The sequence below is a fragment of the Hemiscyllium ocellatum genome, chromosome 15 (assembly GCF_020745735.1).
Source record: "Hemiscyllium ocellatum isolate sHemOce1 chromosome 15, sHemOce1.pat.X.cur, whole genome shotgun sequence".
NCBI lineage: Eukaryota > Metazoa > Chordata > Chondrichthyes > Orectolobiformes > Hemiscylliidae > Hemiscyllium > Hemiscyllium ocellatum.
Genome location: NC_083415.1, coordinates 21,819,668 through 21,963,846, shown reverse-complemented (window position 1 = coordinate 21,963,846; position 144,179 = coordinate 21,819,668).

Sequence of the window (144,179 nt, the reverse complement as noted above, 5' to 3'; positions counted from 1 at the left end):
AACACAGCCCATTCAAAAGAGGTAAATAATGTTCCTACTGCTGCCTCATCAAATGTGGGAATTAAACAGGTCAGCAGATTGGTCTGCAGGGAAAAAGTGAGGACTACAGATGCTGGAGATCAGAGTCGAGAGTGTGGTCCTGGAAAAACACAGCAGGTCAGGCAGCATCTGAGGACCAGAAGAATCAATGTTTTAGGCCTGCAACCTTGCTCTGAACCAATGGTCTCTGCAGGGGGCACAGTAGCACTCATGTCCCTCCACTTGATCTATCTTAAACTCCCTATCCTCCAATTTTATCTGGCACTGTCTCTCTCCTCTATTTTTGCACTTCCCATAATTTCCTATTTCTCTCTCTGTCTTTCTGCATTTCCCTCCTTCTCTCTCTCTCTCTCTCTCTCTCCCTCTCTCTCCCTTTTCTTCCTCTGTCTCTGACTCTTTCTCCTCTCTTTTGTATTTTGTCTCCTCTTGAAATTCTAATTTTCAATGCTCTGTTTTTAATTTCCCTAACACTGTTCCATTGTTTCATCCTAAGTTTCCTTTTGTAAAACATAGCCACTCTTTTTAAAATTTCTGATTCCATGACTTCCAGGTGCATCACTAAACCTTTTAATTGTGTTTGAGGGTCAGAATATTTTAACTCCTCAAAAGCAACTTAACCTAATTCTACGAAGAAACACCAGCATTGAATACAAGCAGTTCTATTAAGCATTATATATTCAAGCAAATCTTTTGCATTTTTACTTTCAAAAAATTGATTTCAAAATGAGAATGTATCCATTCTAATTTTCTTGTTTGATCTCTGGGTTCACGAACTCCTGAATTGTCATGACCCACCCGTTGGCAAGGTTTCCCAAGGTGACACAGGTCCAGCCTGGATACCTCCATTGACTAAGTTCCTGGGTGTGGAGGGATGAATTGGCTCCATTTGTTTTTCACATGCCCTTTGTTGGTCACAACAAAGTTACTTTCTAAACAATCTCTTCCTTTCTGGATAGCTTTCTGCCAGACCAAAATTAATCTGTATTCCAAAAGGAACCAGTTTAATCAGATTTTCTTGATAAACAAAAGACGGCAAGTTTGTTCATTCCTGCTTTTGAGAAGAAAACGTAACACAACACATAAGCACAAATTGAAAAGGTGAAGTCACAGAGTCATAGAGATATACAGCACAGAAACAGACTCTTTGGTCCAACTTGTCCATGCCGACCAGATATCATAACCTAATCTAGTTCCATTTGCCAACACTTGGCCCATATCCCTCTAAACCCATCCTATTTATATACCCATCCAGATGCCTTTTAAATGCTGTAATTGTTCCAGCCTCCACAACTTCCTCTGGAAGCACATTCCATACTTGCACCACCCTCTGTGTGACAAAGTTGCCCCTTAGGTCCCTTTTATATTTTTGCGGTCTCACACTAAACTAATTCCTGAATCCAAAAAGATATAAAATTTAAGAAGAGGTATGTAGATCAGTATCCAAACTGCTTGTGAGGATCAGATCATTGAATGTTTTAGCTGTTAAAATGGATGCTACCATTAACATCAGTACTTGAACAGCCAAGTTCGAGAATCTTGGCTTTGTAGGTTCAATATGTCCGGGGTGATCCATGGTTATGGTCCATTGGCATGACAAGATATATATTCTGCTAAAACAGAAACACCCCAAAGGAAAAAATAAACAACCAGGATTATTGAAAGAAATTAAAGCTTACATTAAATCAAAAGCATTAGCTTCTAAGAATGCCAGAAATAATGATAATCCTGAAGAATAGGAGCAATTTAGGGTTCAACAACAGATTATCAAGAAATTCATAAACTGAAAAGAATAAGAGAATATGAATGCAAGTTAGCAAGTAAAATAAAAGCATATTGTAAAAGCCTTTATCAACATGTGAAAGAGAAAATATCAATGACAAATGTGGGCTGATTACAAGCAATTTTAGTATGGAGAACAGGGAAATGTTAGAGAAACCAAAAAGGTTATTTTGCATCAGTCTTCACTGAAGAAGATACAAAAGAGCTCCCAAAAGCACTAGGCAATCAAGAGATTTGTATAACTGAGAAAGTAAAATCAATTAGCATTAGTAAATAAGTACTATTTGATAAATTAGCTGAACTGAGGGTTGTTAAATCTAGTATACCAGATAAACTTCATTTTAGAGTGTTGAAAGAAGTGGCTTTAGGGATAATGGATACATTAGAGGTAAACTTCTGTAAGTCTATAGATTCTGAAGATTTTGGCTGGCTGAAAGATAACAAATGTAATCCCATTATTTAATAATGGAGGAAAAGGGAGAATGCAGCACCGCTGACCTGTTTGCTTGATATTAGTAGTAGGGAAAATGGTAGAATTTATTGTAAAGGATACGACACTCAGACATTTAGAAAATAATCATAAAATTGGGCAAAGCCAACATATATTTTTGGAATGGAAATCATATTCGTAAAAAATGCTACTTATAGCATGGACAAAGGAGAATTGGTGAATGTGGTGTACTTTGATTTTTCATAAAGTTCCACACATGAGTTTAGTAAATATAATGAGTGCATGGATTTATGAAATATGGTATTATGGATTGAGAACTGGTTAACACAGAAGGCAGAGAGAAGAAATAAAGAAATTGTTCTCAGGATGGCGAGCTGTTGTTCACGGGGTACTGCAATGGTCAGTGGGAGGTCCAGAACTGTTCATAATCTATGTCAACAATTTGGAAAATTCCAAGTTTACCAATGACAACAAACTAGGTGGAAAAATAAGTTGATAGCATGGTGCAAGGAGGCTTCAAGAGGGTATGAACAAGCTAAGTAGTTGGGTCAATGGAACATAATGTGACCAAGTGTGAAGTTAACAACTTTGGGAGACCAAAAAACACAGAAAGGCAGTACATTTGTTAAATAGTAAGAGATTGAGAAGTTTGTGTTTCAAAAGAGATCTAGGTATCATTTTCCATGAGTCACTGAAAGCCAGCATGCAAGTGCAGCAAGCAATGAGGAAGGCAAAAGATTTGTTAGCCTTTGTTTCAAGGAGAAATAAAGATGTCCTGTGTCTGAGCCTTAGGCAGACTGCATTTAGAGGATTGTGTATAATTTTGATTTTTTTAAATCTAAGAATGGAAATCCTTTTTTGTAGAGGGAATTCAATGAGTGTTAAATCAATGAATCCTTGAAATGGTGGGATTATCATACCAGGAGATGTTGACGAAGCTGGGTTTACATTCCTGCGTTTCAAAGAATGAGTGAAGATTACTATGATCCCAGCTCATGTTACTATTGGACAAAATTCAGATGACAAAATTCAATCTGGTCAGCTAGAGCACTTTTTAAAAATGTGATATGCCTTCACTTAAACAGGAAGGTACAAGGCTTCAGATTTGGCATTTAGCAATAAACAGATGTTTGTAACAAAAATGAAATATAGTTGAAAACCAAACCAAGCTGTCTAAATACAACACAAGTTGAAACATCTCAAGACAAAGTCCCATCAACTCTCCAATGCCATCACTTTATAGTTAACTAAAACCTACAGAACTTTCCTTTCCTACTAAATATGTAGGTTTGACTTAACTGCTTCTTCTCAGTTTTAGTCCTGAGGATAGTGAAGACTTTTTCTTGAACATTCACACAACTGAGGTTTTAGACATTCACAGCTTTGAATAAACAATGCAAGTTATTAACCAAAACTCCTGCTCTGAGAGTTTTGCAAACTGTATGCATTCACTGAAGTATCTTTAACAGCTGAGACAAGTCTCCTTCCTTGTGAGAAAATGCACTTGCATTTGACCCCAGTCAGGTCTCCTTAAAACTATTCTCAAAAGCTTTGGAACCAAGTTTTTAAAATGCACGCTCAAGACTCTGTTACAAATAATTGCTTCTTGTTTTCTCTCTCCTATCATAACTGTGCACTGTATAAATAAAGTGCAGGCATCCTTGCAATCATCTGTTCTCTGATACATACTAGTTTCAAATCATAATTCTGAAAAGAACAATCTAGTTAACTTTTAAACTCCCTCACAAATGTACACCAATTCTATTTCCTTAAAATCCAAATTCTATATATAAGAATTGATAAACAAATCACAAAGATCATTACAGGATCTCATTGAAACTGATAAAATTCTTACAGGACATGACAGGCTGGACTATTTTCCCCATGGCAGAAGACTGCAGAAACATGGAACATCTACTCAAGATAAAAGAATGGATGAGAAGATGATGGGGACCTCAGTCAGCAGGCAGAGGATCCGTGGAATTCTCTCCCTCAGAGATCTGTGAAGCTCAAGGTACAGTTAGTAAGTTTGCAGATGACACCAAAATTGGAGGTATAGTGGACAGCGAAGAGGATTACCTCAGAGTACAACTGGATCTTGACCAGATGGGCCAATGGGCTGAGTAGTGGCAGATGGAGTTTAATTCAGATAAATGCAAGGTACTGCATTTTGGGAAAGTAAATCTTAGCAGGACTTATACACTTAATGGTAAGGTCCTAGGGAGTGTTGCTGAACAAAGAGACCTTGGAGTGCAGGTTCATGGCTCCTTGAAAGTAGAGTTGCAGGTAGATAGGATAGTGAAGATGTTGGTGTGTTTTCCTTTATTGGTCAGAGTATTGAGTACAGGAGTTGGGAGGTCATATTACGGTTTTACAGGACATTGATTAGGCCACTTTTGGAATATTGCATGTAGTTCTTCTCTCCTTCCATCGGAAGGTTATTGTGAAACTTGAAAGGGTATAGAAAAGATTTACAGGGATGTTGCCAGGGTTGGAAGATTTGAGCTATAGGGAGAGGTTGAATAGGCCAGGACTGTTCTCCCTGGAGCATTAGAGGCTGAGGGGTGACCTTATAGATGTTCATAAAATCATGAGGGGCATGAATAGAATAAGTAGACAAAATCTCTTCCCTAGGGTGGGCAAGTCCAGAACTAGAGGGATAGGCTTAGGGTGAGAGGGGAAAGATATAAAAGAGACCTAAAGGGGCAACTTTTTCACACAGAGGGTGGTACATGTATGGAATGAGCTGCCAGAGGAAGTGGTGGAGGCTGGTACAATTGACCAGATGCAACATTTCAGAGGCATTTGGTTGGGTTTCTGGATAGGGTTTGGATGGATATGGGCCGGGTGCTGGCAGGTGGGACTAGATTGGGTTGGGGTACCTGGTCAGCATGGATGGGTTGGACCGAAGAGTCTGTATCCATGCGGTGCATCTCTATGATTTGTTGACTCTAAATTCCAGAAATAAAGCCATAGGTTTCTGCAGACTAATGACTTTAAGGGAAATGGAGGTAAAATGGTAAAGTGACATTGGAGTAGAAGATCAGTCATGATGTATTGAATGGTGGAGTAGGCCTTGATTGCTAAATGGTCAACGCCTGTTTCTATGTTCATATTTTGCAATGACATTTAAAATAATTTGCTTCATAATGTTGCTGAGACATGTCCTATTTAATTATATATGAAATGGATGCTGCAAAATGGTGTGTTGTGAACAATTTAACTGTTTTACACTGCAGTAAATTAGGTCAGAGGGTCAGTTATCCCAGTTGGCTGGACAGCTGGTGAGTGATGCCGACACTGCGGGTTAATTTCCATAGTGACTGAGAATTCCCCTTCTCAACTTCACACTCTCCTGAAGTGTGGTGACCCTCAGGTTAACCTACTACCAGTTATTTTTCTCTAAAAAGAGAGTAGCCTTATGGTATGGTAAGACTAAGCCAAACTTTACCTTTACCTTTAAATAAGGTCACAGAGAACAGTAATGCCAACTCTTATATCATAAGCTTAGATCCTGTTTGCAGACTTACTAATAAACAATTTTCATTAAGTAGCCTGATCTTTTAGCAATTTAATAACCCAGTGACCAGTTTCCCTCATTGATTCAACTCTGCAACAAGGGATCAATGAATGACCAATTTACGCTCTATTGTCAGGTATGATTGCACAAGTAACTCTTACCATTGTCAATTTGTTAGCATTCTATGGAAGAACCAGTAATGCCAACAATTCTCAACTCTAATTGGCAAAATGCCAATATGAATTCTCTGATTCCTAAAATGGTTCCATCATATCCTGGCAGTCATGCCTGGAATTGATGCTGAAGAAACATTAACCCATGACCTGTATATGTTAAAAGAGGATTAAGTTGTCATTCCTTCATTCCTGCATGTATGTGAGCACAATATTTCAGCGATAGTTCAACAAAATGTTTCTAAAGTTCTTCGACATAATTAGTTTTGAAAAAAGATTATTTGCTGCAAGGTTTCAAATGATATAGTAGGTTGTAGTAGAAAGAAACAAAATGACCCTTTGTTCAAGAATGTAAATATTTCAAGATTATGTTTTGAACAGTGGTCCTCGTAATTGAAGAATGTATTTATTAAAGGGTCAAGGGATGGTTTATTTATCTGTTACCCCTCAAAATACCAGGCCGCTTACTTGCGGAACGCTTCAGAGAACACCTCAGGGACGCCCGGACCAACCAATCCAACCACCCCGTGGCTCAACACTTTAACTCTCCCTCCCACTCCACCGAGGACATGCAGGTCCTTGGACTCCTCTACCGGCAGAACATAACAACACGACGGCTGGATGAGGAGCGCCTCATCTTCCGCCTGGGAACCCTCCAACCACAAGGTATGAATTCAGATTTCTCCAGTTTCCTCATTTCCCCTCCCCCCACCTTGTCTCAGTCGGTTCCCTCAACTCAGCACCGCCCTCCTAACCTGCAATCTCCTTCCTGACCTCTCCGCCCCCACCCCACTCCGGCCTATCACCCTCACCTTGACCTCCTTCCACCTATCCCACCTCCATCGCCCCTCCCCCAAGTCCCTCCTCCCTACCTTTTATCTTAGCCTGCTTGGCTACTCTCTCTCATTCCTGATGAAGGGCTTATGCTCGAAACGTCGAATTCTCTATTCCTGAGATGCTGCCTGGCCTGCTGTGCTTTGACCAGCAACACATTTTTAGCTGTGATCTCCAGCATCTGCAGACCTCACTTTTTACTTTAAAATTCACCTGCTTGATAATTCATCCTAAACACATCTCAGCCATTAAAGAGAGAAGCAGATTGATATTGCTTTCTGATGTTGTTTTAGCTGTTCTTTTCTGCTGACCAAAATGATCTTAAAGACAGTCCCAAAACCTTTTAAAAGATGATCTTCATTCTTCTGACAAGGTACTGATTGTTTGGAAAAAGAATAACATTTTACTTTCTCTGCCCAATTTTATTTTTTTTCCCTACTTCACAGTTCGTTGTTATTATTCTGCTTTATGCCTGTTTCTTTCCTTGGCTATGCTATCATTGCCACAGTATTCTCTTCAGCCTAAAGTCCTTAGAGAAATGTTATCACTGAAATAAAACTAGTGCAGTTTCCTCTGCTCCATGCTCATGCACAAGGTCATGGCAGTCAAATAAATGGGGGATATTTAGTCCTTGCATTCTTCAAATGATTTGTTTCTCTCTGAACTCAACTAAATTTTATTAAATTTAGGATAACTTGTCCTACATTGAATGCATAAATATGACTTAATATTTCATCTATTTATATTTTTAGTTTTGTACATAAAATATGAGTGAACAATTCTACTAAAAGGTTTGGTTTCTGTTTTTTACTAACCAAGGTAAAAATGCATAGTTAACATTTATTCCAAATGTTTGTTCTATAAGAAACCCCGTAGGGCCTTGTTCTAGTTGTTAGATGCCCTTTAGTTTGTCTTTGATGGTGTCTGGTTCATCCCATGGATTAACACATCAACTGCATTCCCAAAGGGCATTGACACCTCTGCAGATTGAGTTATATTTTAAGCAACCAATATTTGCAAAGCTAAAACTCACAGATATATGTGAGATAGGACAAAATTAGGTAAGATCATTTTGCCTTTCATTACTCCTGTCAGCCATAAATATTCTCTTCTTTCATTACCTAATGGAGAGTTGTTTTTTATTAAGGACAATTTTTTGAAAGATGACTTCAAGGAACATGAGATATCTAACTTTGATTTCAGTGCTCAGTCAGAAATAACATTGATTTCAATGAAAATAGCAGAGGTCCACTTAATTGAAATGTTCTTTCTAGAATTTATGCAAATAATCAGAAAAGAAGATTTTCCTTTTCCAAAATTCTCCTGTTCTTACTTAAATCAATTCATTTGTAAATAGTCGAAGTTGGAATAAAATGGCACAGATGGAATAAAATCGAAAGGTAGGCACAGGGTCATAGTCACTGCACGGAAATAGACCCTCCGGTCCAACTCGTCCCGACTGACCAGATATCCCAACCCAATCTAGTCCTACCTGCCAGCAACTGGCCCAGATCCCTCCAAACCCTCCCTATTCATATACCCATCCAAATGCCTCTTAAATGTTGCATTTGTACCAGCCTCCGTCACTTCCTCTGACAGCGCATTCCATACACGTACCACCCTCTGTGTGAAAAAGTTGCCCCTTTAGGTCTCTTTTATATTAGATTAGATTAGATTACTTACAGTGTGGAAACAGGCCCTTCGGCCCAACAAGTCCACACCGACCCGCCGAAGCGCAACCCACCCATACCCATACCCTTATATTTACCCCTTACCTAACACTACGGGCAATTTAGCATGGCCAATTCACCTGACCCGCACATCTTTGGACTGTGGGAGGAAACCGGAGCACCCGGAGGAAACCCACGCAGACACGGGGAGAATGTGCAAACTCCACACAGTCAGTCGCCTGAGTCGGGAATTAAACCCGGGTCTTCAGGCGCTGTGAGGCAGCAGTGCTAACCACTGTGCCACCGTGCCGCCCGTATCTTTCCCCTCTCACCCTAAAACTATGCCCTCTAGTTCTGGACTCCCCTGACCCCAGGGAAAAGACTTTGTCTATTTATCCTATCAATGACCCTGATGATTTTATAAATCCCTATAAGGTCACCTCTCAGCCTCCAATGTTCCAGGGAAAACAGCCCTAGCCTATTCAACATCTCCCTATAGCTCAAATCCTCCAACCCTGGCAACATCTTTGTAAATCTTTTCTGAACTCTTTCAAGTTTCACAATATCTTTCCGATAGGAAAGAGATCAGAATTGCATGCAATATTCCAAAAGTGGCCTAACTAATGTCCTGTACTGCCACAACATGACCTCCCAACTCCTGTACTCAATACTGCAACCAATAAAGGAAAGCATTCCAAATGCCTTCTTCATGATCCTATCTACCTGTGACTCCACTTTCAAGGAACTATGACCCTGCACTCTAAGGTCTCTTTGTTCAACAACACTCCTGACAACATTACCATTACGTGCATAAGTCCTGCTAAGGTAGTTTGATTATTGTGTGATACTTACTGAAGTGTTGATAGTGAAGGTATTCTGAACTATCATCTGATTATTAAGAATGTGAAACATCGTTCTTTCTTTTTCACAATCAATTTGACAGATCAACGTAATCAGTTTGAACATTTTTGCACCATTTTTAAAGTGTAAACATTTGTAATTGTTTTATAAGGTGCCGTATAGTTAGCTCATAAATAAAGTTAAGATGCATAACATTAGAAATAATATGGCAACAACATTATGCAGACAAATGGGGAACAAGCAGCTTAGTGATTTTGTTTTGGACTGGAAGGATAAAAACAGTGTCACTACTATTGCTGATCTCTTTTTACCCTGTTGCATGTACAAAATAATGTATCAATATCTGTTTGTCATACAATGCTACCTAACAGAACTAGACAAGGTAAATGCAGGAAGATGGTCCCAATGACTGGGGAGTTCAGAACCAGGAGCCACAGTCTAAGGATATGAGACAGGTCATTTAGGACTCAGAAACTTCTTCACCCAGATAGTGGACTTCTATACCACAGAGCATGGCTGAGGGCAAAATATTGAATGTTTTCAAAGAGTAGTTAGATAAAGTTCTTAGGGCTAAAGGGATCACAGAGTATTGAAAGAAAGTGGGAATAGGATACCGGGTTGAATGATCAGCCATGTTCAGTGACTTCATGTCTTTTTTGCAGGGCCACTCTTGTGCTGTCTTGCCAGAGGCCAGTTCCTGGCACAGTAGGCCTTTTGGGATTCTCCCATCTGACATGTAGTGTACGCCACCCAGCCAGCAGAGACTGCATTAATAGAGCAGGGTGAAGAGATTGGGTATCTGGGCGCAGGCCAAGACATTATTGTTGGTGACTTAGTCAATCCACTTGATGTCCAGAATGTGTCACAGACTGCGAGTAACATGTATACTGAAGATATAAAGACGTGGCCATCTTTACTGAACTGTTGCAATTTCCCATCCAACTCTTCCATTTACATGTTCAACTTCCAACATTATTCTTTGCGTTATTTCCTACAGCTTTGCCTACTATGGTGTTGGACTGTACTCCAACAAAGTCAATGTGGTTTATGATCCTTGATGACATAACCCATCTCCCTACGTCCTACAATGCATTAATGTCTCCTACCTTTATATATTGAGTTGCCTTCTTCAAATTTGTTGTCCCTTCTGCAACCCAGAATGCTGCTTCCTATCTCCACAATTACTTCCTCAGCTTCTGTGTCAGAACAGAGACTTTTAGTAGCTATCTTCCTTGACCTTCATTGACATCCAGAACAGATAATAGCCCATCATCCTGAGAAACTTAGAGGGGCAGCCTCGATCAAAAGGTGACCTGATCTCTTAGTGATCTCTGTGAAACAAGTCAATTTTGCAAATCCCTGGCCTAGTTGCACTGACCCTGCAGGAATGACCATGTCACTGTCACTTGTGAGATTTCCACCTCACCCTTGGAAACCTAGTTGCATAATTGGAGTTTACAATGTTTTTTAACATATTTAATTCCACTCAGTACATAGACGTCAAACATAACATTTCCATTTAATTCAGAATGTTGATAGGATATAAACCTAATAATATTTTGTGGTTAAGATTAGAGCAGAATTTGGTGAGTTACGATTCTTTTAGCTAGTTGCCAGTCTTGGAGGATATATTCCTCTGTTTGCAAAGTTAATGACAAATTACTTATGGCAAACTAAGGTGGGGAGGTTTTGGTAAAAGCATTTTACACATAGGTAAAATATACTTCAAACTAGGATGCATAATTTTATTTTGAGAATACCGAAACATTGAATAGACAATTCATACCTGAGGTGTTATATTACAGTTTCTTATCCTAACCTTAGTGTTCATAGATGAGGTCTCAAATATAGATATTATAAATTGATTTCCTACATCTAGATATAGCAGCGCTGTTATATGCCCAATTCCCCTCGAGCAAGTGACCAACTGATAAACAGAGGGCACTCAGTACACTGCTATAATGTGTTCTGTTATATGAAGAGATCAGTCAGAGAATGATAGCAGAGAAGCAGATTATTACTGTGTCTGAAAAAGATCAAACACTCTTGGCATATCCACTCAGATGAAGTTGATTTACAGGCAGACAGATAAAGCACTACAGTCCACTATCAACACAAAAGTATGTTGGCTGTCCTGGAACTGCTGAATATGTTATAACTGAGACTTAGGTAACCTCTTTCTTTTCTTTGATCAAGTTAATATGTTTCATTTGCAAGATGAAGTTAAAAGTAACCAACATATTTATAATTGTTACACATAGAAAGTAACTAAACTAATACATGAATATATTCAAAGGAAATAAAATATCTCATTATGAGAAATATTCGCAAGGGGCTAATGTGGATTTGACAAAAGAGAGGAATAATATAAGTATTCAGTTATATAGCAAACTAACTAAATTTTATGAAGGCTTGAGATATCCAACAGTGTTTTATCAACAAAATGACAGATATTTTTTAAGTTATTTCAGGGCATTTTCCTATTAGGTTATAAATGGAAATAGATCCAGTGTAAAGCAGTGCTAATCCAGTAAATTCTTGTTATTCCATGCTCACATATCCAATTTTAAAGGAAAAATCAGACAGCATACAAAATGAAATATGAAAGGCAATAAGCACAGTTTTCACAAAGGAGATGAGAAAGTCAAAGTATGCACTCTGGGAAGAATGGGATGACATATTATAAATATTATACTTATCAAAGTATCCCAAATGAATATAGTTCCAACATAAATGAAAGACTGATTTATGAAAAAAAAGAAGGAAAATTGGAAGAATATATACGAGCACTAACATTCGTTTGTTAACAAGAAGACACGTTAAAACAAGTCACCAAAATTTATCCTACCATTAAATTTTGTATGAAAAACGTAACCACAAGTCCATTCAAGGAGGTCTGGAGCCACATTAATTTAGTACCGGCAAAGCACAAAAAATGCATTTCATCTTGTTGGGTTTTTTCTCACTTGACTGAATGGATGCAATAGCATCACAATCTTGTTCCCTTCGATAATCAGGGATCATAAACTTGCAGCATTGATTTGAAGGCTGGCATTTCTCCCTCTCCTGTGAAAAATATCCTTGAATATGGTAGCCCACAATAACGCTATTTGTCACATGTTTGTAATCCAGTATCAAGGTCCTACCAATAAATCAACTTTGCTTGCCTGCCACCCACTATTTGCCATTGTAGCACTGAAATTCTATGAAGTGTGGATCAAAATGTGTGTAAATACTCAAAGTATCATTCCATGTCTGTCCATAAGCACATTTATTAATTAAATGGGTCTTCATGAGCTTGGGGAAATGATCCAAATTTGGTATAACACAGACATTATCTATAGAGATCCGCATTAGTCAAACTTGGACCACCTTAGTGTTTCAATGCAATTATATTTGTTCCTTATATTTAGCAATGACATTCATACCATTTTCACTATAGTATTGTGGAATATTTCCAATTTTGGAGATTCAAACCACCTTGGCCAGAATTATACCATTCTCAATTTGATAGAAACAGAGGCAAATAACGTGGCGGCAAGAAGCACAAACTAGAAAACTTGCTTTATTTTCTGTTTTTCACAATATTGCAAAGGGTCTGAGTGGGAGTAGGCTCTAAAGATCTCATTTCTTTTAATAGGTTAATTTATGTCCTGGTGAACTCATTAAGTACCTGTATCTGGAAGGTTTTCTGATTTTCTACATGGTTACTAGAGTTCAGTAGCTGTCAGCAAACAGGAAGAATTATATTAGGCAAGTTAGTTTTGAAGAATTTCAATTGCTTTTATATTTTCAGTTTAGATATCTGCTGAAATTAGAACTTTTGAAGCCAGATTGTTTATTTATTTGATATTTGGGCTCCTACGTGCAATTCAGTTTTTAAAGTAAGAGTTGTGACTTTATGACTTTATAAAGTTGTTAAGATATGGGGATGGATAGAGTGTAGTGAGGAGTGTGGGGTAGAGGTATGGATATTGGTGGAGAATGAGATTGGGGATGGGGTTGATTGATGTGGAATAAGGGACAGGTCTCCATGAGGGATGGAGATGGGTGAGAATGGAAAATATATTAGAACATTAACACACATTTGAGATACTTCTAAATCTTAAAAACAAAATGTTAAATATATTATGAGACTTTTTTTGATTCACCCTATATCCATCTGAACATCTGGGTCAAACCAATTGCGAATGGATAAAAATGGAGACAGGGCTTTTAACCTGATGCCTCTGGAATTAGCCTGCTGCCAAATGTTCCTTGATTCTGCCAAAGTTGAAGGCAAGCCCACCTCAAGGCCAATGAAATCCCCAGTGACAAGAAACCACAGTCCCAGACAGCCTGGAGCCTAAGGGGAAGAACGTGATTCAGTTTTAGTCCTGACTCTTGATTCCCACCTCCTTTGGGAGAATTAGTCCCTCTGAATCTACAGTTATCCAAAATGTAACAGTTGTTAAATGAAGACTGAAAATTAGAAAATGCTTTTGCTTGCATGAGTCACATTGGTTGACTACCATCAACCTTGAAATGTTTTTGTTTAAAATCTTTGTCTCAGCAGTTCCTATCTGCTGGCACAAGATTGAATACAGATACAAATTGGAAAGTGTTCACTGGCTTTGAAATCTTATTGAGGGATACATTTTGTGCTAATTATTTTTTAAAAGCAATAAGCAATTGTTGGCTTTCAAATACTTAAACCACCCTTCATAATACCTTAATTTATGTATGATTAAAAATTAAGAATTCAGCTTAATTAATTAATTATGGATGTCAAATTACATTGTGAATGTATATATCCAAAGTAATTTCAAAGTTATAGATTACAATTAATGTCAAAAGTTGTGGTTTATTACTATTGGTATGACCAACCCAAGGTGGGGGCTTCCCATGTTATTAGAGTTGTCAGTAAAGTAATCCAAATCATCTAGTCCTCATGTGAGGAGAGATGAATTGGTTTCCTTTCTTTTTTCATCCATTTCATCAAGTTGGTAGCAATAAAGTTAATTTGCAAAGGAACTCCTCTAATCCATAACTTTCTCCCAGACCAAATAATTTTATGTTTTAAAAGGAACCAACTTAACTAGGCTTTCATGAACAAACAGAAGAGTGAGTTTATTGGTTGCTAAATGTGAGAAGAAATAGTAATGCAAGAGACATGCATTCAGATTAGAACTGAGAAATGAGTAGAAAAAAAAGTTAAAAGGTAGATGGATCATTTTAATAGGCTATTCATCAGAAGCAAGTATTGGAATGTTATTGGTTAAATTCTCAATGTTTAGATTTGCGAGCTTGTGGGTATGTTAAAATTCTTTTGTCCTGTTCTTTTCAACTGGCTTGCTGGAAAGATAGCTTCCAGCACTCAAGAGTAGTAACAACTTTATTTGGAATGCAAGGGTGATTAGTACTTCTTTGGCAAAGATCTTAACAGTACACTAGTGCTTGAACCCAAGCCAGTACCCATGTGTACATTAGCCCACTAGCTCATCTTCTTACACATACAGAACAACGCTGAATTAGCTTTTAACACCTGACTCAGTGTATTCTTGAAAGGGGAAGACACAAACAACTACTGAACTTTCTCCCATCATATTCAAAGTGAGTAAGTCCGAGGAGATTACAGCTCAGTTTGTAATACTAGTTTGTAATACTTTTTTATTTTCCACCCTTTGAAGCTTCCCTGACACCATCTCATGTGTGACATTCCAGAGTCTCTCTCTCTTTCTTCAGATAGCCACTGCATTTATGCTCCCATAACATTTGGCTCTACATTCTTTCAAAAATAATATTGTAATTCAAGTTTAAATGTATTCTTAAGTACTTTAGTGCTCCTTTATTGTCATGGCACCTTGAGGAGGCAAAACTACTTGGAGAGATGAATGACATAGTGAGAGCTATGATCTATAAACATAATCTATAAACAGATATATCAAGATTCACTGTGTTCCACTATCCTCTGGCCTATTCTTGAACTAAAGGATGATAATGGTACTTTGATTGAAGAACTGCAGAACTATTTTAAATGATAAAGATAGTACTTGTAGATTTGGAAATATTACTTGTGTAAAATGTTTCTGAGTGGTCATCTTAAGAGATGACTAAACTGTGTAACCTTGGTATCTTCTTGCCAAAGAAAATCTGAGAAGGTAGCATACTGTTTGTTTTAATGTATATTTCTAGTCACCTTATTTGAACATGTTAGGACACATTTCTGAGATAGGTGCAACCTAAGCCCAGGCCTCAGTCCAAATGTAGGGAAACCACCACTTTGTTAAAATACTCTCTCTGATATATCTCACTTCAGCATGAAAAGACATCACGAAGAGACCGGAATACATAATGAATGGATCTTATCATAACGCACATCATTCAGACATCTTAACCGTGAAGCCAATGACAAAGTTAAAGAATATTTTTAATCATACAGTTATAACATTTTTGGGTTGATGGAATTTGAACTGGGACCTTCTGATCAGGAAGTAGTAAGATCACCCTTTCAACACAAGAACCCTATAGCAATGCTCTTAAGGTATTTTTAATCAACCTGTTTAAATGTATTTTGACCAACATCTAGAGCAGGCAGATGTTGAACCCAGGACACCACTGCTGTGTCACTACCACAGTGCCAGAGGGGCCCCTAGCAATGCTGTCATTGATAATTTAATAGCCCTCTTTGGATACACCTGCAAGGTCGGTGGGACTATGACCTTAGACATTCTGGCTCAGAGACAATACGACTGGCCCACAAAGCATCCTGAGTTAGTTTTGTTTTCCTAATCAACCTGTTCACAGATGTTTCTTCATATTTCTGGAGCAGGTGGGACTTGTGGCCAGGCCTCTTAATAAAGGCAGTTTACTTCTACTAATCTACTTTGCTTGCATACGATTCATCATTTGCCAATAGCACAAATCAAGTGTGGACAAAAATCAAGTCTTTTGTGGATGTAAACTCTCATGCATTGAATCACATGGCTAAGGTTCCCAATCACTCCTAGCCTGTACTGTTAAGGACATAAATGTATTTAGCACTCCAATTGAAGCCTCTTAATTAGGATGTCTGGGTGGGAAGACTATTAGATCATTTAAGAGACAATCTTCATTAAGGAAATTCATCAATACTGAGTTAAATACTTAGAAAATCAATTGGCTCTTGAGAAATGCCCTTAAAATGTATGTCGCCTTTGACTGTATTAACAGCTGTCAATTTTGACAATATCATTGTTGCATTTAAGCATTAATTTGGTAGGTGTATTTGAATGAAAACTATTTCCACAGAATTTAATCAGAACATGAATGTGCCTCATCCTTCTTCAAATAACAAGGTATAAGTACTGGCTATAATGATGTATCTTAAGAATTAAATATTTTGCTTTCATGTTGTATATTAAAAAAATCAATATTTTAAAATTAACACCCATGTTTAAGTGATTCAAAGGTATCAGACTATCATTGTCTAAATGTATCATAGAACATAAGAACATAAGGGCTAGGTGTAGGCTATTTAGCCTCTCGAGTTTGCACTGCCACTCAATAAGATCTTGGCTAATCTGTGGCCTAACTCCATATGCCTGCCTTGGACACATATCCCTTGATATCCTTACTAATAAAAATGTGTTTCTCTCAGATTTAAATCTAATAGTTAATTTAACAACTGAATTGCCATTTGAGAAAGAGTTCCAAACCTCCATTATTGTTTGCATGTATAAGTACTTTCTAACATCTCACATGAATGGTTTAATTTATAGACTATTCCCCCTGCTTCTAGAATCTTCAACCAGTGGAAATAGTTTATCTACCCTGTCTTTTTCTTTTAATATTCTGAAGACCTCGATTAGATCACTCCTCAATCTCCTAAATTCCAGAGAATTAAAGCCTAATTTGTCCAATTTCTCCACATAACTTGACCTCTAAGTCCTGGGATCATCCTTGTGAACCTACATTGAACTCCCTTCAGGGTCAAAAATTCTTTCCTAAGGTGAGGCACCCAGATTTGCTCGCAGTACTTTAAGTGGGATCTATCTAGGGTTTTGTGTAACAGCAGCATAATGTCTACATCCTTATACTTCAGCCCTTTAGGTATGAAAACCAACATTCCATTAGCCATCTTGACTATTTCCTGCATCTGATAATCGCATTTTAAAGAGTTAGGCACTTTAACCCCTGAATCTCATTGGACATGCTTTATCTTTAACTCTACGCTTTCTAAAAAAATCCCCTGATGTATCCTTTGTCGGCATGAAATGGATTATCTCACACTTGCTTACATTAAAATCCATTTGACACAGTGTTTCCCTTACAGCTACTCGAATAACATCTTGTTGCAATTTTATGCTGTAAATAGCATTGTTTATGGTGTTGCCCAATTTTGTGTGATCAGGAAATTTTGATATTTGACTTCTTATTCTGTTATCCAAGATCTTAATGAATATTGTGAATGATTGAGCCCCAACGCAGATCCCAATGGGACATCACTAATTAAGTTCTGCCAATTTCAGTAGTTGACCATTATTCTAACTCTGTTTCTTGCCATTGAACCAATTTCCTATCCATGTCAGTAATTTGCCCTCAATTCCAAGGGATTTCCCCTTAGCTAACATTCTCTTGTATGGGACTTTATCAAATGCCTTTTGGAAGTCCATAGATCTCTGCCCACCACCTTTGTCACGTCTTCAAAAAACTTTGAGGTTTGTCAGCATGGCCAACCTGTCATGAATCCATGCTGGCTCTCCCGATTAACTGTTTTTTTTTGCGGAGATCAATCACCCTCTGCTTGAAGTCTGACTCCAACAATTTCCCCACCAAGATGCTAGGGTAACATGTCTATATTCCCTGGTTTCCCTCTGTCACCCTTCTTAAAGAGTGGTGTGAAATGAGAAAATTTCCAATCCAGAGTTACAATTTCTGAATTGAGGAAACTCTGAAAGATTATGGTTAGGATATTGGCAGTGTGCTCTCCAACCTTCTTTAACATGTCGTCCTGGGGATTTGTCACTCTTTAGTTCCATTAATTTCCCCATTATTGATGGTAAATTACTTAAGCAAAGTTTATTTAGACCTTTTACTTGATCTTCCATTAATTTATTTGGGATTTCCAGCAAGCTAATGTCCTTTCCTACTGTGAATACCGAAGCAAATTAATCATTCATCATATCTGCCATTTCCCCATGGTCAATGACAATATCCCCATTCTTAGCTTTCAGTGGGACAACAGTATTCTTAACCAGCTGATTTCCCTTTACATGACTATAAAATATCTTCTTATTGTATTTTATGCCCCTTGCAAACTTCTTTTCATAATCCTCCTTAGTTGCTCTAATAAGCTGCTTTGTTGTCTTTGCATTTGTCCCATTCTGTGAGATCTGTACTGTTGTTTGTGTTTCATAAGCCCTTTCTTCGACTTATATGCTCTGTGTTATCTCCTTATACTTATACTTTTCAGGAAGAGCTGTTTTTCTCTCATGTGAAAAATGCTTATGAATAGCATTAAATACTTCCTTGAACACCCTTCACTATCCCCTGGTTGCTTTATGGATAGCAAAACTTACTGTGGACATTCTATGCCTCAACCCTTTAACATCTGCCTTACTTAAGTCCAAAATTCTAGAATCTGATATTTGCTTATCTCTACAAATGCTATATGAACCTTAATCATGTTATGATCATTGTTTCACAAATTCTCACAACTAGATCATTAACTTAATTAGGCTCATTGTTTACTTCTTGATCTAATATTGCTTGTCCCCCTGGTGCATCCAAGTCATTATTGCTGTAGGAAACTGTCCTGGACACATTCTTGGAATTCACAAACTTTCTGGCAGGTGTTTGTCTGTCTCTCCCATTCTATGTCATGATTAAAATCTCCTATTATTAATATTCTGCCAATGCTACATAGTTGTCTAATTTCAGAACTTATACTACCTTGCTCATCTGAGCTGCTACCAAGTGGTCTACAGCTTACACCTATTCTGGCTTTAGTTGCTTGATAGTTCTTTGGTTCCATCCATGAGGTCTCCACTGAATGTTTTTTTCCCTCATTACATCCTCCCTCACCACAGTAGTAATTCTGTTTCTAATTAATAATGCTACTCCACCTCATCTGACAAGTTAAACTCTGCTTTGGAAAGTGTGGCGCTGGAAAAGCACAGTAAGTCAGGCAGCATCCGATCAGCAGAAGATTCGACGTTTCAGGCACAAGCCCTTCTTCAGGCCTGATGAAAAGCTTATGTCTGAAACATCGACTCTCCTGCTGCTCAGATGCTCCCTGACCTGCTGTGCTTTCCCAGCGCCACACTTTTCGACTCTGATCTCCAGCACCTGTAGTCCTTACTTTTTCCAAGTTGAAGTCTGCCTAGATTATCATCACACAGCTAACCTTCTAGTTCCATGGGTCTCCAGTTAACAGTTTTTGCTGCGTAAAACAGGACCTGAAAGGCTTAATTAATATCATGAAATGAGCTCCACCCATCTGGATGTAAAGGACTGCCCCAGAGTGGAGCTAACTAGTTCCAGATTTGTTACCAAAGCTGAAAGAGAATGTTTATTCATAATTTGTGTCTGATGTCTCACAAGAGAGCATCCATTTTAAATATAAAATAATTAAGTATTAAATCTCATGTTATAAACCTATTTACTGTTCATCAAGATTGACCTAGCTTCTACTGAGGATTTCATGTGGACATATTTTACCACATGATGTCAGTAGCTTAGACTAATACTCACAAAAGATTTGGTGGTAGTGAAATTAGCCAAAGCTTCTCAGCCCCAATATTATTATAGCTTTAATCACCAACAACATTGTGGCTAATTAATTTTAGTTTTGCCATTTTAGTAAAAAATATGGGTTAAAAATTGTCAACCATATCAAGTTATCTTAAAAATCATTTCGGACAATCAAAAACAAAGCATTGCCAAGCTGAAAATCTGACACAAAACAGAAATTGCTGGAAAAACTCACCAGGTCTGCACTGTGTTGTTCTGAAATTCTGAAGAAGGATCACTTGTCCCAAAACTTTGACTGTTTTTCTCTCTACGGATGCTGCCAGACTTCAAGGGTCTCCCCAGCAGTTTCTGTTTTTAGTTCATTCTGGACTATATTATAATTCTAGTGCAAATGGAATAGTAATACGCAACTTTCAGCATTTGACTTTATTACCTAAGATTTACATGGAATGAAAATGACCAAAAATAGCTGTTCTGAGCATCTGACAAGGTGAGATAGCCCACATAGAATATAAATAATCCAACGGCACAGAAAATACCATTTAAATCAAGAAGCATTGAGACTCACTGAGGGATCAATACATTTGCATCTCTTGTTTTACTCACAACTGCATTACAAATTCATACAGAGAGGAAAAGTTGCCTATGATTGTCCAACTTTGAATGAAATAGTCCAACAGCACCAGAATATTCAAGGAATCTGTATAGCAATAGCAGTCTTTAAATGGCAAAGGAAAGAGAAAGCAACATGGACTGATGATAACAAATATATAGAAGGTTCTTTTCTACCATTCTCTCTCAATCTTAGACACCAGCACCAGTTGGAAAACACCTTAGAAAAACTGAGAAATCATTGTTATCTATGGCCTTTGCCACTCCTGGGGAAATTAGACAACAGTTAATCAGTTTCCAGTCAGGTATGGCACTCACAACTCAATGTCTCATGTCTGAAGATATATCATCCTTCATTTGTTTTTAAAACTTTATTATACTTGCTTGGGTGTATATGTTTGAATTTATATTTTCTTATTTTTTTATTGGGATTGCTGGGCAATAAAACTCTTCTCACTTTCACTTAAGAACACCTTGGCTGTCATTTATTTTTGATATGGTTAGGTAATTTTAATTGAAGTGTTACAATTATAAAAAGAAGTGGACAAGATTGTTGTGACTGACTGAGAGAGGATTAAAAACAGATGAGCAGATCGTCCTTCTTCACTTGGTCATAGCAATCATGAGAAAATTGACCAAGTGGTAGCCACCTTGTGGCATTGTTATATCAGGATACATAGTGCAATGAAAGTTGATCTCTTTCATTTCTTTTTAGATCTAATTTGGAACCCTGAACAAATCTAGTAAGCTGCTTTGTTCTAATCAAGGCCAAACCAAAACAAAAATCTTCTCAAAGCAGTAATCATAGAAATCGTATATATGTATTTAATGTAAACACAAAAGTTTTTGGATTTCAAAGAATTTCTTGGTGATTGTTTTTGTATATTTTATCATAATCCCAAGAGTCATAAGGTTGTCCATGTGTGAACAGTTGCTTGTAATTGTGGAACAGAGATATGCATGTCATAGAGATGTGTAATTATTAATGTATTTGAAAATTGGTTAAAAATTGTCTTCATAAGAGAGCTATAAACTGTGATAGTTTGTTTTTAAACTTGGAGGCATTGCTAATACTGTGACTTAAAATAAAAGAGCCATTGCATTTCTGATGAAAACACTTCACAGGACGTTCACCAGAGCAATGAGAACTTAGCTGCACTGAAAATCTATGGAAATGCTGGACTTAGTGTTTCTGTGCCTTTCAGGTCATGCAGTTCTGAAGCCAGTTTATTTCTGACATTGGAAAAATATTCAATGACATTCACCGTGTGCACAGGAGTAGGAAGGATGCTGCCAATGCAGAATTTTAAAGGACATTTCTTAGAAGAATTTTTTAATAATTACAGTGAGGCCATTTGAAAAGAGAATTAACTCCTTATAACAAATGAATCTCATTATTACCTTTAACGTTTGCCAAATGTATTTATGCCCAACTTCTCAAATTTAATTACAAGGAACTACTTAATAGTTAGATTAGCTTGAAAACTTTGTCTTGCTTTCATATTCCAGCAACTTGAAACAACAGCAGCAGTGTACCTCAACACTATGTATAATACAATAAACAATTTACTGCAAAGTTTTTGGATCACGTGGGTCTACAGGGGCAAATTGTACATTGTAACATAGCTTTTAAACCTTAGGTGATGATAAGGTGATTGTAAGCATTTGGACAAATTTCTATTGCTTCAAGGAAGTTGGCACAGGAATTTCCTAGATTCGTCCCCCTGCACATTAATCTAATGGGTCTGGTTTTCTCAGCATCTGAACAAAATGGGAAATGGCAAGTCAATTTGGAAAATATGGTGAGATTGCAAAAATGAGACTCTTAACGTGAAGAAAATAAATCATGATTTGGCACCCAAGGTTTTAACAATGCAATGAGTGTTGTAAGCAGAGAGGGGCCTATTTGTACACATATACATTCCATTTGTGTTAATTGCAGCTCACTTAAGGGCAATTTCCTATTCTCCCATGCACTAGATAGAAACATGATGGCAGCATTTATTGACATGACAATTAAACAGGTACATAGTGTCTCCAGCTCACCAAATGATCCTCCATTTCTCTTTCTTGAATAAAAGCCAAAAGAACTGCAGATGTTGTTAATCAGAAAGAAAAACAGAAGTTGCTGGACAAGCTCAGCAGATCTGGCAGCATTTGTGAAGAGACATCAAAGTTAACATACCACAAAATCGTGGGTTTCTTCCGGGTGCTCTGGTTTCCTCCCACAGTCCAAAGATGTGCAGGTCAGGTGAATTGGCCATGCTAAATTGCCTGTAATGATAGATGCATTAGTAGGGGAATGGGTCTGGGTGGGTTACTCTTCGGAGGGTCGGTGTGGACTTGTTAGGCCGAAGGGCCTGTTTCTGCAATGTAGGAAATCTAAATCTAATCTAAAATCTAATCTAATCTAATCTAATCCACTTTAGTACTGAATTTTGAAGTGCACCAACACCTTCCATAGTAATGCCAATGCCACAAGTCTTTGCATTCAGGGAGAGACACCCATCTCATGTATTAGAGGAGGGTCCATCTCAAGACTCTTAGCTAGCTCTCCTAACACTCACTCACTGACTGTCCAAGTCAGTTTCAGTCAGTCCAGGAGTTCATCTTGATTAAGTTCAAGTAGATTTATCAGGGATCATTCCTGTGACTGGAACACAGGGGAGCTCAATGGTAGGATTGAAGCAGTATGCTGGACTACAGAGAGGTTAACATTTTTGTGGGAGGTGGGTGCAATTCAATATATAGGATGAGAGACAATAGAACATGGGAGGGCAAGTGATGACTGAGGGAGGGCAGCCTTTGAGAGTTACCACCAGTCAGGCACTGAGATGATGTGGTCGCATTGCTATGGATCTGGAGTGACATGTAGGCTAGACCAGGTAAGGATGGCAGATTTCTTTCTCTAAAGGACTTTAGTCACATTAGATTTTTTTAAAATTATAGCTAAAAATTGTAGTGGTTGCCAATAAGACAACTCTTCATTCCAGATGTTTAAATCAAATTCACATTTTCACCATCTGCCAGAGTGGGATTTGAACTCACGTCACCAGAACATTGGCCTGGATTGCTGAGTTACCAGTCCAGTAGAATGACTTCACCGTGGCCTCCCTTGCTGTATGCCTGGAGCTGAATGGGGCAAGCAGGGAGATGAATAGATGAATAAAGACAAAATACTGTGGATGCTGGAAATTTGAAACAAGCACGTAGATTGCTGGAGAAATTCAGCAAGTCTGGCACCATCTGTGGAGAGAGAAATGGAGTCAATGCTTGGAGTACAATATGACTCTGCTTCAGTTGTCTCTGCACAGATGCTGCCAGACCTGCTGAGTTTCTCCAGCATTCGGTGTACTGTTGCAAGCAGGTTGGGTGGGCACATAGGGCTCACACTATGAAATGGTCCTTGTGTTGTCATCCATCCTCAACTAAATCATGAATATGCAGTTGAAATGGAAAATGGCTGCTACCATGGAGTGGACAGGGTAGTGTGTTTTTGAGAGAAGTTGATTCATTTTTGTGCAATGTGAGGGTCTTCAAAGTTCAATAGCAGTAAATAGACCTTCACACAGTACAGGTGAAAGACATCTGTTATCACATAATGCTTTATGGAAACATCATGCATTGTCTTACTGAGTCAAATAAAATCCCTGACCACAGGCGCTCTCAGCCACATTATTCAACATTACAAACGAATCCTGCTAATGGCTGCGACACACAAGCAATGTCATTCTGACTATAAGAATTCCCCCTAGGTGTCAAAATAGCATTTACTTTTCAATACCTTAGAGCCTGCACAAGATTTTAGAGCTGCTCACTTCACATCTGGGACAATAAAATATTCGCACAATTGTCCTGTATGCTGTGTGGCCTGATATGGGTACTATGGGGTTTTTGAGGTGACTTCCCTGTCACAATGCTTTTGAGGATGCTATGTTAATGTAACTTGTGTGTGTTGCAACTACTGAATGAATGCACTGTTGAGGAGCGGCTTTATTCATGAAATTAGCCACAAAGGCTGTTTGGAATCAGTCCCAATGGATCCAGATATAGAAGCTGTTGTTGTTTCTGTGGTCAGTTACTGCAAAGATGTATGAAAAGTACATGCATTAGAAAGCCTCGGACCACCTTCAACCTTCAGAAGATGTGAAGTAGCCTCCAAATGCAGAGTGGGGGGAAATGTTCTCATTACAACTGTAATGGACCAGACCAGACCTCCTCAATGTATATTAAGAAAGTAGCCTATACCCTTTTTTTAAACTTATTTTTAAAGGTAAGTGTTGCATTCCAGAAGCATTTGACTGATCAAACTACTCAACTTTGCACAAAACACACTACATTTTTACACTACAGTTAAAATAGAAACAAAACAAAAAGAAAATAACTGGCTTAACTGTAACTCTATCAACATGCTTAACAAAATAATGTATATATAACTGATCCAATATAGCAACATTTCATAAACACACCCTTGGCAAAGGCAAATTCATTAAAACACATTGTCTCACAAGCAATTCTAGTAGCAAAAAGAGAACCCCAACTTTTAACTGTTGCAGAGAGAGAATAAAATCTTCCACATCCAGCCATTAGACCACAGCAACTACAGAAAGTTAAAACCAAATTTCCTGGTTCTGTGGGAGCTTGATCCGACCCATTCAGGCTGCTTCTATTGTTTAGTGTTTAAAAAACCCCAACACCTTGCAAACTGTTTATTTTATTGACTTTGAGCAAACTGCTCATCGCCTCTGCCTCAACCTTTCTTCATAAGAAAAACTGGACAAAAGACACCTCTTAGAGCCATAGTATTGTCACATTACTGCCACGTGTTCAAACTGAATCAGACAGACATTGCTCAAGCCTGTTTTCACACACTAGCACAGTAGTAGTGGAAGGTTGAAGTAGCCTCCAAATGCAGAGTTTCCAGTCATAGGTGAGTATAGTGTGGTGCAGAGAGCCACAGTCATTCATCTTCCATGGAATGCTGTACAATGTGACTGTCATTGGGATGCTGGCAGTCACATCTCAGTTACGATGTCTAGCACATTTGCAATGCAAACCATCCTCTCTGTGGCAAACCAGGGCAAATGAATAGTCCTTTCACATCAGGTTTCTATGCAGACCATGTCTAGAGCGTTCATGAATCACCAGAATTTCTGCTCTTGACAAATGGGGGATGCAACACGGCTGGTGATGAAAAATGTACATATATTTACAAATATGATAATATTTCTACAATAAAGGGTCACCCCTGCCACCTATGTGCTCTCAGCAAGTTTCCTTTGTCCTTTCCCTCCCACGATATCCAGGTACAATCCCAGGATCAGCCCCGTGCCCTAGAGTGGAGCTGGTTGACCTTGGAGTTTTATGCTTGATCCTGGATGTTTTCCTTTCTTCTTCTGAGGAAATGTCACTTAGAGTGAGCTCAAGGTCCCTTGTCATGTTTTTGTTGGTTCTGAAGGTCAGCAGCAGAGGTCACCCATCAGTTACCAGGGATTGAATAGAAGATGAGGTAAATATAAAAGATCTGATTTAATGATTCACTAAAGATGGGGATTGGATTTCTACAGCAATCTTTTATAATCAGTGTTCTTCAAGCCTTGTTTCATGAAGGTGCTGCTCTCTGTCTTTAACGGAGATCCTAATTTTAACTTCTTAGCCTTAGCGGTTGACTCACAGGGTGTTCCACCATGTTCATCATATTCAGTCACCATGTCGACCATGGCTTGAACTCTGACTTCAGAATCAAATGGCTTCTGAGATTTAAAACAAAAAAAAGTATCTCAGCTAGTCTTCACGGCACAGCCTTGAGGGAGTGCTGCACTGTCAGAATTGCTGGCTCATTGATGAGACGGGAAACAGAGGCCCTGTTGGCTCCTCAAACATATCCTGTCCTTCTGCTGTATAACTACTCTGGGCTTCAGAGTGGTCTAGTTCTTATCCTTCATTCAACATCACTGGGACAAATTATCTGGTGATTATCTCTTTCCTGGTCATTTTGAGAGACATTTTGCTGAATAACACTTTCTCTTTTACGTACTTGCATGACATTATCAGTGTTATATAAAGTGTTATAAATGGCTAAGGTTTTGCAAGGCTGTCTTTCAACTGGAAAATTTAGATGTAATCTATAAACCAGCGGAATACCATAAAACAAAACGTTAATGTTGCAATGTTAGCTAGAATCCTTTTTATCGAAATCTCATGTTGGGCTTTCTGGATGTGTATTCCCAGCAGAGAGTGTCTGCCATGATATTCATACCCCAAAGAACAGAGAAAATTACAGCACAGGAACAGGCCCTTCGGCCCTCCAAGCCTGTGCTGATCCAGATCCTCTGTCTAAATCTGTTGCCTATTTTCTAAGGATCTATATCCCTTTGCTCCCTGCCCATTCATGTATCTTTCGAGATACATCTTAAAGGATGCTATCATTCCCTCCCCTACCACTTCTGCGTAGGGAACTTTCCACGCATATCTCTCTTAAACTTATTCCCTCTCACTTTGAACTCATGACCCCTAGTAATTGAGTCCCCCACTCTGGGAAAAAGCTGTTTGCTATCCAACCTGTCTATACTTCCCATGATTTTGGAGACCTCAATCAGGTCTCCCGTCAACCTCCTCCTAATCTGTTCAATCTCTCTTGATAGCTAGCGCCCTCCATACCAGGCAGCATCCTGGTGCACCTCCTCTGCACCCTCTCCAAAGCATCAAAATCTTTTTGGTAATGTGGTGACTGGAACTGAACGCAGTATTCCAAATGTGGCCGAACTAAAGTCTTATACAACTGTAACATGACCTGCCAACTCTTGTAGTTTCCGTCAGATGAAGGAAAGCATGCCGTATGCCTTCTTGATCACTCTATTGACCTGCATTAGCACCTTCAGGATACAATGGACCCACACCTCTCTGTACATCAATTTTCACCAAAGCTTTTCCATTTGCTTTATAGTTTGATCTTGAATTGGATCTTCCAAAATGCATCACCTCGCATTTGCCTCGATTGATCTCCATGTGCCATTTCTCTGCCCAACTCTCCGATCTATCTATATTCTGCTGCATTCTCTGACAGTCCCCTTCACTGAAGACTGAAAATATTAACACTGCTTCTCCACAAAGATGCCACCAAACCTGCTGAGTTTCTCCAGCAATTTTGTTTTTCGTTTCAGACCTTTAGAATCACTCGTTCCTTTTTTACAATTGTGTAAGATAACTCATTAGAGCACAAGGAGAGAAATCTTCCATAAAACTCCTCAAAATTAACTCGTAGTGAATTTTTTGTAAGATTCAGCCCTTTATCCTTTTTATTTGCCTCTACAGGCAGATTGCATGACATTTTGAAGTGAGACGGTAATATATTTTTTAATGCTTCAGATATTATAGATATATAAGACCAAGTCAGTGGTGTGGAAGACTCTTTTCATTCTTGTAGTTTGCATGTTTGTGTGTTGCTGCTTATGGGAATAAAACTATTAAATGCCTTAAAAATATTTGCAGCATGCAAGAAAATAATGCTAATTTGAGCAATATGGTTGTCTTTGTCCCGATTAAAGGACGTATAATATGACTGAACTCTGGCTTGTTATTTAATTTACGTTTACTTTCCCTTCAAATACTTTTCTTAAATCTGACTGAAAACTACAAGAAAATCTTGGGATTAAACTAATAATTTCAATCATTGTCCTTTCATTCGTAGATGTCATTTTGAATGTAGTTCAGGGAAAAGCAAAGGAGAAAGGTTTCCTATTACTGATGGCTGTAACAGCCGAATTAAATGCAGATGTTTGAAATACAACATGATAAATTTATATATGTAAAATGCTTGTGAATTTGAAACCCAACAAATTCAACCCTGACAAATCTAGAGAAGTTTGGAGAGATTGAAATGGTACCTACTTCTGAGGGGCTTATGTTTCAATTGCCTTTGAATTATAATTATCATACCAGAAGACATTGCTTTAAATACCAATTATATAATATTATAAAGAACATGATTCTTTTTTCTGATTTCTTTTGAAAGGGAATGGGCTTTGTAATGTGTTGTTAGTGCTGTAACTTACGGATAAATAATTGCGAAAACTGGCTTGCCCCTATTTAAACCAATAATATAAGAATGCAACACATTAACAATAATGTCTATTAGTGCCATTTCAGTTTTCTTGTGCAGCTTAATTCAATACGTTGAATCAACTTTCCCCAAAGGACTCCAGCACAAACTCCTTTACAAAAATAACTACAAATTTGCCAGAATTCCATGAAACTATTTATTTCTTAAATAGACAATGAGACAACAGGGGTTATAAAAATAACTTGCTTCCATTTTTCCCAATTAGTTCCCCTGTACCCGGAGACAGTTATAACCAAAAAGACACACGGACAACCATTTCCAAATGTTGCTCTGAAATTAGTCCAGGGATGAATTTCGCTCTCTCCTTCGATGACTGCTCTCTAATTTTGTCATTTGAAGCAATTCGATATAAGAAAAATTGTACCTGCTTTAAGGAGCTCAATATTACTGAATGTGAAATATTCAAGAGTTCATCCTACACCCCACTTAATTGCTTTGCTGTCATGCAGTAATTCATCTTTGAATAACTTTTTTGGTTAATGTATTGAATATAGATTTCTCAAATGAAGAAATCCCTCACAAAACTGTTGTACAAGTTTCAAATTAACTAGTGATAACTGAAGTTAAAGTATTGTTTTGTTGCATTAGTTGAATGAAACCTTAGTTACTCAAACTCTAGTTGTCAATGTCAACCACTTCTTTTAAATAATTCTGCCAAATAACTCCATTGGAATTTGTTTTCTCAATAAAAATCTAACTTACTCAATTCCACTTAATAGGCTTTGCACTATACCTCCAACTATCTAACAGTCAAAGGAAGAGGGGTGACAGTGGCTATCATGTTTAATGTTGAACTTGGAAACAAATAAAGTCTATGCTATACTTGTGAGAAGGGACTAGTGAGACATTTGATTATTTTTGCATGCATACTCTCTGATTATTTATAAAAAGAGAAACAGAATATTAAACTCAATATTTAAAGAAACTCTCTTCCACCATAGCATTTCCAGTGTGATTTCCACTGATAGTACAATTTTTGCTGCTCTAACCCTGACTTTGTTATTAAGCCTGTCGATAAGGGTGGTGCTGTTGTTGTTGAACCATCAACTTCTCCATCTCCTGATGTTGCTCAAGAGTGTGGTACTGGAAAAGCACAGCAAGTCAGGCAGCATCTGAGGACCAGGAATTCCTGATGAAGGGCTTATGCCCGCGATGTCAATTTTCCTGCTTCTCGGATGCTGCCTGACCTGCTGTGCTTTTCCGGTGCCACACTCTCAACTCTGATCTCCAGCATGTGCAGTCCTCACTTTCTCCCACCTCCTGATGTAGCCTGGCTTGCTGTGTTCTTCTAGCCTCCTGCTTGTCTACATTGTTGTCTGGTGGATTGACCTCTATATTGCAGAGGTCGAGCTCCAGCTCTCGGATACCTCCTCCTATCTCCCCCAGATCATTATCGTATTGTGGAACATCAGGCCATTGTGTCCACTGTGATCACTGCTCTCATTTCATCTGCTGATCTCCCCTCAACTGCTTCCAATCTCATAGTCTCCCAACCCCACACAGCTCACTTCCACCTCTTTCTCAAAATCCATAAAGAGGACTGCTTGGACATTGTTTCTGTCTGCTCCTGCCCCAAAGAGTTCATCACTTCCCAGCTTGACTGGAATTTTTCTCCCCATGTACAGTCCTTTCCCACTTACATCCACAATTCTTCTGACACTTTGTCAGTTTCAGACTTTCCAGTTTGCCAGCTCCAGACACATCTCCTTTCTTGTGGATATGCAATCCCTTTATACGCCCATCCTCCATCAGGGCTCTCTGCTTCTTCCTGGAATAATGGCCTTAACTGTCCCCACCCACTACCATTCTCCTCTGCCTGACTGAACTCGTTCTCATCCTGAACAACTTCGCCTTTAACTCCTCTCACTTTCTTCAGGTCAAAGCGGTGGCCATGGATCCCTGCATGGGCACCAGTTATGCCTATCTCTTTGTAGGGTATGTGGGGCATTCCTTGTTCCAGTCCGATTCTAGCCCTCGCCCATTACTCTTTCTCTCGTAATATCAATGATATCATTGGAGCTGCTTCACTCTCTCATCCAGAATTGGAAATCTTTATTAATTTTGCTTCCAATTTCCACCCTGCTCTCACACTCACCATCTTTGACTCCTCCGGTCCCTTCCTTAGCACCTCTGTTTCCATTTTCCGGGAATAGGCTGGCCACTAACATCCACCACAAACCAGTCGACTCCCACAGTTACCTTGACGATGCATCCTGGTTCCTGTAAAGACTTTATTTAATTCTCTCAATTCCTCCATCTCTGTCACTTCTGTACTCATGATGCCAAGTTCGATAAAGAGCCTCTGAAATGTCCAACTTCTTCCTCAACTGATGATTCCTCAGTACTGTTGTTGACAAGGCCCTCTGCCGGGTCTGGCCCATCTCCCACATTTCTGTCCTCATCCCCTCCCCCTACTCCCACAACAGCAATTGGATTCCCCTCATCCTCATCTAACATTCCACCAGCATCCACATCCAAAGGATTATTAGTCGCCACTTCCACCAGCTCCAATGGAATGCCACCACTTGCCACATATTTTCCCTGGAGCGTCAGAGGCTGAGGGCTGACCTTATAGAGGTTTATAAAATCATGAGGGGAATGGATAGGGCAAATTGACAAGGTCATTTCCCTGGAGTGGGGTAGTCTAGAACTAGAGGGTATAGGTTTAGAGTGAATAGGGAAAAATTCAAAAGGGACCAAAGGGTCAACTTTTTCACCAAAGGATGGTGTGTGTATGGAATGAGCTGCCAGTGGAAGTGGGGCAGGCTTGTACAATTACAACATTTAAAAAGCATCTGGAAGGGAATATGAACAGGAAGGGTTTAAATGGATATGGGCCAAGTGCTGGCAAATGGGACGAGATTGGGTTCGAATATTTGGCATACACAAGTTGGACCAAAGGGTCTGCTTCTGTGCTGTACACTTCTATGACCCAATGACTCTATTTTCCCCTTCCCGCTCTTGTCAGCCTTTCACAGGGGCCATTCCCTCTGGGACATCCTGGTCCACTCTTCCTTCAGCCTCAACATTCTCCCACCACTTCATGGCACCTTCCTTTGCAACTGTAGAAGGTGGAATACCAGTCCATTTATCTCCTTCCTCATCAATGTCCAAGGGCCCAAACACACCTTCCAGGTGAAGGAGCATTTTACCTGCAGTTCACTCAATCTGGTCTACTGCATTCACCACTCACAATGTGGTTTTCTCTACATTTAGGAAACAAAGTGTAGACTGGGTGACTGCTTTGCAGAACACCTACACTCTGCATGCAAAAAAAACCCCTAATCTTCTAGTTGCCTGCCATTTCAACATCTCATCTGGCCAACATCTCTGTCTCAGGATCGCTACAGTGCTCCAATGAAGCTCAGTGCAAGCTGGAAGAACAACACTTCATCTTCTGTTTGGGAACTCTCACGCCTTTTGGACTCAATATCAAATTCAACAATTTTAGGGCTTGAGGCACTTTCTCCCATGTCCTCACCTCAGACCCCACACACTAGGTCTTGTTTTCACATGGTCTGCTATTTCACACAACCATTGTTAGCCACTAATAGTCCCCATCAATAGCTATTTATTTTCCAAGGCTGACAATTATCCACTTCTTTGCCTATCCAATTGTTATAGAGTCATTGAGTCATACAGGCATACAGATTGGGAACAGACCCTTCAGTCCAACTCATCCATGCCGTCCAACTATCATAACTAAATCTAGCCCCATTTGGCAGCACTTGGCCCCTATCTCTCTAAACCCTTCTTATTCAAATACTCATCCAGATGTCTTTTAAAAGTTGTAGTTGTACCAGCCTCCACCACTGCCTCTGGCAGCTCATTCCATCCATGCAAAACCCTCTGAGTGTAAAAGTTGTCCTTTAGATCCCCTTTAAGTTTTTCTCCCTTCACCTTAAACCTATACCCTCTAGTTTTGGATCCCCCCCTCAGCCCCCCATCCTGGGAAATAAAGGCCCTGTCTATTTACCCTACCTATATCCCTCATAATATTAAAATCCTCAATAAGGTCACCACTCAACCTCAGATGTTTCACTGAAAAGAGCCCCAGCCTATTCAGCGCTCCCTGTAGCTCAAACCCTCTAACCTCCTTTGAGGGCACGGTGGCTCAGTGGTTAGCAGCCTTGCAGCACCAGGGATCTGGGTTCGATTCCAGCCTCAGGTGACTGTCTGTGTGGAGTTTGCACATTCTCCCCACGTCTGCGTGGGTTTCCTCCGGGTGATCCAGTTTCCTCCCACACTCCAAAGATGTGCGGGTCAGATGAATTGGCCATGCTAAATTGCCCACAGTGATAGGTGCATGAGTATGGGAGTGGGTCAGGGTGGGTTACTCTTCGGAGGGTAGGTGTGGACTTGTTGGGGCGAAGAGCCTGTTTCTGCATGGTATGGAATTTTAAAAAAAAATTTCTAACCTCTTTCATGTTTTCCAACATCCTTCCTATAGCAGAGAGACCAGAATTGCCTACATTATTCCAATGGTGACCTGAGCAATGTCCTGTATAGCTGCAACATGACCTCCCAACTGCTGTACTCAATGCATTGACCAATAAATACAAGCATGTCAAATGCCTTCTTCACTATCCTATCCACCTGGGACTCCACTTTCAAGGAACTATGAACATGCACTCCCAGGTCTCTTTGTTCAGCTGCACTCCCCAGGAGTTTACCATTAACTGTGTAAGTCAAGCCTTGATTTTTCTTTCCAAAATGCAGCACCTCACGGTTATCTAAATTAAACTCCATCTGCCACTCTCCAGTCCATTGGCCTATCTGATCAAGATCTCATTGTACTCTGAGGTAACCTTCTTGACTTTGCTCTCTCTTTGGGGTATAACTCCACCTACTAGTTTCTCCTTACCCCTTCCTCCAACTCTGTCTTCTGCATAAAAACCAACTGTTTCCTAGCTGTCTTCAGTTCTGAAGAAGCGTTACTAGACCCAAAATGTTAACTTTGATTTCTCTTCACAGATGCTGCTCACATTTTTGAGAAATTCTGTTTTAGAATACAATTTTCCCTTTTGATTAATATAAAAGAAATGATATGTTTCTCTTGGACGTGAAAGGAGACTACCAGCAGTTTGTTCCTAACAGTTCAGATGAATGAAAATATTCAGCAGGAGACTATTCTGGTGTTTCTTAAGCTGTTAACTAAGATTTTGTTACAATCACTCTGGTAAGAATTCAAAGTAACTTGAAAGGTGAAAGAGCCTATAAGCTCATATCTCTCTATTTGCAAACACTTATTCAAAAGTAAGATGTAATTGTTCATTGTTAACATTGTTATGTTTTAAAAATCATCTTTCTTTTGGTCTAAAATGCACAATACACTTTCCTCTGGTTAAGATAGCAGTGCTATTCCACAATGTTCAGTGCTGGGCCTGCTTAACCCATTAAAAATGATCAATGATAGCAAACTTTCAGATACTGAAACTCATCTCTACCTACCTCAATACTGTCCTATCCCCTCTAGTCCAGGAACTCCCCACATACATTCGAGACACCACCCACGTCCTCCACCTCCTCCAAGGCGTCCGTTTCCCTGGGCCCCAACACCTCATCTTCACCATGGATATCCAATCCCTCTACACCTCCATCCGCCATGACCAGGGCTTCCAAGCCCTCCATTTCTTCCTCTCCCGATGTCCTCAACAGTACCCTTCCACCGAGTCTCATTCATTTGGTTGAACTGGTCCTCACCCATAACAAGTTTCCTTCAAATCCTCCCACTTCCTCTAGACCAAAGGGGTAGCCATGGCCACCCGTATTGACCCCAGCTATGCCTGTCTGTTTGTTGTCTACGTAGAACAGTCCATCTTCTGTAGTTACACCGGCACCACTCCCCACCTCTTCCTCCACTATATTGATGACTGAATTGGCGCCACCTTGTGATCCCGTGAGGAGGTTGAGCAATTCATCAACTTCACCAACATATTCCAACCTGACTTTAAATTCACCTGGACCATCTCTGACACCTCCCTCCCCTTCCTTGACCTCTCCATCTCCATTAATGATGACCGACTTGACGCTGACATTTTTTACAAACCCATCAACTCCCACAGCTACCTGGATTACACCTCTTCCCATCATATGCCATTCCCAATTCCTCTGCCTCCACCGTATATACTCCCAGGAGGACCAGTTCCACCACAGAACATACCAGATATCCTCCTTCTTTAGAGACCATAATTCCCTTTCCACATGGTTAAGGATGCCCTCCAATGCATCTTGTCCACATCCACACCTCCGCCCTCAGACCCAACCCCTCCAACCATAACAAGGACGGAAACCCCCGTTGCTCACCTTCCACCCTACCAACTTGGTATAAACCACATCTTCCGAAGATATTTCCGCCAACTCCAAACAGACCCCACCACCAGAGATATATTTCCCTCCCCACCCCTTTCCATTTTCCGCAAAGACCATTCCCTCCATGTCTACCTGGTCAGGTCCACGCACACACACCCCCCCCCCCCCCTTCCACAACCCACCCTCCCTTCCTGGCACTTGCCTCTGCCGCTGCAGGAATTGCAAAACCTGCACCCACACCTCCCTCCTCATCTCCATCCAAGGCCCCAAAGGAGCCTTCCACATCTATCAAAGTTTCACCTGCACATCCACCAATGTCATTATTGTATCCGTTGCTCCCAATGCGGTCTCCTCTACATTGGGGAGACTGGACGCCTCCTAGCAGAGTGCTTTAAGAAACATCTCCGGGACACCCGCACCAATCAACCCCACTGCCCTGTGGCCCAACATTTCAACTCCCCCTCCATCTCTGCCCAGGATATGCAGGTCCTGGGCCTCCTCCACCGCCATTCCCTCACCACCCAATGCCTGGAGGAAGAATGCCTCATCTTCCACCTCGGAACACTTTAACATCAGGGCATCCATGTGGACTTCACCAGTTTCCTCATTTCCCCTTCCCTCACCTCACCCCAGTTCCAACCTTCCAGCTCAGCACTGTCCCCATGACCTATCCCACCTGCCTATCTTCCTTTCCACCTATCCACTCCACCCTCCTCTCTGACCTATCACCTTCATCCCCACCCCCATTATTCACCCATTTTACTCTTTGCTACCTTTCCCCACCCTCCTCTCTGACCTATCACCTCCAGCCCCAACCCCACTCACCTATTGTACTCTATGCTACTTTTTCCCCACCCCAACACCCATCCCCATCTCATTTACCTCTCCACTCTGCAGGCAACCTGCCTCTTTTCCTGATGAAGGGCTTTTGCCTGAAACGTCTATTTTCCTGCTCCTCGGATGCTGCCTGACATGCTGTGCTTTTCCAGCACCATTCTAATCTGGATATTGAAATGAGCTGAGCATGAAGATACACTGCACTTAACTTTATTCTTAGTTTTTCTACTTATTCAAGGTTTGTGTAAAGATTTGTAGCTTGGGTGCCAGTTGCCATCGTTGTGGGTATGCTTGCCGAGCTGGGAAATTGATTTGCAGATGTTTCGTACTCTGTCTGGGTGACATCTTCAGTGCTTTGGAGCCTCATGTGAAGCACTGCTGTACTGTGTCTTCTGGAATTTATTTGGTTCCGTTCCTGATGCTTCTAGTTGCCAGTTCCAGTTGTTCGTTGTAGTTCTGCTATATTGGATCCAGGTCTGTGCTTGTTGATGGAGTCCAAGGATGAGTCCCATGCCTCTGGAAATTCTCTGGCTGTCCTTTGTTTAGCTTGTCCAATAATTGTTATGTTGTCCCAGTCAATTGTACCATCAATCAGATCATAGGCAATCAGATACGGTAGCCTCAACCTTGTTTTGCTATCCACCTTCCAAAACCTTTCACTCCTTTCTCTATCAAAAATCTCATTCAGACTTGAATATATTCAGGAGAAAAACAACATTTTCCTCATCCCCGTCCCCTAATTTTTAAACTGTGTCCCATTGGATTTTCCCATACGGGAAAATAAGCTCCCAGCCTATCAAGTGAGTTCACGATTTTATATGTTTAAATAATTTATCATTCTTCTGAATTCAATGAATACAGGACAACCTTATCAATCATTTCTCCAAAAGCAACGCTTTCACCCCAGGAATCAGTCAAATGAGACTCCTCTGAACTATTTCAACTGTAATCATGTTTTTTTCTTAAGTAAAGACATGCGTGGTACTCCAGCTGTCGGTAAGACCCTATATAGGTGCAGCAACACATTCCTAATTTTATAACCAATTCTCTTTGCTCTAAACACCAATATTCTATTGAGAAGACAGTGAACAGGTCACCCATTTTACTTTAAAAGACTGCACCTGCAAATATGGTGACGTGGGATTCTGCCTTCTGATTCCTGTTCCCTGCGCATGCTTCTACTTGTAATTTACCTCTAGGCCGTGTGAAAATATCAACAATAGTGGCCTCTCCAGTGATTATTTCTTCTTATTTTGTTTTGAGAGAACAGCTAACCTCCACACCATTGATGGAATCTTCTAGCCTCTACTGAAACTGGCTGACTAATAGTTGCACCATTACATCTGGTGTCATGGCAGAGCTGCTATGCTTCAGCTTGTACTTACTGAATCATCATAGGGTGAGGCATCAGGTAAGCTGCCTGCCATTGAGCTATTTATGGCCCTGTTGTATTAGCAGTATCCATGCAAGATGTCAGGGCTGAGGTGGCATTGCCATTCTATTCAGCCACACTGTATCCAATACAGCCTCCCTCTCTAACACTGGCACCAAACCCCTTTTGTGTGACCCCTACCATCCCAAAGCCAGGACCATAATCCCACACATCAGGACATTCCACCCAAATTACCTTCTCATGTGACCCCACCGACAATGACTGCTGGGAACTGGCTGCCATCCCATTAGTGGCCATTGTTCACAATGGTTTTGCTGGGACAGGAAAGCTGCCAGCTATCAGATTGATCAGCAGCTCTCAGAGGGGGGGAGGGGGGCGTCCTCCTCCAAAATGGAGGTGACAGTCTCACCCTGAGCTATTTGATGGCTCAACGGCAGTTCCATCACTACAGAATTGTTTAGACAGTTAGGGGCAGGTCCATGCCTGACCCTTCCGCTGTGACAGTTCTGGTGAGGAATCGCTGGACTCAAAACATTGACTCTGCTTTCGTCCCACAGATGCTGCTATATCTGTTGAATTTCTCCAGGAATTTGTTGATCTTTCAGCTGCAAGGGTATGATTACCCTCTCCGCATAAATTTCTGGTTTCCCTACTGAACGGGTATAAATGAAACCTCAGCATACAGATGAATTCAATGACATAGATCTGTACCTACGATTATGATACTAAAATTTCAGACACTGGTACAAAGGCTGTACCTTTAGAAATAGCTATTATACTTTCAGGCAACTATGCTGGAGGTGAACTTTGTGAATGACAACTGCATCACAAGGCTTACCTAGACTTATCAGGACTAATGTTAAAAGTGAAAGGAAAAGTTTTTCCGGTGTGCCTAGTTAGTCTTTTAATATGGTAAAGTTGGAGACAAGAGGTTTATGAATGTTTAGAGAAACAAAATATATTCTTTATCACAGCATTTTATTGCATAATGATCACAAACATAATTTCCATAAAATCCATGTGAGAAAGGAATTGTACATTTAATTTCTATGTTTAGGTCACTATTACCACTGAATTAAGCTCTTGGTTATTCAGATTTCCCATATTAAATTGGATCGTTAGAAACGAACCTAATGATCACAGCAGTCAGCAATATATTTTCTTTTAATGTAATATTAGACTTCTTCTGTAGTGAATGGCCACAACCTTTGTATATGAGAAACAAATCTCCCCACCCCAAAATAAAAAAAGCTGAGCAGAACTTTGCGAAGACTAACCATTTTACAGGAACATTCTAATGATTTATTTTTGAAACTTTTGAAAATATTGCCTATGCAATTCACAGAAAAGTGATTACTCGCTTATTAAGACCAAAGAAACACCATGTTTTGGCATTATTGTATATAAAATAAATAGTCATGCCATGAAAGGTAATGATTCAGTTGAAGCAGATATATTGGCCTATAAAGCTTTGAGTAAGAGGTGCTTGAATTCATGACAGCAAGACGTTTTAACATTGTGTACACTATAATCCATCCAATACCTGCCATATTATTGTAATTGCAATCCCACTCCTAGCTGCTGTCATATTCCTTGAGGGCTAGATTTTAAGCTGATGCTATTATCAATCACAAGGCAGGGACTGTCAAACTTCCTGTTTCCCTGGCAGAAATTTGTTTCTGAACATCGCTGTTTTTTCATCAGCCTTGTCAGTCCTTGAAATGACCTTAGTTTAATTAACTGCATCTTGATGAGGAAATCTACATAGAATGTGAAGGTTAATTAATGATGAATCAGTTTTTATTCTAAGACCATCACAGAATGGCTGACAGCAAGTCTACCATTTAGAATATAACCCAATACCTCATTATAAATTGTCGACAGGATTTGCACTCTCGCTCCAGCCAGAGAAATAAGAGCACATTCTCCTCACAAAGAAGGTTAGTGGGGCTGTTGCAAAATCCTCTGCAAGAAATGCACAATAGTTGACTTAAGTGAATAAACAGGCAGCTTACAGAATATAGTAATTATAACAAACCCGCATCTCACTTGTGTCACTGATGTTCAAAATTATAACATTATTGTTTCAATCAAAACTGATTATTCAGAGGAAAAGTCATCACAAACTGTTCACAACATCCCTCTTGCTGGAACTCAAGATTTTTAATTGTTTAAGGTGAATCACAACCTTCATCCTGCTGTCAGATCACCTAAATGTACATAGTTTAAAACTCTTTCACCTGACCAGGCCAACATTTTAAAAGTCAAATGTCTGATGTTCCCTGTACTCCAGTCAAACATTTGTTTTTCTTCTTCCCTTTGCACTGGGGATAATGCTCTGATCTTTAATGTTTTACCGGAATTTTCCATTGATGCGTGGAATCCTTTTGACTTCAACTGCAGCACCCTTAGAAGATAATCAAGATTTTCAAACTAAACTTAACAGTATATTTATCATTTTAACACATTTCACAGCCAAACAGAACTTCCATAATGAATAGCCATCAAATCTAATAAATATTTAAAGCAGCACTATTCTCTTCTTTTTAGATTATATACATAATTTTTCACTTTTCCACTCTATAATAAAAGCCCTTCCAATATTGCAGTGCTCTAATTTATTTCGCATTGAGTCATTTTGTGTAAGCTTTCACTTCTTTATGATACCTGTACTCTGTTACTATCTCTAGGTACTGAAATATAAAACCCACTCTTTTAAGTTTTCTAATCACAATGTATTAATAAAATGAAAAATAAGTTTTAAAAGCTTAAAACTTTTTAAATGGTTTTGATACTCTAGATACATGAATATTTTTTGAGGTAAAGATGACTTCTTAACTTTGGTTGCTGTTTTCTGCATATAACAATAAATATCTCATGGGAAACACTTCCATCCCAATCATGAAGGTTAAGATATATGATACAACATGGAATTCATCCCATTAAAGCTTCTACAATCTTATATCACTGAAAATGATAATCAGTGTTTGTAATATAAGCGATATATTCAAACATGTTCAGCCATTTGTTGATTCCTCTGTATCTCTTGAGTTAAGCACACCAGCTGTTTGTTCTTCAGGGCCAAACTTTGATTTTGCTCTGGTGATCTGAACCGTATCCTGATTCTACTGAACCATATTTTAATTTTCCAGAAGAAGCTGTTAAGTGAACTGAACCAGCACAAAGTTACTTCATGTAAATTCTCGAGCTGCCTGTAGCAGCTGACTCCTGAATAACTAGCTGGATTTTTCTGTAGCAATCACTTGAGAGAGATTAATCTAACGCCATGAAGAGGGTGGTAGCCTCTGTCAGACTCACAAATTACCCGGGCATTAGCTGAAATTGCATGCATGCATTTCTTTCTTTTGCTAATCATTGACACAATTTTGGTGGTGAGCTGGAAGTGGGATCTGAGGCAGAATTTCCTGATACTGGTCATTGTGTAGATTTCCTGGTGCAATTTTAGAGAGCATGAAGGAAGTTGGAGTACAGCAACTTACCTGGTTCAGAGCCTTGCTATGCTAAGCCTGTCAACGAGATTGTCGTCAGATTGCTAAGTTTGTTAATTCATCTCCAGTCTTCATGGAAAGGCATAATATCATCTTGATCTGAACAGGCCAAGTAGAAGGAGGTGACAACACAGTAGAGATCCCATCATGACCATGCTTTTCAAAGAAATAGGGTTATAAAAGGAAGTGAAACCAAGAGGGGCACTCATGCATTGACACACTGTTGCATTCAGTTACACAGAGCTAATGGAGTAAGATCAGTGCACACTCTGTCAGTTGAGTCTGGGTTTTTAAATCTCCAGGAATCATAGGGCCACATACTTGAGTTATGGTAAGTAACAGACTGAACACAATACAACTGTTGGACATGGAATTAAGATAGATGGAGAAAGCATTGAGTATTAATGGGCATCAACATTAAGAGGAACAGGTTGTAGCCTGGGAATGAAGAAGCCAGAGAGGAGGAATGAGGAGTATTAGCGCAAAAACAATAATCATAACTTCAACATCAAGTGTACAGTTGAACAGCAAGTAGCTAGAAATTGTTGAATAAGGTAATAGTTATGAAAGAATTAATGGTGAAGGCTGTATTCAGCTCAACCAATCTGAGGATGTTATAAAGATGTGGTTGGGAAAAGTCTGAACAGATCTGGACCTTCCATCTTCTCACAGATCTATCAGACTTTGAGCGACCTGGGCTATGGCAAGATGAGAGATAGAATTGGGTAAGATGTTCAGCAAGGCCCATCTTCATATTGAGATCATCTCACTGCACCTCATACTTCTTTCCTAAGAGATTTAGCAAGTTTCTTGTATTCAATGGCAGGAAATGCATACATGCAATTCCAGTTAATTAATGCACATTATTTCTTGATCTCCTGGCTTGACAACCAAGCTGAATATGTGTCAGTTTGTGATCATACTAAGCTTGGTGTGCAATCTATCTGGTGAGAAAAGCTTGCCATGGAAAAGCAGAGTGGGTTCTTGACGCGTTCATCACGCTGCTCGGTCCAAAAACCTCCATGTTGAATACTGGGCACCAGCAACTCAGTTATACTCCAATAGCACTGTCCACATGCACCTCACATCCATGGACAGCCAAATGCAACCTGGCAATCTCCAATTCACTTCAATGCTGTACCTAGCAACTATTGTTGTAATACTACAGCAAGGACACTGTGCCTGTGGACACATATCCAGCTTATGGTGTGAACCAAACTGCTGGGCTCTTCAATGATTGTCTCACTTGCACTGAGCCTACCTGTATCTTCATTGCATGCCCATCTTACCTTCCCTTTTTGCACATTGGCTATTCAGCCTGAGATATCTGGCTTATATTATGCCTATTTTGTCATGTGTTTAACACAAACACAAAGTCAAGTAGCTTGTCATCTTTTTCAGTAGGCCTCAATCCTGTCAAGGGGTTAGCCTCTGCTCGGGGAATCCCAATACTGTAAGCCAAAAGCTGTCTCTGATACCTGCCCAGACCCTGTTGATAATGTTCAGAGCCAGGACACTTTCCACAAAAGGAGTGAACAGCAGAATGGTATGCAGCCAAACACCTGTTTTTTCACTCCTTCTGCCCAATTGTGGCCTATTGTCCTCTTAGAATGAGATTTGTGCAGGCATTATGGAAGATGAAAATAAGTGGTACAGCTATTACTATTGTTACAGGTCGGGATATTTCCGAGGCAAGTGAGTAGGTAGGTCAGAGGGAGTGCAAGTTAGAGATGTTGCAGATTGGGATGGGTAACGATGGGTGGGAAAATGTAGCATGCATTACTGAGAATGGTGGAGCATGAACTTAGGTGGAAGGTGGGCCCAATAGCCGGGATAGAGTGAGTGTGACTTATTAGAGAAAGGATGGAGATATTTACCCTGGCTGAGGGCTGATCTTATAGAAGTCTATAAAATCATAAATAGACATGGTCATTTCCCTGGAGTGGGGGAGTCCAGTACTAGAGGGCATAGGTTTAGAGTGAGAGGGGAAAGATTTCAAAGGGACCTATGAGGCAACTTTTTGACATAAAGGGTGGTGTGTGTACAGAATGAGCTGCCAGAGGAAGTGGTGGAGGTTGGTACAATTATAAAATGTAAAAGGCATCTGGATGGGTATATGAATAAGGAGGGTATAGAGGAATCGGAGCCAAACCTGGCAAATGGGACTGGATTAATTTAGGATAACTGGTCAGCATGGACGAGTTGGTCTGAAGGCTCTGTTTCCATGCTTTACATCTCTTTGACTCTAAGAATCTAATATGACGAGCTTCTATTGTCAAAAATAGGAACTGGTTAACTCAGTTGGGTGGGTGAACAGTTTATGACACAGAATGATGTTAATTGCGTTACCATTCCTGTACCAGCTAAAGTTACCATGAAGGTCCTGCCATTACGATCTTGTCAGAGACATGGTGACTCTCAGGTTAAACTCACCATCAACCATTTCCCTTCAATGATCAAGCAGCCCTATGGGACTTTGGTGACAATGCCTGCTCTCTAAATGTTCAAGTGGTTTGGGACAACAAAAAGTGCTTTCTGCATGTGTTAGTTCACTATTATGATGGCTGTCATAATGCCTTATCCTCTGGCAGTCCATGGTGACACTGCACTTGCATGACACTCTGAGGGAATAAGGGATAACCTTTGAACAGATGATTTCTCACATATTTTCATGACCCAAGATGGGGCCACAGAGGTAAATGTTCATGAGAACTACAATTAAGCAGATCAATCAGCTTCTAAAAAAGCAGTTCCACCCCTAGATGGTTGGGAGGCAATCTGGAGTTCCCTCCTGTAAAGGTTTACTCTAATGCTGTGTCTGCTGCCCTCTCCAAACATGGCCCTGGAGACAGGTTTGCTGGAAGTGACTATAACTCTCGCAGGAGTCAAAATTGTCACCAGGTTGGTACTGGCACCAGTGCCCATCTGACCAAAGCCTATTTTGCATGAGTCCTGCTCATCTAGCAGGATTCCATGTTCTGCCATTCATTTTGCTCTGCATGGTACACATCTCCTAAGTGGTCTCAACATCACTATTCAAAGACCATTGTTTCCCTCCATTGTGCCTTCACTCTCCTTTAGTTATCCCATGAAAGAATGGAAGCTCACACAGAGGCAGTGTGGCTCAATATCTCCAATGCAAAAACAAAAGAAAACACAAACACAAATGAAAGTGAACTACTCAATGCAATGGTTGAATGAATTACTGTCAATCTTGGCCACTTTCACACAGTGCTCCCCTCAGATAAAGGAGAGACAGTGTACTCAGATGTGTATGCTTAGAACAAAGATGCTTGTAGTAGTCAACCTCACTGTAGATGCGTGATTTGAGGTACTCAGAGAGGTCCCATGCCCTGGAATAATTACACAGACAACCTCATTCACAGGACTGTGCTGCATAGATGGTCCCTACCGTCAAAGGGATCAAGGGATTTGAGAAAGATGGCACTCTGGATTTGGAAACCACCAACTGAGAAATGACAGCACAAATGGAGTGAATAGACTCTTCCTTTCTCAGCTCATGATTATTGACAGTCCCAGTGAATTCAGACATATTCACACAAATCTTGCACAGTTGCAAAAGGACAGCTAGCCTGCTTGTGACTCATGTGTCCATCTGTGCTGAGCTCTGCACATCTGTGTCTGACTTCCATTCTCTGCAGAGGGTCTGCATGCAGCTGCCCCTCTCTTGCCCTCACCTCCACCTGCTCATACATGACATACTCTTCACTCAGTGCTACCCTTTCTAATCATGAACAAAGGACTCAACAGTGTATCTACGGAGGTGAAAGGTACACCTGAATGATGTGACAGAGCTGCGTCAGTATTACTGCCCATTCATTGTAGCACTAGGACTTTGATGCTTGTTAATGGGTTAGCAATTACCCTGAACAAACATTTTGCTGGAGCACTGTACACATGCACGCTGTTCTGCTGCATTGCTTGTTGAGGGCTGCAGGCTTGCAGTCACCTTTCCAAAACAAAGAACATCTTACCCCATCACATCCATGTCTCTCACAGATGTGTAGGTTAGGTGGACAGGCTATGCTAAATTGCCCTGTAGCGTCCATGGGTGTGTAGGCTAGGTGGGTTAGATTGGTAAATGTGAGAACATGGGGATAAGGTAGGAGGTGAATCTTGGTGCAATGCTCTTTGGGAAGCCAGTTTAGTCTTGATGTACTTACTAGCCTTTTCTGTTCTGTAGGGATTCTATGATTCTAATCAAGTTCTCATATTGTTGGGTAAATGCCAATGTTGATAGCTGAATGAGAACAACTTGGCTGGTTCTGCAGGAAAGCCTTCAACACTATTACTGGGATATTGTCAGGTGCATAGTATTTATGGAATCAAGTGTCTTCAACTGTTTCTTGGTACCACATGGAGTATATCAAATTGGTTGAAGACTGGTGTTTTGTGATGCTGCGGACCTCCAGAGGAAGCTGAAGTGTATCATCCATGTATTACTTCTGACTGAAGATGGATGCTAATACTTCAGCTTTGTCTATGGAGTGATGTCTGCTGGGTTCCCCCATCATTGAGAGTAGGGATACTTATCGAGTGTCTTTCTCCTGCTAGGTGATTAATTACGCAGCACCATTCATAACTATATGTGGCAGGAGTGCAAAGTTTCGATCTGGTCTGTTGGTTGTGGGATCTCTTTATTGTATTTTGACAGGTACCTTAACAGCCACATGTACAATTTCTTCATTTGCCAGATTTGTGTACTACTTTGTCAACGTATTTAATAGTTTACTTGCATTCTGAAAGGTTTCTACAATGAAAGATATGTGGTATGGGGCAAATTGATTTTCAGAACTAATAATCATGCTGTTCTGGCTTGACATTATATGGAGAAAAAGCCAACTGAAATGTTACAGCTTCATAATTCACTTCAGAAAATTGAGAAATATTCACAGTGTACAATATGGATCTCACACTGCCTTTTTTAATAGTTTATGGAACCGTATCACAACCCAGACCACAACTTCCTCCATTCTGGATCCAACACTCCCCACCCCGAAACCACCTATTTTCCCTGTCATCGGAACAGATCCCTTCCTACAAGACCGGAACATCCCTTGCCCTCCCTCTGAAACTAATATCTCTACACTACTGCTGGGCAGCTGGAATCCCCTCCCAGCACCAACCACATCAGGACCAAATACACTACTTTCCCCGCTGGATACAATATCTACCACCAACCATGACTTACCATAAATACTCCAACACTTACATGGCCCTTTTGCCAACTTAGCCTATTAGCTTAGTTATCTGATATCCTACCCCCCACCTATTTGTCACCTTACACATTTGACACTAATTCTGTGTCATGTAATCCCATGCCCAATTGGCTCTCAACTCACTTGGCATCCTACCCGTACCCACTTAGCAATGTACCCATTCAGCATCTGACTTACCTGGCATGCAATCCTCCAGTCAATCTAGCACTTTACCCTCCCAGTACCCTAACCTCACCCCTAGTTTACGTAATTGCTGCAGTGGTCAAAATGCCCATGAAAGTAACTGTCTGTGATGCTGGATCTTTATGTTTCAGAATATGGCAGCTTGCTTGCTGCTTTGCAAGAGATAGTGTGGTTTGCCTTTCCCTGACTATTCTATTCCATCAAAAGACTTGTCAGACTGGAAGTAAGGTTCGACATTTCTGAAGAAACCCTGATCAGAATCTCTTGTCAGAAATGTGGAGCTCTCTCATGGCCTAAGAATAGATTGAAATGGTAATCTATGCATGATTGCCACTCCTCAGAATATGTGCTCTGTACAAATTTAAAATAAACTGAGTGACAAGTAACATTTCTGCCACGTAAGTGCCAGTCATTGATCATTTCCAACAAGAGATAATTTAACCATCGGCCCTTGACAATCAATGGCATTGCCATCACTGAATCCCTGTTATTAACATCCTAGACATTACCATCGGTCAGAAACTGAACTGGACCTGCCAAATAAACATGTGGATACAAGGGCAAGTCAAGTCGAGAGCAAGGCTAGATATTCTACTGTGAGTAATTCACCTGGTGTCTCCCCTATACCTGTCTATCATTTACAATACACAAATACAGTGGAATACTTCTCATTTGCCTCAGCTTTCATTATATTTGGGAAGCGCAACACTTTCTCAGGCAAAGCAGACTTTCCGTTTAACATCTCATTCACCACTTTCAATATCCAGTCCCCTTAGCACCAATGCACATTGGTAGCAATGTGTATATCTACAAAAAGCAGTACAGTAAATCACCAAGGCTCCTGAGCACTTTCACAACCCGTGACATTGACCATCCATAAAGATAAGGGCAGGAGAAACATGGCAACACCATTTCCTGCAGATTGTCCTTTGAGCCACGCAGCACTGTGACGAGGAACAATATCACTGTTCCTTCACTATTACTGAATCAAAAGCATAAAAATCCCTTCCTAACAGCACAGTGGGTGGTCCTTACTCCCCAAGAACTGCAGTGGCTCAATATAGTTGTTCATCATAACTTTCTCCGGAGCCATTATGGATTGTCAATAATTGCTAGCCTAGCTAGCAGCATCTTCCTCTCATGAACAAATGATTAAAAAGTTGGACAAAAAAAAATTCCTAAGACGCATTTTCAAAATTCCAAAACAGTTGCCACATTGGTAAAGTTATTTTTCCGTCTCAAATTATTTTTAATTATGGTACTTACTTTCAGGAAAATTGTGAAAAATGCTAAAAACAAAATTTGATGAGAACAAATTATGAAAAGACTAATGATTGTTGATAAAAGTTTAGGGTAGATTTGAATTGTAAATAATTTCCAAGACTCTTAATAAATGGAAGTCCAACTTTTTAAATCATGTTTTAGTTTGGTTTATAGGTACTACAATTATTATCTAATTCAAATGTGTTCTATACATTGTAAAATGTGAAATTTGAGTCAATTTTATTGAATACTTTTACAAACCTTCTCTCTGGAAAGAGTTTTTTGCTAAATTAAATATATCCTTATTGCTTTTAGAGTGAATATTTGGGCTAATTCATGCTGACTCCAGTTCCTCCAAATTATCACTAACACAGTCTAAGCAATTGCTAATCAGATTCAATGTTTTCTACTCATAATATATGGCATTGTCAGGATGAATAAAGGAAGGTTTCATTGCCTTTCACAAACAAATGTGGGAAAATGATGAGTCATTTAAGCAAAAGTAAAAGGGTTTGTGTAACAGCTGACAATCTCTCAGTACATAGTAAATCACACTACAATTCAAATAGCCAAGATGAATGCATTGCTGACAAACTGACAATGCAGGGTGACCAACGTTTGACATGGATTCAGTTTAATCCTGAGTTAATATTCCTATGATTCAAGTACCATATTGCCATGACTGAATAGCTAGATTGCTGATCCAGTTTTAAGGAGCAGCCAATATAACAGGTATTTGTTAAGAAATACTTGCCTTTTAACATTGTTGTAAATTACAGTATAACAGCTGATATGTGAAGGTTTACTTAACAAAAGTCTGTTAAAAAAGTGCAAATGCTAAAAAAACTAAAGTTCAGGGGTGAATGGACTATGTTACCAATCGTTAATGACAAAATCCTCTGGCCTTTTCCTCCCAAGGCACCACAAGTAAATAGCAGCAGAAATTATATCTAAACTAGACAAATAAATGATTGCAACAGCAGCAGAATAGAATATAATCTTCTTTTTCTGCATTCTTTCAAAGTGTGTACCTCTGTTAGCAATGCAAAGGCAGTCACCACAATTCATAGTTTTCTGATCTGCATTATAATCGACAAATAGACATGTTGCATTTTCCAGACGCTATTTAATGATGAAGTTGAAAATCACACAACATCAGGTTATAGCCCATCAGGTTTATTTGGAAGCATTAGCTCGCGAAGTGCAGCTTCTTTATCCACCTGATGGAATAACCTGTTGGACTATAACCTGGTGTTGTGTGATTATTAATTTTGTCCACCCCAGTTCAATATCGGCTCCTCCAAATCATGAGTATTTAATGATGTTTGACCAGCTACCATCTTCCAACCTTTCTCACAATGTTAGAACACAGTCAAACAAGTTGAAGAATTCATAAAAGAAGAATTTTCTTTTTCTTCAACCCTTTAACTTTTTAAAGCCGTAAGCAAATTCTAAGCATTCAGAAAAAATGTATTGATCAAGGTTTCACCATGGTGGAAAATTTTCTTTGAGCATTGAGGTAGAAATTGGTTTTTCATGTCCCTAATTTGTGATGGAAAAAGAGGACAAAGTTTACTGATTTTGCAGGGCTATTTCCTACATCATAAGGCCACCTGACAGACATTTGATGTTATATTGGTCTCAATTGATTTCCAGGTGATCAGGGCTGTTGCCTATAAAATAAGCATTAGATTGGTTTTATAAGCTAATTATGGGACTAAGGACTGCTTTAAGACTCCTTCGAGAAATTGGGTTGATTGGAACAGAACAGATGCTACGTCAGTTTTTTCTTGGTTTAGATGTGGCTTATAAACCAATTGTCACTGAAAACACGAGTTTACATTTTGTTTTTAAGTTTTATCCAGGGACAGGATGAGAGGGAATGTTCTTTTCAGTTTTACAGCTGTTCTCACACCTCCTGCCAGCTAGCTTCAAATAACCTCTCTCGCACTATCCACCATCCTTCCCTCTATCATGACGTTTCTCAAAGAGTGTCCCAAACAGTTAGGTAGCTAGAAATTGATAGATAATGAGGTTAGTGGCATTATCTAACCTCTGAGGTTAAAGACACTAGCATCTGCCTAAAATTACTGAAATGGGACCTGAGGTCCAATTTTGTGATTGTGCGATAATTCTTTGACTCATCTATTCCATTTAACATTTGTGTCAAATTCAGAACTTAATAATGTTTGATAGTTCATTTCTGAATGCTTCCTATTAAAACACACCAGCTCAAGACTTCTTGTTGTCCATCTGGAATAAGGCATACAGTAATTCATTTCAGAGCAATATGACCAATTCTGCCAGGCTATTTTCTCTGAAAATTGTGTTACATGTACCTTCATATTTTTAAAGTTAAAATCTTGACTCTCTCAGAGTTTTACCATCTTTCCAGTCTCACGATTGTCTCAAACAATTGTAATTCCAGTTACAGATTCCATCTGCCCAACAAGTTGATAAATTCACTAATGCCTGGAAAATTATTCAACTCAATAAACTGGGAAATGGATTTCTGTTCAATTCAGTGGTAAACCAGTACTGCATGGTTCTTTTCTGTGATTGTGCTTGCATATATATTTATTCTTGATTATTGGGATTTGAAAGTTTGCTTATTCTGTTTGAATATTCTATCCTGCCCCTGACCGATGGGTGCCTAATGGACCATTTATACAAAATCCAAGTTAGAGGGATCTGGCTGCTATCTGAATGATTGTGTTCTTATTGACATTAAGAGGAATAAATTGAAGCTGCAGAATATCTGAACTTAAGAGCATTTTTTTTAGCAGACTATGTTAAATCAACTGATGTTATCACAGAGGTAAGGCTTTAGGTATGACAAAGAAAAATGGCTCATTTATTTGCCATCTACTGAAACAATCAGAATGGCAAACTGGCATGAAGTAGCTAATATGGCACACACCACCAGCGACACCTAGATTACTAAATAAAAATACAAAAGATGTCAGAGCTAAAAAACATGCCATGTTAAGGCAACTGTGACCAATTAGCTGTCCCAACATTGCACATCACAAGATGTTTCCTGATAAATCATTGCTCTTTTACAACTGCCTATCAACAATATTCAGAAATCTGTTTGAATGCTTGTCAGTGTTGCTGCACATCGGCAAGACACAGTCTTCCATGAAACAGCAATCATCATCGGATTTTGGTTCCGCTCTTACTTTCTGTGCCTCAATGGTTTACATTTCTGGTCATGTCTTCTGACACTGCTCTCTTTAGAAATGTTCTACACAGAACTCCATTGCAGCACTGGAGCATTGGTGGGGTGGTGACGTGGGGGTCAGAGAAACCATGTGTTTGTTTATAGTGCTAGTTGCTGTAAGGTAAGTTTAAACATTCAGTGTGAATGATCATGAAACAGTGGATGAATGATTGAATGGAAAGTAGCTAGGGCAGTCAGTGGGTAGGGTGGCAGGAGAGTAATATGGCCAATTGATTGGTGGGTGAGGTGTATGAGCTGTTAACTGGGTGAGTGTGTAAATGGGTCTGGGTTGGGGGGTTGTCAGATCGGAAGGGGTTGCCAGTCACATACTAGCCAGGTCAGGTCAGAATGCATAGTCAGGAGCTTGGAACTAGTCAGATAGCAGCTGTGGGATCATTAGGTACTTGGGGATTAGTGTGACTGGCAATAAGCAGTCAGTTCAGGTTGGGTGCAATCAAGATATTGGAGCGGTGAGTTGGAGTATCAGGAGTTACTCAGGTTGCATTGGGAGTTAGAAGATTGAGGAGGGACTGAGGAATGGTTTGTGTGGGTGATTTGTGGATCAGTTATTTGTATTGATTTGTAGGATGTGGACATCACTGGCTGTTTTGAGATGGTGGTGGTGACCTGCCTGCTTGAATCCAGTTACCTAGCAATTAGAAAAGGATTTTTCTACCTACTATTCACTGTGTAACGAAACAGTTAAGTAAGTCAGAACTGTCTGAGGTCTCTGACTCTAATTTAGAGTTGTAGATCCTTATGTGAAAGGATCCCAGAAAGCTGGCAAATTGTCTGCCGAAGTACAAACATCCCAGGCAATTGCCACAGAGGTCAGCAAGTCAAGACTTACACAATTTCTGACACGCATCTTGGGTCATACATCTGCTGATCCGAGGATTGGATAATCTGGGTCATTTGGAACTTTGGAATATTTAAACAATTTCACAAAGCCAGTACTTCCTACATGTTTCCAACATCACTGTACATACTCCTCACACTCACCAAATTGCAATAGTACTTCTGCGCTTCAGGAGTAGATGGCACACAGGCTAGGGGCTATCTCTAATGTTACTGTGAGGACAGCACAATTTACATCATTGGGTATGTGAGCAAGGAGAATAGTCCTTTTTCCACTCTTCATTCACTCACAGCATAAAATCACATGCAAATACAAAAAAAAACAAGCATTTACTTTCAACATTGTTTGAAACTCTCACTTCTGTTCTAAAATGTCTGTTCATTTTTAAGGTCTGAACAATCAGCTTATCCCTGCCACCAATGGAACTGAGCAAACCAGCATAAGACTTCCCAGCATAGAGTATCGTACTTCCCAGTATTTATAAGTACTAGCACAGTTATTTACACAACCTAGAGAATTTAGATTATGATTTTGAGAAGATTGCACTGGTCTCACACAGTTCCTCTCAAAATTGCTGCCTTTCATTGTGCTCACAGACAATATGGTCACCTAAATAATGAAATAGTAGTTTGTAATATCTCTGTGTTGGACTGTTGGTGTCTACACATACTTTGTAACTGAGACTGGTTTCTCCTCATCACTAAGTGAAACTTTTCAACTCTTTATGCACTGTTACAGCTCTTTATTTTCATCTGTACATAGCAGGTTTTCAAATACAGTTCTCCGGTGCAGTGTCTAAGACCATTGTTCACATGCTCATGTGACTGGTGTCTTGTCTCTTACTAATACCAGTGTCATGCAATCAATTACATAAATCTCATTATAACACAGTTGTATTTAATGACTCAGAATTCACTAAGGTTGGATAAGAAAGGAGCTGGCTGTTTGAAGTAAAATGTCTTCAGGTAGCGTGTGACTTTATACAAATAATTTTCTGAAAACCAACAACGAACATGTAAGACTGAACAAACTGCAGCTAAGGCTTAGTCAGGAAGGATTCTCAGCATGGACCAAGAAAATCCTTCATAACACACACACTCCAGGATAGATTGAGGAATCTCTCACAAGTGTTCATATTTCTTCTGAATAGGAAAAGGGGTGTAGGTCCACCTGGCTCTGACTGTAACCTGGCTGTTGGTTTGAATATTTATCCCTTGTGCAGGGAATCACTTGGGAAAATAACCCATTAACACTCAATCAGATGTAGATCATTTGAATTGTGTTTAAAGTCAGTCCAAAATTGACACCTGCTCATGGAAAATGAAGTAGCAACCAGAAAGTCACAATAATCAAGGGCAGTAGAGGAATGCAAGCTGTTGTTGAGGAATTACAGGTGTAAGTGTTGTAGGAAAAACTAGAAGTCCCAGGTGGGGAGGCAAAGTTGCTCAATGGGCCAGCTCAGTCACAAAACTGAATGCATTTTGGATAGTCTGCATGATTAAACATCTGTTTCTGTAGCTCCATCCTTTTAATCTATGTGGTTGTATTCTTCTCTGTCCTCATTATGAATTTGCTTCCTTTTCTTCCGTGTTCATTTTCTATTAATTATGAGGGCTATGCCTCAGGAGTTTTGGATCTGTATATATCTTTAAAATGGCACTATAATATGTAAATTACATTCTTACAGCATTGATCTTGCTGGATGTGTGATCTTCTTTCTACCCTTGTGCGTCTTTTGACCATAGCTTTCTCAAGCATGCTATTGTCTGATGTATGGCTATGGAACCTACCATAAACAACTTGTGATTGGTGTGTGCATGTTGGAGGTTGGGTAGCTGGTATAGAATAGGTAAAAACAAGGACTGCAGATGCTGGAAACCAGATTCTAGATTAGAGTGGTGCTGGAAAAGCACAGCAGGTCAGTTAGCATCCGAGGAGCAGGAAAATCGACATTTCAGGCAAAAGCCCTTCATCAGGAATCTAGTATCTGGAACCACAGGAATCTGGTATAGAATGCTGTGATCAATCTTCCTATCTACTCAAAAAATAAAACTTAAACAACTTAAATGATCGCTAGTGAGGTACAGTGACAATCAAATATCAAACGATCAGCTGAATCTTACAGAACTGGAATGGGAGCTATCAAATTCACTGAAGATATCATGATTAAGGGTGATTACACACCCTAGTCCCTGAGGTGCCCATGCGCTGTTATTGCCTTTGATTGTGCAAGTAGATATTGCATGGTTCTTTTCAACTGACACCTGAGTGTGGACCAGGTCATGGAAAAGGTGTGGTCAATTCGGTATCATGGCCCTTTCCACAACCCACTGACTGCATCCGTTGGTGGCCACATTGGGCAAAACCTCCTAATTCCTATTCTATTAAACAGAATGTTAATCAAGTTTGAGAGCCCTTGGAATGAAGACTCACCAAAATCAGATTAAAATCACAGGTCGCCCCTCCACCCTCTCCCACCACCCCTTCTGAGTTGATTTGATATATTATAATCACTTGTACTGAGATTCAGTGAAAAGAATAGTTTTGCGTGCTAACTAGACAAATCATACCTTACAAAAGTACATCAAGGTAATAGAACAGAGAATGCAGAATATAGTGTTACAGCTCCAGGGAAGGTGCAGAGAAAGATATATGAGGGGTCCATTCTTATGTCTGATAACAGCAGGAAACACAAACTTTTAAACCTTCTGCCTGATGAAAGAGGATGGAAGAGAGTATAACTGGGTGGAAGGGGTCTTGGATTATGTTGGCTGCTTTGCAAAGCAGTGGGAAGTGGACAGAGTCGATGGAAGGAAGGCTGGTTTTCATGATGCATTGGATTGCATTCACAATTCTCTGTAATTTCTTGAAGTCTTGGGCAGATGAATTGCCATACCAAGCTGTGACTCATCCAGATAGGACGCTTTCTATGGTGCACCTATAAAAATTGGTCAAAGTCATTGTGGACATGCTGAATTTCCTTAGCCTTCTGAGGAAGTAGACGTGTGTTTTCTTGACTGTACCATTGACATGGACAAATTGTTGGTTGTGTTTACTCCCTGGAACTTGAAGTTCTTGACCACAACCCCCTCAGCACCATTGATTCAGACAGGAGCATATCCCTCTTCACTTCCTGAAGTCAATGACCAGCTCTTACATTTTGCTGACATTGAGGGCGAGATTATTGTCTTTACACCATTCCACTAAGCTGTCTAACTCTTTCCTGAACTTTGTCTCATTGTTTGACATTCAACCCACTACAGTAATGTCATCAGCAAATTTATGGAGTTGGAGTTGAATTTGGACACACAGTCATGAGTATATAAAGAGTAAAGTAAGAAGCTGAGTACACAGCCTTGCAGGGCACTGGTGTGGATGCTTATTGTGGAGAAGGTGTTGTTGTCTATCCATACTGATTGTGAGCTTTGGGTCAGGAAATTGAGGATCCACTTGTCGGGGTGTGGGGGTGGGGGGGGGGTGTAGGTGGAGGTGGGGAAGGGAGCAGAGTCCTAGGTCTCAGAGTTTGGAAATAAGTTTTATTGGAATTATAGTGTTTAAGGCAGAATTATAGTCAATAAATAGGAGTCTAACATGGGATTCCTTCTTATCCCCATGTGTTGGGTATGAGTGTAGGGCCAGAGAGATGGCACTTGCCATGGACCTATTGTGGCGGTAGGTGAATTGTCATATAGTAAGGAAATCTTGGAGATTGGAGTTGATGTATGATATTACTAACCTCTTGAAGCACTTCATATGATGGATGTCAGATTTACCAGAGGTAGTCATGAACAAATTGCCTGATTTCCTTTGACATCTTCTGTACTGATGTCTCTATTCTATTAACAGAGGTAGAGGATGAAACCACTCATGAATCTTAACAAAAAGAGGCACATGATTTAACAACAAGGCGTAGTTTATAGCACGCTAGTTTTATTACACATTTTAGTGAACTTTGAGAAGATTTGTAGCTCAGATTGAGGTTCTGGATGTAGGTTTGCTCGCTAAGCTGGAAGGTTCATTTCCAGACATTTTGTCACCCTACTAGGTAACATCTTCAGTGGGCCTCCGGGTGAAGTACTGCTGATAATTCCTGCTTTCTATTTATATATTTAGGTTTCTTAGGCTACACATTATTTCCTTATTACACATTATATTGTCTAAATAGACTCAACTATAAAAAATATCAGGAACCAGAAATGACATATCTGACCCTGTTGAAATATAAAACTGATTCCTCGATTATGTACCAAAGATTGTGCTAAAGATCACCTTCAAACTAGGTGAAGCCTAAATCAGCCTCCAACAACAAACCTTTCAGAACCATTACTTTATACAACTCTATTGCATTGAAATGTTTACTCTAGGCTTTCAAGATGTGCATAATGTTCCATAAAGTATATCTATCAAATGTGCTCCATGCAAGTGATGCCTGTGAAGTGTGTGTGAACTCTGTACTAAAGAGTATAGCTTATCATTGACCAGTTATACATTGACAGAATAAAACTTTTCCTTCATTTAGAACATTATGTCTTGACAGCCAAATAGACACATATGTGCTATCTATGACCCACTGTATTGCTGGAATCTACCAGGCTGCACGCAGAGAGCGGCGTGAGCTGGGCGGAAGTGAGGTTGGAGCACAGAGCTGGTCGAGAAGGTAAGTGATTGGTATTTGAGTGGGTGTGTTCTAGACCCCAGGCCCTACTTCGGCCTGGGGTCTAGAACACACCCACTCAAATACCCTACTTCGTAGGGCCTCCCTCCCATCCTCCTCCTCGAACCTAGCTTTAAAGTCCATAGGTAAGCGACTCAGTGACTCAGTGTTATTGACTCAGTGTTCTTGTTTTTGGAGACAAAGTGTACAGTCATGGCAGCGCAGGCAATGGAATGTTCCTCCTGCAGGATGTTTGAGGTAGGGGTGACCACCGATACTCCTGCTGACTTTGTCTGCAGGAAATGCAGTCAGATCCTGCTCCTCACCGAACGAGTTAGGGAACTGGAACTGGAGTTGGATGAACTGAGGATTATTCGAGAGGCTGAGAGGGTGATTGATAGAAGCTACAGGGACATAGTTACGCCGGAGAACAGAGGTAGCTGGGTAACAGTTAGAGGTGGGAAGGGGAAGAAGCAGGCAGTGCAGGGATCCCCTGTGGTCATTCCCCTAAACAATAAGTATACAGCTTTGGAAACTGTTGGGGGGGACAGCCTTGCAAGGGTAAGCTGCAGTGACCGGGTCTGTGGCATGAGGTCTGGCTCTGAGACTCAGAAGGGAAAGGGGGAGAGGAGGAGAGTGCTAGTTATAGGAGACTCCCTAGTTAGAGGGACAGACAGGCGGTTCTGTGGACATGGGCGAGACTCTCGGATGGTTTGTTGCTTCCCGGGTGCCAGACATCTCAGACCGTGTCTTCAGAATCCTTAAGGGGGAGGGTGTGCAGCCAGAAGTCGTGGTACACATTGGCACCAACGACATAGGTAGGAAGAGGGATGGGGAGGCCATTCAAGAGCTCAGGGAGTTAGGCTGGAAGCTAAAAGCTAGGACGGACAGAGTCGTCATCTCTGGGTTGTTGCCAGTGCCACGTGACAGTGAGGCAAGGAATAGGGAGAGAGTGCAGTTGAACACGTGGCTGCAAGGATGGTGTAAGAGGGAGGGCTTCAGGTATTTGGACAATTGGACTGCATTCTGGGGAAGGTGGGACCTGTACAAACAGGACGGTTTGCACCTGAACCAGAAGGGCACCAATATCCTGGGGGGTAGGTTTGTTAGCACTCTTCGTGGGGGTTTAAACTAATTTGGCAGGGGGATGGGATCCGGACTTGTAGTCCAGCAAGTAGGCTAGCTGTTTGTCAGGATGTCTAAGAATGTAGGGAGGCTGTGGAGAAGGTAGCACTGACAGGGAATACTTGCGGACACAGAGATGGGCTCAAGTGCGTATACTTCAATGCAAGGAGTATCAGAAATAAGGTGGGTGAACTTAAGGCGTGGATCGGTACCTGGGACTACGATGTTGTGGCCATCACGGAAACGTGGATAGATGAGGGACAGGAATGGTTGTTGGAGGTTCCTGGTTGCAGATGTTTCAGTAAGACTAGGGAGGGCGGTAAAAAAGGAGGGGGGGGTGGCATTGCTAATTAGAAATGGTATAACGACTGCAGAAAGGAAGTTTGAGGGGGATCTGCCTTTGGAGGTAGTATGGGCTGAAGTCAGAAATAGGAAAGGTGCAGTCACCTTGTTGGGTGTTTACTATAGGCCCCCAAATAGCAGCAGAGATGTGGAGAAACAGATTGGGAAACAGATTTTGTAAAGGTGCAGAAGCCATAGGGTCGTAGTCATGGGCGACTTCAACTTCCCAAATATTGATTGGAAGCTCTTTAGATCAAGTAGATTGGATGGGGCGGTGTTTGTGCAGTGTGTCCAGGAAGCTTTTCTAACTCAGTATGTAGATTGTCCAACCAGAGGGGAGGCCATATTGGATTTGGTACTCGGTAATGAACGGGGACAAGTGATGGGCTTGTTAGTGGGTGAACATTTTGGTGATGGTGACCACAATTCTGTGACTTTCACCTTGGTTATGGAGAGAGATAGGTGCGCACAACAGGGTAGATTTTACAATTGGGGGAAGGGAAATTACGATGCTGTAAGACAGGATTTGATGAGCATAAGTTGGGAGCATAGGCTGTCAGGGAAGGATGTGGTGGAAATGTGGAACTTTTTCAAGGAACAGATACGACGTGTCCTTGATATGTATGTACCTATCAGGCAGGAAAGAAATGGTCGTGTGAGGGAGCCTTGGTTGACGAGGGAGGTTGAATGTCTAGTAAAGAGGAAGAAGGAGGCTTACATAAGGTGGAGGAAACAGGGTTCAGACAGAGCAGTGGAGGGATACAGGATAGCCAGAAGGGACCTGAAGAAAGGGATTAGGAGAGCTAAGATAGGGCATGAAAAATCCTTGGCGGATAGGATCAAGGATAACCCCAAGGCATTTTATGCGTATTTGAGAAACATGAGAATGACGAGAACAAGGGTAGATCCGATCAAGGACAGTAGTGGGAGATTGTGTATTGAGTCGGAAGAGATAGGAGAGGTCTTGAATGAGTACTTTTCTTCAGTATTTACGAACGAGAGGGACCGTATTGTTGAAGAGGAGAGTGTGAAGCGGACTGGTAAGCTAGAAGAGATACTTGTTAGGAAGGAAGATGTGTTGGACATTTTGAACAACTTGAGGATAGACAAGTCCCCCGGGCCTGACGGGATATATCCTAGGATTATGTGGGAAGCAAGAGAGGAAATTGCAGTACCGTTGGCAATGATCTTTTCGTCTTCACTGTCAACGGGGGTGGTACCAGGGGACTGGAGAGTAACGAATGTTGTGCCCCTGTTCAAAAAAGGGAATAGGGATAACCCCGGGAATTACAGGCCAGTTAGTCTTACTTCTGTGGTAGGCAAAGTAATGGAAAAGGTACTGAGGGATAGGATTTATGAGTATCTGGAAAGACACAGCTTGATTAGGGACAGCCAGCACGGATTTGTGAAGGGTAGGTCTTGCCTTACAAGTCTTATTGAATTCTTTGAGGAGGTGACCAAGCATGTTGATGAGGGTAGAGCAGTGGATGTAGTGTACATGGATTTTAGTAAGGCATTTGATAAGGTTCCCCATGGTAGGCTTATGCGGAAAGTCAGGAGGCATGGGATAGAGGGAAATTTGGCCAACTGGATAGAAAACTGGCTAACCAGTCGAAGTCAAAGAGTGGTGGTAGATGGTAAATATTCAGCCTGGAGCCCAGTTACAAGTGGAGTTCCGCAGGGATCAGTTCTGGGTCCTCTGCTGTTTGTAATTTTTATTAATGACTTGGATGAGGGAGTCGAAGGGTGGGTCAGTAAATTTACAGATGATACGAAGATTGGTGGAGTTGTGGACAGTGAGGAGGGCTGTTGTCGGCTGCAAAGGGACTTAGATATGATGCAGAGCTGGGCTGAGGAGTGGCAGATGGAGTTCAACCCTGCCAAGTGTGAGGTTGTCCATTTTGGAAGAACAAATAAGAATGCGGAATACAGGGTTAACGGTAGGGTTCTTAGTCAGGTGGAGGAACAGAGGGATCTTGGGGTCTATGTACATAGATCTTTGAAAGTTGCCACTCAGGTGGATAGAGCTTGTAAGAAGGCCTATGGTGTATTAGCGTTCATTAGCAGAGGGATTGAATTCAAGAGTCGTGAAGTGATGTTGCAGCTGTACAGGACTTTGGTTAGGCCACATTTGGAGTACTGTGTGCAGTTCTGGTCGCCTCACTTTAGGAAAGATGTGGAAGCTTTGGAGAGGGTGCAGAGAAGATTTACCAGGATGTTGCCTGGAATGGAGAATAGGTCGCACGAGGATAGGTTGAGAGTTCTTGGCCTTTTCTCGTTGGAACGGCAAAGGATGAGGGGTGACTTGATAGAGGTTTATAAGATGATCAGAGGAATATATAGAGTAGACAGTCAGAAACTTTTTCCCCGGGTACAACAGAGTATTACAAGGGGACATAAATTTAAGGTGAAGGGTGGAAGGTATAGGGGAGATGTCAGGAGTGGGTTCTTTACCCAGAGAGTGGTGGGGGCATGGAATGCGCTGCCCATGGGAGTGGTAGAGTCAGAATCATTGGCGACCTTTAAGCGGCAATTGGATAGGTACATGGATGGGTGCTTAAACTAGGATAGATGTTCGGCACAACATCGTGGGCCGAAAGGCCTGTTCTGTGCTGTATTGTTCTATGTTCTATGTTCTATGTTCTAATTTGTCAGTGCACTTTAGCTGTTGGTCACTGGGAAAAGGGTTTTCTCCTGTTTAATAAAGCATCAGTCACTTTGCAGAATTACCTATGATGACAAATTTGTTGAGACTGCGGATACTTCCTAGCTTAACCTAAAAGAAGCCCGAAACATCAAAACTGAAGGTCACAATCACCTTGACTAATAGCAGTACTGTCACTGTAGTGGTGGTTGATTCTTTGAAACAGATGGTACAGCTCTGTAACTGCTTCCCTATTAACCACAACCTATTAAAGCTTTAATACTCAATGATTGTCAGGGCCTATGGATATGGTTGGTGACATATTGGCAACTGAAAGCAGATGGTGCCAACTGATGTCCCTGGCACCTCTTCTTTATTCCATGCCATCTTTTTCCATTAATCAAGTGAAAGGGGATCAGTGAAAGAATTCCCATAGCTTACATAATACAGGGGAGAAGAAAAGAAATAAAGATTGAAGCTTAAACAAACAAGTGACAAAGTGTGCAGTATATGATTACTGCACATTTGGTGCTTGAAGCTGAAAGAAAGACTTAATCAGTAAATTGTCCTCATTAGTAAATTCACATCAGTAATGATGTTTCACATATCCTACATGACAGTGTACCACGTCAGCGGTGCAGGGATTTTAACCTGCATTCAAGACTTTGAAGAAAGAAAGATTAGACTAATGCAACTGTCCATTGCCCTCTACTAGCATAAGCAGTTCTCATGCAATAGTTTCCAGTCACTCATACTCAATCAATCCTCCTTGATTTCCTTAATTGAATACATTTCCCTCAAATGTAACTTTATTCCATATCTGTGAAATAATGTTTCAAATTGTCCTGTTATTTTTAGAATTGTCTGTTCTGTTGTCACATCTCTCCTGTTTCTGTCGTATCATCTGGCCAAAGTTAAAAAGAGAAAAAAAAACTTTATCTTACATAGCACTCTTCACTATTGCGGAATGTCTCAAAGCAGATCACAACCAACAAAGTACTTTTGAAATGTAGTCACTTGCAATGTAGGAAATGCAGCAGCTAATGGGTAAAATAAGTTGATACAAACAGCAATATGATTTCGGTCAAATACTCTGTTTTGAGTGACATTAGCTGAGAGATGGATATTGGCCAAAGAATAACTGCATTGGATTCTTCAAAATTCTTCATGGCTTCTTTTACAGCTGCCTGAGAGGTCGGACAGAGCTTCAGTTTAATGTGTCAGCCAAAAGACAACAGAACCAATGGCTGCCCTCACTTAAGGCAAGTTTAATGTGGATGGGACCTCAGCATATTCCCATATCCAACCAAATTCAGGTTAGAGTAGGAGGGTTCATGAACAGCCTTACCCTCTTCCCATTATTAAGGCCCTTAAATGCACATTTAATGTTCATTTACGGACCTCATCATTAATTGCCAGTATTCAATCAATGGCAGGTCCAAAAGTTACCAGAAGGTAAAAAAACAAACCCTTTATACTGGGATCCTTGTGGGAGTGTAATATGCCCTAGTTCAAAGGCAATCAATACCTGATTGAGGGAGATGGCATTGAAAGCCACTTTCTGGGTCTTTGACCTCCGGGAATACTACCAAGAGGTATTTAATACCTGTAGGGCTTTTGTGAAGGAGGTGATCTGAGACTCTCACTAGCTCTCCAGCCAGCAGATTGGACCCTTGTTTCCTGCACTAAATAGTGCAACAATCCTTCACTCTAAGCTTGAATTTTCAAAACTCTGAATTTGGATTTAAACCTGCAATCCTCTAACCTGAGGAAGAGTGCTGTCACTGTGCTAATAAGAATAGTATTAGCTCAGTTAGCTAGACATCTACCTTGTGATGGAGCATGATGCCAACAGCACAGGATCAATTGCTACACTGACTGAGGTCACTCTGAAGCCCCACTTTCTTCAAGCTGATGTCTCACATTAAATTCACTACCAGTTGTCTGTCTCCAATTACAGAGTGGTCCTCTAGGACCATTACTTTACCTTAATATAGAATTGGCATGTGATTCATTTCTAAAACATGTATAGCTCGTTATCAATTTAACTCAAACAGGATCAAAGGTTACCAGTTAGAATCATTAAGATGTACAGCATGGAAACAGACTCTTTGGTCCAACTCATCCATGCCGACCAGATATCCTAAATTAATCTAGTCCCATTCACCAGCATTTGGTCCATATCCCTCTGAACCCTTCCTATTCATGTACTCATCCAGATGCCTTTTAAATGTTGTAATTCAACACTTCCTCTGGCAGCTCATTCCATAGATACACCACCCTTTGCATGATAAAATTGCCTTTTAGGTCCTTTTTAAATCTTTCCCCTCTCACCTTAAACCTTAGCTGATCCAATTTTTGGTTGATGGCTATCCACACACTACATCATTTCAGTCAGTGTTTTATGTATTTCTAACAGCAGGAATTGATAACTTCAATTAACTTTATCATCATATTAGCGTTTTAAAAATATTTAAAATTCACATTGTTGTTTTCAAATCTCTCCATGGATGCACCCAGCCCCAACTCTGCAATTTCCTCAGCCTGCCAACCCACTTGGATATCCATGGTCTTCTAATGTTAATCACTTGAGCATTAGAAGAACTGTTATAAATCCTCCTCAGAAGGACATATCATCGAAAACATAGAACCGAAGAAATGTATGACATAGAAAGAGGCCAAGCAGCCCACCATGTCTGTGCCAGAAATTTAAGGTATTCAAGAAATTAAATTTAATGTGCTGCAGGTATTTTGCTCCATGAACTAAGTATGAAGATAAAATGTTACCTTTGTGTCAGTGGAACTGGTTCTGAATTTAACAACATATAAGACCATATATTAGCCCATCAAGAATGTTCAAAGATTTATTGAGATCATAAATGAATGGATAATCCTCCTTGCTGCCTTTTCGCCATAACCATTACTGATTAAAAATCTAATGTCTAGTCTTGGATATATTTGAAGACACAATCTCTATGGACCTTTGCCATAAAATAGTCTACAGACCCCTTGAGAGAGAAAAACAAATTCCTCCTCTCTGTCTTCCCCTGAACTCAGCTGCTAACCTGTTGAACCCCACAGGAACTTACATATTTCAATAAAGTTGTGTCTGATTCCTCTAAGCTTCAATGAGTACAAACCCAAAATACACAGCCTCTCCTCATAAGATAACTGCTCTATATCTGGGGTCAACCTTATGATCATTCTTTGGATTGCCTTCAATATCTTTCCTTAGATAAAAGAACCAAAACTATACACCGCATTATTCCAAGGGTGATCTAATTAATGTCTTACATAGTGTTAGCAAGATTCCCTTATTTTTATATTCTATTCCCTTGGAATAAGGGTCAACATTCCATTTGCTTTCTCTGTTTCCTGTTGAATTTATATGGCAGTTTTTTTTTGTGAGTTAAGCATGGGCATCTCCAATTGCCTCTGTGCTGCAGCTTTCTGCTGTCTTGTTATTGAATTAAGATCCAGCTCCCCCGCTCCTCCTGCTAAAGTGCGCAACCTCACATTTTCAAAAATCAAATTGCATCTGCCAACTTTTTTGTTCATGCATATAAACTGTCTGTATCCCTCTGCAAACTTTTTCTGCTATCCTCGCCAGTTGCCTTCCCACCTCTTTTTGAGTCTTCTGCAAACTTAACAATAGTACATTCATTTTCACCAATTGTGTTCTTAATATGTGTTGTAAATGATTGTAGCACCAGTATTGATTCCTGTGGCACTCTACTCATTACGGGTTGCCATCCTGAATATGTCTCTCTTATCATTCTATTAGCTAACCAATTTTCTATCCATGTTAATATCTTACCCTTAGTGCATAGATCTTTACCTTAGTAACTAGTCTTGCATGTGGTACTTTATCAAATGCCTTGTGGAAAGCCAAATATATGATATCCACTGGTTTCCCATTATCTATCTTGCTTGTTACCTCCTGAAAGAATTCTAATAAATTTCCCCTTTGTGAAACCATGCTGAATCTGGTTGTTCGTATTATATTTCTAAACATTTTACAATTAAATCATTTGTAGTAAACTCTAGCATATTTCCAATGACAGATGTTAAGCTAACCAGCCTATAATTACCTGTGTTTTTGTCTCTCTCTCTCTTTTTTTGAATATGTAGTTGGCAGTTGACATTGGCAATTTTCCAATCTTCTGAGACTTTTCCAAACTCTAAGCATTCCTGGAAGATTACAAACAGTACATCCACTCTCTCTATTGATACTTCCTTTAATATCCTAGAATGCAACCCATCGGGTTTAGGAGACTTCACGGCCTTAAGCCCTATTAGATCCCGAGGACGTTTTTCTCTAGTGATAGTTCCTTCCACATCAGCATCCATTTTGCTCCTTGATTATTTAGTATTTTTGGAATGATATTAGTGTTTTCTATCATGATGACATATTGTTGACCATTTATCCGTGAAATGTATAATACACAATGCTTCCCATATTCCTTCTTGTCTGTAATCTTGTCACACCAATTTTGTTATACGTAAAACATAGAAGAAGTTTCCTTTTACTTGTTTCAGTAGATTTCCATTCACAGATGACCTGAATTAGTGACCAAAAGGATAATCCTAAGATACATAATTTTGAATAGTCTATTTCATTTTTTAACAGTTTAGTTGTTATTTATTTGTGTATTTTTTTTGTTACAAAAGGCAAGTCATGAAACCTATAATTTATTCCATTTGCTAGGATTCTAATTTTGTTGTTCTTCTCCTCACACAGTATATCCCCATGCTGTGGACCTACTTGAATGGACAGGCAGACAATATTTTTCTTGGTCTTAATTTACCTTTAAACCAGTTACTAAAAGTTGCATCAACATAACATGAGAACCATCATCTAATATGGTTTCCCTCTTCTATCTAGGGAAAAACTTCATTCCCATTCTTGGCTTTTGATTGTAATTCGGCAGAAATTTGGAATTTTTATGTCAGGAATTATTGATCATTCTGTTACAATATTTCTAGCAGGTAAGATAATGTAACTTTATAAACATAGTCTCCATGGCAACATAAAAATCCTTGTATGATATTATATAGAAACAATACATTTTAAATGTAAACATACTCATTAGTCTGCTGGTATAATTATCGGATATTTGTTTTATTTTTTTTTAACTGAGGCGTTACAAACTACAACACTATAATCAAAATGGAGGTGACTGAAGGCAAGCTATTACAAGTTTAGGGAATGGATGATTCAGTAGATCAGAATGCTATTTTTTCCTGTGGATTTGAAATCAGCTTCGACAGATGGAATGAAAGTCTCCATTCTGAGACTGCTGTTAACAGTTCTAAGTGAAATAAATTTGGGCAATCTCCATCCATTTCCCAAAGGACATAAATCAACAGCACAGAAATGCCAATAAATGTACTTACTAGTTGTAACTGGGCAATCTTGTTCAGGCATCAAAGGCAGTTAATATATGAAAAGGGATTGTTGCATTGAGACAATAGGAGGAGCTCTCATGAGGTCAAAGTTAAAGTTGAAGCTTTTTGTTGGGAAACTGTAGAATCATGCCTATACTTCTCTGTTGTTGAAAATATATCAAACAGGTCTATTCAGCAAAAGCCTAAGTCCATTGTTGATAAGATGTATTGTCACTGCTGAGAGAAATGCAACTGTATTTAGCGTATTGCTATCTTGACATTGTCACATGACCTCAATCTCTGCTCTCAGTGCTTTTGTGTACAGGTTGCGGAAGCTAACAGCTGGATCAGTGGGTGACAGAGCAGAGTGAACCTGGGTGTAGATGCCAGCAGCACGAGCAAACTTGATAAAGCTTGAGGAGTAGAGCCTGGATTGAGGTCAGTTGGAGTAGCAGAGCCAAATCCAGGGCAAACCTTGTGGCCACCTCTGTCCCACCTCCATTTTCCTGCACCTTCTTTGAATCGCTGTAACAGAAACAATATCCTCTGGTGTGGCTGCAACCATTGGTCATTCTTCCAAAGAAACTGTGTGGGGAACATAAGACAGAGAAACACTTATAATGATGTGAGCAGTTAACTTCCAAATCACTCACAAATGATGGTTTAGCATAGTCCAGCATCCAATGAGAAATGGAGGACTCTAAGAGCAGGGCAATGGAAAACCCCTACATGGACTTTTCATACAGGAACCTTAAACTGTTGAAAGCAGCACAAGATATGTCACATGAAGATAGGAGCAGATTGTAAGTGCTGTATGATACTAAGGCCTTGTATATCCAGCCCAACTTCAACAGGCATTGCTGCATTTAACAGCATGTTGGCTAAGAGCTGCAGTTTGACATTAGAGGAAATCACTTCCATGTTCCTGTGAAGCCTGAGATCTTGAATGATCTTTTGCTTTGTAGATGCTACTTTTAAGGTCACCTGTAATCACTTGTGTTTCACAGAGAAGACTGTTTTCAGCCTACAAAGACCAATGTAATGGTCAAGATTGCTAGGCTGGGACTTTGTTCTCACTGGAGCATCGGATGTTGAGGGGTGACCTTATAGAGGTTTATAAAATCTTGTGGGGTATAGATAAGATGAATGGCAGGTGTTTTTTATTTTCCCTAGCATGGGAGATTTCAAGACTAGAGGGCATACTTTTAAGGTCAAAGGAGAAAGATTTTAAAAAGACAATAGGGGCAATTTTTCTACACCCAGGAAGTGGTTCGTATGTGGAATGAACCGCCAGAGGACGCGGTGGATATAGGCACAGTCACAGCATTTAAAAGACATTTGGATAAGTGTATGAGTAAGAAATGTTTGAAGGGATATGGGCAAGTGCAGCGGGTGTGAATAGTTTAGTTTGGGAACATGGTCAGCATGTTCTGGTTGGACTGAAGGGTCTGTCTCAGTGCTATATGATTCTATTACTTGTGACCAGCATTTGGACCCTACACTGTTGCACACTACATACATTTCACATGTAAAATGCAATGATTACAAATGATTTCAAACCATATTGTGCAAGTGGCAGATCAATACAACTACCTCTTGAAGGACCTCACATCACTCCCAAGTAGAGTTCACATGCAGACAAAAACAAAAATTTTCTCAACTCTGGGAGTCATTGTAGCCATTTTCCATTGCCAGTGCATTTTTACGATAACAATTGACAAGAAGTCTGACTGATCTTTATGTAGCTGCTTGACTGACTCACCTTGATTCTTTGCGTTGTATGCACTGGATCTCCAGCACTAACCATGGCCCACTATCTGAAGTGTAGTGATACTGTCCCCATGTCCATGCCCTAACTCCTGGACTGAGATTGGACACTGCCCTTATGCTGTGCGGGTAAAGCCTTACTGAAGAATGTCTCCCTTAATCTGTCCAAAGACAACTCCTCTGAAACTTTAAGGCATTTGATTGATGCGCATGTTTTTTTTAATTTCAAAAATATACTTTATTCATAAAATATTTTGATGATCTGTACAATTGGTCATGCCATACACACGTATACATTCCATTTCTTTGCATACAGAGATCAAATAATCATTTGTAAATACAGATTACTACCCATATATTTCCATGTAGTGTTTCTCATGTAGGCTGCTGGCGCACAGAGCACATGGGAGACTTATGCAGCACGGTGCCATACTGCATCATGGAGCCCACCCTTAGTTGTCAATGACTGTTATCAATTGTGAAGGACCAGAGGGTCAAGTAGCAAGTTGGGGTCAGACTTTTATGTTGGAAATTGTCACCATCACATTTCCATGTGCTGCATGGGAGAATGGGAAACTGCAGATTAATAATGTGAGACTAACTAATAATGAGATATTCATGTTAATGTATGAAAATAGACCTCTCACCACTGACTTGTCTTATCGCTCAATACTCGTTGAAAATCTGGACTCATTGTTCTCCAGTTTGAGAAACTCCTCATTGCCAGTCTTACAGGGATTTCCACAATTTTCTCACCAATTTCCGCTTTGATCAATATCTGGCAAGATTCTGACTATAGAGTCAGAGTAACGTAGACGTGGGAATTTTCAAAGCTGTAGGAAAGCTAGTTAGTATGGAGAGAAAGGAAATGTGTACTTTATAGACAATGTATGGGCTTTTGAGAGCTATTAAAGAGCCAGCCATTGACATAAAGCCAGCAGCTTTAAATTTTGGGTGAGTCTGCATTTTCCATTCTCAACTGCTATGGAAATAGGAAAAAAAGTTGAAATCTTTTCCACTCAGTGGATAAACTATGAAATTGCAGCATAATCAATGAAAACTTAACAACTTTATATGCAATACAGAGTAAAGAATTCTACAAATCCTACAGCAGCCTAAGTCACTCTGAGGAACAGAAAACTAAGACAGCAGATATTTTGTAAGGTTTGAAGACATATTTTGAACTCAAATGTTATTTATGAGTAGTAGTTGTCCAACATCAGAACATAAGAGGAGAGGGACACAAATGAGACATTCGTGACTACATTTATACATCTATCTGAATCCTGTGAGTTTGAGGGACTGAAAGTTAATCTCATCAGTGATAGAACTGTCTTACACAAAAGGGAACCTGCTGTGAAAGCATGCCTGCTGAGAGAGGAGCAACATACTCCTAAGAAAGCTATTGAAATGTGTAGAATCTCTGAGGTTATCAATCATCAACTAGGGCATAGTAATGTCATAACAGATGAGTTTTGCTCTATGTTGAAATATGTTCTAGGCAGAATGACAAAAACCACTTGAGAAGAAAGAAATATTTGCAAGAAGGTCAGCAGAAAGATTAAGGCTAAAGGGCAGGGTATAACTGTGTGCAAGACATCACACAAATGAAAAATAAGCATGTACAGTACAGCAACATCAATACTTTAACTGACAGAAGTTGAATTACTTAGCATGCAAGTGTTTAGCAATTAAAAAAAGCAACACATTCTTCTAAAATTGCTGCTGGAGAGAAACCACTCAAACATTCTGACAAATCACTTTTCAAATAATAGGTTGGTATTGTTAAGTCTAAAGATGATAAGCAAATTGTGATTGCTTGAATGATGACTGCAAAATGAGAGCATCACCCAAAAATGAAGCTCTTGAAAGGAATTTTGAATTTCGAAGCTATGTGATGGAGCAATACTTATCCTATGAGGACAAATTAAGCTTATTCTTCTCATTGCCCAATGCAATGAGAAGAATAAATATCTGGATTTCCAGATAGTAGTTACTAAGCAAAATCTAATTATTTTAGCTGAAGGAGGTCTAAAGCTTAGAAAATCATCCCTAAACATGCCAAACCAAGATTTTTGATGTTTTACAGTCAACTAAACCATTGACTGCTGAGCAGACCCAAGAAGGTGACTTCACCGAGATCCTGACAATGAAGCAGTGATACAGTGACAAATAGTGAAAAAAGCAATGCAACAATTGTTGAAGTTGTGAACTATTTAGTAAAGTTCTTGTCTCATTTGTCATCAGTGTTTGAACCTTTACACAAGCTTACTGCTGATGATGTGTAACAGATGTGGGACGCAAAACAAGAAACAGTATTCTTCAGAATTAAACAACTAGTGATGACAGTGTCAGTGCTGATGTACTATGATATCAATGATGAAGTTATCTTGCAGTGTGATGCCAGTGATACAGGACTTGGAGCTATGCTTATGTCAAAAATACAACCAATTGGATTTCTGTCCACGGCATTAAAGCAGAGTGAACAGCACTGCACTCAGAGGAAAACGCCTGGTTTCTGTTTTTGTTTGTGAGTGTATTAAGCATTAGTTGTTTGGGGGATTAAAGTGATAGTGGAGTCTGAGCACAAGGCACTTCAAAGAATCTTCCCCAAATTGTTTCTATCTGCATGAGACGTTATTTGCAAGGTATCAGTTAGGCATGACATACAACATAGAAAGAGATGCATATTGCCAATGTAAACAGAATTACCTATAAATAAAGTTGAGGATGCTAGTACAGACTGGGAGAAAGTGAGGACTGCAGATGCTGGAGATCAGAGCTGAAAAATGTGTTGCTGGAAAAGCGCAGCAGGTCAGGCAGCATCCAAGGAGTGTTTCTCCTAATTTCCAAGCATGAACATTGAGATTCAGGAACATAACAACCAATGTAACAGTTGTAACATACCAAGCGAAGCAAGCTGAAGAACTGTTTATGACACATGACATCCAAGACAGGTTGTGGAATATGTTTGGAGTTGACCTTATCATCCTCACAGGAACTGATTACTTTGTCACCACTATCTATTGCCCATCATTTCCATATCCAACTCTATACATCAAGATAGAAGATATGTGTCAAACATGACTTGTAAACCAGCTATGATCTTCCTTTTTCAACCAACCTGACAATGAAATAAATGTTCATATGGTTATTACAACAACTTGGTATATCGACATCACATACTCAGCTCTGTTAGGTTTGATTGTAAGGTGAGGATTTATCTATCAGGAAAGGAGTATATACCAACTGCAGAAACAGCGGATTTTCTAGTCCCACAGAAACTACTTTCATAGAGTCATAGATAATAAAGATGTACAGCATGGAAACAGACTTTTCAGTTCAATCTGTCTATGCTGACTAGATATTCCAAATTAATCTAATTCCATTTGCCAGCATTTAGCCATATCTCTTTAAACCTTTCCTATTCATGTAGTCATCCAGATGCCTTTGAAATGCTGTAATTGTACCAGCCTCCACCACTTCCTCTGGCAGCTCATTCCATACACCCTTTGCATGAAAATGTTGCCCCTGAGGTTCCTTTTATATCTTTCCCCTCTCACCTTAAAACTATGCCCTCGAGTACTGGACTGCCCCACCCCGGGCAAAAGACCTTATCTATTTACCCTATCCATGCCCCTCATGATTTTATAAACCTTTATAAGGTCAACTCTCAGCCTGTGGCACTCCAGGGAAAACAGCCCCAGCCATTTCAGCCTCTCCCTTTACCTCAAAACCTCCAAACCTGGCAAAGTCCTTGTAAATCTTTTCTGAACCCTTCCAAGCTTGACAACATCCTTCCTATGGTAGCGAGACCAGAACTGTGTGCAGTGTTCCAAAAGCGGCTTAACTAATGTCTTGTACAACTGCAACATGACCTCCCTACTCTTATACTCAATGCACTGACCAATAAAGGAAAGCATACCAAATGCATTCTTCATTATCCTGTATACCTGCAACTCCACTTTCAAGGAACTATGAACCTAACTCCAAGGTCTCTTTGTTCAGCCACTCTCCACAGGACCTAACCATTAAGTGTTTATGTCCTGTCCTGATTTGCCTTTCCAAAATGCAGCTTCTCACATTTATCTAAATTAAATTCTATCTGCCACTCTTCGGCTGACTCTTGGATATTTTATGGCATATAGTTCACAACACAGGGGGTCAGTGGAGTTCATGATTTTACCCTTACATTTGCAACCTGCAATACTTTGATTCAAAGTGGAGAATGCTATTATCATAGTGATGAGTTAAGGAAAGAGGAAAAAAAATTGTTGTTTTTCTTTAACTGAAACTGCCATTTAAAAGTGTACCTGGCATATATGTGCCTGCTTTCTTCTTCAACTTTAGACAACCTTGAACATTTGTAATAGTGACGTTGAAGTTAACTCCAATGATTTTCCAGTATACAAACTTTCTAGATCACCACAGCACAGCGATTCATCCCTACACGAAACACAATTTGTAACATTTGATGTCAGTTTGAATTTGGGATTTCATGAGTACATAAGACATAGGAGTGGAAGTAAGGCCATTCGGCCCATCGAGTCCATTCTGCCATTTAATCATGGCTGATGGGCATTTCAACTCCACTTACCTGCATTTTCCCCATAGTCCTTATTCCTTGCGAGATCAAGAATTTATATATCTCTGCCTTGAAGACATTTAACGCCCCGGCCTCCACTGCGCTCTGTGGCAATGAACTTCATAGTCCCACCACTCTCTGGCTGAAGGAATGTCTCATCATTTCCATTATAATTCCATTGATCCCCTCTAATTCTAAGCCTGTGCCCACGGGTCCTAGTCTCCCCACCTAACAGAAACAAATTCACAGCATCCACCCTTTCTAAAGTGTGGTTCCTATTATTCTTGTAAGTTTCTATTAGATCGCCCCTCATTTCAAGTGATTGAGACTTAAAAATTAGTCAGTGATGAATTCAAATGTTAAAGATGAGGATTATTTCGCAAAAGATTTCCATGAAAAACCATGGAGTAAAATTTCTGTCAATTGCCCAATACAACTTCAATGGAAGATCAGGAAAAATCTTGGTTAATAGTGTGGGCAGCCATTTTAGGCAATTTCTTTGGGGATTCTGCTGGGAGATCTGGAACGTTCTGGTGAAAATTATATGCATACCTTTCATTTTTCAGTCTAATCCTTTGATTTAAGAACAATGTGTGTGTGTGGACTTCAGCAGATGACAAGATCAGGTTTGGTTCTGAGGCCCCCTACAGTTAATCTGCTTGCAAATACATGCACGGAGACAATTTACTTTGAAGAGGCACTAGAATGTACTGGTGTCTGTGGGACATCAAATAATAGATGTATAATAAAATAGAAAAGAATTAGAGGGGTAAGTAATTATGATTATTTTGAGATGAAATGAACAAAATAAGCAACATTTCATGCAATGGTAATATGCAAATCCTTTTGTACCTCCCAAACAAGATGCAATAATGTGAATCATTCAAAGATAAGGTCATTACTGGAAAAAAAGATACATGATTTGTAATGTTTCTTCCCTTCCTATTGTCCCTCTGCATGTTGCAATCAACAACATACATTTCTTTTAGCAGAAAATGCTCTCCATCGCACAAGCAGATAGCGTTATTATAGTGTCTACTGTAAAATAAATGTTTCTTTTAAGGAATGCATCTTCAATGCTATTGTATGCACATTGTCCATTCTTAACACAAGATATATAGAACTGAAACATCTCTGTCGTTCTATGCTCCTGCAATAATGAAGCCCCGGAGAGAAAAGAAAAGGGCCAGGGTTACATGTTACGACTTGGATGGCAAAGTGCCCAGCTGGTCCAGCAGAATAGATGGGTTATAAATCTATCTCTGATATCCAATTATCTCCATGTTAACATAAGAATATGAAGACTGCCTTGATCGGAGTCTCACCAGAGTTGGAGAAAGCAACACAAAACATTCATGCTTATGTGATGAAAATCTAAAACACATTACACAAAGCAACATATTGTTTTTATAAGATTAATTGTAAATGCTGGAAAGTAGCTATTGGTTTGCTGCTTTTTTGAAATAATGATGAAAATAGTTTGAAAAGTCACACCACTTTCGAAACCGGATGTAGGCTGCCAACATTATTTAAGTTAGCAAGATGGCTTGACCTGATTTCTGAGTTTTTAGGGTGGCTATTTCTCCACTGGAGGCAGTACAGAATAGGCTCACAAGTTTGCTCAGGAGGGACCTTTTTATGAGGAAAGATTAGTAGCTTGGGTTTGTAATCACTGGAGTTCAGGAAAATGTGGGAACACCTTTCTAAAACATAAAAGTTTCTTTGGAGACTTGATTGAGTAACCTATAATTTTAATGATTTATTTGGGTTCCCTTGGTGCAACAAAAAAAATTCCTTGGTGAAGGAAATTCAGGGGTTAAGGTTCTCCCAGGTAAGGTAATAGGTAAGCAACAAGGTCTACAAGGAAGGACACTTTCAGTAAAGGATATGTGAGATATGTGCAGGACAGTTGTCCAGGAAATGGCTGATGGAATTTAACATGAGCAAGTGCGAGGTCTTGCACTTTGGCAAAAAGAATAAAAGCATAGACTACTTTCTAAATGGTGAGAAAATTAGTAAAGCCAAAGCACAAAGGGATCTGGGAGTGCTAGTCGAGGATTCTCTAAAGGTAAACATGCAAGTTGAGTCCGTGATTAAGAAAGTAAATGCAATGTTGTCTCTTATCTCAAGAGGGTAGGAATATAAAAGCAGAGATGTGCTACTGAGATTCTATAAAGCTCTGGTTAGGCCCCATTTGGAGTACTGTGTCCAGTTTTGGTCCCCACACCTCAGGAAGGACATACTGGCACTGGAACGTGTCCAGCGGAGATTCACGTGGATGATCCCTGGAATGGCAGGTCTAACATAAGAGGAACAGCTGAGGATACTGGGATTGTATTCGTTGGAGTTTAGAAGATTGAGGGGAGACTTAATAGAGACGTACAAGATAATACATGGCTTGGAAAAGGTGGACGCTAGGAAATTGTTTCCATTAGGTGAGGAGACTAGGACCCGTGGACACAGCCTTAGAATTAGAGGGGGTCAATTCAGAACAGAAATGCGGAGCCATTTCTTCAGCCAGAGGGTGGTGGGCCTGTGGAATTCATTGCCACGGAGTGCAGTGGAGGCCGGGACACTAAATGTCTTCAAGGCCGAGATTGATAGATTCTTGTTGTCTCGAGGAATTAAGGGCTACGGGGAGAATGCTGGTAAGTGGAGTTGAAATGCCAATCAGCCATGATTGAATGGCGGAGTGGACTCGATGGGCTGAATGGCCTTACTTCCACTCCTATGTCTTATGGTCTTATATAAAACTTAAGATCCTTTCATCAGACCTAAGGTCACCAGTACTCAAGCAAAAATAAAGAATAATTCTTACAAGTCCAAAGAGCTTGTGTTCTGAGAGATTTGTGAAACACTCAAGCCAACATGTTTGTGAAGTCAGAGATTTGGGGATTGGAGGAAATAGGGTGATGGTAAATGCATTCTGGTTATATATATTATTGCATTCTGGCTTAATTGTGGGTTTAAAACTTGGAGAGGGTGATGTTGTATTAGGAAATAGTTCTAAAAAGATTAATGTCCATGTTATGTTGATTCCACACATTCTGTTGAAGTCTCATACACAGTGAGGTGGAGTTATGTTTCAGAAGAAGCAGATGTATCTATATCAGCTCTCTAAAGCTCTAGTAATTGTGCATAACCAAATATTACGAACATGCGGTGATCTTTCTTGATAAGAGAGAACAGTGTCTCTTCTGTAAACACTTTATTGTGGTGTATTCTCTGCCATTTTTTATGTCAAAAATATACTTTATTCAAAAAAATCTTTATCTATACTTTTAGTCACTAGAGTAATGCAGTGGCATATGAAGAAACAAATATTGGAGTGTGACTCTATCCAGCAAACAAAGTCAAGACATTTCTTACTTGTACAGTTAGATAGGTCCAAGATATAGCAAAGACAAAGGAGCATTGCTGACAACAAACTCCCCCAAAACCATCCTTACACAGTACTATATACTGGTAGAAGTGACAATATCCCAAGTTATTAGCATTGGTTTCTGGCAACATACCATAAAAACCAATGGATATTTATTGTAATTTTCTACTGGTTTGTTGAGCCCATGAAGATCTGAAAAGAAAATATTCCCATATCATATGCAACAATTCAGCACCCCACTTAGACTAGTCCCACGGATTGGATAGAAAATTGCACAAGTTCTGTAGGAATCAGGGCAAATCAATCTCATTTTGTAAAGGTTTTAGGATCTTTGAACAACCTTGTGATGATGTCTAACAGTTGCTCCTCACTGTTCAGAAATAGTACATTTTCAGTGAATAAAATTAGATAGAGATTTTAAAGATGAAATGAGAGAGATAAAGGAATGTGAGAAGCAAGGAGAGAATCACATTTAGAGAACAGTCTTTCAATAATGCTGCAGCTGATATATTTCAGATTGCCATGTAGAGTATTAGTTAGTATTAGTATTTAAAAATTTGTTCGAAAGAAGTCTAAGTCTGAAGACAGTTCTTGACCTGTGTTCTCCTCCAACAATTCAGGTTCAAAGTAGAGAGTGTGGTGCTGGAAAAGCACAGCAGGTCAGGCAGCATCCGAGGAGCAGGAGAATTGATGATTCGAGTATAAGCTCTTCATCAGGAAGTTCAGGTTCAAAACCAAATGACAAAAGAAATTATTGCTCAATTATTGGTCCTTGCATGTCCTTGGTAGGATAGCTGGCAAAAGTGATAATTCAGACATAAAATCTGTCTTTAAATTATACAGAATAACACAAAATAAGCTGTGTTTCAAGGGCATAACACATTACAAAATTTGCAATTTATTGATATATATTCAAACTTTGATCTATGATGTCATAGTAATTTTGCTATAATTTACTGGCTTTTAATTCATTCCTGCCTATGGGTCACCCCTAGATCCTGTATAATAAATCTTCCAGAAAATAGCTGAAAAACATGAGCTTTTAATAGTCTTCCAGCCACCGTGTAAAGACAGCCTTCAGTGTTTACATTATATAGAGTTGTACTTGACACACCAGCAATAAGACATCAGTGCAAATGTATTAACAAACCAACAAAAAAAAACTATAAGTGATTTTATAAACATACATTTGTATCTAACAAAATAAAAGAAAAACACATCTGGTTCCCCTCGGTATTAAGTGTAATAAGCAACAGGAAGGGAAGTGGAGTTGAGGCCAAGATCATGAGGCCATGATAATATCGAATGGTGTAGCAAGCTCAAGGAGTCATTACCTGCTCTGGTCCTGCCTCTGTTTCTTATGCTTGGTTATCTGAATGCAGAAAATATTGACATAATTTTCCCAATTTACTCACGTACATCTGAAATTTACCGTGCAATGTTTAGCTAAACTATGATGCCTAGAAGCATATCCTGCATATAAATGTGTGGCACGCAATGGTCTGCATTGTGTAACTCAATCATCACATGCATGCTCAGGGCTGTAGAAACAGTAAATTCAGGAATAAAGCTTATCTTTTTCTTTTGTGGCTGACAATGCTTTTCACATTCCACAAACTGAAGCAGATGCAGTGAGGCACATGCGTCAACCAGAGTGCACCATATAGGAACACATTAGAATGTGGAGAAGTTGCTTTCAGCGCTTTAACATAGAGGGATGAACTGTGAACTGAGAAATGGAGCTGAGGTTGAGAGGGTTCTGAACATCAAGTGATGATAACTGACAACCTGTCTGGACTTGCCACATGGATGTGATGGTCAAGAAGGCACAATACCTGTTTTTTCTTAGGCAGCTCAGGAAATTTGGCATGTCCACAAGGAACTGCACCAACCTTTGTAGACGGACCATTGAAAGCGTACTGTTCAGTTGCATAATGGCCTGGTATGGCAACTGCTCTGCCCAGGACCATAAGAAACTACGGAAGGTAATGGTGTCAGCCCTGGTCATCACGGAGGGCAACCTTCCACCCATGGGGTCCATTTACACGGCCCATTGCCATCGAAAGGCTGCGAACATCATCAAAGACCCATCCCCCCTCCGGTAATACTGTCTTACTACCTCTTCCATCAGGCAGAAGATACAAAAGCTTGAACACCCACACCAAAAGGTTCAAGAACAGCTTATTCCCTGTAGTTATTAGATTGATGAATGGTCTCTCTAACTTCAAATAAGGTTAATTTGCCAATGTTGATTTTGTCTAGCACATGTCCTGTGCGATGTAACCCCTGTACTCCTCTCTCCAAATTCTTTTTTCACCCTATGATCTGTACACCCTTGCTTACTATGATTTGCCCTGTACTGCTTGTAAACAAAGCTTTTTACCGTACTTAGGTACATGTGACAATACGTCAAATCCATCAAATCTTAGTCAAACTATGTTGACCTTTCCATCTAATTTCAGCTAATTTTACTTTGAAGTATATGACAATGACATTTCCAAGAATTTTGAATGTAACTTGACATCTGGAGAATCCTTGTAATATTGAGTTCAACCTCCAGTTGAGATCATGCAGGAAATGACCAACATTTAGTTTGTGTGCCTTCTAAACTAATGTAAAGTCTTAACATTTCGGCTCAGAGATCTATTCATTTTTGTATTATAGTGATTGAGAGTAATGCAAAACTGTGGGACAATTGATACACATATAACACTTTTGCTTCCATATTTCATACCCACTCTTATTTTCCCTTTACTGTGATACTCCACTAATTTTAAAATGGCTTTGATTTTTATGAGTTGTAGCTACATTCAGATCTGTGTAATCTGGCATGCTCAGGGAAGTGGTGCACCGCTTAATGGGAAATGATATTAATCTGGCAGGTGCTGCTCTGTCTTTGAGGTTGAGGGAGAGGGGAAGTAGCTGGACTGTGAAGGATTCCAACACAGCAGAGTATCACAGTAAAACCACCTCAAGCTGCTACTACAACCGACATCAAACCAAACTACTACAGATCCTGGAAATCCGAAACATAAAGTGCTAGATGAACTTAGCAGGTCTATGGAGAGAGGAACGGAGTTGAAGTTTCAAACCCAACATGACTGTTCAGAACTGAAGGAAAATGGAAAAAGTCGAGTGTTATGCTGTAGAAAAGAAGGCCAGTCAAGTGAACTCGAAGAACAAATCAAGGAAAATTTCAGTAACATCTAAGATGTCATAGAATAAAAGATGAAGGAAATGGTCATAATTCACTGGTGTAATACGCTGGAAATCAAGCTCCAATATTCCCAGAGTCCTAACAAATGCAAAACCATTTAATCCATCTGTGTGAAGTCCTCAATTTACCTGACCGATGAATCTAAGATAAAAGAAAACATTATTTAGATTTCTCAAACTTAACAAGGAAATAGTTATTTATTGCAAATAGATTACAGTTAAATGCTAGCAGAGAAGAAAAATAAATTACTAATTTATAACCCCCTACAACTTAATTCTACTCCTTTAAAAATAATCTTATACACATGCAAACAGACACAGAAAGAAACAAGACAAGGCATAAGTATTATGAGTGAGTGGGGAAGGAAGAAGAAAAATGTCAGCGAAGCACAATTCTGCCACCAGTCCAGATTACAAGTATCAATGAGATGCTTACCTTCAGTTCCCTCCCAATTTCTTTTGACTTTTTGAGGGTGGCACAAGGTTATAGATACACTGATTCTTAACTTTTCATTCACTAGTTGACACATTCAGTATCACTAATGGTGCTTCTTTTTTCCTTTTTCCCTTCATGACAAGAATTTGCAGAGAGAGAGAATAGCTTACTGCATGCAATGTTCTTTCACTTCTACACTCACAAAATTGGGAGAGAGATGTTTTCTCATTCACTATTTGGATATTTCTCCTGTATTGTCCAAACACCAAGCTGTAGCCTCTCACCTAGGAACTAATCAGAGAGTTGTCACTATACTGAGTACTCCTGAACACACACAACTGGTCCTGGTTGATAAACCAATTAACAGTCTGTAACTGGACAGAACTGCTCTGAACACACACCTGTGAAGCTGAGGTATCTGACATCTTACACCATTGAGTAAAAAAGTGAGGTCTGCAGATGCTGGAGATCACAGCTGAAAATGTGTTGCTGGTCAAAGCACAGCAGGTCAGGCAGCATCCGAGGAATGCCTGACCTGCTGTGCTTTGACCAGCAACACATTTTCAGCCATCTTACACCATTGTACTACCCACCCATCTAATTGCTCGAATAATGCACTAAATTATGTGCAACAGACAATGAGTTCCAGTGACTTGTTTCTTTTAAAAGTCCTGATTTAAAGTAGTATCTTTTCCCATTTTTTTAAGTCCACAGTTCAAAAAGAATGAAAATTGTTGTTACAGGCACTATAGAGAAAACTAACCCAATAATTTAGTAAGTTTATTGTAAAGATGAAGAACAGTGTATTCATGTTATCAATCCACTATTATGATGATTAGATTTTAAAATAATAACTTTTTTGAAAACTTGAAGTGGCCAACCTTTTAGAAGGTAGTCATCAGAAATTCTGGTTACAAGAGAATTTCAGTTGGCAGAGTGACAGGTAACAGGCAGTTCTCGATGGTTGGCAAGTTATTAGGAAGAGTTCTGTATTTGGAGAAACATGAATTAATCAGAAAACGTTAGTATGGATTTGTTAAAGGAATGATTGTGTTTGACAAATCTGACTGAATTGTTTGAGAATGTAACTAGTACTCTTGATGAATGTCTACATTTGATGTGGGCTGAAAGGACTTTAGCAAGTGTTTTGATAAGTACCACCATAGCAGCCTAGTTAAGGAAGTAAGAGCCCTTGGGATTCAAAACAAAGTGGCATCTTGTTTCCAAAATTGAGTGAGAGGCAGGAAGTAAGGAGGGATCACCTAGAGATGTTTCTGTAACTGAAGGTCTGTTTTCAATGAGCTCAATGCTGAAGCCCTTGCAGTTTGTGGTATATACTAATGGTTTGATCTTAATTGTAGGGGGTATAATCAAGAAGTTTGTGGATAACTTGAAAATTGGTACAGTGATAAATAGTGAGGAAGATAGCCATAATCTACAGGAGGAAATCAAAAAAACTGGTCAGTAGCATGAGCAATGGCAAATGGAATTCAATCCAGAGAAGTGTGAGATAATGCATTTGGGGAAGTGTAACACAGTAAGGGATTGCACTATAAAAGTACTACACTGGAAAGTACTGGAAGATCAAAGGGATGTTATTGTGCAGATTGACAGATCCTGGGAGATCAAATGGATGTTATTGTGCAGATTGACAGACCCCTGAATGTAGCAGCGCAGAGAAACAAGATGATGAAGAAGACATATGAGATACTTTCCTTTATTAGCTAAGGCATGTATAAGAGCAAGGAGGTTAAACGGGAACTATAGAAATGCTGGTTAGGCCTCAGCTAGAGTACTGCATGCAGTTCTCATCACCACATTATAGGAAGTATGGGATTGCATTCAAGAGGGTGCAGAGGCAGTTTTACAGATGCTGCTTGACCTGGAGGTTCTGTGCAATGAGGAAAAATTGGTAGGCTGGGATTGCTTTCCTTGGAGCAATGAATGCTGAAAGGTGCCTTGATTGAAGCGTATAAGATTGTGAGGGGCATGGATAGGGTGGATAAAAAGGCACATTTTCCATTAGTAGAGACATTAATAATCAAAGGCCATCAATTTTAAGGTATGAAGTAGAAGGTGAGAAGTTTGTTCATTCAGAGGGTGGTGGGAATTTGTAACTCACTGCCTGAAAGGGTGATTTCAGTCAAAAGCGCTTGTAATATTTAAGCAGTATTTAGATATTCACTTATCTTGCCACTGCCTCTGAGACAATGAGATCAAAAATTGGAAAATGGGATTAGTGTAGTCAGATCCTAATTAAGCATAGTGGACAAGATGGGCCAAATGGCCTCCTTCTGTTCTGTAACAGGCTATGATTTGATAATACAAAGGCCCGATAATACAACGTGGAAAGAGGTGAGTCAGGCAACTGTTAGTTTTCTCTATGTCATGGGAAACTATTTCCAAAGTCTGTCAAAAGCTTCAAAAATGTGCATTATTCAACAGTGAGATTTCAGTATTATGTCACAATACTTTCTTATGGGACTGATTTGAATGCCTTGAGATATATCATATATTTAAAATATCATGAAATTGTCTTTGTACTCAAAGCTATTTGAAGGAGAAAAGTAAAATTCCAACTTTCCTTATTAAAGATAAGTATTTGTTGACACAGTATTGCGAAATGATTTATAAATACTAGTGTTGGATTCTCACCGAAAATGATGCCATTGGTTTTCAGTCCATCCAGCTTTTCAGTCTCTGCAACATGTAGACAGCATGTAAGTCACATTAACTGTCAGCATTGTAACTGATGCACTGTAAGTCATGGTCACAGTTCCTTCAGAATGACACATATCAGCTTAAGATAGCAAATAAAAACAGAAATGCTCAAAACATTCACTAGTTCAGGATGCATCTATGGTAAGAGAACTGAGTTCACATCTGACACAATTATCTTTTGTCAGGATGCACTGTCAGCTTAAGGTAGAATCTAATGTCTCTTTATTTACCAAAAAAAATTAAACAAAAAGATGTACTGACATTTGTGTAATTATAATTTTGCACAGATCTGTCGTTATTTCAATTCATTTGCCTGTGTAATTCCAGTGATTTTATTCAGCATTTACACATGTATTGCTTTATTCTAGAATACAATAAGGACTCTATATTTAATTGTAGCAGAAAGGACTGCACATTGCTGTGTTACAAAGATAGTGAGGAGTCACATCCTGCTATGTTTTAACTCTTAGATTTTGGAGCAGACTGAAAATGAGCATTTCTGACTTAGCTCTGTGCCTTGTTTATAATATTTCCCCCCATTTTTGATCAGCATAAGCCAGAATTTAATTCTGCAATTTATTCAATGCAAATTCAGCTTGCAAGATTTTGGTATGGTTAATAAAATTTTCTTTTCAAGATGTCGGCATCTGGATGGCAGCATAAAATGTAATTTAGATCCCTGTGAACTTTTGACTGCTCCATTGCTGAGCTAACATCATCAGTGGAGTATGTCAGAAGAGAAAATGTGTTGCTGCCCTGCAGGCTACAAAAGAAAATCATCACTCAAAGGAATAATGACACAAGAGATGGATATTAATAATCTGCAAAAGTGCTGCCCATGTACAACATCAGTCAGCATCCAGCACCAACTTCTCTCAAATACTGATTCCACGGCATGAGGTAGATCAGGTAACATGTTCTGTCGATTTATCTCTCCCGTTGACCACATGAAAAAGCTTTTTAGCATACAAAAATGGAGACAGAGGCCATTTTAAATGGTGTGGTGTCTGCGAGCTAACAAATGATAGGTGAACTAGCCACTAATAACTGCCACTTCCCACTGTTCATTCCTCACAGCTGGAATTGCCGTCCGCACTCTCCCTGATGGAGTCAGGCCCAGGAGTTGTATCATTCAGTGGCTCATTAGTTTGATAAACCGTTCTAGCAGAGTACCCGCAGCAGCCACTGCCAGCACTGCAGTACTTATGTGACTTCAGGGACTCCTGAAAACTAAACCATCATGAGAGAACAGAACACAGGCAGGATCTGTGCAGCTGCTTTAAAGCTGCATTGTCCTATAAACATGGTTGCTTGCTGTCTCATATCAGAAGTGTAGGGCACTGAATGAAAAGTTAAGCCTACTTTCAGGCATGACATCGTACTTATTCTTACCTTGAGTGTGAAATACATTCCGCATAGTTCTGTGAGCAAATCCATTTGGTGCTGATCTTGCAGTATCACTCCCCAGCTCTCCGATTCTCAAGAGGTCAACAATACACGATTGATTCATTTCAGGTCTGCAAAGAAAGATACCCTCAAAACATCGCATCTTGGGTGTAAAAACAATAAAAAGTTAAAACAAAAAACAAAAGTGCTGAATAAAATAATTTCATTTAAAATTTTCAATGTTTAAAATCATGCTAAATGAAAAATTTAATTTCAAACAAGGTATGTGTTAAAGTTGGGACCAACCAAAGGATATGACAATTTGTATTTGAATTTTTAATCACAGTGCTATTATTTGCATGTTGCATCTTTAAAAAAAAACACGATTATATTTTATGTATGCATTTATCAGAAATGTCTCCCTATGCTCATGCAGTGCCATTACTTTTAATCAAATCAAAGGTGTTATATTCTTTTGGTGTTTTCCTTCACTCAGATGTTTCCTCTCAGGATACTCCAGAGGTAGCCAGGCCCTCCATTTCCACCTTGCCTACTCCCCTCTAACCCTTGGAAATTCGGGCCACCGAGTGTCGACTTGCCTGGAGCAGGAGATCCTCAACATATCTGAGCTGCCCTGACACTAACTCCCTGCTGTCACTCAACCAAATCTCCAAAGCCAAAAGGATCCATTGCTGAGCAGGCTTCCCTCTACCCCAGCTGCTGAGCCTGGGAACACACTCAGATATATTGGAAAGGAAAAAGATAAGATTACCCTCTGAGGGCACATGGGTGGGAAGGGTGACATTGAATATTAAATTGATGCTCACATTTCCATAAACATGGATAGATTTTGTGGGCAGCACGGTGGCACAGTGGTTAGCACTGCTGCCTCACAGCGCCGGAGACCTGGGTTCAATTCCCGACTCAGGCGACTGACTGTGTGGAGTTTGCACGTTCTCCCCGTGTCTGCATGGGTTTCCTCCGGGTGCTCCGGTTTCCTCCCACAGTCACAAAGATGTGCAGGTTAGGTGAATTGGCCAGGACAAATTGCCTGTAGTGTTAGGTAAAGGGGTAATGTAAGGGTATGGGTGGATTGCGCTTCGGCGGGTCGGTGTGGACTTGTTGGGCCGAAGGGCCTGTTTCCACACTGTAAGTAATCTAATCTAATCTAATTTTGCAATGCCTCTACTTGTTTGTGTCTCTTTCCAACCCCAAATGTAACTGCATCGGCATGATGCCTAACAGCATATCTCTACAGAATGCATCAGGGATCGTTGTTTATGTGAAGCATAAGCTGACACCATTGCCCTTCATGATCAAACATCTCTATTCTTTTCCTGTTCTCTGTAAACAAATGTTTTTGATGTTGAATGAAGTGGTCAGCCACAGCTGGGGGAGAGATGTGTACAGCACACAAGTAGCCAATGCAATAGGATTTATGCATGAACCTGTGTGTAATGTTCTTACCATCTGAAGGCCCTCGCATTGCTGGGGTTTGCGGCCCCCTCCTCACATGCTGAAACAACCACCCCGTTCTCTCCAGGCATGGTTATGGCCATTTTATGTCTTATTGTGTAATTCTGGTTTACAGCACAATGGAATGCTCACTTCAGACAGCAGTTTCCAGTATTCACCTTGACATGTCTGTGAGGCCCAGAACATCCAGAGGCAGTATATTTCCTGCAAATGCTGCTGGAACTGATTCAAGATGGTGAGAGGGTAGTGAGCTGCGTGCAGACCCTTGCCCAGGGCTCATCTGCTACTACATGCTTTCTTTCTTTTTCTTTTTCTTTCTTTATCATTCTGCTCTTTTTCTTTCATTTTCTTTCCTTTCACTTTTCTTTCCTTTGGAGCCTTTTGTAGTGGGTTAGTCAGAGGAATCAGTGTGGCAGCTACGGCCAGCTGTGTGTGGAATGGCTCCTCCGACGGTCAAAGGCAGCGGTGGTAGTGGCAGCAGGGACGTTCTCCTGACATTCGGGGCTGGTGGCAGCAGCAGACTTTCCAAGAGTGCTTCCAGGTTCTCAAATGCAGAAGTGGACCCCTAGTCCAGACACAGGATCTGTAACATGAGCTGCCAGAGAGTCCTCCAATTCTGCTGCCTAGGGAAAGAGATCCTTTAAGACATTAATGTTAAGAGTTTTTTTTCTCTCACTGTGATGATACTATGGCTTTAAGAGGTGTACTTTGTCCTTTTTAAATGAAGAGAGATTGAGACAGAGGTGAGAGTAGTCTGATCAAAGTCATTCATGTAAACAACTTGTGAGGGGATTTAGTCTGCTCCATAACACCACAAAGGAGTTCATAACATCGGTACGCTACAGTAGTAAAAAACACCTATCACTCAGGTTGCCTCTACGTGAAGTTACATCCTCGCAACACCACCCACTCCCATTTCTTTGATTCTATTTATTGTACCGTGCACCACTCCATCTCCTCTCCATGCTCACATGCTCAGGATGACTATAACCCTCACTTACCCATAGCTCCCATCTGTCACATGACATGCAAAATACATACATTCTCAAACAACTCATAAGATTGTCCTCAACACATATTTACAAGAGGATATTATATAGAACCTGCAGCAGAAGACAGTGAATCCCCTGTGAATTAACCTGTCTAACCTGCCTCTTCTGGCAAGGGAAAAGCCTATTTTTTTAAAAAAAATGCTTTTAATGGTATATGGGTTACTGGTAAGGCCAGCTTTTGATGCCCATCCCTAAATGCCCCTGAACTGAGTGGCTTATTCAACTATTTAAGAGTTAACCACATTGCTGTGGGTCTGAAATCACCTGTAGACCAGTCTGGGTAAGAATGGCATATTTCCTTCTCTAAAAGGCAGTAGGTGGGTTTTCCTGATAATTCATGATAATTTCATGATTCATGTTTTACTAATTAATTTCAAATTTTATCTTGGATTTGAACTCAATGTATGGCATTGTTAGCCTGGGCCTTTGGATTACAAATCCAGTGATTCTGTCATCTCCCCTCGATCATGACTCTGGTGACAACCCTGGAGGAGAGGCCATACAGACATGTTCCTCCTTTTGCTTTCATACTTCTATATCACTGCCCTCTACATGGCAATCATCCAGCCATCTTCCTCAGCACACCTTTGATACTATGATGAATTACCTGTTACAAGTGGGCAGAAGGTATTGGAGAAATAGGATGTCACAGATTTCAATGTGCTGGAGGGCAAGATCATGTGCTGGTTCTGCAATAGAGGACTGAGACATTCAAGACCAAACCTGGAAGAAAAGTTTGCTTAGCATGTAACAAGAAACATTACGTACGCTGCACAGCATTTTAGTGAGCTCGGGCCAATGGTTCAGAGATGAGAGGAGACCAACTATAACTTGTGGCAGGGTCTCATGCATAGCATAGAGCTCTGCCCAACAGTGAGCAGATGTGAACATTGAGGGGCATGCACGGTGACAGAGCTTTTACTGACAGTTCAGGTAGCTTCTGCAGCAAATCATACAGTTCCATGGAAGTCAGACACTGCCCTGTTTTGAAGGCCAGTAATGATAAGAGCTTCCTGAATGTGACATCATGGTCAGATTCTTGTTATGTAGAGCTGCACAAATGCTGAGGTACAATTACATAGACAGTGATCTTTCCAGTACGGTCTCAGGATGTTAGCATGCCTGAGTACCTCCATTGCATATTCCATCGTGCCCTCGTAAATGCCACACAGCCAGCTGGGCCAAGCTAGTTCCCCTTCAACCTACATCCAGACCTTCAAGGTTCGGAGCTACCTCTCAGAGGTCAGCCACACCAGCCATCTTCATGGAAGCTCAGCAACCATCCCTCTTCTAACCTATAGGAACTGGAGATACATGTCATTTTTATACTCTGCTGACTGCCCTTCGTGCTCCCGAAGGATCCTAATTCAATATGGCAGAGGGCACGCTTCTGATGCACAAACAGCATGTGCAAAATGGAAACAGATACAATTGTTTTATGTGTGCAAAAGGGATACAACATGATTGATTTTTTTTCACATACATGTTTCCAAAATGCACATTCCTGCAATTTCATCAAGGGGTTGCTGATAGCATAATAAATAATATGATGCTACCTTTTTACCCCAATTGTTGGTGTGTCAATGCGCAATATATCAAATTCCTGACAAACCAATGACAATTTTTTTCCTGCTTTATTGAATGCACTTTTCAAAACAGGTACTATGAAAGTTTGGAAATTCCGAAGTTTGTTCCCAAATTAACTCATTTCTACCAAAGATGGATAACATTAAATTAACCCATTACATACCATGTTGGACAAGGAAACCTCACATCATGTATAGTGAGTAGCCACTTTAATATCACCAATTTTTCACCACTGCACAAGATTGAAGTTATCCTCTACAAGCTTGGATGTATCCACGGAAAAAGCTGGCAGCAGATGGATTGTTAGGAATATGTTTTGAAATATCAATTTCTTCCAGCCTTAAAAAAAAGATTTCCCATTTGCCCAACAGAATAACAATGGCCTGGAAGCAGCATCTATCTTTCAAATGAACTACACTATCAGCATGTAATCATAGCAGAATCTAACAGCAGGGATTGCCAAAATGAGATAGCTGCACTGCACATTGTTATTACACCTGTGCAGACTTTTAGCCAGTTTATTTACTGGACCATGTTATCGAAATGGCTAAGGACAAAACGTAATGATGGCTCTGGGAGCAGAAAGCATAGTGGGCTGGCTGAGTTAATTTTTGTGGGAGCCTGCTGTTGCAGTCCTTGCTGTCGATTGTAGCCACTCCTGCCAGAATGTCTGCTGCTCTATTTGTCTACCTTGTACTATCCCCATCTAATCCACAGTAACTCTTCAGTCACCACCCTGTGAAGTTCATCATCCAACTACAGCTAGATTTGCCCTTCTTTCTGCCACACTCTACTTTGCCCACAAGAAAAGATCAATAGCTTTTCAGCTCTGATCAACGATCAAAATGCTGATGGAATTTTTTCAATATCAGTTACTAAAATTATTTTTGTTCTCATAATTTCAAGTATCCCTTCATTTGTCATATGATTCTTAGCACACATATTTCAAAGATCTCTATATTTTGGGTTTCATTCACAGGATGTGACATTGCTGACAATTATTTCCCAGAGGGCAGTTAAGAGTGAACCAATTTACTATCACCATGTAAGAATGGCAGTTTCCTTTTGTAAAGGGTATTAGTGAACAAGACGAGCTTTTCGCACCAAACAATAGTTACATGGTTATTATTGGACTCTTAATTCCAGATTTGTAATTAAGTTCAAACTCCACTATCTGCCACAGTGGAATTTAAATGCAGGTCTCCAGAACATTATCTGGGTCTCTGGACTAATAATACCACTGGGTCATCACCTTCCCACAGGTGTTGACTTATCATTCAGATTTCTGAAGGAATACAGACATTTCGAAGGAATACAGGAGGTAGCATTTTGTGAGAATTTTCTTCTTTACAAGGTTAAGTTTTCTTGCTTTTAATACATCTTTCATCTTCACATAATTACTTGTGGCTATCTCTATCCTTTATCTAACTTCTACATCACATCCACCATTGTCTGTTATAATTTGACCTAAACAGACAGACATAACAATTTCTTTCTCTGAGAAACCATCTACTTCGGTCTTCTCTCTTGTTTCCTTTGATAATATATTTTGCATTTACCATATTTGTCCTTTTGAAGTTTATTCTCAGTTAATTTTCTAGACTTTTGGAGTCATAGAGTCATAGAGTTGTACAGCACAGAAACAGACCCTTCTGTCCAACTCATCCTTGCTGACCAGATATTCGAAATTCAACTCATTCCATTTGCCAGCATTTGGCTCAAATCCCTCTAAAATCTCCCAATTCATATGTTGTTAACTATTGTAATTGTACCAGCCTCCACCACTTCCTCTGACAACTCATTCCATTCAAGCACCATCCTCTGTGTGAAAAAGTTGCCCCTTTGATTTCTTTTATATCTTTCCCCTCTCACCTTAAACCTATGCCCTCTAGTTTTGGACTCCCCCACCCTGGGGAAAAAAAATCCTTGGCTATTCGCCCGATCCATGCCCCGCATGCTTTTATAAATCTCTATAAGATCATCTCACAACCTTTGAAAATAGCCCCAGTCTATTCAGCCTCTCTCTATGGCTGAAACCCTCTTTCCCTGGCAATGTACTTGTAAATCCTGTCTGCACCCTTTCAAGTTTAACAACCTCTTTCATTTGGCAAAGAGACCAGAATTGAATGAAGTATTCCAAAAGTGGCCTAACCACTTGCACAGCCAAAACATAACATCCCAACTCCTATACTCAATGCACTGACCAATAAAGCCAAGGTGTACCAAATGCTTTCTTCATTATCGTATCGGCCTGAGACTCCAACTTCAAGTACAAGGTCTCTTCGCTCAGCAACGCTCCCCAGGACCTTACCATTAAATATATAAGTCCTGCCCTAATTTACCCTACCAAAATGCAACACTTCACATTTATTTAAATTAAGCTCCATCAGCCACTCATCAGTCCATCAGACTATCTAATCAAGATCCCTTTGTACTGAGGTAAACTCCTTCACTGTCCCCAACACCACCGATTTTGGTGTCATCTGCAAACTTACTAACCATTCCTCCTATATTCACATCAAATCATTTGTATAAATGTCAAAAAACCGTGGACGCATCACCGATCCTTGCAGTAGTCAAAGGCCACCAGTCCAAAAAGCCATCTTCTACCATCACCCTCAGTTTCCTACCTTCTAGCAAATATTGAATCCTAATGGCTTTTTCTCCCTGTATTCCATGTGATCTAAACTTATTAATCAGTCTATCGTACGGAATTTTATCTATTCTGCTGAAGTCCACATAGACAATGTCCACTGTTCTGCCTTCATCAATCTTCTTTGTAATTTCATCAAAAACTTCAATCAAGTTTGTGAGACACGATTTCCCACACACAAAGCCACATTGACTATCCCTAATCAGTCCTTGCCTTTCCAAACACATTTAGGTCCTGTCACTCAGAATCCCCTTCAATAACTTATGACTGACATCAGGCTCACCGGTCTATAGTTCCCTGGACTTTCTTTACCAGCTTTCTCAAATAATGGCATCACAGTAAGCACTCTTCAGTCTTCCAGCAACTCATCTGTGGCTATCAATGATACAGTTATCTTCACAAGGGGGCCAGCAATCACTTCCCTAGTTTCCCACAAAGTTTTGGGATAAATTTGATTTGGTCCACAATATTTCACAAGACCTCTGATTCCGCAAGTGCTGTGTCAGAGTATACTGCAGGTTTAACATGTTCTTGCCTCAAACCTTGACTCCTGGAAGTACATCTAATCTCCTTAGTATGTGTTCTGCGTTCAATTGACTAAATGTGGCAACAGAATGCAGTTTTGCTGTACTCATCTCTTCACTTGAAACATACCTGATTATCCCTTCTAGCTGGATGTTCATTATTTAATCACAATATCATCCCTAGATAAATCTCACATATTTACTGTTAATGTTAACTTTTAGTGATAAACACAAATTGAATGCTTTTTCCATAGGCCATGAAGCATATCTAAATTTTCTTGTTTGCTTATAGTTATCCATTGTAGATTATTCTTGGGTTAAATATTTCCTCTCTTGTTCATACGTTAGGTCTAACTCCAGACTAAGTTTCACCAATTTCTGCTTCAATTGTAACATTATTTCCATTTATTTGGATTTTCAAGATCACTTTAATGAGGTGATTTATTAAGCTTATATGTTTAAAATGATTGTACTCCATTACTCTTTAGATAATTTACTGAAACATGACTGCCTCAAGTCATCTGCAAAGTATTTTTTGGTCTAATATGTTTGATCCCAAAGTTTGGTGATCACAGTTAACTCTGCTCCTCCAAGATCTTTGCAATGTTCTGTTGTTATTTCATCTATGCCTGGAGATTTTCCTGTACTCAGTAATTTCAAACCGGTCGCCATATCTGATATCATAATATTTAGTCCTTTAAATGCATCTATGTCTTGAGGGCTTGTGGAGACCAAAATTTCAAAGTTATGAGGATTCAGACTGTAAAACTACACCAGTGGTGTGGCAATGGCAACTTGGCTTCATGTCATCCCATGCCAAGTTCCTATTTGTAGATATATTTGCATTATGGATACTATTTGGAATTAAATCCTACCTTCAAAATTAAGACATTGGCATATGAGAATCTCACAGCACCAATTTACATTCATGTAAGAGTGGCATGGCTTAATCAACTTTGTGCTAGCTGTGCTTGAGGTAAACAGTGGTCTTCATTGAGGGTGCAATAGCAAAGGGAGCAGGAGGATGGTATTTCACTAAGAGTATTGGGACTGACAAAGTCGTCAAAGGTGAGGGACATGGAGGTTTGGGCAGGGCACTCAGGATAGGGAGATAGCTTAGATAGGAGACTGATGTGGGGTCTAGGTACAAAAGTACGCAGGGGGAAGAAACTAATTTCTTGGCTATGGTCAAGGGTGGAAGGGGGAATGGGGGCTGTCAGCAAAATAAATAGAAAAAGATGACAAAAGGACAGGGTCACCACTGTCCAAAATTAAGTTTGACAGGTCAAAATCAGGGTACTATCTAGGAGAGAGAATATTCACACTCACAGGGGCAGGGGTGTGGGGCAGGGATGGATTAATTCAATTCTGTTGTGGTTAGGCAGTAAGGGGAATAGAGGCCCAGTCTGATTAAGGAATTTTTAAGTGACATGTACAGTGGCCACAAGGTCTATCAATGACTCCAAGGATGATGTGGGGTGGGTCTAGGTTCTGAAGAGGAATCTTGTTGGGGATGGAGGTAGAATGAGAGTAGGAGAGGTGATAGGTCTACTGCCATATTAACAGCATGGTATGTGGAGGTTCAATGGTTATAGTGGGAAGATGCACAGTACTATTGGAGAGTCAAGGTGATGGGGTAAAAATGTAAAATCACAGGATAAGTTGGAGGGTGGCATATTATTTGTCACTCTCACACAAAAAGTAAGCATATCCAAAAACTCACTTACATCTGCCAGGAGTACAGATCCACGTAGGAGGAAGACAGTGTGGGGTGGGTGAAGTTTTTGATGCAGGCAGTGGGAGGTGTGGAGGACCTAACTGCTCAGCAGCATAATCCCAAAGCTCTCATATCGCAGTCAACCTTCCTTGTACAGGTCACTTGCTTGAATATCTGTGAGTCTCACCCACACTGCCTTCCTACAATGGTAAGCACAGGGAGAGAGGATGTAATAAATGAGACTCTCACCTCTCAAGCTGGAAGAATAGCAGCACCATAATGGAGAGGGGGTCAGGAGACTACCACTGCAGGAAAGATATCAAAACAGAACACCAGTGTCGGGTCAATGCATCTTCAGCACATTGATAAACTACCTTCAGTCCTCCAAGAGACAATTCTGGAGGTACCAGACATTGAACTGGGAAGTAGTCACTGAAATTTGTCAGGATCTGCAGCAAGCCTTGCAACCATATGAATGTGGCAGCAATTCTATGCCTGATGCACTGAAAGTGACTTAAAGTGAGCTTTGCTCCAATAGCTGTTTCCAAGACTCCACAGGCAATATTTGCAGCCTGCAACAAACAGGTACATCAAACAGATTACCCATAGCCTCTTCCATTGTGCCAAAGAGATGGTCAGGTAGAGCACAGATGAAGACAGGCAGGCAGCCAGTATGATGAAGTTTTCGGACATTGCTTAGAAAAAACTGGGGAATTTTCTGCACTCACATTGCTATTAAACAGCTGGCAGCAGAAGGCCTCTTGAGATTCTACTCAGTGAATAGCTAGCTCTTCTATGGCCATAGATGAGGAATCAACCCCCTGTATTTGGTTCCCAGGGAGCTCTCTGACTGATATGTCTTGCAGAACCAGCAGCTTGCTGAGCTTTTCAAAGCCACTTTTCAGATGGACAGCTGGACCAAGGGTGACAAGTGCTATCTCTCAGTCTCTAGTTAGTGACACAGACAGGGAAACCTCACAGTGGAGCAAAGGGGCATTGCACTGCAGTCCACGCCTTCATCAGAAAGCACTTCAACTGACTGCACAGGTTCTTCAGCATGCTCCATACTGGCATTCATGAATAATTGTGTCATGTTCTACAGTAGACAAACTGACCATGCAAACTGTCCAAGACCATACATGCCAAGGATACCAGGGTGAAACAGCGCCACGGAGGCCAGTGACCCATCACCAAGTCACTCCTTATTTATACATGGAGAGTCCTTAACACTGACTCAGCTTCCCCAAAGCCAGCTCTCAAAGTGAACTGAACTTCTGACACTCCCGTTCACATCTGTCATCCAGGACTCCCTGCTTGGACCAGATTAACAGCCCCAGTCAGGGAACTCATATTTGATGAGGTCCACATGCTGGCCTCATTAAAATTCGCTACACAGGGACAATTTCATTTAGATAGCTCTTGCAAGATTGAGGGACTTAGATGACTGTTCTACCATTGCCAGAACTTTATTGCCAGCTCAGGATGGCAGAAACCCCAGCCACTAGCAACCCTGCTCCCCACACCCCCAGCCACCACCACCATCAGAAATGCAATCCTTTTGGGGTCTCAGAATCTGCAGCATCCTTACATGCCCATGTTCCTGTACAACAATAACTTGACACTGACTGTAATGGAGTGTCTGTGGAGCCTGCAAGTACCTCTATATTCCAGTAAAACAGATGAACATTAAAACAAAAGACTGCTCCAAACACACACTATAGTCTTTTGCATGATAAATGAGATTTCTAACTTTCCTCTACAATGAGAAGTTACTGTATAGTAGGAAGCAATTGCCAAAGAAAGGACATTGATGTAGAATTTAGTATTGTGAAGACAATATATTGTGCAATATGTGCAAATGACGAAGTATCTTTTATATTAGATATAATAAATTCTTAAGCTTTCCTTTCTTACCACTGTGTCTTAGTAGTGACCTAACATCAGCAGCTGAGGTGGAGGCTAGCTGCTGAATGTGATGCTCCTTTGCCTGTGATGACATTGACTTTGGCCTTCTGGGAGTGTCATGCATTGGTTCAAGGTAAACACTTCAGCCATGCCTACTGAAGACACTAGGGTCTTGGCAGAGGGGAAGTGGAGAGGCTGCTCACTTTGAAAATACTCTGAATGACAATTAGCTGACCCTAGCTAACAACTGAAACATGCTTCTACTCTTTCTGACTACACTATTGTACTTCTCTGCCTCCTTGAGGACTGGAAAACTAAGAACATTCAGGTGGCTTAACCCTTTCTTTTCTTGAGACAATATTGTATAATGGATGGTGTGACAGAAGGCAGCTGAGGTTGAATTTTACTCAACCTAGTACTTCATGGCATTCACTAACCTCTATATGGGAAAAAAAATCCTCACCTGCCCAAAACATGGAAGATTCATAATGGACATGGTCTCATCCATATTCTGTGCAAAGCTGCACAGAAACCTAGTATCTCCACCATTTGTTAGTCTAACCTCAGTTACATTTCCAATTGGGCTTCTTATGGTAGCAATAAGAGACCAACAATCAGTGTGGGTCTCAAAGGCAGCCTTATGCCCAGGAGTTGTCTGAGTATCTGGGATCTCAGTTATTAAAGTCTGCATCAACTTCAGAGAAATGTCTGCTGTGCTCATAAGAGGGTGAACCCAATTCTGAATGCATACCCTCCACTAACCCGTTGGGCGTATTCATGCCAGTGGGGGGTGCAGGAGAGTTAGGTGATAGTGCAATCTCTGGATCACTGGTCTCATCATACCCAAAAGTGGAGTACATAGTCTCCAGTGACTGAAACCTGAGATCAGAATTACAGGTACCTGTAACAGGCAACAAATAGAAACATAATGACATTCTACAGAGTCTATATGTGCAGAACACGTCCCTGGGCACCCATTGCAACAGCTCCAGATTTCATGCACTCTCAGAAACAAAAACAGAAGCCGCTGGAAAAACTCAGCAGGGGTCTGACAGCATGTATGGAGAGAAATCAGAGTTAACATTTTGAGTTCAGTGACCCATCATCAGAACAGAGGTCAGATCTTACTAGATCTGCCCAGTTTTTCCAGCAATGCCTGCTTTTGTTTTTGTTTTCCAGCATCTGCAGTTTTTTTTGTATCTTTCATTTTTCATCCTTCTCACTCTGCTGCCTTCGCAGACAGCAATAGATCATTTGCTCTTTTTTTAAAGCAACTAGAAAGCTTTTGATTCTATTGCGGAGTGATCATGAGTTTGGGAACCCCTCCCATCATCAGTATCCTCTCCTTCAGCTTATGCATCTGTTTATATTTCAAGGGAAAATAGATATTTAGTGACTTAGAGTCATAGCGATGTACAGCATGGAAACAGACCCTTCAGTCCAGCCTGTCCATGCTAACCAGATATCCCAACCCAATCTAGTCCCACCTGCCAGCGCCCAGCCCATATCCCTCCAAACCCTTCCTATTCGTATACCCATCCAACTGACTTGAAAAAGATCACTTTATCCCTTCACAATGCCGTACTGGTTTGTCAATATGTTACATTGCATCCAATCACTCATTCAATCTGAACTGTCACACACTTTGGCCTCAAGTTCAATGTGTCCTTAGACTTCTAATGCATTCATCTGACTGGCTGAGCTACTCACTTGCAGATAAACATAACCTGAGAGTGAATCCCATGCCACTGTGACACTTACCTGAGAGAGCCAAATGAAGTAATTGGCTCTTTTCCTGCACTGGAGCAAGGATCTTAAGTGAAGCCCATAATTTCTAACAGTGGCTTGGAGAGGCAAGAGGTCCAAGAAGACCAACTGCCACAATTCCCAGATAGCCTGGAGTGGAATATGCAGGGAGGCATCACTGAATTACTAGGCCAATCTCTGTCTTGGTTCTGACATTTCCAAAGTGGTGTGACAGGGGCTGGGATGTGATGCTAATGTACGATGAGTGAGCTGGGGTCTCAGAATAATAAAGATTAATAAATAAAGAAGTGATGGGGGGAGTATTTTAAGGAGGCTTGAGTAGAATGGAGTCCTGCTCAGGACAAATGCTTCAGAATCTTGACGAGGAGGAAGTAAACAAGAAGCGTGGGACCCTGGTTCAGAGCCTCCTTGCTTTCCTCATACTCATTTGTAGCCCATCCAGAACTCTTCACTTGTCACCTAATGGGGGATTCCTCTATTGAAACACATTCCCACAATATTATTGAATAGATTCCATATACCTGACATTTGTCTTTCAATTTTCCTGATGAATTGTTCTGAGCATTGGCTCCCAACTCAAAAGTACATGTGATATTAACTTCTGGCTCACCACCATGAATAGCATGCCACAGATTAAATTCTACCCAAAATCACTGAAGGAGATTTTGAAAGCCTTATATTCAAGCGCTCTTTTGAGAGCACAAAAGTCAACTTAGGAATACAATTTAAATTATTACCATAACGCATTTCCTTATGAAAACGGTAGAGAAAAACATGTTATTCGAGCAATAAAATGTTAATTTATAAATAAAATGTGAGACAGTTCCATCCTGCTAATGGGCTACCCTGACACTTGCTAGTTCAAGCCTATATTTTATTGGAGTTGATCGATACTTTTCTAGTAGTCCTGTATATTGTAATCATTTGGTTACAGCAGCCTTCTCAGGACAATACAGCCCTCTAATTATCGGAGTGTGCACATTTAACTAATAATAAATATGCCATGAGTAGAGAGCTTGGAATAAGTCGGCATGCAGTCCATAGTCAAAACATTTCTGTGAAATCAGAGCCTGCATCAATAGTTGAGGGGTTCTGGAAATGCTCCTTAATCTCCTGGCAACAAAAATTCACAGAGTCTCCTGAGATAGCACATTCCAAACTATAACTATTAACATCTAGAAAAACAAAGGCACCACACACATGAGAACATCACCACTTTCAAGTTTCCTCCAAGTTGCTTGTCATCTTGATTGAAATATATTGCCATACTTTCAGTGCTGCTGGGTCAATGTCCTGTAACTCCCTTTCTAATGATGCTCTGGGCCTACCAACATCAACTGGACTGAGGTGGTACAAGAAAGCAGCCCACCACAACCTTCCCAAGGGCAAATAGGGATGGGCAATAAATGCTTGCCCAGCAGTGACCCCTGCATCCCATGCTACTTATTGAAAAACATAAAGCCTAGCAATGATTTTCCAACAGAACATATTTTTCATCTGTGAGGAGGATGTGTTTCAATGCTTCTACTTTGTATTAATTTACTATATGAGGGCTGAGTGACTTTTCCTATCTATTTTATTCCAGTCAGTGTAGCAGGCTTACTGAAGTCCGACTGTTTGGGTGATGAACAAGTCAATGTGGTGGACTCGCAGGCCCAGCTGTAGAGACACACTTAAATTTTATTGGTTCAAATCTGGACCAACAACTAATTTGCAGCAGGATTTTGCAGCAGGAACCTTTGGAGATGGACTCAGGCGGTCAGTAGGAGGATGACATCATCAGTGGTCTGACTATTCAGCGCGCATTTTTCAGCTTATAATGGCTGACAAGCAACAAATGTTCACATTTTGCATTACTTTGAGGGCAATAACCAGGTGAAAATGTTAAGCTCAGGGTTTCATGTAAACAGTACTGGCTTTGGCCAACTTTAAGATGATTAAAATCACAGGGAAAAGCGGATGGCTTCCCTGTCTTCAAGTACATGATGGTGATGTGGTTAGTGGAAGGAAATAAATTGAATCTCAATCACATTAGGTGTGGGAAGAAGGAAATGCGAAACACACACTTTTCTTGCAGGGTCAGGAAAGGAACTCAGTCCTATTCCTCACAACTTTTCTTAAAGTTCCCAGGTGCCAGGGTTTGTGATGTCTCACTTTGTGTTTTCGGGATCCTTAATGGGGAGGGGGAGCAGCCCCAAGTCATAGTCTAAATAGGCACCAATATCATAGGTTGGAAAAGGGGTGGGGAGTAAGTAAGGAATTCAGGGAGCTAGGGTGAAAGTTTACAGCTAGAACAAACAGAGGTTTTATCCATGCCATGTGCAAGCAAGGCAAGGAATGGTCAGAGAGAATAGTTGAACACATGGCTACAGGGATGCTGCAGGAGGAGGGATTCAAATACCTGGATAATTGGGGCTCCATCTGGGGTAGGTGGGACCTCTACAAATGATCTACACCTGAACCAGAGGGTGACAGTATCGTGGGGGAGAGGTTTGCCAATACTCTTCGGGAGGATTTAAATTAATTCAGCTGGTGGATGGGAACCTGAATTATAGCTCCAGTGTACAGGAGGTTGAGAGTAGTGAGGTCATGAATAAGGTTTCAGGGTCACAGGAATTTACCAGCAGACAGGAAGGTGATTTGAAGTATGTCTACTTCAATGCCAGAAGCATCTGGAATAAGGTGGGTGAACTTGCAGCATGGGTTCGTACCTGGGCCTTCAGTATTGTGGTCATTTCAGAGACATGGATAGAGCAGGGACAGAAAAGGTTGTTGTAGGTTCTGGGGTTTCAATGTTTCAGTAAGAAAAGGAAGATGGTAAAAAAAAAGGGGAGGTGTGGCACCATTAATCAAGAACAGCATTACGGTGGCAGAAAGGACATTTGCTGAGGACTCGTCTACTGAGGTTAGAAACAGGAAAGGACAGGTCACCGTGTTGGGCGTTTTCTGTAGAAAAAAGTTCTAGAGATGTAGAGGAAAGGACTGCAATGATGATTCTGGATAGGAGTGAAAGTAATAACGTGTTTTTTATGGAGGCTTTAATTTTCCTAATATTGACTGGAAAAGCTGTTGTTCAATACCTTGGATGGGTCAGTTTTTGTCCAATGTGTTTCTTGACACAGTATGTAGATAAACCAACAAGTAGCGAGGCCACATTGGATTTGGTAATAAACCAGGCCAGGTGTTAGATTTGGAGGTAGGTGAGCACTTTGCTGATGATGACTATAATTTAGTTAAGTTTATTTTAGCAATGGAAAGGGACAGGTATATACCACAGGGCAAGAGTTATAGCTGGGAGAAAGGCAGGACAGTACATGAGAAGTCTTTGGCAGATAGGATCAAGGAAAGCCCTAAGGCTTTCTATAGCTATGTCAGGAATAAAAGAATAACTTTAGTAAGATTAGGGCCAAGCAAGGACAGTAGTGGGAAGTTGTGCATGGAGTCCAAAGAGATAGGAGAGGCACGAAATCAGTATTTTTCATCAGTATTCACACAGGAAAAAGACAATATTGTTGAGGAGAATTTTGAGACACAAGGTTATTAGTCTAGACAGGATTGAGGTCCGTAAGGAGCAGGTGTTAACAATTCTGGAACATATGAAAATAGTTAAGTCCCTTAGGCTGGATGGAATTTAACCTAGGATTCTCTGGGAAGCTAGGGAAGAGATTCAGAGCCTTTGACTTTGATTTTTATGTCATCATTGTGTACAGGAATAGTGCCAGACGACTTGGGGATGGCAAATGTTGTCCGATTATTCACGAAGGGGAGTAGAGACAACCCTGGTAATTATAAACCTGTGAGCCTTACTTCAGTTGTGGCTAAAGTGCTGGAAAGGATTATAAGAGACAGGATTTATAATCATCTAGAAAGGAATAAGTTGATTAGGGATAGTCAACATGGTTTTGTGAAGGATAGGTTGTGCCTCACAAACCTTACTGACCCTTTGAGAAGGTGACCAAACAGGTGGATGAGGGTAAAGCGTTTGATGTGGTGTATATGGATTTCAGTAAAGCGTTTAATAAGGTTTCCCACAGTAGGCTATTGCAAAAAATACGGAGGTATGTGATTGAGGGTGTTTTAGTGGTTTGGATCAGAAATTGGCTGCTGAAAGAAAACAGAGGGTGGTGGTTGATGGCAAATGTTCATCCTGGAGTTCAGTTTCTAGTGGTGTACCGCAAGGATCTGTTTTGTGTCCGCTGTTGTTTGTCATTTTTATAAATGTCCTGGACGAGTGCGTAGAAGGATGGGTTAGTGAATTTGCAGATGACACTAAAGTCAGTGGAGTTGTGGACAGTGCGGAAGGATGTAGCAGGTTACAGAGGGACATAGATAAGCTGCAGAGCTGGGCTGAAAAGTGGCAAATGGAGTTTAATGAAGAAAAGTGTGAGGTGATTCACTTTGGAAGGAGTAACAGGAATACAGAGTTCTGATTCTTGGTAGTGTGGATGAGCAGAGAGATCTCGGTGTCCATGTGCATAAATCTGTGAAAGTTGCCACCCAGGTTGAAGGAGTTGTTAAGAAGATGTACAGTGTGTAAGCTTTTATTAGTAGCGGGATTTTGTTTCGGATCCATGAGGTCATATTGCAGCTATATAGAACTCTGGTGCATCCTCACTTGGAGTATTGCATAGAGTTCTGGTCACCACATTACAGGAAGAATGTGGAAAGGGTTCAGAGCAAATTTACTATGATGTTGCGTGATATGGAGGGAAGGTCTTGTAAGGATTGGCTGAGAGACTTGAGGCTGTTTTTGTTCAAGAAAAGAAAGTTAAGAGGTGACTTAATAGACAAGATGATCAAAAGATTAGATAGGGTGGACAGTGAGAGCTTTTCTCCTAGGATAGTAATGGCTAGTACCAGGGAACATAGCTTTAAGCTGACGGGTGATAGGCATAGGACAGATGTCAGAGGTAGGTCCTTTACTCAGAGCGTAGTAAGGATGTGGAATGTCTGCAATAGTAGTAGTCTCGGAGAAAGTGAGGACTGCAGGTGCTGGAGATCAGAGCTGAAAGTGTGTTGTTGGAAAAGCGCAGCAAGTCAGGCAGCATCCAAGGAGCAGGAGAGTCTCACCAACTTTAAACATGTTGGACTATAACCTGGTGTTGTGTGATTTTTAACACTGTCCAAAACTGGCATCTCCAAATCATGACAACTTTAAAGGTATATTATTGGCATGCCCAGCCTTTTTCTATCAAGTGGACCAAATTACAATCATTCAAGTTCCATCTGATCCAGAGGAGTTCATTAACTCTGAACTGGCTGACTTGGAAGTATCGTCTCTCCTGAAGTTAAGATCACATATTCAACTGTTCTTGCCCAACAACTGGGGCAATTATAACAGGTTATTCTGATCTCTACTCCCCGTATCCATGCTTTGTTTCGGAAGACAACTTTTTTTAAAAAACTCTCCCTTGATAACCATTGCAGTCCAGGGATGACACACAGTCCTGTAGCTTCCAAGGAAATCACTATTGGCTTACTGTGTAGAATAATAGCATCCTCAGTGACAGATAGCTCAAGGAGAACCAGCTCCTTGGTAATCTGCTTTTAATTTGTGATATTGATTTGTGCATAAACATTGTGTGACTGCTTGTGGTGAAAGATCTGTCTGTGTATATTGCTTGATATCAACTGGAGTGATTTCTTTGGGTGTAGACAGTTGACGATTGAACTAAACGAACTTCTCAACTCTTTTCTTTAGCAGCTTTTGGATCTGGATCTCAAAACGTGTCATGAGCTGGATCATCAGTTTCACATTGGGAGTTAGTGATAATTTCATTAAAATGGATATTCAGAAAACAACACAGTTTGTAGAAAATGCAATCTGTTGCAAGAAGAATAGGGGAATATAATTTCATAAATCGCTGATCATATATATTCGGAGAATCATTGCACAGGCTATACACTTACTCAAGTATTTCACATTTATCGTGGTTGTAGCACAGCACTATGAAAGTGAATGCATGATTCAACAAGAATATCTTTGGCACAAAAAATTTTGTTCTCAAGCCCACTCAACTGGTGTTAATATTCAGAGACTTGTTTAAAAATAAACCATTATCATATGACTAGTGTGTAAATACTTGATGTGAAGCAGTTTGTGATATTTACCTTCCCACTTGTAGGTTCTTCCTACAACTGCTCATTCTTACAATGATTATTTCATTGCAACTTAATTGGGAATAAAGCAGAAATGGTAACTAACCATAACAGAGAAGATTGAAGCATTCTGAAATTTTATTTGGGGTTTCTGGAGTAAATGTTTGAAAACATTCTGGATATTCTTTAATAAATTTGCCCTTTTTGCATTGTATATAAGTGCATTTTCTTATTGCAACTACTTAATTTTATCAGCACTCTCAGACTTCTCTGATTTTAATGGAGATGTTTGGAGGGCTCCAGATGAAGAGCAATTGTCTCATAAAAAATTGCAATCTCCTGGATAATCACCTCATGGTTTGCTGTGATGGGGATTCCACAGGGATCCTACGTACAACTTCCATCTATACTGGAGTAATGACTGTCAGGCCATTGGAAAATACAGGCAAATGACTTCCGTGAAATAACGCAATTGAGCAGCATTTTAGCACACTTTATTTTGAATTTCATGCTAAAACTATTCCTTAGGAGTGATAACCTCGTGCAAATTTTAATAATAGAGCTAAAAATGGTAACATAAGCATTTTCAGTCAGCATACCTCTTCCATCACCTGTGAGTAAGCCAATTTTGGTTGGAGAAAATGATTAAATAACACTATATGGAAGCATTTGTTAGTCACCTGGGTGCCCAGCAATTAGTAATTCAAAACAAAAGCTGAATTTTAAGAGGCCTAAAAAAGGTTTACAAATGGAAGCAATTAGTAGAAATTCCCAATGATGTAGCATGGCTAAATATCAGCCTGAGGCAGTTTTCAGTATAATTTTTACAAACCTAGCACGAACATCAACTATTGGGAAGTATTCTAACTGACGAGGAGAGGTGCAGTCTCAGAGTACAGTGCCTGAAATTAGTGTCACATCGGAATGTGTCATGGTCTTGGTAATGTTCAAGGTTGACTTGGGTGGATTTGTAGGTGCATGGAGAATCTCTATGTTGTTGTGAGGAAAACCATTAAAATGTGCAAACTGGTCATTAGTTTGAATTTAACCCAATGTTCTGACTTCAATAGCCAGTGGACCTATCGCCTGAGCTGAGTGCAACCTACCAGAATCAAGCAATTAACAGCATTGCAAGGAGATTGCAAGATGGACTGCAGTGGTTCAAGAAGGCAGCTTAAGGGCACCTAAGAATGGCGATTAACCACTGGCCCAGCCAGCAATGCCCACATCCTACAAATGGATCAAAAAGAGATTCGCAAATGAAGTGACAGGCAAGGAAGCCTTCAAATAGCAATGTTGAATAACTGCAGTCCTCACTGAATGAGAGGCAGCTGCTCAGAGCATTTCTATTGAGAATATGTTTTATCTACTTCAGAAGTATTTTTCAAAATTTTTGGAAGACACTTCATCCAACTTGCACTGCAATTCCCACTGTCAGCCTTCATCATATTAGTTTTTTAAATGACTCTGTTTTAGACTTTGCATGAAGGACAAGAGCAACAATCATTCCAACACAGTCAGAAGCAGGACTAATACCAGCAGCAGCACCATTTCCAGAGGGACAAACAGGAACCAGAAGGTTCAGGTGATGAAGGCAGGACCCCAAACATAGGATCTACTGACAGAGAATCAGCTTTCCAAGATCTTTGATCACCAGTGCCTTAGAAAGATCAGGCTTTCATAGTAGGTTATGACTGACATCTTCAGCATAAGTTAGAAATCACACAACACCAGGTTATCATCCAACAGGTTTATTTGGAAGCACTAGCTTTTGAAGCGCTGCTCCTTCATCAGGTGGTTGTGGAGAGTAAAATTGTAAGACACAGAATTTATAGCAAAAGTTCCCAGTGTGATGTAACTGAAATTATATATTGAGAAAGACCTGAATTGTTTGTTAAGTTTCTCATCTTTTAGAATGACAATGTTGGGATCAGTTCTTTCATATGTAAATCACAAAACGTTTTTCAAAAGTTACATTCTCAAGTGCACTTTCACAATTGGTGTCATGTTGGCCCAGATAAGGTATTGAAGGTGTTAAATCCCTGTGAGGCTGTCAGTGCCACATTGGTTAGACTGATTCAAAGCTAAAAAACAGAATTTAAGAATCTTACATGGATTCATGCTTTTTTTGTGCAAAGGAAAATGCAATTTTGCAAGTACAAATTCACCCCACAAACTTGTGTGTGTGTGTGTGTGTGTATAGTGCAATGCATTCATGAACCCAAGGTCTATTTTGAGGCCATCCCCATGGGTACCAAAGTTGGCTATCAGCCTTTGCTAGGCCATTTTTTGTTGTTGTAGTAAAAAATGAGGTCTGCAGATGCTGGAGATCACAGCTGCAAATGTGTTGCTGGTCAAAGCACAGCAGGCCAGGCAGCATCTCAGGAATAGAGAATTCGACGTTTCGAGCATAAGCCCTTCATCAGGAATAAGAGAGAGAGCCAAGCAGGCTAAGATAAAAGGTAGGGAGGAGGGACTAGGGGGAGGGGCGATGGAGGTGGGATAGGTGGAAGGAGGTCAAGGTGAGGGTGATAGGCCGGAGTGGGGTGGGGGCGGAGAGGTCAGGAAGAAGATTGCAGATTAGGAGGGCGGTGCTGAGTTGAGGGAACCGACTGAGACAAGGTGGGGGGAGGGGAAATGAGGAAACTGGAGAAATCTGAATTCATACCTTGTGGTTGGAGGGTTCCCAGGCGGAAGATGAGGCGCTCCTCCTCCAGCCGTCGTTGCCTGTCCCGAAGTCTGCCTTGGAGGGAACACTCCTGTCTGTTATTTGTTCTGCAGTGTCCATTCATCCGTTGCCTTAACCTTTGTTTGGTCCCGCCAATGTAACATGCCTCAGGGCATCCTTGCCTCCAGTATATGAAATACACAACATTGGCTGAATCACATGAGTACCTGCTATGTACATGGCGAAAGGTGTCCTCACGCATAAAGGTGGTATCCGTGTCGACATTCCGACATATTTTGCTGTGTTTACCGTGACTGTGTTGTATGGTATTGTCCTGAAAGCTGGGCAGTTTGCTACAAACAATGATCTGTTTGAGGTTTGGTGGTTGTTTAAAGTCGAGAAGTGGAGGAGTGGGAAGGTTTTCACGAGGTGCTCATTCTCATTGATAATGTGTTGCAGACTGTAAAGAACATGGCGTAGTTTTTTGGCTCCTGGGAAGTACTGGACAACGAAGGGTACCCTGTCGGTTGCAGCTCTTGTCTGTCTCTTGAGGAGATCATTATGGTTTTTCACTGTGACACGTCGGAACTGGTGGTTGATGAGTTGAGCATCAGAGCCCGTTCTTATGAGGGCATCCCTGAGTACTTCCAAGTGCCCATCATGTTACTCCTCATCTGAACAGATCTTGGGTATGCATAGGGCTTGTCCATAGGGGATGGCTTGTTTTGGATGGAAGCTGGAGAAGTGTAGCATCGTGAGGTTATCTGTGAATTTGTGGTAGAGTGTGGTGCTGAGGTGCCCATCCTTGATGGAGATGCATGTATCCAAGAATGAGACAGATAGTGAGTTTGATGGTGGGATGAAACTTGTTGATATCACTCTGTAGTTTTTTCAGTGACTCCTCTCCGTGGGTCCAGAGGAAGAAAATATCGTCAATATACTTGGTGTATTGTGTTGGTTGGGGATCCTGCATAGAGAAGAAGTCTTGTCCGATATTGTGCATGAAAATGTTGGCATATTGGGGTGCAAACTTGGTCCCAATGGCTGTTCCATGTGTCTGCATGAAGAACTGGTTGTCAAAGGTGATCGATGTAACCCATGTAAGATTCTGAAAATCCGTTTTTCAGATTAGAATCAGTCTGGCCATTGTGTCGCAGACAGCTTCACAGGGATTTAACACTTTCAATACTTTCTCTGGGTCAACATGACACCAATTGTTAAAGTGCATTTGAGAATGTAACTTTTAAAAAAAGTTTTGTGATTTACATATGAAAGAACTGATACCAAAGCGGTCGTTCTAAAAGATGAGAGACTTAACAAATAATCCAGGTCTTTTTCAATACATAATTTCAGTTACATCACATTGGGAACTTTTGCTATAAATTCTGTGTCTTACAATCTTACTCTCCACAATCACCTGATGAAGGAGCAGAGCTTCGAAAGCTAGTGCTTCCAAATAAACCTGTTGGACTATAACCTGGTGCTGTGTGATTTTTAACTTTGCACAACCCAGTCCAACACTGATGTCTCCAAATCATGACCTTCAGTCTAATGACGAAGATATCCTAAACAATGGGTATGCATTGTCAGTAGCCAATGTGGTGTTTTTCACTGAACGGCTAGCAACCAACTCATCTCCATTATTCTCTTGTTCTCTACCTTTTTCTGGAGCGTGCTCTCTTCCTTCTTTTGTAAGGAGAGAAAGCAGAGAGTTATAAATGTGAGAAATAGTTTTCATGAAAAGCAAAGCATTTGTGGAGATTGCCTGTGTCAAAGGACATAAGAGGATAATAGGCTGAGGATGAATGCAAGTATTGACTGTTCAGAGGGTGATGTGGGGTACTTCAAGAGAGATCATGAGCGGGGATGTCAGTTCTGTTGGTCTAAGGCCTGCTGTGCAGAAGAATGCTGGGACTCGATACATAGAAATGTGGCTTTATTCAGTTCCTCCCATCCCAAGATCCCTGAACTTCTTGGAAATCTTGGTGTTTGGCTGCAGGTTCAAGGGATCATACTCCTACTGCTCACTCACCTGACCATTTCCATACAGCCTACTTGATTTGAGAGGTTTGTGCTGTCCTTGGCAAAACAGCACATCACTCTAATCTGTCAGATCTGATGGTAATACCTCCAGGACAGAGTAACAGATTTGGGGTGCAGTCTCGGGTCTGCTCTAATGTTTGTGTTACTGAGGCCTCATGATTTAATATATAATGCATTTCTGAAGCCGACCTGCATCAAAAATCCTTTCTTTATCAGAGTAAATCTTCATCTTGCCTATCTTAGCTGATGGCACTAGGGACCTAGAAGTGGGATTCTATTGCTCTGGATTGGTTAAAGCAAAACTCTATTTCATTACAAATGGATCCCTGATCCACTCTACAGCTCCAGCTACACGCTGGTCTACTCACGTGAGCTTCCATCAATAGAGTCTGTGTGTTAAAACACAATCTGTTAATGTGTTGTAATTTGCTTTCTCCCACAGACAAAATGTTGTTTCTCAGAGTTTCCTCACTCCAGCTTAAAACACTGCCATATGGTTGTTGAAGTGCAAAATGAATATACCACGCACATCTTGAGAATTGCATATACCGAGACCAATAGTTACAATGCGAATTTATGATTTTTGACTCATTCCAGAAATACAAAGACCTACATTTGAGTGTGACCTGTGAAATTTAAAAGAGGTAATCATGTTCGCACCAATGGGACAGAAGGATAAGTGGAACTTCTCTGAAATAGCCCCTTTTTTGAGATATCCGGACCATTTCTCAGAATGTGATCGGGACCACTGAAGTAACAGACCTCGTGATTACTCTTCTCTGGGACAAACCAATTGAGAGCCTACCTTCAGTCTTCTCCCGGTTAGAGGTCTGACAGGATGATATGGCCATCTTGTCAGAGGACGGATTTTGAATTGTAAGAGCCAACATATGTTAGAGAGAAGCACACCCTGATTTGGATATTTAATACTGCATCATCTACAGGAGCAGAGAAGCAGCTAGAGAACGCTGATTCCTGGGATGCACCCAAGAGAACTGAGGGGTGCTACAGCAGGAAGCAGAGCGCACATTCTTTGGCTAACGTTAATGGAAATGACTGGGAAAATCAGCAGCACTGTGGCTCCTGGGAAAATTGGAGGGTGCAAAGAAGGGATGGCCCTGTCAGGTGTTAAGTGCAACCATTAGACAGCATTCTCCAACTCACCACATTTCAGGTACCTTGCATCTGCATGTGTTTTTCTCTCTAGGTGCTCCATGAATTCTCATCTGAAAAGACAACGCTCACAATGAGTGTTAGCCTCATACCATTATCACAGCCTACTTCCATGCATCCATGCCTCACAGTCACCGCTCACATGTAACAGTTCTCTGAAAATAAAACATTTCTAAGAAACCCACGTCCCTGTCAAGAACCAAAGATGTGGGATTGTGACATGTGGGATGGTAGGGTTAGTTTGGCAGGGAAGACAAGGTCATCAAGTGATATGCATGTCATTAGCCAATGGCAAGCATGGCCAGTTGATTCACTTGGACAGATGAAGATAACAGCTAGAAGAGCCTGAGATACCAGCATTCAGACATGTTGGGATAGCTGATTCTCTGACTGAAGCAACTATGTTCGGACTATCAACTCCTTCTGCCTTGATTTCAATGCCCATACCCTCAGTCCTATGGGCGTGTATGTGCCTGAAGATGTCGTAGTAGAAATCCTCCTTCCTTGAACTTCCAACTGAGGTGGACAGCATAGCTGCATACATCACTTTGAAGGTTGCCAGTATGGAAATGCAGATGCAGGTGGGTAAGAGTGCTGGTTGAGGAGTGGTAGCATTTCCTAACAGAAGGAATGCTTTGCAAGAGAGCTTTGCGGCCTGACCATGTATGTAGCTCTTCACTGCCTCCACAGTTGGTCAGTTTCATGGAGGCAGTTACTCCCGCTTTGCTGTCACCTTTTCAAACTTGGCACAGCATCAGGCTGTTGAAAGAAAGGATTCTGCTGGGAAAATCCCTCATATTTGCCTCTTCTATTCATTTCATTGGCTTGCCACCTCAGCTGCCAGGTTGCTGACTCCTGCATCAACTGACCCTAAGAAACATGGCTGACTAACACAACGTTTTTTTTAAGCTTTCCAAGTCTCTACATCACCCTTGAATGTCATTTTCCAAAGGATTGAGAAAATCCTTTCTAGTAATAGTGAAGAGAAGTGGAGTATTCATTCTATTAAATCTGTGCCAGCTATTGTGAGGAGCAATGTTGTTAATCTCACCTGACTGCTTTGTTTGGCAGCACGTGAGCTCAGTGGTTAGGGCTGCTGCCTCACAGTGCCAGGGTCCCAGGTTTGATTCCAGCCTCAGGCAACTTTCAGTGTGGAGTTTGTATGTTCTCCCAATGTCTGCATGGGCTTCCCTCAGGTGATCTGGTTTCTTCCCACAATCCAAAGATGTACAGATTAGGTGGATTGATCATGCTAAACTATCCATTGTGCCCATGGATGAGTAAGCGAGATGGATTAGCTATGGGAAATGCAGGGGTGGGTCTGGGTGGAATGTTCTTTGGAGGTGTGGACTCAATGAGCTGAATGGCCTGCTTCCAGAATGCAAGGATTCCATTATGATTTTCCCAAATCACAGCAATATATCCTCCTTCAAGGATTTGTGCAATTCCCTTTTGAAAGCTGCAGTTAAATCTGTCTCCACGATGCTTCACTATTGTGCATTCCAAATCTTACTTACTTGTTGCATTAACCTTGTTGAAGTATAGTGTCTCCTAAATGAATCCCTATGAACTCTTCATTTATATTTTGAACTATTTTCATTCCCAAAATGTCATGTTTGGCCTTCTGATTGTTTATTTCCTTGGCTGTTAAGATAAAACAAGCCCAGCACCTTCTCAGAATACTTCACCACTATCCTCTGATGGGCAATAATGAATGGAGGATAAATGGTCACCCAGCCAATGATGCCCTTATCCCATTTTGAGAAAAAGCACACAAACACTACGTGGTTTTTGTTTCTGCTAGAGATTTATCTAACTATTCAGTCTAGTGTTGGAAGGAGAACACCAGAACCAATGGAAAATAGAGCAAAAATACAATGAAGCAGAACATCATTAACGAGAGTAAAACCCAATTATAGTGACCCTGTAGTTGAACTAACTGAGATCAAATAGTTCAGTAGAGGCCAGTAATCAAATTCCTGGTGTGCACAACTAATCTATTCTCTGCCTATACTTGTCAGGGCAATCGGTAGCGATGCAGTTTCTGCTCTTAATAATCCTGGTGTTTAAGTTAGCTTGCTCTCAAATAATAATTCCTTCTCCTCTGACCTCCATGAATTATGATGATCGTCAGAGGTGATCGAGTACATTGCAGAATAAGATATATGAAGAAAACAAGGGTGTACGAATGCCAAAAAAAACTTGAAATCAGTATGAACACGGTGGACCAAATCTCCTTTTGACTTTTTAACATTTTATTGATAGATTTATCTCCTATATACTGCAGAGGCAGATACATTCTAAATAAATGAGGAAGAATGATGCATTGGTTTCCAGTGGGCTCGGTTTTGAATGAATAGATGACTACTGAGACAATGTGTATTAATGCAACCTTTGAGATATGCCCTACACTGGCCATGCTGTAACTCAATATCTAGAAACAACTTCCTCCTGATTTTCTCCCTCTTTTACCTTTGCAGTTACTTGATAATATCAAAATTGAATATTTCCAAGTCTTGTTATGCCACGGCAACCCCCATAATCACAAGGAGTAATCTACTTTTCCGTTTGTGCTGAAAAGTTATCGCATTTCAACAAAAAATAAGACTATCAGGTTTATAGCACGCAAGGCATGGTTTGCCTGATACTTGTTTTGAGGTGTAAGTGAGCCCCATATGCCATGCAGGCAGATAAACAATACAAATCATATGGTTCTTCTAGGACAAAATATTAAAACTGAAGTAGCCATATAATACACTAGAAACAATGTGTTTCAAACAACAACATTTTACAGTATATTATATATCAGATAATCAACATTAAGCCACATTTCGAACCGAAGTATTGCTATTTTAAACAAAAGGTTTCAATTTCTCAAAGAATTTAATTGTGAACAATTAAACAATAGGGAAAAAAAGCATAGCTATTTCTGACTGGTTTCAAATGAACATCATCCGAGTTCACTGGTTGCCATATTAGAATATAATTTACATAATTAGGTTCACCGACTGCCATATTAGAGTATAATTTACATAATTAGGTTGTACTACTCTGCACCATAAAGTGAAAATATTTAAATAGGATTTGAACAGCTGAGCACACATACAGCCTGAAATGACATTTTTTCCATTAGCTTGGACGATACTAAATACAACATAAAATACATTTTATTTTAAGTCTAAACTTTATGATTTCATTTAAATCAAATCAATTTTAAACTTTATTAATTGAAGATTTTTTTTGTTTTTATTCTTTCAAATCACATCACATTTTGGGTGTCATTATTTGCAACGATGAACAATTGCAGCTTTAATATTTATTCAAACAGCCGCGCACTTACTGGTCACAATATTCAGTTCCATTGCAAAGGAAGCTGCACTCAGTCACTCAAGATGCTACTTTGGTGAAGCTGTCTGCAAGGACCATCAAATAGAAATACATAGAGTAGGCTGATTGGAATGTCAATCAGCTGCAATACTCATCTTGGAATTCAATATTTCAGCTAATGTACCCCCTTAACTTTGAGCAGCTGAACATGTCTTCAACTGCAAAAAGGATTCTCAAACAACAGTATTTACAAAGGTCTTGAACGTTGTGCAAGGTAGTCACTGACTGATTTTTGCTTCCTCTTGCAGAAATTGTTTCATCATTGGGTGGTCTCCAGAGCTGTTTAAAGTTGGTAAACTCATTGGAGTAGAAATTTCTCTTGATTTCAAGGTTTCCACACAGCATATGTACAGTTCTGTGCATTTCCTTGGATTACAGCATGACCTGGAGGATGAGAAGAAGTGACCCAGAGGAGGACAAGTTGATGGGATTGGGAGGAGAATGTGGAAGTTAAAAGCTTTTAGAGAAGGTCATATCTTCCCATGGTATTCAGGAAGCTATTATCTTATTTCAATGTCATTAAGGAATATTATATAGTGTCTAATGAAGGATCTCCTCTTTCATCTGGATTCTTCCAAGCTGCAGCAAGTGCTAATTGCAATATTTCCAAGTTTGTCACTGAGATAGTGAAATATGTTACGTTCTCACCTGCATGACAGACACAGGCAGTGCAAGTATACAGCAAATATAATGGATTGTACCAGTGAATGCACATGTATAGCTTTTCAGGTGTATAATGTAAACTTTGAGATATACCACAACCAAATAGCATTTTACCTCCTCAACACTGAGCTTGAAGGAACTTACACAGCTTATTAGCCATGATCCTAATGACTGACAAGAGGGAGGGAAGAGCAAAGGGCCTATCGCTGCTCCTACTTCTTGTAGTCTTATTATGCATGTCAATGCCCAGTTTTCCACAATCAGTCTGCTGTACCATCCGCATTTTATCATCGTGACAAACCAAAGGGTGGGTACTCACTAACAAGGATTATACTTTGATGACATGTCTAATGATTTTGGTGCATGACTCAACCACACAGTGACGGTCTGCACATAAGGAAAAGCATGCAGCTGTATGAAGAATGAAAGGGCAGAGAATTAGGCTATTACCTGAACACACTCAAGGAGCATTTATTACTCACTGGAGCATGTAACAAGACTGATGGTGATCTGCTCCATACTATACAACCTCACCATTGTGAAAGTACAGGCCCTGCTAGCAGATGCAATGGTAGGAGGATGAGTATTGTCATTCCCAGAGAGGACAGCATGTGCATGTTCCATGTGCATGGAGAGCAGTTGCTTCTCCTCAAGGGGGTACCTCAACAATCCGAGTAACATGCTTGAGGACAGATTGCCAGACTGTGGTGATGTCCCTTTTAGATATTGATGTCCAGGAGCCTGTTCTTTGCAAAACCCCCATAACCAGGATCTACAGGTCATTGTCAGAGAATTGTGGCACCATCTTCCCTTCTCTGACATGTTCAGATTTTGTCCTTAATTGAGCAAGGCAGGTTTGGAATGCCAGTACATATCCAAGTGCACAGTGACTTTTTAAATATGGTCTTTCAGTGGCTGTCCATTGAGTGGCAAATTGTTCCTGGAACAGTGCACAGAAAGTTGGCTGGAATGAGACTTGAGTGAAAGCATAGAGGAAAGGCATATAGTTAATGAGGTGCATTTAATAAATTACAAAGGAAAATCTCACTTGGACATGCAGCAAGATTCCCTCAAAAAAAAAGCATGATACAACTTAGCCAAAAAGTCTAATATTCAGCTCAAGTTCTCTCTCTCTGTATTGAAGTAACCAAAACTTGGAAAATAACTGGTAATTTTGTCCCACTGGTTGCTATAAGTTGTTGCTTATAACTAGCTTCTGAAAGACTACAGTTAGTTGCCAACTGCCCTGTGTTTTCAGAACAGTACTGAAACAAACTGGAAATAAGGAAATTGAGGGACAGAGGTTTTGGGAAGCAAAAGGGACACCTTCTCAGATCCTGTTGACTGGAGCTACCGGACTGAGTTTCCCATGTTTTTCAGTGTTTTGCTATATAAGAGTATGTGTTTGAGCAATCAATTAAAGTTTCATGTCTGGACTGATGTCAATAATTTTTATTTTTGTTTGCCTGTGATTCACTTTTTTTTTAAGTACAGAACTCTGACATTTTGTGTTAACCTGAGTTCATCAAACAGGTAAATTGGTAACTGAGTAATTTGATTCAATCTTTAACTTTTGTGTTGACTTCGGGAGTAGCAGGGTTCAAGAAACAGCACTCATTCCTAAGTTGGTCATGACGACAATACTGACACAAACTTTTGTGCACCTTTTCCTTTTCTTGCTTGAGTGCCCCATCACACTCCTACCACACACAGGACACCAAGTTCTTGCCAAATAAACCCTCTATGAGTTCAATCGCACCCTCCATTCTCCTGTGAACTCCTCTTTAAATCCTCCATGCCTTCAAAACCACTTCACAAATCTCTTCATCACTGACTGATCTGTGCCAGTCCAACTTGCATGCAAAATCCCACACTCCTGTTTCTTTCTTGTACCAAATAGCTGATTTATACACAGTGCCACAAAACCAAAATTAACATATCATACTTAAGCAATCATGAACCAGATGTCACAAGATTCCTGTGTGACATTGATTTTATCTTGAAATTCAAACATGTTGAGAACTAGTTCACATTAAGGAGTGTTTATGGTACGCATAGGTTTTAGAAGTATGAATCTGAAACAGGCTGGCATAATACTCGACTTCCAACAAACACACCACTGACCTTATCATTGCACTTCAACATGGGTTAAGAAATAGATGTTTTTGAATCTTGCCCAGTAATCCACCCTGTATGCCACATTTTCCACACTTGATGGCTCCATACATTTTCCCCTAAGTCTGTGTGGAAAGGGGAATCAATAAATGTTTTACAAATTATGAATTGTGGTTGACAGAATGTTGATAGAGAATGTTGGGTGTATGGTGTTTAAGAGAAGTGTTAAGTTAGTGTTACAATAGGTGTTAATGGCATTTGAACATATAATTATTAATTTTGACCATTCGCGTAACTCCTCCTATTTTTCAGCCTTGCCTCAGTTTGTGACCTTTCTTTTTGAAAGGCTACAATGTTCAAATCCTTAAGAAATGAAAAATAAAGTCAAAGGAAAGCAGCAGAAAAGTAGACCTTCAAATATATGTTTGATAATAATTCAATGTAATTTTCAACATAATATGACTATTTATTATCGGTCATAAAGATGCAGAAAGAATATTGCTTTTAAAAATTACTAACATTGTTTCCAGCTGTAAATATGGATGAGACAAATTCATGAATTTGGCCGGAGTTTTTGAGTTTAGTATCAACTGGAGGATGAGTATCAATTTGCAACCACCACTTCTATGAGCATTTTAACTCATAACTTCTCCGTCACTTTGTTTTTCACCTCAGCAAGCTGATGTGCACAATGTACACTTACTTTATTTTTTAAAGGGTTTAAATTTCCCTCAACAGCATCTGTTGATCTATTTAAAGTAATGACTGTGTACAATAACCCATAGACAAAGATCATACAAACTCACTTGTGTCTGTTGCAAATATCACTGAGAGTAGCTTCAACTCTTAATCCTCCTGTGTTGGTCCCTTTATGAATGACACAGAATTCCAAATGTGCTGAACAATGGATGATATGGCTTGGTGTTCGACATATGACAAGCTACAGGTCTCAGTTGTGTTGCTATCGAGAAACAGCAAGGGCAGGTCAGCTGTCTCTCCATATGGAAGAATGTGTCATCAGAGCTACTGCAACTCAGAGCTACTGTATTACACCTTCTGGTGCCTGATCATAAGTTGACACTTGGAAGAACCTTATTTCCCATGAGAAAAAGCATGTTTTACAGAGAGTTCACAGAGAAGGAAGAAGAAAATGACAAAATAATCTTCAAAAACAAAAATGTCAAATTGCATTATGAGTAATTACATTCGGTGTAGAATTCTTCTCCTTGCATATGTATCAAAGTCAAATGTACTTGTGAACATTTCCTTTCTTTAGTCCATCTATTTAAATTGAATGAATTTCTAAAGGAATGCACTACAGCTGAAACTGGGTATGCAGAACAGTGGAGAGCTTCATGAAGACATTTACACTATCTCCAGGCAATAACACGAGGAATTCTTATTTCAAGTTTAAAGTATTTTTAGTAGTCATTTTCCTTTTACTAGCTCTGAAATTGGTATTCCTTGACAGATTTAATGAAGTATTGGCTGCATTAAAGACACCCTGTTTTTCATTTATTCTTCAAGACCAGGGAAGGAATTATCAATGGATAACCCCCTTGCAGTGAGGGTATGGTGACTAGAATTCAGATAGGAGCACAGAAATGACTTTCATAGCATGAGTCTGTGAAAATTACAGAATGCATTCTCTTTGAATTTGGAAGAATGATATATTTTTGGATTGAGGATTGTTGAATTTGGTTCTGACCTTGACCCTGTGATGTCCTTAATTGTCTCTCCACTGAAGGGCCCTAAATCCCCTGTGCATCTTCTACAGAGCAAATCTTTCTTGCCAAATCAGGCAATTGTCTCATTACAATATTTAGGGGATATTTAATCTCATGAATTCCCATCAAAGAAGATTGTTACTCTGTGAAAATATGTGCTTTCTTTCTTGTAGTGCACTGGATTTCTGAGTCATGTGTGTCATGAATCTATGGATGCTGATCCACTTCCACAGCATCAACTGCAGTGGACTCTCCTCAGTACAAGCTGACAGTGATGATGAAATCTAACATTGACTCTGATTTGCCAGGTCAGCCTTTGGATGCCTGAGGAACAGAGTATTCAAAGTCCGAGACGTCAAACTCAGCACTGAGCAGATTGCCTACAGAGCAGCCATAGTTCCCACCTTCCTGTATGCATCAGAGAAATGTGGTGGACATTCATTGAAATACAGTCACTCGAGTCTGCAGTTCTTTGAACAACAGAAGTTTATTACACGTGTGATTCTGTTACAAAGCTTGCCACAGTCCACATTTCTCAGGCCCTGATAATAGTCTTTAGCTTAAAAATGTGTTGCTGGAAAAGCGCAGAAACGTCGATTCTCCTGCTCCTTTGATGCTGCCTGACCTGCTGCGCTTTTCCAGCAACACATTTTTTACCTCTGATCTCCAGCATCTGCAGTCCTCATTTCCTCCCTGATAATAGTCTGCCTGGATTTCTAAATGGTTAACAATTTTGTTTCTCATTATGACATCAAATAGTTAGCTATTCTCACTAGCTATCAACTAGCCTAGAGTTCTTTTTATTCCTTTATGAATTGAGGTGTCGCATTGCTAGTCTCAAAGTTCACATCCAACAATGTATGAAAATTTCATCTTCATACTCACTCACCTTCTGAGGTACATACTAATCAGTCTGGACCCCTTTTGTGTTTAACTTTGACAACTTTTTCACTGATGCTTCTTTGCCATTCCTTATTCAATCCATTTGTTATGTCTTCCACTTTTGGAGAATTCTAACTGATATTTTTGCCATGGAGATGGGAAAAAGTAGTCAGGTTTAGTGTGGTTAGAAAACCACAAACTGAAGGGAAATGAAGTTGAGAATGGAGCTGAAGTGTAAATTGATGTGAAGGTTGGAACAGTGGTAGGTCAGATGAAGTGAGGAATTCGGTTGGACCCACACCTCCAGTATCCATCACTGAGTGTGCTGATTGTCCTGGGGGTGGGAAGAGATCTACAGTAGGTGAAAAAACCTCCAGCTATTCTGGAAGGAAGTAAAATCTCATGGAATTTTCAGAGGGCTGGAACCTTGAATTCAACTCGTAAAGTCTTGAGATTGTTTACCTGGAGACCAACAGAATGAGGCCACCTTGTTATATAGCTGGGTCATTTCTCTGTTCAGTATTCTCTCCCTTTGTCTCCAGTCACTCCTCCTACCTACTGGGCCTGGTCTTCTCTCCAGTGAACAGTCTCCTTCTATATACTCTCACTCCTCAAAGTCCACAGTACTCTTGAAAAGCAATACTTTCAAAGAGAATAGGAGATGACCACAATGGCTGAAACCCTTGCAAGATGGCAATAAAGGTTATCTCCCAACTAATTCAGCTACTAGAAGTGCACTGTCAGAAACCCAGTGGTCGCTCAATGGATGCCTGACTGGGCAGATAGAATTGTTTGTTTCACCTTTGTGAAACCTCTGACTGGAGCATATAAAGTGGTGAGTAGTCAGATCTTTATTTGATACTCCTTCTGCATGAGGATTCACCTATACACTTTGGGAGCTAGTGAAGATCTAAAGCAAATTAGACTGGCAGAAGATTAAGGAATTCAACAGATACAGGGAATGTATGTCCACACATCGAGGTAGCTCTTCTTATGTATGCAGATCAATTATACTATGAAGGAATGGAAGCCCTACTCACTGATGGAGCTCACTGGCTGCCAGATGAGTAATCATTGGTACTTGTAACTTGGAGGAATGGAGCAATGGAGGTAAAATCTTTTTTCCCTGTCAGATACTATCTACACATTGAAAGGATGTGGTGTCCAACTCTGGTAAAGGTGACTTTGGAGACCAGTGAGATGCAGTAGTGAGATGCCATTATTTAACATGTCACTAAAGCCTACTGTTGCCCTTTGGAATGAATCTGAATAAAAGCGCAGGATCCATAATGGCTATAATAGCCACAAACAGAGCATGGTGAGCAGTAGAGTGAGATACAAGATATTCAACAATATAGGAGCACAAATGACCATCTTCCTGGAGAGCTGTAGTGACGTGCAAGCCATCATTACCCTCATGTTATTACATAATGTGATGCTTGGATACAACCCATTTGTGATTGAGGTGCAGTGCTGCCACCTATGTTCCTTTCTATGTTAGTATCAGGTACCATTTAATAGTCTGTGCTGGAGCAGAAGAGGCTCTTATCTTACAGGATACAATTTATTACATTACAGTGTCTGTATATATGTTATATTAATTCTTAAAAATCTTAACTATAACTAACAAGAGGTAAATTGGTCACATATGCTTCCTTCAGGAGACTTTTTCAGCTTGTTGGCTGCTAACTTGCCCTGAAGTGGCTGTGTTATAGATCGCCATGGTGGAGCTTCAGGTTAGCTCACAGTTTACCACTACCTCTTACAACAGTCTGCTATGACACTGGCTCTCAGTCACCCCCAATAGCTCCAGCTGCGCCCCAAAAGCTGATTGCTATTTCTCCATTACCAGTGGAGCATCTCTGAGTCTGGAAATGAAATTTTCTTTTCTTTCTAGTCAATTACCTTTGTTTTTGACATCCCTTTCTATTTTTTACATTGGAACCCTTTTGTTCTCATTGTCATTTCCAAGTTATTCACTAATTCATAAAATACTTGCTTCCACCATGCCCCTTTTTTAACACTGGATCCAGCAATGCCTCTTTACTTCTTGGGACTAAGATGTACATTTTTAGGAAAAATCCTCAATGTATTCAGCAAAACTCCTCCCCTTCTTTGCTATTTACCATTACTTATAGTTGAATTCATCTTTGATTAATTAATGTCACCCATTATTGCAGCCTTGCCACTTCTGTAAATTTCATTAATTTGTCTACAGATTTCTTCCCCTGGCTCATTTCCTCAGTTTGCTTGTTTATAATAAATACCTAACAGTTCCCTTCGAATTTCTTAACTGTAGTGGAATGGATTGTACTTTTATACCATTCAATATATAGTTTTTATAGGAGCTTACTTTACGAAATTGCCCTGGAATATTAGGCCTTCTGTCTTGCCTTTTCTTAAATCATATTTCTAGTTATGCAACTATATCATATTCCCCTCCATGTCAAAATTGGCGGCAGTTCAGAAATTTTATCAAAAATACTTTGTGCAAGTCTTGTCTAGCCTTGAGATAAATTCTGGCTGCTCGGAGTGGGGACTGGGCATCCCAGAAATACCAACCACCAGTTTTAAATGTCCACAGAGTCTTCCTGACTCCAAGGAAATCTATTCCATTGGATCTAAACCTGTTAGGAAATGTTCATCTATCTTGCCTCAGAATTAGTCCTGGCACTCCAAAAATAGGAATTCTTTCCTCTGTTGCTTGATTTGAAGGTTAAATGCTACCACCCTAGTGTAGAATGGTATTTTAGACATACTTTTGCATTTATTTGTTGATTTTCGCATATGTTTTCAAATGGTACACCAGCCTCAATTCACATTTCAATTGCGTTTTTCTGGGGGAGATGAGATTGGCTGCTGATGGCACAGCATAAAGATTCAAAGGTTCCCTCCTTAATCACCCACACCAGCTTCCAGAAGGTCAAGGAGCAGAGACCGGAGTTAGAAGCATTATTGGATTTACCTAATGAAATGAAAAGGTGATCCTGTCCAATGTTTCTAGAAAAGCAACCAAGGAGTTTACATTAATGTTTAGGAAGCAATGCATTATGAAAACCATTTAAATAAGCCCTCCAGCTTTGTTATTTTCTTTTATTTATCCATTAACTGTAGTTGTCTGTCTGTTTTTTGTGTTATGGGAGCTCAAAACAAAACTTTAAAGTGGAGACATTAATTACATTACCTTGTTTTTTTTCTCTCTCTGCTGAAATTCTTGCACATTTAATAAATTGTTAAGTCCTTTTCTTTCAGATAGAAGATGATGATGTTTAGTGAATTCCTGCAGTGCATCTTATGGATGGTACACACTGCTCCTTCTGTGCGTCAGTGGTGGAGGGAGTGGATATTTGTGGATGTAGTGCTGGTGAAGTGGGCTGCTTTATCCTGGATAGTGTCAAGCTTCTTATGTGTTGTTGGGGCTGCACCCATCCAGTATTCCCTCTACTCCTGACTTGTGCCTTGTAAATGGTGGACAGGCTTTGGGGAATCAAGAGGTGAGTTACTTCCCAAAATATTCCTACCTTCTGGCCTGCTGTCATAACCATTTCATTTATGTGGTGAGTCAGCTGAGTTTCTGGTCAATGATAACTCCCAGGATGTTGACAGTGGGGGATTCAGTGATGATAACACCATTGAATGTCAACAGGTGAGGGTTAGATTGTCTTTTATTGGTGATGGTTAGAGCTTGGCATTTGTGTGGCATGAATGTTATTTGCCACTTGTCAGCCTAAGCCTGGATATTGTCCAGATCTAGTTACATTTGGACATGGACTGCTTCAGTATCTGAGGAATTATGAATGGTGCTAAACATTGTGTAATCATCGGCAAACATCCCCACTTCAGACCCTATGGTGGAGGGAAGCTCATTGAGGAAGAAACTGAAGATGAGTGGGCTGAGGACACTAGCCTGAGGAACCCCTGCAGAGATCCCTAGAGCAGAGATGATTGACCTCCAACAGTCACTACCATCTTCCTATGTGTCAGGTATGACTCTAACCATCAGCCTCCCATTGATTCCAGCTTTGGCTCCTTGATGCCACACTCTGTCAAATCAGTCTTGATGTCAAGGGCTGTCATTCTCACCTCACGCCTAGTATTCAGCTCTTTTGTCCATGTTGGAATCACGGCAGTAATGAGGTCAGAAGCTGAGTGGCCCTGGCAAAACCCAAACTGGGTGTCATTGCGCAGGTTATTGCTGAGCAAGTGCTGCTTGATAGTATTGTTGATGGCAGCTTCCATCACTTTACTGATGATCGACAGTTGACTAATGGGGGTAGAAATTGGCCAGATTGGATTTGTCCTGCTTTTTACATACAGGCCACACTTGGGCAATTTTCCACATTGTCGGGTAGATGGCAGGGTTGTAACTGTATTGGAACAACTTGGCTGGGGGAGCAGCAAGTTGTGGAGCATAAGTCTTCAGTACTATTGCCGGGATGTTGTCAGGGCCTGTCAACTTTGCAGTGTCCAGTGTCTCCAACCTTTTCTTGATACCACATGGAGTGATTCAAATTGACTGAAGACTAGTATCTGTAAAGCTTGGGGAACACTGGAGTAAGCTGAGATGGATCATCCACTTGGCACTCCTGGCTGAAGTTTGCTGCAAAAACTTTAGCTTTACCTTTGTACTGATGTGCTGGGCTCTTCCAATATTGAGGATGGGAATAGTTGTGGAGCCTCCTCCTCCTCCAGTAAGTTATTTAATCATCTACTACCATTCATGACTGGATGTGGCAGGACTGCAGAGATTAGATCTGATCTGTTGGCTGTCAGATCTCTTAGCTCTATCTATTACTTTCTGCTTATGTTGTGTGGCATGCATGTAGCCCTGTCTGGTGCTTCATCAGGTTGACACCTCATTTTCAGGTATGCCAGGCGCTGTTCCTGGCTTGCCGGCTGCATTCTCCATTGATGCAGAGCTGATCACCTGGCTTGATGGTAATGGTTGAGTGGGGGATAGCCGGGCCATAAAGTTACAGATTGTGCTGGAGTACAATTCTGCTGCTATTGATGGTCAGCAGCACCTCATGGACTCCCAGTCTAGACTTGATCAAAATCTGTCCCATTTAGCATAGTGATAATGCCACATAACACGATGGAGGTTATTCTTAACGTGAAGATGGGTCTTCATCTCCACAAGGACTATGTGGCGGTTATTCTTACCGATACTGTCATGGGCAGATGCATCTACAGTGGGCAGATTGGTAAGGACAAAGTCAAGTATGTTTTTCCCGCTTGCTGGTTCCCTCACCACCTGCCTGCAGATCCAGTCTAGCAGCTAGGTCATTTAGGACCCAACCAGCTCAATCAGTAGTACTGCTGCCAAGCTACTCTCGGTGGGTGGACATTGAAATGCCCCACCCAGAGTATATTTGGTGCCAGTCCCATCCTTAGTACTTCCTCCAAATGTTGATCAACATGGAAGTGTTCCAATTCATCTGCTGAGGGAGGCCAGTACGTGGTAATCTGCAGGATGTTTCCTTGCCCATGTTTAACCTGAAGCCATGAGGCTTCATGGGGTTTGGAGTCAATGTTGAGGACTTCCAGAGCAACTCCCTCCTGACTTTATGCCACTGTGCTGCCACTTCTGCTGGATCTGTCCTGCCAGTGAGACAAGGGATGTTTGGGACATTGCCTGTAAGATATGATTCCATGAGTCATGGAATCAGACCTATGACAGGCTGTTGCTTAACTAGTCGTGAGAAAGCTCTCTCAATTTTGGCACTAGCCACCAGATGTTAGTGAAGAGGACTTTGCAGGGTCGACAGGGTTGTTTCTTCCGTTTACTTTTCTGGTACCTAGGTTTATACCAGGTGATCCATTGGTTTTATTTCTTTGAGACTTTGTAGCAACTGGTACAACTGAATGGCTTTCTAGTCCATTTCAGAGGTCAGCTCTGAGTTAACCAGGTTGCTGTGAATTTAGAGACACATTTAGGCCAGACCAAGTAAGGATGGCAGATTTCCTTCCACGAAGGACATTACTGAAGCAGATGCGTTTTCCCGAAAATCAACAATGATTTCATGGCCATAGGTAGATTCTTAATTCCATTTTTTTAAATTATTGAATTCAAATTCCACCATCTGCCATGATGGGATTTGAACTCAAGTCCCCAGAACATTACCTGGGTCTCTGGATTAATAGTCTATAGATAATGCCACTATGCCATCGCCCTCTCAAGGCTGGTTAGAAACAATTTGCGTAGCTATTGGAGGTTTTGGATGGTTTTAATTTTATTGTGTTGCAAATACAGAAGTGCAAAGATTGATCCACAGCATCATGGTTAACTCTTAACCCACCCACTGAGGCAATTAGGGATGGATAATAAATGTTGGCCAAGCCAATGGTGCCCACATTCTGTGAATAAATTTTCAAAAAACAGAATTCCTTTAAATATATTTTTTCTTTTCTGCTTCTCTGCGTCTAGATTCACATAACTCAACAGTGTTTTTCTTTAAACAATCGCTAAGTCACTTTCATCCTTTACACACTCTTTTTGGTAATCGAATGAGCAAATTATGTAAGTGACTGGTTAACTTAATGAAACAGATATTAAAGAGGACCTGCAACCAAAATTAAATCTTCAATGAAAGTTTTAAAAATTCAATGAATATATGAATCCAGTGCTTGGTAAGGCACTTTAGTCCCAGTCATGCTCACTTTGTTTTTAAGGCCACAAACCTACCTGTGGACAGGGACTGGTTCCGCTACAAAGAGACCTGGGCACAGATGTACCCACAAAAGAAACAGGCAGTCAAGTCCAATTACCCCTTCCACAGCCCACTGCCTGGATTTGTTAATGGCTAGTCATTTGTAGACTGGAAATCATTCAATTAAAGACCAGATTTACACTCAGAACATTTGTAGCATAAAGGTTTAAATTGTAATAAATGCCGCCCATATTCATCAATATAGATGAAACAACTTCACAGACTTCATATTTACATAGTACATTGTAATAGTCTTAGGCTGACTTATTCTCTACAAAATTAAATGCCACAAACACTTTGCATTAGCTTCAGAAAATCTTCAAATTGGGTGCAAGCTTCTAGGTTACCTGCAAAAAAATTACTAATTAAACCATTAATCACTACACGCAAATGTTTTAGCTAGGCTAAAGAACATTCAAGTTGACAAATGATCACCTTCATGTAGAAACCACAATAACAGGCAGCCCAACAGCACACATCAATGATCTGTAGATATTGCATTGAGCCCATTTGGTGGGCTGCTTATTACTCAGAGGAATGGTGAATGATACGTGGGAAGTTTTTTTTTGCCTTGTGATATATGTTTGACTTTGTACAGTTTTGAACAATGCTTTAATCTGTGAAGCAGTTGTTTTACTTTGCACCTTTTAATATTTACAGAAAAGAACATTCCTAACCAATTTGAAACAACTTGTCAATAATGTCATTCTATGAACACAATCCTGATGAAATAATGCAAAACTATTTGTATTGGTTGTTCATCACAAGCCATGTCATTAAACAAATCTTTTGCCAAAGGTGGAATCTCATGTATTGATGTGTGGGATGTTTTAAAAACAAGCAAGACACTGGCTTTCAATTAAGTATGTAGTTTGTGCAGATATAAGAATTCAATATGACTTATGGGTTACAAAGGCCTTAGAGGCAGCAATGTGTGCCATACATTTCTGAAAGAAGAAGAGAAAAATGACCTCTTGGAGTGGATCGGGGCTTTTGTTCTGAATTATATCAATAAATGGCTCACAAAGTACCATTTGCTCTAAAATAATTCATTCCATTGTTGCCTGCAAACTAAGTAATAATGACACTTGGATTTCAGATACAGCCCTTGAGGGTGAAACTGGTTATCCTGATGTGAATAGCAATGTAATTTAAGATAACAAAGTGTTCTGTTGTGTTGGTATTGTGCAAACAAACTGATTATCCTTTTTCCAAAATCTAAAATAAAAATTACATCTTAAAACATTAATTCATGAAAAATGTCAAAATTAAACTCAAAAAATTTTCTGTTCTTATTAGCAGCTTATTTCAAACAACTTCCATAGTTAAGTGGTAATCTTGTTCTTTTATGTACGTGGAAAGAAAACAACTAGTGATGACTATCATGATGATTTATCCTGGATAGTCAAGGTTTGATATTAACATTTTTGATACTTAGTGTATGCACACCTCTTATTTAATGTTGAATATTAGAACATTTGTGTCCCTAAGGAATTAATAGAATTATAGGGTAATTATTGCAGATACTGTAAATTCATATTTGTGTAATACCCTTAAGCATGAAAGAAATGACTGTGACAATAGTAAGTATTGCAACTTGCGCTTAGAAAAGGAAGCTTAAAAAATAGACAGATGGAAAATTTCTTTATTAAGGAACATTATTACTTGAAAACTTTAAGAATTAAAATTTAAGAATTGCAGACAAAATCAAAGCATGGGTGTATTTTGCCTTGTTCCCCATGCAAGATTAATCCTCTGTTGGCATTGCTTCTAATAAGTCACAGATGTGAAAGGCCATTCAGTTTATCTTAATGCATCCACAAGGAAGACCCTAATTTTATCATCTAATTCTTTATTAAAGTGTTCAAATGGTTTTTGCTTCCACTGCTTTATCTGAAATGATCTTTCCACATGTTATTTGCTGATTACTTTGAGGTAACCAGGAATTGGCAATAAATGCTGTCCCAGCAAGTGATGGCTAAATCCCATGAGTGAATTTTTAAAAGGTGGAAGAATCTCAATACCAGTCCTAAAAATACTACTTACTGGTCAGAAAGTGTGGCCCTCAGTTTACAGAATACTCCATTGTTTAAGCATAACTTTTTAAATTATATACTACTATTTTGGTTACGTAGTTCAACAATCGATTGGGTGTATTGATTGCTGCTCTCAATTGATTGAAACTATTTAGCATCGAGTCTACTAAGGCATCTGTGTTTATTTTAGCTTCACTATTAGTTATTTCAAGACTGTGCATTGAATTTATATGTTGGCTCTTTTTGTTTGCACACGTTGCTTAACTGCATTAAATTGCATTTGCCTTTGTTTTATCTAATGAGATTTTGTTAAACTTATTCTATAATGTGAACTTTATCTCGTTTCATTTTTAAAGTTGATTAACTTATATCAAGTTGCTGAATCTAAATCATTCTTATAAATTAGAATATCAGTGGTCTTAATATGGAACTATGGAACACTTTACTCAATACCCTCTTGGTTGATAAAATTGTTGCTGCCCTTTAGCTGTTTCTTAGCCATTCACATAACTTAGCCTAAGTCTTTAAGTTTAATTAATAACAACTTTAACATGATTTTAAAAATCCTTCTTGGGGTTTTTCAAAATCCAGTCAATTTGTCCTTCAAAAAAAAATGGAGGAGCTTGATCAAGCAAAATCGGAATCAATATTGACTCCCATCCTTATGTGAATGTATCACTTCTATTTTTGCTTTGAATTGTGGATTAAACGTGAGAGAAAATACTGTTTTAAACCAAGGAAACAGTATTTTCTGTTTTAAAAACAAGTTATAAAACATCTTCTTTGTTGCAATAACCTACTTGATTGAATCCTGGGCAGATGGCTACAGCTTTGGATGTGGACAATACAGCAGAAACTTCCAGCCCCTGAAGAGAAAGGGTACATCTCTCTCTCTTGCTCAATTCTATGTGGAATAAAAGAAAGTTCCTTGTAGCTAGATAGTACCCCTCACCTCTCTCACTAAGTTGTTTGGTTTTTTTTCTGCAGATCGTCTGTTGAAAGGAAAAGGGAAAAAAATCACTTTCAGAGGGATTTCCTCAGCCAGGAAATAAAGACTGGGAATCAGTATATCACAATTGTCATATAATTAACTAAGAAGTGGGAGGAGTCGAAAGGAAGCTGACAGAAAACAAATCAGTGATGACTAAAAACTGATCTTTTGCCAGAACTGTTGTGTCTCTGACATTATTTCCTTCCTCACCATGATACTTGTGTCTTGTCTTGATACTTTTTGATTCTGTCAACAGGTATATGCTCATTTAGAAAGTGGTTGAGTTTAGATTAGCAATTCAACTTGTCCACCTTTTCCTGTTGGTTAAACACAGTTTCATTAGGAAAATTAGTTTTTTTCTTGTCAATGGAAAGACCTGCTGTATACATTCTTTTAACTTGAATTACACAGTTAGGTAGAATTGGGCAAATTTGGGGTTTACTTAAATGTTCACATTTATGACAATTCCAGGATTAAAGGGATTTGAATTCCAGAGAATTGTGACATACAAATTTGGCATGACTTAATTTTGCCTCCAGCGGAGTGTTTTTACTTGATACCGCAATGGGTTTGTGTCACGCCTTTTTCCATTGTAACAACGGCATCTGGGTGTGGCCATTGTGATGTTGATACTGAAGAATCCCACAGCCGTTTATTGCAGCTAACAATTGAGCACAAACATTAGATGACAAATGAACAGCATTCTTCCAGTAAGATGTCGTGCTTCAGGTGGTCTCTGGCAAGATGGAATATGGCATTTAATTCTGACATATTGACCATGAGACGCAATACAAGAAAAGAAGACACCATTTGCAGTTCATCTAGTCAATGCCAAACATAATTCTAAACCAAGCTAGTCCCATCTGCCTGCCCCGGCCCATATCCCTCCAAACCTTTCCTATTCATGTACCTATCCAAATGTTTTTTAAACGTTGTAATTGTACCCACATACAGTATTTCCTCAGGTAGTTCATTCCACACGTGAACCACCTTCTGTGTAAAAATGTTGACCTTCACGTCTTTTTAAAATCTCTCTTCTCTCACTTTAAAAATGTACCCTCAAGTCTTAAAATCCCCATCCTAGCTGATTCCTAATTGTTCAAGAAGGAATGATACACCACCTTCTTGAACTGCTGCAGTCCAGCTGGTCAGGAAAACTTCAGTGCTGTTAAGGGTTGAGTTTCAGAATTTGATTGAGTGACTGTGAAGGAATGGCGATGCAGTATAATTTGGAAAATTCACTTTGGGAGCAAAAACAGGAAGGAGGATTATTATCTGAGTGACTATAACTTGAGAGAGGGGAATGTGCAATGAAACCTAGGCATCCTTGTAGACCAGTCACTGAAGGCAAGCACACAGATCCAGCAGGTAGTTAAGAAAGCAAATATTGTGGCCTTCATAGTGAGAGGATTTGAGTACAACAGCAAGGTTGTCTTGCTGATCCACACAAGGCCTTGTTTAGAGCATACACCTGGCATATTGTGCGTACTTTTGGTCTCCTTATCTGAGCAAGGATGTTTGTGCTATACAGGAGATGCAGGAAAGGAATGAGGGGATAACTCATAGAAACCTATAAAATTCTAACAGGATTTCACAGTGTCAATCCAGAAAGGATGCTCCTGATGATGGGGGATGTCCAGAACCAGAATCAGGGTCTAAGGAGGTGGGGCAAAATATTTAGGACTAAGATGAGCAACTTCTTCACCCAGAGAGTGGTGAGTCTGTAGAATTCCCTACAATAGAAAGCAATCAAAACCAAACATTGTATGATTTCAAGGAGGAGTTGAGACAAAAGGGATCAAAGGATATAGGGGAAAAGTGGGAACACGCTACTGAGTTCTATGATCAGCCATGGTGGAGAATGGTGGAGAAGGATCAAAGGGCAATTGATTTACTCCTACTCCTTTTTTTTTGTCAATGCTTCTATATAGTTCCAAGACACAATGGTGTAATTTGGAAGGGACGCTGTAGGTTATGATGCTCCCAAGCATCCGCTGCCTGTGTCCTTCTAAGTAGTAGAGCTCACAGAATTGGAAATGCTGTCAGAGCAGGGTTAGCAAGTTGTTGTAATGCATCAAGAATCCAGTATACTTGGTGCCATGGTGTGTTGGTGTACAGGCCATGAACGTTAAAGATAGTGTAATGTCAATTAAGCAACTGTGTGGATGATGGTGAGCTTCTTGAGTGCTTTTGAAGCTGCACTCATCCAGGCAAATGAAGTGTATTCCCTCATACTCCAAACCTGTGCCTTGTAGGTAGACAGGCAGTAAGGAATCACAAAATCAGTCACTTCCTGCAGAATTCTTAGTCTGTGTCCTTCATTCTATAGATGTTTCTCATGGGGGTTTACTTCTGATAACCAATTCCGCTATTTTACATGCAACAGGTTATTTTGTTAAGTCTCAGTTAAATTACCCATTTTGAATAAGAAAACAATGCTAGCATGTTACCAAACTGTTTTGTATTCTTCCAGTACTTTGTGGCTGATTTATAATGTTTCACAACAGCGCAGAGATTTCGTGTCTGATTCCTGCCACCACGTTGGGATGAAACAATTGCTTGCAAAATATTCAATACAGACACCAGCCAGTTTATTACTCATAAAATACAGTTAATCAGGTGCTATTACATCTGAGACAAGCAAACAAATTGTGATCCAAACTTAGTTTTATTAAAATATTCACAAATTAAAGAAACAATTTTGACACAAATTAAGTTAACTTTTCCCCAAACTAGGCTGACTGCCTGAAAAACACATATATTATCCGCTCTGGTGAACGTGCTTGAGCTGCTGGATTCAGTTCACTGAGCTCTGTTTACAGAACACTCAGAGTCTTCTTGGTACTTAAGTAGTTGTCACACAGGATCTTTGCCAGCTGAGTCTGCAGTGAGGGAGTGGCCTCCAGGTGACCCTTCATATCCTCCTTTCTGAGCTCTTCTGAAATGTTCTCTGGCTTCAGCCAATGGGGTCACTTGCAGGAGAGACAGCAACCAATGAGGTTCGGTCAGGTCATTCTCAGTGTACCCATCCCCTTTCCAAGATGTGATTACTCCATGGTACCAAGGGGTCTGGCTGAAACTGGGGAATGCACAAACATAATGTCTTTCCCTATTGTTCAGCCTGAGTATGTCTTAATGAGTTTCGGATCATAACAACTCTCTCATTGTTAAGGTCAATCGCCTTAAGGTCTGGGCTGGTCCCTGTTAGTTTGCAACTTTTAGTAACTTTAGCCTATTTGTGTTCCATCAGGCCTTTCTTGCAGTTGCCAATTTTATGTTGGGTGTGCAGATGCTGTCTGACTCACAGTGATTTTCAACATTCTTTTGTTTTCAGTACAGATTCCAGCAACTGGGAAATTTGCTCCTAGTTGTTGTTTAGGTCATTAGCCTCTTGGCAACAAAACCATCTGACCCTGACATTTATTGGGACATTTTCATTCTAGTCTTTATGACTACTTTGAGACAGTAATCTTTTGGTATATTAATTATTTCAAGCTCATTTATTATGTATGATATCTGAAAACATGGAGGCACAACAACTTGGGGTTCCAAGTCATTAACTGTAAACAGGGTGTAAGGTGATATCCGACTGGTACAATGAAGAAACTTTGGGATTAAGAAATCATCAGGGTGTTTTAAAAGGAGGATGCTGCATAAATTATCAGTGACTTACCTTTATGAATAAGTCTGCACTCAGTACTGTTGAACAATCTGCTATTCAGACTTAAGGTATAAGTTAAAGATTCAAAGATTCCACTCAAACTCAAGCATTCAAACTGAAATGAAGTCAGCACTTTCTATGAATGAAGCACACATATGTACTTATGGCATATGTGCAGTACCTTTAAAAGCAGAAGCAGTTATAAATTTGGTATCAAAAGAACATTGAAGCTATAAACGGGATCTTACACGTAGCCTATACTTTCACACATCTTATGAGAACACTATTGAGAAGTACCATAGATCATGGCCTAAAAGTCAACCTGGGATATAAGACAGCCCCATTTGTTCTCCACCAAAATGAATCATACAGTGGTTGCAATTACCAAGAAGATGTGCAGAAGTTTAAAACAAGTCCACACAGAGTAGGTCATGCACAGTGGCTAACGAAGAAAAATGGCTCTTCCTGATGAAAGATGAGGCACAAAGGTCGTTTCAAGCCAAAAGTCATACCATTTGACAACTTGGAACGTCTGAGGGCATTCAGTCATAGTGAAAAATTGTTGCAGAAGTGAAAGAAGAAGGAGTCCATCTTGAAAAAAATGTCCAAGACCAAAAATGCCATGAGAACAGGGATGAGCTTCTGACCTGATCTTGAGAAGCATGATTTAATTTGATTCACTGATGTTGTTCTTTCTCTTATATCTCAAAATGATGATCAGTTGCATCAACACAAGAGTTTCATGGTTTATACATGGTGTTAAGTTGACCTGTGTTTTGGGGAGCATTTTTTAAAGCTTCAAAAATTTACTTATGGATCATGATCCATGTTTTTTTTATGCCATTGAACATGTGGTAAACCATCAAGTCACAAAAGGTAATGCCACAGTAATGTGACGCATGTATACACCAGAGGCAATCGTTATTGCTCGAATAAACACAGGTAATATCATCAAATTCTTTCTAGTACCCACCTCAAGTAACCAAGGCCTATAAATAGAGAGGCGGGACATACCAATAAAATTTACATACTGGTGGTGACAATAGCCTATGATTTAAAAGGGAACAGATGTATCATCTATGTCACCCAAAAGTTTCAGTATCTAACTAGCTAATGTAACATGAACTTGTGCTATAGTGTAATAAATTACATTTTGTTAAGCCAAGAATGACTTCCTGTTCAGACTCACTGGTATTTGTACCTCTGCCACTGTAGACAAAATAAGCCCTTAGATCCAATCAAGGTAAGAGGAATGTGGCAGCATCCTTTTAGCCACAAACATTACATTGTGATCAGCAGTGACCATCCTTACTTCATACCACAAATACCATTTTTACAACTAATGCAATGAAAGTGGACTTAAAATTGTGGTTACTTTTCTGGAGGGTTTAAAACAGAACAACGTCAGACAGCCATTCTGGAACAGTTACTAATCATGTATGTTAAGGGAACATTGTTTTTATTGTGGAGGCTTATAGACCTATGAGGAAGGGTATTGCTGGACCTATGTAACAACATTATCCACAGATCCTCCATTGTACAGAACACAGACTTGTGGGCTCACTAGTCCCTGTGCCAATTAGCATTGTCACACAACCAGGTAGCTTGTCCAACTAGTTACTAGTCCTCAGTCAAGGATGTTGGCATCTTATTTTATGGCAATGGGTTATATCAGTCTCGTACTTGTACCATATGTTTACATGACAAACACACTGCATAGCTGTTCGTTACAGAAACTAATAAGCTTACACCAACGATGGTCAGTAGCAGCATTGTATAATAACTACAAGATGCACTGCAGAAATTCACTAAAGATCCTCAGACAGCAACTTCCAAATGGACAACCACTTTCATCTAGAAGGAGAAGGGCAGCAGATACATGGGACACCATCTCCTGCAAGGTCCCCTCCAAGCCACTCACTGTCCTGACTTAGAAATACATCACTGTTCCTTCATTGTTGCTGGATCAAATCCTGGAATTTACCATCTAACAGCATTGTGGGTGTCCCTGTTGCACATGGACTGCACCAGTTCAAGAAGATACCTCATCAGCACCTTATCAAAGGCAACTAGGGATGGATAATAAATGCTGGGCAGCCAGCGATCCCCACATTCTCACAAATGAATAAATTTAGAATATTTACAATCAGAACACAATTTCTAAATTTGTGGATGACACTAAACTGGGGAAAGAATCAGAAGAAGAGGGATAAAATATGAAAGCTAAGAAGGCTGCGCTAAACCAAACATTCATTAGATTTTAATTACATTTTGTTGTGTGTTATTCTCGTCACCATATTATACAAAGGATGCAGAAATACTAGAGAATCATATTGCCAAGCAGGATGCCATGTTGCAAAGACTTATGGGAGTAGACTCTCAGTGTACATGTGCTGCACCTGTTCTAAATAAAAAAACAATGACAACCTTCTCTACTCATTTTTCAGGGCAATACCTTAGTCAATCAGAGTCAACCTACTTTTGTTTAAAATGTAAGCAAAATTTGGCAGTTAACTGTGGTTATTGTTTTCTCCTACAGAAGAAGAGAAGAATGAAGAGATATTATTGTAGGTACATGAGCACTATGGTGACAACAATTGACGCAAATAAAAATGTCAAACCCCATAGTTATGATTGTCCATAAGAAGAATGTAATGAGGTTGAAGTTAGATGTTGAAGAGTTCTGAAAGAATGATGGCTCAATGTCATCAAAGAGCTCAAGTGGATTAAAAAGAAATCACATACAATGTGTATACCTGAAATACCTGTGAGATGCCTATCCAAGAAGCAAGTTTTTTTGGGATTAGGTCCTTGTTCCATGCAGGCCCATTGATTGAATGTTACAAAACATGCACATTCTCCTAGTTGTGAAGAAAGTTCAGTGAGCTGATAGTACACAGCCTGGGGTGCATTGTAGCTACTTTTATGCTTTAACACTGAATCTTGACAGATAGGTAAGAATCAGTACCACTATGGTGACATTGGTATTATACTGGTTGAGGGTGCAATGAAGTGACAGACATTCGTTACACATGATTAATGGGCGGCACGGTGGCACAGTGGTTAGCACTGCTGCCTCACAGCGCCTGTAGACCCGGGTTCAATTCCCAACTCAGGCGAATGACTGTGTGGAGTTTGCACGTTCTCCCCGTGTCTGCGTGGGTTTCCTCCGGGTGCTCCGGTTTCCTCCCACAGTCACAAAGATGTGCGGGTCAGGTGAATTGGCCAAGCTAAAATTGCCCATAGTGTTAGGTTAGGGGTATGGGTGGGTTGCGCTTCGGCGGGTCGGTGTGGACTTGTTGGGCCGAAGGGCCTGTTTCCACACTGTAAGTCTAATCTAATCATGAGGCATCTCACAGAAACATCTGGACCCCATTTTGAGTGTGACACTTCTCTGCAGGGGCAAATTTACAATGCTAACTCATGCTCATAGGGATATGAAGCATTGAGTAAACTATGGTACATATTCTTAAAGAATATGACAGATCATTAATCCTCTTGTAGTAAAGGAATTGGGTTCTCTTGAACAATCCATGGGTGTTGGCCTCCATTTACCTCTGTCTAGACTGCCTTTCTCAGTGAGGGACTTCCTATTGCCATCTGTAAGGAAAACAATTTCCAACAATTTCCCTTCTCTCCTGGACATGAGAAGCTCTAGGAAGGTGTTGCAAAAGTGTAGCACTAATTGTTGCCTCTCTCTGACATCTCCAGAGGCTAATGGTGATGGCAAGCAGAGGTTGAGTGATACTCCTAGCTTTCAAAATGTGAAATACTGTCCAGGTGCCTTTTCAATATGACACCAGGTAGTTGGATGAAAAGTGGTTCCAGATGGGTGTGGGGTTTCCTGCCACCTTACTCACAAAACTTGGCATTTTACTTGTTGAACTGTTTATTTCTTCTACCTAAGAAGAATGTAATTATGTTAGAAGGCTTACAATACTCCCAAGCAGAAACATTTCCCAATTTAGGTCCCTTTGTCACACATTTAGTCTCAACAAGGTAACAAGATTGTGACCTCTGTCTAGAATGTGTGCTTTACTCTCTAGACCAAGAGTTCAACCAACTCTTGGTTATTACTGGGATCCATGGATGATAGCTAAGTAAATAAAAGCAAAAAAGTCTTGATGCAATATTCATTGCCCAATATTTTAAGTTCTACAGTCAGTTTCACTATAATGCGAGTTCCTTCAGCATGAATTGGCTATAACATATTGAAGAATTTAGTCTACTATTTGTAGAATGCGAACTTTTCTTAGCTGTGTTAGCTATAACACGATTCCGATCCCATTTGTTTAAACGCTGCTGCTATTATGTGATTTTCTTATAATGAAGGATCACAGAGGAAGGGAACTAACACGTTATATCAAAACAGACTGTATTTCAAAGTTGTGCAGGCTAGGTGGATTGGCCATGCCAAAATGCCTATAATTTCCAGGGATGTGCAGATGAGGTGAGTTAGTCATAGGAAATGCAGGGTTGCAGCATTAGAATAGAGGGCTGGTCTGGGTGGGATGGTCTTTAGATGTTTGGTATAGACTCGATGGGATGAATGGCCTACTTCTACACTGAAGGGGTTCTATGGTTCTATAATACTACGATTTTATCCAGGCAATTTTAATTAATAATGGAATGCAGAAAACATCCAAACTTGCTACTCTTACAATATTTTTAAAATTGCTGTTAAGTGGTTACTAATTGACTTTTGTTCCACCATCTTATTCCCAGGTCAGAAAACCTGGCATCTTCAGCAGTTTACTCTGTGAGCAAGTCCTGCAGCTACCGAGCTGTTCATTATGATTCAAAACTGCATAAGAGAAAATTAAATGTCAGAGGATTATCTTTTTAATTGAAACTGACATTGCTAACCATGTGTATTAATTTGTATTCTTATTCATTAACCAAAATGGGTGGCACTTAATATATCATTATTTCTCAGTACAAGACTATTGCGATATTACAGAAGTTGGAAAACCCATATTTTATGTTACTCGTCTTTAATTAATGTTAAATGGTACTGATATGTAAAATGTAGATCGATAAGTTAAAGTAGCCTTTCAAATTTCTTCAGGTAAAATTGGTTTTGGATTTATAGGTGGGTGTGCAACCCATTTAGATTTAAATCAGGTTATCTGGAAAGTTCCCAAAATCGTAAATCAGTAACATTTTTGTTTAAGTTGCAAAGTGGCTTTTGGGCAATTCCAATAGAATGAAGGAGAGCAGTTTTATGCTCGAACTGAGAGCATGGGATAAGCTGAAGGGGATGTTTTTATAATTTTTAAAATTTGAAACTCATCCCTTCCCCTTCAACCCATCTCAAATATTCGTAACTCTAATTTTAATGGGAGTGGAAAAATAGGGATTGTACAGAGGGTGAAGTGAGGTTGGAGCTGTTGGCCAGGGCAATAAGGCACTGTTTTAGACCAAATATTTAGATTTACTGAGTTAAAACCAGATTCCCCAAAGTATTGGAAATCTGCCATCTGAAGGAATATGACAGATGTCGGATCTGACAGGTAAGTAACTTTCAAACAGTTTGTGAGCCAGGAAGAGGAGTAATGTGTGCTTCCTTGATGCTCCTCTTCACCAAGTGGACAGCCTCCTTCTAACTTCAAAATTAACCTCCCAACCAGAACATCCTACTTCCCACATCACAGTTTTTATCCGACCTACAATTCACCCTGTCTCCTACCTTTATCATGATTATGTTTTCTTTCCTTCTGTTCCTGCTGTCCGCTCCCAGGCTGCCTTCAGTTACAGGCCTTCCCACCCGCCAGCCAGCCAATCTTTAAAACTCTCTGGTTGTTGGCCAAGCAACGAGATTAAAGTTATGTGCTATGCTTAAATTCGAAGGACCACTACGTTACCAATGGTTTTGAGTTTTCTGATTGTGGCAACAACCCTTGCCTACTCCGCCCAACCTCCCTGTACGTTTTTGGCTTCTGGCACAATCCCATGATTGATCCAAGAAGTGAGTTTGCTGGAATCCTGTGCCAGTGTGGAAAATAGCAATCCTGCATTTAGACTTCATTGACTTTGCTGCTTTTCCATCATCACCATCTTCGAATATTTCTTTAAATGAATGACTTCTCTCTGTGGAGTGCCACAAGGATTGGTGCTGTGTCCTTTACTTTTTGTCATTTACATAAATGATTTGCATGCAAGCATAAAAGGTACAGTTAGGAAGTTTGCAGATGACACCAAAATTGAAGGCGTAATGGACAGCGAAGGGGGTTACCTCAGATTACAACAGGATCTTGACCAGATGGGCCAATGGGTTGAGGAGTGGCTGATGGAGTTTAATTCAGATAAATGCGAGGTGCTGCATTTTGGGAAAGCAAATCTTAGCAGGACTTAAACACTTAATGGTAAGGTCTAGGGAGTGTTGCTGAACAAAGAGACTTTGGAGTGCAGGTTCATAGCTCTTTGAAAGTGGAGTCGCAGGTAGATAGAATAGTGAAGAAGGCGTTTGGTATGCTTTCTTTTATTGGTCAGAGTATTGAATATAGGAATTGGAACATCATGTTGTGGCTGTACAGGACATTGGTTAGACTACTGTTGGAATATTACGTGCAATTCTGATTTCCTTCCTATCTGAAAGATGTTGTGAAACTTGAAAGGATTCAGAAAAGATTTGCAAGGATGTTGCCAGGATTGGAGGATTTGAGCTATAGGGAGAGGCTGAACAGGCTGGGGCTGTTTTCCCTGGAGCATTGGAGGCTGAGGGGTGACCTTATAGAGGTTTACAAAATTATGAGGGGCATGGATAGGGTAAATAGACAAAGTCTTTTCCCTGGGGTGGGGGATTCCAGAACTAGAGGGCATAGGTTTAGGGTGAGAGAGGAAAGATATAAAAGAGACCTGCCGGGCAACTTTTTCACACAGAGGGCGGTACATACATGGAATGAGCTGCCAGAGGAAGTGGTGGAGGCTGGTACAATTGCAACATTTAAGAGGCATTTGGATGGGTATATGAATAGGAAGGATTTGGAGGTATATGGCCGTGTGCTGGCAGGTTGGACTAGATTGGACTGGATATCTGGTCGGCATGGACGGGTTGGACCGAAGGGTCTGTTTCCATGCTGTACATCTCTCTGACTCTGACATTTTGCCAAAGTCAAGTTTAACAATCTTTCAATTACACTAAATATAGTATGTTCAGGAAAAACCAAACTTGAAAGATTTCCATTTATATGTGACCTATTTGGATACCACAGAAATGCATTCAAAGAAGCTGAAAATACAAATGTCCTACTCGTAATAAAAGTCAATTAAAAATTATATTGACGTTTTTGAGGAGTGACAGTGCTTCCTGCAGAGCTTAAAGTTTGGTAAATGTGACAATTTTAGTAATGAAATTGCCTCAGCTTCTGACAAAGCAAAGAACAGTTTGTTTCTAGATAGTTTCAAATCAATCATTCCAGCAATGTCATCTCACAACCCTGGAACATGTGGGACATAAACTTTACTGTCTAGGTTCAGAGATAGGGACACTACCATTGCATCACAAGAGGCTTTGATAAGAAGAGCTTGTTTTAGAAAATAAGCAATAACTCTCACTGTTAACCTGATAGGGAAAACAATATGGTAGCAGACAGGAGATTTGATTTTATGACGAGGAAATAGTTGTAAAGCTGCATCCAGAATTATGTCCCTTTTAGTGATTGTCAATTTATGTCAGATTTCCCTTACCATTACCATTTACTGAAATTTAAATATTGGTGTAAGTATGCAGAAATCAGAATTCAGAGCCCAAAGAAGGAATGGACCTCACTCTATATTACTTCTGATAACTATGCAATTTAAGGTTTCAAGATATTTAACAATCATTCAATTACACTAAATATCGTATGTTCAGGAAAAACCAAACTTGAAAGATTTCCACTTTTATGTGACCTATTTGGACACCACAGAAATGCATTCAAAGAAGCTGAAAATACTCATAATAAAAGTCAATTAAAAATTGTAATGTTTTTGAAGAATGACAGTGCTTCCTGCAGAGCTTAAAGTTTGGTGGTACTTTCCCCCCTGTTTTGTGCCAGCATAATTGCAGGAAATCCTGATGTAGGAAGTGATGGAGCCATTATCAATGAGCTAAAATGAGTTTGGGCAGAAGAACCAATAAATGCTTTTTTAAAGCATTAAGCATATCAGGAATGGTGTAAATACACTGATGACAGCGCTATCTCAAATTTCCTTCTACCAGTTACATCAGGTAATTGTTTTCCATATCAATTATGCATTGCTATTTAATGTAATGATGAAGTCAAATGGTGAACCTATGGACTCAGCACAACTCTGAACCAGGCAATATGACTTCTTCTCATTACAAACTTGAGAATTATAAAATGATGACAGCACAGAAGGAGAGCAGTTGCTTGAACCAGCTATCTGCAAGAATCATTCAGCAAGGCTTAATCTCCCATCCTTTTCCAATAACCCTGACAAATTATGCAATTGCCTTTTAAAAGTCAAGATTGAAACTGCTTCCCTCACACTCTCCGGCAAGGTATTCCAGATCCTAATGACTCACATTGTAAAGTGTTTTCACCTTTCACCTCAAATCAGTTCACAATAAGTCATGTGACTTTAGCTACTTGAACAACAAGCCATTTAGGCAAATAATTGCTGACTTGAGTATCATGACTCAGAGAGACAGAAAACCAGTGGCTAGAAGCAGATTCACACAGATAGAGAAAGTCCATAACAACAGAGTTCCTGATAATAATAATCTCTAAGCAATCAAGATTGGGGAGATAGCTTAAATTGTTTATGAATCAGTGAAAAGAAAGTTCTAGAAGTTAAAAATTATGGAGGTATCAGAGAGAAAGATATCTTGCAGACTGTTAAAAACATGAGTTTCATGAACCCATCTCAAGTAACAGTAGTGAACTGAATTAGTAGCTTCTTCAAAGGGTTTGAGAGAGAGAATTAACTAAAGAAAACAGTATCAAAGGAAGGCACCTAACTTCCTGAAAGAAAAGCGATTTCGACAGTGCAATCTGAGCAAGAAGTTTCAGTGTGGAGGGAGGGGTGCTTCTCACTGAGGTTTGAAAGCTCATAATGGGATTGCTGGAAAAGAAGGGATGAATCTTTGTGCATTTTTAATGAGATTGTTCCAATAGTTTCTAAATAATGTGATATAGTTTGTGTGACGGATATTGACAACCTCTAGTAAATCTATTCAGTGACTGACCCCCATGCTAAACAAGAGAAAAATAAAACTCATGGTTCGTCATGCCAGGTCTCTCTCTGGGATCTGACTTGTTTAGAATTACCATCAGCTGGGATCATAACTATGTATTTTGTCAAAGCCCCACACAATTTTGAACACCCTAAATCCAATCTTCTTTCAAATTTCTCCCATCTAAGGAAAACAGCCTGCGTTTCCTCAATCCGTCTGGCAAGCTCAAGTCTGATCATTATTTTTGATCAATCTCAAGGAATGCCCTTTGCTCTGATCCTTGGGAAACTTGACTGTGTATTTTCCTTCAATCTGAAAAATCAAATGTTTTCCACATTCTGTGCAGCCTGTCACTTAGCACGTTTAATATCAATGTTGCCACTAAATTCCATGCACCATGACACTGCTGTTAAGCCTATCATGTGACACTTTAACAAATATCATTTGGAAGTTCTTGTATGCCACATCATCCACATTGTTCTCATCAACCCTCTTTATTACCTCTTCAAAAAAAGCTCAATCAAGTTAATTAAAAACAATTTGCCCTCAAGAAATCTTTACTGACTTTCCTTAATTAATTCATAATTGTCTAAGTGACTGTGAATTTTGTCCTGGAATATAATTTCTAAAAGGTTCCTCACCACTGAGGTTGTTAAGTTTGTCTTCACATCCTTTCTGAACAAGGATATAACTTTTGTAGTTCTCTAATGTTCTAGCCCTATTCATATAACTGAGGATTGGGAGTTTATTGCTAGTGTTTCTGCAATTTCCACACTCAATAATAAACATGCATCTCAATTAGGTTTTGTGATTTAAGTGGTTTAGTAAGGTCAGACCATCAAATCCTGGAATTTGTCAATTTTTAGCCAAATCAGAGTCTCAACTATCTTGCCTGTCAGTATAACTTTGGAAGCATCTTTTACCTTGATACAAAATGAAAGGGAAGAAGGCGGCATATGTAAAGATGAGGCGTGAAGGTTCAGTAGGGGCGATTGAGAGTTATAAGGTAGCCAGGAAGGAGCTAAAGAGGGAGCTAAGAGAAGCGAGAAGGGGACATGAAAAGTCTTTAGCTGGTAGGATTAGGGAAAACCCAAAGGCTTTCTATAGGTATGTCAAGAATAAAAGGATGACTAGGGTAGGTATCGGTCCAGTCAAGGATAGTAGTGGGAAGTTGTGTGTGGAGGCGGAGGAGATTGGAGAGACATTAAATCAGTACTTTTCATCAGTATTCACTCAGGAACAGGACACTGTTGCTGATGTGAATATGGAATCACAAATAATTAGAATGGATGCCCTGGAAATATGCAGGGAAGAGGTTTTGGGAATATTGGAAAGGATGAATATAGATAAGTCTCCTGGGCCTGATGGCATTTACCCCAGGATCCTATGGGAAGCTAGGGAGGAGATAGCAGAGCCATTGGCCTGGATTTTTATGTCGTCATTGCCAACGGGAATAGTACCAGAGGACTGGAGGATAGCGAATGTGGTCCCATTGTTCAAGAAAGGGAGTAGGGATAGCCCTAGTAACTATAGGCCAGTGAGTCTGACTTCAGTGGTGGGCAAAGTCTTAGAGAGAATGGTAAGGGATAAGATTTATGAACATCTGGGTAGGAATAACGTGATCAGGGATAGCCAGCATGGTTTTGTGAAGGGCAGGTCGTGCCTCACAAACCTTATTGAGTTCTTTGAGAAGGTGACTAAGGAAGTGGATGAGGGTAAAGCAGTAGATGTTGTGTATATGGATTTTAGTAAGGCGTTCGATAAGGTTCCCCATGGTAGGCTAATGCTAAAACTACGGTGGTATGGCATTGAGGATACATTAGAGGTTTGGATTAGGAATTGGCTGGCTGGAAGGAGACAGAGGGTAGTAGTTGATGGATTATGTTCATCTTGGAGCGCAGTTACTAGCGGTGTACCACAAGGATCTGTTTTGGGACCATTGCTTTTTGTTATCTTTATAAATGATCTAGAGGAAGGACTTGAAAGCTGGGTAAGCAAGTTTGCGGATGACACAAAAGTCGGTGGAGTTGTGGATAGTGAGAAAGGAAGTGGTAGGTTACAGCGGGATATAGATAAGTTGCAGAGCTGGGCGGAAATGTGGCAAATGGAATTCAATGTAGCTAAGTGCGAAGTCGTTCACTTTGGTAGGAATAACAAGATGATGGATTACTGGGCTAATGGTAGGCTACTTGGTAGTGTGGATGAGCAGAGGGATCTTGGTGTCCATGTACACAGATCTCTGAAAGTTGCCACCCAGGTAAATAGTGCTGTGAGGAAGGCATATGGTGTACTGGGCTTTATTGGCAGAGGAATTGAGTTCCGGAGTCCTGAGGTCATGTTGCAGTTGTATAAGACTCTGGTGAGGCCTCATCTGGAGTATTGTGTGCAGTTTTGGTCGCCATACTATAGGAAGGATGTGGAAGCTTTAGAACGAGTGCAGAGGAGGTTTACCAGGATGTTGCCTGGAATGGTAGGAAAATCTTATGAGGAAAGGCTGAGGCACTTGGGGCTGTTCTCATTGGAGAAGAGAAGGTTTAGGGGAGATCTGATAGAAGTGTATAAGATGATTAGGGGTTTAGATAGGGTAGATACTAAGAACCTTTTACCGCTAATGGAGTCAGGTGTTACTAGGGGACATAGCTTTAAATTAAGGGGTGGTAGGTATAGGACAGATGTTAGGGGTAGATTCTTCACACAGCGGGTTGTGAGTTCATGGAATGCCCTGCCCGTATCAGTGGTGAACTCTCCTTCTTTATGGTCATTTAAGCGGGCATTGGATAGGCATTTGGAAGTTATTGGGCTAGTATAGGTTAGGTAGGATTCGGTCGGCGCAACATCGAGGGCCGAAGGGCCTGTACTGCGCTGTATCCTTCTATGTTCTATGTTCTAAAATACTAATTCAGTACTTTAGCTATACCCACTTTCTCCATTGGTAAATCTCTCTTCCAAATCAGCTCCACTCTTCCTTTTTCAATTTATCTGTCAACAGAACCCTTTTAGATTATCTTTTATGTTAGCTGCCAGTCTTTCCCCATACTGTTTCTATGCTTCTTTTATCAGTTTTTTTTAATACATCCCTCAAAACATACTACTTTCAGTCAGATTCTCACACATATTACTAACCTAGTATAACCTGTATAATATACCCTGTCAGATATATCATGTGTCTGCTTCATTTTACTCTCTATCCCTTTCATCAGCTCAGAAACTCTGGCTTTGTTTGCTCTATCTTTTTACTTTAAGAGAATTTACCTTAAATATGCCTGAACCATTTTCTCGTTAAAAGCAGCCCATTGTTATATTATAGTTTTGCCATGAGAGATCATGTCTTTAGATAATTTTCCAAATGTCTGCAGCCTTTAAGGCAAGAAATAATATGAACGTTTTAAATATTTCAATGACTGACTCACAGAAATGTGTCATTTCTGCAGAGTAGCATTTTTAACCATTAAAAATTGTTCAATGTGGCTTCTGAATTACAAGTTTATATTTATGTGCATTCTTTTACCAACATTCTAGATCTTAATACCAAAAAATATGAAATCATTATTCCATTTATTTCAACAGCTTTTTTATGATTTGAGTCAACGCAGATTCCAAATGGGTAAATTTTTTAAAAAATCCATCTGAATCAAAGTTGAATAATTTCATTTGATTTGGAAACAGCCTGAGCCTTTTCTTAACTATGAGTTTATGAAAATGGATTCCTTTAAATTTTAAGAATATATTTAAGCTGAAATGTTATTCTGTTGTATGGAATAATAATTAGGAAAGGTGTTAAAAGCATTGGTGATTCAGTATCATACATTTGACATTATCATATGGAATAATTCCCATTCTTTTTAGTTAACCTTCCAATTGTGCATAGAGAGAAAACCCTGTGTATAAGCACATTATATTATTTCTCTGAAAGGAACATTTTGACACCAAATGTTTCTTGGATTTGAGAATGAGGAATACTCAATGGTTTTGGTGAATTTTTGTTATTGATAACGGTTTTGGGCTCTGTTTGAGATAAAGTTGTGAGGAGTAGGGTGCAGTTTCATCTAGTGCCTATGCATAAAATCATATCTGATCAGAATTACAGGTGTAAGATCTGAGCAAATCAAACATCATCCCGGTATTGAAGTTAACCAAACTTAACTTTGAATTATAGCTTGCACATTCTCCATGTGTCTGCATGGGTTTCCTCCAAGTGCTCCAGTTTCCTTGGACAATCTAAAGGTGTGCAGATTAGATGGATTGACTATGCTAAATTGCCCATGGTGTCCAGGGATGTGCAGACTAGGTGTATTCTGTGTGGGAAATGCAGAACCACAGGAATAGGATAAGGGGTGGGGCTGGGCAATGGGCTGAATGGCCTGTTCCACACACCGTAGGGATTTTATGATTATATATGTGCTCAACACAGGAGTCCAATCTACTACACTTTGACTTCCTCTTTACCCTCCATCTAGACGATAATTTATGTCCTTTAGTAGAGTTGAATTTCCATCTTGAGATGTTCTTTCATCCCACTCCTTACACACTCATGTCTTTTTTTTCCAAGAGCATTTTCCAACCCTGGGTTTTGTTAGTCTGAGTCATTACAACTGCCTCCCTCTTGAAGCATTGAACATGCCGTATGTTAGAGAATTTTGAGCTGGGATTTTCTATTCTGGGTCAGGAAACCTGGCTGCTGGTTTTGTTTCTTGAACTGGCTCTGCACCATGTATTACAAAAACAACCACCAGGATTTTTATTATGCCAGGTTAACTATTGGCAGCGTTTGAACACGCCATCCAATTAGGGAAATAGAATGAGCTCCTAAGGTTGGTGAGAAGGCCAGTGAAAAGGCCTCCAGCACTGACACGTTGGCAGCCTCACCTGTCAAGTTAGGAGTGAAGGTGGAGAGAGAAGACTCTTTTTACATGGAGGCACTCT